This window comes from Eumetopias jubatus, unplaced genomic scaffold (genome assembly GCF_037043125.1).
Source record: "Eumetopias jubatus isolate StellerSeaLion01/CBP00866 unplaced genomic scaffold, mEumJub1_p1.0 scaffold_15, whole genome shotgun sequence".
Lineage (NCBI taxonomy): Eukaryota > Metazoa > Chordata > Mammalia > Carnivora > Otariidae > Eumetopias > Eumetopias jubatus.
Window position 1 is genome coordinate 69,377,418 of NW_028274821.1, and position 144,179 is coordinate 69,521,596.

At 44.9% G+C, this 144,179-nt stretch overlaps 1 protein-coding gene across 3 annotated transcripts; it reads left to right on the forward strand.

Annotated features, from left to right (window-relative positions):
- Positions 1–11,771: 11,771 nt before the first annotated feature.
- Positions 11,772–88,885, forward strand: ZNF462 (zinc finger protein 462). 3 transcript variants are annotated; one of them, XM_028108773.2, is made up of 12 exons: positions 11,772–11,991; positions 12,527–18,150; positions 18,944–19,108; positions 20,744–21,030; positions 24,263–24,381; positions 28,351–28,542; positions 56,992–57,259; positions 59,192–59,328; positions 68,561–68,784; positions 82,918–83,050; positions 87,379–87,502; positions 88,646–88,885. In XM_028108773.2, exons 1-12 carry the CDS (start codon positions 11,772–11,774, stop codon positions 88,851–88,853), a joined length of 7,701 nt encoding a protein of 2,566 aa, XP_027964574.1. In that variant the 3' UTR covers positions 88,854–88,885. The 3 variants fall into 3 exon arrangements, with proteins under 3 accessions (XP_027964574.1, XP_087874993.1, XP_087874994.1); XM_088018867.1 differs by having other exon boundaries at positions 20,927–21,030; XM_088018868.1 differs by having other exon boundaries at positions 12,527–15,546; positions 20,927–21,030.
- The last annotated feature ends 55,294 nt before the right edge of the window (positions 88,886–144,179 follow it).

Here is a 144,179-nt window from a genome sequence, read left to right on the forward strand (position 1 = left end):
AGTGTGCTCTCCATAGTTTCTGATGCTGGATTCTTCAACTTAGTGTTTTCCCATTAACTGCTAAATAAGAAGTAAAATATTTGCAAACATTGGTCCTCTCTTAGGTTCTTTGAAGACTGCATAGCTATCACTGTAGTCATTCAATGAACAGCATTTAGAAATAGGATTCCCTGTACATTGGAGAAGGGGATTTACCATAGTAGCCCTAGGGTCAGGGACTGTTTCATAGGAGGGAAGATTTGAGCTTAATCTTAAGACATGAGTGGGTATCAGAATCTCCCCAAGGGCTTGTTAAAATACAGATTGCTGGGCCCTTTTGGACACATTAAGTCTGGAGAGGAACGTGAGAACTAACTAATTTCCACCAAATTCTTGGGTGATGCTGAGGCTGCTGGTCTAGGAACCCCGCTTTGAGAATCATTGTCCTAAATGATGGGGATTACTTAGACCATCACAATGTAGGTAAAAGTATTCTATAGGGAGGAAAACATGAACAAACGTAGAGATCTCAGCATCTTCTTGATTTCTAAACCATTCTCTTCGTTACGATAAGGGACCCTTTGTAAGAGACCCTTATGGGGAATATTTAAAAAGTTAAAGATGATTCCCAGCCTTTCTGATGCATTGACTTTTTTGTATCCAATACATGAGTATAGATGTCTACTAGGAATATAGATAAATAGAAGATAAATACATACGTATATATGTACATGAGGTAAAATATTCCAAGCTGTGGTTGGTTTCAGAACATAATGTATAATTTGAAGTAAAACCTGGTATCAGCAATGTTCTGGAATTAATTGGTCTGAGCCACACACTAGATGTGCCACGAGGAGACTGGCTTCCTTGCCAGGCATTCGTCCAACTGACTGCTCTTCTCCTTCCCATTTTAAAAGAACTGACCCTGATATTTCCAGATACCCCTAAGACTCATTCAGCTGGCCTCTGCAGTGACTTTGTTGGCAGTGCACATTTTCCAGAAGAAACAAGACGGTGTTTCTCATGGGGTAGATTTGGCAGGCATAAAGCTACTACATAACCTTGTTCCGATTCCATGAGGTTGGATTCTGAAGAAAGATAATTCAGTGTTATAGCTCTTGTTCTTCTGTGTATACCTTTGTCAGCAACTTTCAGTCTTCCAAATGTGTTTCCAAAGTAGAAACACACTGTTTGCATGCCTAAGAAGGTCTTTGAACAGTCACACTGCAGACGATGGATTTTGTACCTTTTCAGTTACTCTCCTGAGTGTAGAATTCAGAGCAGAAGAAACACGGGAGGTTATTCTGGAGTCAGCCTCCCCAGTGAAGAAAGGCTCTTGTTAGTGAGCATATATGGAGCATGGACTTTATGTGTGAATAGCTGTTAATGAGCTGAATAACATTTATAGAGTGTCTTTGCTGATTTCCTTTCTCAAATTATGGAATTGGAAAGATTTTTTCTTTTTTTCCGGCTTCAGAGAATTTGTGTTCTAGAAGCCCTGGGCAGGTTATTTTTCATGAGGCCTCAGTTTCCCTACCTAAAATGTGAAGACATTGGACCAGGTTGATCTGCATGGTCTTTAAGATCTCTTCTCTTGTGGACATTATGAACTGATAGGTAATTAACTTTTAGAGTGAATTCTTCCATTTGACTGAAGGAAGGCACGAGTAATATATTGTTTCAATGTTTTTCAGGGACGCAGACAAGAGGAAATTCTGCTCCTACCTAATTCCGTTATACCTCCCTCCACTGAAAATGTTTATACAGTTTTGAGCTATAGGGGAGAATTTTTCCTCAGGCTTTCCGGAATCCTTGCAAACAAGAATTAAAAGGTTTTTGTGGAGGGAGGACAACCAAATCGTCTCAAGAATAGCCCCAGGTGATGATGCCAGGTGTCACATCAGCTCAGGGAAGCTTAATGGTGTTATAAATATATGGGTGGAATGATGCAGCCAGAGCACCTTCCCCATGGATGATGAGGAAAAGGAAGATGGCCACTTACTTAAATACAAGGACAAGTGAACACTTAGAATTCCTGGTACCCCAGGAGTTAGCTAATCATTATGATGTGGCTTATTGAGTTTCATCAGTTGGAGTGGGGAGGAGGGTTGTGTAACACTCAGTTTTGTTTTTCTGGCCATTGGAGGTTCTCTGGAATTGCTTAGGTTCCTAAATGTTTAGCTTTCAGTTGGTACCCCTGGCATGTCTTCTCCTGGGAAGCAGGCATGCATACACTTGTGCATACAACAGTTCTCATCAGGACCAGACCTGTGCTGGGCCCTGGGGTTATAAGAACCGAAAGGAGCCCATGGCTTGTCCTCTGAAGAGTGATTTTGAGTAGCCTGGGACCCCACCACTTTGAAAGAAGATAGTTGTACATAATGAAGAGGAGAACATGTGCATCATGTTTCCCTCAGAAATTTTAGTTGGAAGCCACATGTTAAGTGTAGAACTCGACCATTTTTAATGACATTGGCCCCTTACCCTCAAAGCCCATGCCTGGGACCATCAACAAACAGTGCAAGGGCCTTACCACTAAAGAAAGATGGACCAGTCACTCACCTTAATCTTACATTTTTTCCTTGAAAAATTTTTAGTAAAATACACAAATCAGAAAAATAAAACTAAAGACTCGTGATCTATGACCTGAAGACTAGGTCATTTAGAATCATAGAATCATAAAATCTTTGAGTTGGGAGAGAATTTGCTGATCATCTAGGTCAGAGATTCCCTGGCCGGGACCCCATGCAAGGACTAAAAAGGCAGGTGGGTTATATACAGAGATTGAAAATAACCCACAGACCGACCACTTGTGAAAAGGTTTCCAACCTCTGTGCCATTGACATTTTGGACCAGATCATTCTGTCCACAGTTGTGGGGACTGTCCCGTGCTTTGTGGAATGTTCAGCCACATCCTTGGCCTCTACCCATTAGATGCCAGTAGCGCCCCAGTCTCTGGTTGTGAGAACCGAAAATGTCTTCAGAAACTCCCAAATATCCCCAGCCTGGGTTTTTTTGGTGGTGGTGGTGGTGGTGATGGTGGTGGTGGTGGTGGTGGTGGTGGTGGTGGAGGAGTGGGGTGTTGGTGGTGGTGGAGTGGGGGGTTGGGGGGGTAGGCAAAATTGCTCCTGGTTGGGACCACCACTGCTCTATGCTAACATAGAGTTAGAAGAAGAATCTGATTCTCATGACCACTCTTTTTTTGTTTGATTGGAATCTTCAGAAGCTCTGACTCATTCATTCAACACATTTGCTGAACCCATTATGTGAACTGTCCCCAGTGCTGAAGATACCAACTTGAGTAGATAGGCATGGACTTGCTCTCAGAATGCTTATGTTTTAGAGGAAGACAGACCACAAATAGGCATCATGTCAACAGTGAAGGAAATAAAGCAGTGGAATGTGGTAGAGAGAAAGTGAGTGTGGTCGAGATTGTGGAGAGGGGGCTTGATTTCATGGGAGTCAGGGGGGTCAGCAAATGTTAGATGGAGTTGTCAGGGAATGCCTCTTAGAGGTTAGAACCTTTGAGCCCAGACTTTTATATTGCTGATGCCATATAAAACTGCACATTTATTTGTCTCTGAAAAATAATAAAAGTAAAGGAGTGAATTAAGTCAGAAAAAAAGTCTTTCAGAGATGAGAAGGAAAACTTGTAAAACACTCCCTTTTTGTATAAAAAGGTTGAGTATCATAATCTAATGTCTTCATTTAGCAAAATGTCCCAGTAAAGGCTTTGAAAGACTTGCTCAAGGTGAACGTGACAGGCAGAGTCGTCACATCTGCTGGAAACATTCTTTTACTGGCTGGATAGGCGTTTCTGTATCCTTGGCATTTTTTCTTTTTCTCTTCTTTTCTTTCTTTCTTTCTTTTTTTTTTTTTAAGAGCAACCCAATAGTGAATAAACTGAAAAAACTAAATTTGTTGGGCAAAAATGAGATTTATCATTAAGGGTTTACGGAATGTGGGGCTTGGCGGAGTACAGAAGCATTCTAGTGTTTTCACATGGTGATAAACTCTACTCTTGGGTTGGCAAACAAATGTCTTAACTTCTGTTTAGAAGTTCTTGGGGTGCAGTGATTTTTAGGAGTAAACTTACTTGCTGAACGTAGATTGGAGATTGCAAGAAAAAAGAAATTCCTTTCCTGTCATTTTTTTTTTTAATTCCTAATTCTTGGGTGTTTGCCAGTTCCATACCTAAATATATACTGTGTTTTCCCTATTATAAGATTCTATTAATTTGTTGGAACAACCAATGGATATGAATGGGCCGGTTGGTTAGCTTAATAAAGCAGAAGGACAGCCTCTGATAGCTTCTGCTATAGGTGGAGGCCCGAGGAGTAGAGAAAAACAAACAAACAAACAAACAAAACAGCCCACAGTCTCCTTGGGCAGGAGGATCTGAAAGTGTTCATGATCCACACAGCCCAGCCATTGTTTACCTTTCTAGAAAGGAGTCTGCTGAGGGCTTTCATCCTGACAGGGTAGTTAGATCAGGAACCAGGGTTTGGAGAAAGACAGACCCAAGTGCCAGGCTTGCATAGTCAGTTTTGTCAGATAGAAGAAATGAGGCTGGAGAGGTCATCGCAGCATTTGGATCCGGCCCTTGTGCGCCACTGATATGGGCAAACGGGGTAATTCTCATCCAAAGGAAGTGACTTGTCTGAATTTTCTGAGCGAACCGTGTACAGAAGGCAATGTGCAAATGTCTGAGGGATTAGATTGGGATTTTTGTGGGCTTTTCCCCTAAATAAAAGAGTTCTCATAGCAAAACTTTCTCATCCTCTCCACAAGTCAACAGCCATACACCATTTTTGGTTTTGTTTTGTTTTTTTCTGAGTGGTCATAGAGAATAAGGTAAACTGTTAAGATGGTTTCTGGATCCATTCACTGAAACTGTGGAACTTAGACTTTGTGTGGTTGGCCAGACCTGCGCCAGGAACAGTTACGGCCGCGAAGACATGCCCAGTGCCTGAGGTCAGTCGGGCTTTCACACCCACAGAGGAGGTACTACTCGATGCATGAGTTGGTCTTTCGTGATGTGAAAGATGAGTTTCACTGGCAACTTCTGCTTACTCTGCGTCTCAATCAGTTCTGTAATGAAGACCCAGCAGCATATCTGCAACTTCCCTTTAATTTTACAATTTTTATAATGAGGGTTCTTGTAGTGTGAAAAGTGTCTGTAGAAACCCAGCCAGCATTCTGAAGAGTCTCTGAAGGAACACCGTGATTTTCTGTCTCTGCCGTTTGGGTGCGGATTGGCCCTCCAGAAGAGAAATCAGTTAATCTCTTGTTCTCAATGTGCTAGGGCAAGAATGGCTTCAAAGTTTCCATGGAACTTCCTGATGGGCCCATGACATTTCAGAGAATTCACTCAACACCAAGAATGGCTTTCTGTCATTTGAAAGAACAAGATGAGCTGGGATCTCATTTGTCACGGTTGCGTTTTGAGCATTTTCGTATGAGGAGGCATCCTGGTTTGTTTTGTTTCTTAAGGAGAATATTGTCAGGATGCTTCTCAGAATTAGACTTATCTAGCCAACTGCAGGTTCCCCTTTCCAGACAATGAAGTCTAAAGCTACTGAGATACCACCCTGCTTCCTCCCTTTCTTTTCTAGTCCCTTCTCTCCTCTTTTATCTCCTTGTTCAAATCACACGCTTCCTTTTCTAAGGACAGGAGAGCTGGCAGGCTGCCGATTGGTTTGTTGGCCTCAATTAGCCTTATATCATTGCAAAGGAATGCATGAATTCTCCAGAAGGTATGTACTATCTCTTTCTGTGTTAGGCACTCACTACCTGCTTTCATAACAGGTCACTCAGCCAGAACTGCTTCTTATTTACATATCTGACAGTTTTTTTAGTCACTTAGATTATATCCCTGGATGCTCGTCTCATTTTAATGATGATCCCAAAGGCATCTGTTATGAAATACTACTCAACATGCCCTGTAACACTTGAAAACTTGATGCAGAACAAAGCTAAAACAAGCGATAACCTGAAAAGGACCATCGTTGGCCAGAAAGCGAGTGGGTTATTAATCTGCAGATTGCCTGCTTCAGACTTGTGCTGATGTACAAGGTCCACAGATGGACCAGACTGACCACATAGAACAGAGGCAACGTGCATTGGCAGGACTCGGGGTCTCCTGGTATTTCTCGTCTAGTATTTAAATCCAGTCTCATATTGGGGGTTACATATGTGATTGCAAATTAATCCTTTCTCTTCTGAAAATTTGGTTTTGAAGAACAGCTGTGTCTCCCTTCTGAATTCCTTAATTATTTATCCTCCCTGATATGTTAAACCTTTCATTAGTGTGGTGAATTGCCAAGAGTACACAGAACTGCTTAGATCATGTAGCAAACAGTATAAACATTTGATAGGACATTTGAAGACACCACATGGCGAGCCAGGATCTATAGTGGTACTGAATGCTGTGGGCTCGATGGAGGTAGCTTGTTGTCAGGAGTTCTTTGTTCGTTTATTTTGCTGGCTTATTTTACTTTTTTTTTCTAACTAAACATGGGAGGAGAACATAAATCATTTGTGCTTGTTCAGAAGGGGCTGATTCTGCTCTGATAGACAGAGTCCCTGTCAAATTTGGACTGCACATGCTCATATCTGAGGTCAAATTAAATCAGTAAAATTAATTATTTCATATATATATAGAGAGAGAGAGAGAGAGAGAGAGAGTCTTCGTTTGCATTTGTCACCTAGATCCTGCAAATACTGATCCTGTTCCTGAAAGGACGTTTCACCTCAGTTTCTTCTCAGTCCAGTCCTGTTTGGAAGGATGCTTTAAATGGTTTTTAAATTACTAGAACTGCCACTTTGACTGTGACAAGGGTAAGTGATAAGTAGTGACATAGAACACCCCTTGCTGTCAGAGTAGCAACCCGCATCCACAAGTGGAAGAGTTAGTTGTTTTCCCCCCATTTTTCATCCTTGGCATGAAAATTCTTCTTTCCTCATAATGGCAGTGCTGGGGCTTCGGGTTAGAAGTGCTAACCTCCCAACACGCCCCCTAGCTCTTTGACCTCACCCTCTCGGCTCTTTCCGATCTGCAGATACATTCATAGACTGATCTGCAGGTTCCTGATGTTTCTGTTTTTCTAGCTGAACTATCCCAGAGTTGATGCATTCCACTACCAGTCCTTAGATAATTGGTTTTTCCATTCACTGGAAAGTAAGAAAAGCACAAACAACAGGTGCTAACTAAAACCTTTTATTAGAATTGTGATTCAGGAGAACTGGGGAGCTCAGTGTCTTATAAATGAAACTAGGTTTCTGGAGTGGACAGAGGAAAAGCACCTTATGGTGTTTCTGGTTCTATTTCTCAAAGGCTTTGAAGGTTATAATTAGTTGCCGCTGAATCCCCGTGGCTGTGGCACTTCCCGGCTTTATTTCTGGTCTGCAGTCCTTCAGTCAGAGAACAGGTTCGATCCAGGCAAGGCCTGCATGTTTTAATTCGGGCACTTCCTGGAGACAGTTGGGACTTTGACTTGAAGACCATGTTTATGCAAGCCTGGAGAACTGTGCTCGCCAAGCTGCCATGGGCGAGGGTTGATGGTGGCCGGCTGGTGAGAACACCGTGAACCATCAAGGGTGCCTCCCCCTCTCCAGGTACGTCTGGGCTGTGAGCGGGAGAAGGACATGCCATGACGCTGCACGTCGCCCCTTTTACCTCCACCACGGCATCATGGCTCTCCGGGATCCTGAGCACAGAAAGTGGGTGTACAGGTGGTGTAAACAAGAGAGCAGCCTGTGTCTATCATCTCCCTCTCCTCTTTCGCCTGTGTATATTCCAGATCTTGAGCAAGATCTCTCTGGGTTGTCTTTGACTATGTCTTCAAGAGCTTGTCAGATGTGGCGAATCGGATTTAGGGTTTCTCATCAAAACCCCACCTTTGGAAATCCCCAAACTAGAAATGGAAATGGAACACACCAGCAATGGGTAATAAGTGGTACTGAAGAGCAATGAATACGTCGAATGGTCTCAGGGTTTCCAGCGTGTTAGGAGGACTGACCACGTTCGGCACTAGGGCATTAGAGAAGAATCCATATTCATGGAGCAGGTCTCCTCGTGGGTGGTGTTTAGAGTCTAGTCCTTGATGCCTATTTGACCTTGAGGGCCCTGGGAATACTGCCTGGGGGAAGGGTGGTAGGAGATGGGGGTGATTGTTTGATTTGTAGACTCACCCCATGACCCTCTGAAATAGCATTTCTTTTTAGTTAGTTCCGAAGCTTCCTCTTCTGCTTTTGATTTTGCTGATTGGGTCAGTGCGGAGCGGGGAGGGGGGGGTTGCTAATCTCATTATGACAGTATTTTTAAATGAAGTAAGTAGATACGAGATCAAGGCTTTTAGCTTTAGATCATAATTTTGGAGCAGATCAGTGTCTAGCTGAGTCTTTGAGTGTTGCTGCTCTCTCTGGGTGGATGAAGCAGTCAGATATGCAGAGCTTCTTTCTCCTCTTTTTCCTTGTTGTGGGTTTCTCAGAGGATTACCATCTGCTGTGAAAACGTACTCTGGTTGATGGATGGGTCATCCTCCGGTCGGGCTTTCTTTGTCTCCTGTCCTCCCCCATTCCTTTCTTCTCCTCCCGCTCTCACTTCTTCCACGTGTGTGCGTCCTCGGTCTCATAAACACATCGAGTTTCTGTTTCTTTGATTGTTTAGGCCATGCTGGAAATTTCTGTTTTCTTCTAATGTCAGTGTCTTAAGGAGAAATGTGCACACAAAGGCAAAATGGCTTTCCAAGGAGGCTCTGTCCTCCTTTACATGCTTGGTGCAGACATCAAATTGAAGGCCATTCAGCTGTACCTGAAGCTGGTTCTCTCAGCAGCCTGGAGATTAACCTCTTCTAAGGCTCTGAGCTATTTTTGAGGTAGAGACTGCAACAACATTAAAGCTAGAACCCATTAGGAAATCACTTTCATCATCTCTTCTTTTTCCAAATCAGTGGGGTTTGTTGTTGTTGTTTGGTTGGTTTATTTTCTGATCTCATGACCCTTTAATCTCCTTTGTAGCAGAACAAGGAGACTGTTGGTTTGTGTTTGCATCCAGTGAAGTTTGAATCCTTGATAACAGCTTCCGAAGACACCAAGATATTGAGAACTGCATAGAGAGATGAATTTCATGTCTGGGTGGATGACTTAACGCTGAAGGTGCCCTGCTTTCCTTGTGCAGAACCATAATTTTTGTTGATGTTGTGCAAACCAGGCTCAAAATTTCCAAAAGACACACAGCAGAAAGCCTTTTGTTGCATTATTTCTAAAGGCTTGAAGTTTTGAAGGGAAGAGATTTTGTTTTCCTCTCGGGCTACACAATGGAGCTTTCAGAGAACCTCTTTTAAAAGGAATAGCTACAGCCTTTGTGTTGAAGGGTGTGTCTGTTGGCAGGGTCTGCTGATGCAGACAGACTGGCTGGTGATTAACAAAGGTCATTAGACTTTGGAATCTGGCAAGCAGAGTCGGATGGTATGTCTTCTGTGTGTGGAAGGACGACTCCCAAGAAGCCAAGGCATTCTGGAGGTCCCCCCAGCCCACCCCCAAATCCTGCTGTAGAACAGGGTCTGGTCCAGGATCGTCCTGCAATAACCAGTTAGCTCTGCTGGGACTAACGAACAGACTTATCAATCATGGGATAAAAGAACCTTCGGAGATCTTGGTGAATGTCATTTGAGGAGGAGAAAGGTGCTGCTTTTCGGAAAGCAATGAAAACAGTTCATTCTTTGTTGAGGAGAAGAGCATAGGAGGAGCCCAGCCTGTTCTTCTACTGCTCATTTCTGATTGTCAGCCTAGCAGAATCCCAGAGAAGCCATGTTGTGCACGGAAGAGAAGCTCCGAGCTAAAATGGCTGCTCCTAAAGCTCAGAGGACTAGGGCAGCTTAGTGAGTCTTAGAGCTTCAGTGACGCAGGAGCTCCTATCTCTTGAAAGTGTGATAAACACATTCAGCAGAGCTGTGGCTTGTTTGGCTGAGATGAAAGGGCTAGGCTTGGGGGATGGGGAGTGCACACTAGATGATCTGCTTTTTTCTGTGAAGTGTTCTAAATGCAGGAGTCGTCTGCACCATGGAAAAATTTGTTTTCAGGTCTAATGGACTGTGCGAAAGGAGAAGTGGGGTGGGGCCTCGGTGACTGCTGTAATTTGATCCAGAGCTGATAGCAACCTCTTCCACACAATTTGGGTTGGTGCTTAGGCATAAAAGCTTGTGTATCTCGAATATTGAGACTTCGTTAGCTGAAAAGACTCTGGTGCACAGTTCAGTGTTTATTGGAAAAGGATAAATTGCTGGGTGAAAGAAGAGGAGGTAAATATCTGTGTCTCACTCTGCAAGCTCAGTCTGTCCAGAGCTGGACTTGCCAGAAGTTATTTTAGCAGGCTATCAGCAGGAGCATTCTTTCATAGAAAATCCGCCCGCAATGGCTCCTTTCTCTACATTTGACATGTTACTCGACTTTGTTCCTCCTGCAGAAACAGTTTACCCTTTGCCATAAAAAGTATTGAAAGTTGCTGTACAATGAAACTATAGAAAGATTTGGCTTCGGCTTTAGTTCTTGGACATCTGGTTCTAGATTACAGTGACTCAGTAGAGTTTGTGGTGAGCTCAATGAAGTAACTCACTGATTAAGATAATAATCGGGTATCTCAACTCAAGATGTGTATTGCGATGGGACAGACTACACCTTCTAGTACATTCTTAACTGCTTAATGGTGAGCCTCTCCATTGAGTTAGTGGGAAGCTCTCTGTGTCTCTCAATCACCTAGTGAAGAACAGAGTGAAGGTACCTGGGCAAGTTTTGCTTTATGCTACCCCAGGTTTACAGCTCTTGGCAGGCAAGTATACACTTCACGTTTGTGAAGGAGAGACGTAGGAAAAGAGAGACGCACAACTTAGAAGCCCCTCTTCAAAACTGTGTCTGTTACCTTAATGTAAACTAAGGTACCAAGGTGCAACTTTAAACTAGAAACCGGATTGTCACCTCAAGTTGGTGGTTGGAGAATCTCGTGAGAAATAGCTTATGACCTAATTAGATTGGAGAAGCTGTTAGGTTATAATTGGTAGGTAGTAAAAAGCAAAATAACCATTTAGCTTATGAAACACATACACACATGCGTGCACACATGCACACGCACACACACACACACACAACTAGACTGTTTGGGGAAAGGAGGAAAGAAGCGTACCCCAATATCAGTTAAGATATTAGAATAATAAGAGGCATAATAAAAGCTCTCTCTACCACCAGTGCAAGATTCAGTACTATTTCACCATTTGGGGATTAAACATCAAAGTTCTCATATTAAAACAGCTAATGATGATTGAAATTTGTCCTTTTTTTCTGTACAGACATCCTCTTTACTTCTGAGAAAGGTTCTAGTTAAAAAAAAAAAAATTGGGGATCCAAGCCAGAATCAAAGTCAATATCGACTTAACCTAAAAATTTAAATTCAGTCAAGAAATTCAGAAACTACTAAAACTTTTGAACTGTTAAGGGTCTCCTTGACCAATGGCATTTGGAGATGTATTTATATCAAACTGGAAAATGTTTATCTGCCCCCCCCCTTCTTTGAAGTTAGGAACTCAAGGACACTATCCCTAGTATGTCTGATTGCGTTTCTCTGGCCGGTGTTCCAACTGGCAAAGTTCAGTGAGAGAAATCTGCCGATACTAGACATTTTTCTGTTAATGGACTTGTAGCCCTGTCGACTTGGGATGTGCAACCAGGGCAGTTCTTCAGATGCTGTGTTCTGACTTCTGTCACAGGTTCCTAATGTGAGAAGGTAGGCCCAGATCATGGAGGTGCTACAGTGCGATGGCTGTGACTTCAGAGCCCCGTCTTACGAAGATCTCAAGGCGCACATTCAGGATGTCCACACGGCATTTCTGCAGCCAACTGATGTTGCTGAAGACAATGCTAATGAGCCACGATCCGGGTCCATGAATGCCAGTAATCAGACAGAGGTGGAGTATTCTTCTATAAAGGACGAATTTGCGATCGCAGAGGATCTATCAGGTAAATCTTCACCGATTCTCGGCATATCTGATATGTCCTATCACTCTTCTCTAGTTCTAGCCTGTAGCTGCAGGTCGGCTTCTTCAGAGTTTCTTACTCTCTGCGAGCCATCTTTGCGATTTGGGCGTCATGTCTCTCTTCTTGAGTGTCCTACGTTATTGTCTTTTCAGCTTCCTTATGTCTCTTAGTTTCCTTTCAATTTGGAGAATGGGATAGTATCTTGCAGAATTCTGGGATGAATGTCACAGTGTGTGAAACGCGTCTTTTTATAGCTGTAGGGCACATTAGTGGAGATGAGGTGAATATCGTTCCTAAAGCTGAATGCTGCGTCTTCATCTGTGAGAAGCGATATGTGTACATTCATGAATGCTTCATTAATACTCTTCAGGGCCTCATCTTGAGATGTTAGGACTTTTGAATGTGATGTTTATTAATGAAGAATAATTGGAAAAGAAAAATTGATTTGCATGATGGAATTTCTTAATTCTCTTTTGTTTGCTTTTCTGTTCTCACTTACCTCATGCTTTCTCTTTAGGTCAAAATGCAACTGCATTGGGGACTGGAAGCTACTATGGCCACAGTCCAGGATATTACGGTCAGCATATTGCCCCTAATCCCAAACCAACAAACAAGTTTTTTCAATGCAAGTTCTGCGTACGCTACTTTAGGTCAAAAAACCTCCTCATCGAACACACAAGGAAGGTCCACGGAGCTCAAGCTGAAGGAAGTTCGGCGGGCCCCCCTGTTCCAGGATCCTTAAATTATAATATTATGATGCATGAGGGATTTGGAAAGGTCTTCTCTTGCCAGTTTTGCACATACAAGTCACCGAGGAGGGCAAGAATAATTAAGCATCAGAAGATGTATCACAAAAACAATTTGAAGGAGACCACTGCTCCCCTCCCTGCCCCTGCTCCAATACCAGACCCCGTGGTCCCACCCGTGTCCCTGCAGGACCCCTGCAAGGAACTGCCAGCAGAGGTCGTGGAGCGCAGCATCCTAGAGTCCATGGTCAAGCCTTTGACCAAGTCTCGAGGCAACTTTTGCTGTGAGTGGTGCAGCTACCAGACCCCCCGCCGAGAACGCTGGTGTGACCACATGATGAAGAAGCATCGCAGCATGGTCAAGATCCTTTCCAGCCTCCGACAGCAGCAAGAAGGGACTAACCTCCCTGATGTGCAGAACAAAAGCGCCCCCAGCCCTACTTCCAATTCCACCTATCTGTCCATGAATGCTGCAAGCCGGGAGCTGCCCAGCGCTAACGTCTCCAACTTCCGGGGCTCCATCAGTAACTCCATCATGAGACCCAATTCTTCGTCCGCTTCCAAGTTTCCACCCGTGTCTTACCCTCAGATGAAGCCGAAGTCCCCTCACAACTCTGGCCTCGTTAACTTGGCGGAGAGATCGCGTTATGGAATGGCTGACATGACCAATTCCTCTGCTGACCTGGAAACTAACAGCATGCTGAATGACTCCAGTTCTGATGAAGAGCTGAATGAGCTAGACAGCGAGAATGGCTTGAATGCTATGGATCACCAGACATCGGGCTTGTCTGCAGAGCAGCTGATGGGCTCAGACGGCAACAAGTTGTTGGAGACCAAGGGCATTCCGTTTAGAAGGTTCATGAATAGGTTCCAGTGCCCCTTTTGTCCTTTCCTCACTATGCATCGACGTAGCATCTCCCGCCACATAGAAAACATCCACTTGTCCGGAAAGACCGCTGTCTACAAATGTGACGAATGTCCGTTTACTTGCAAAAGCTCGTTAAAGCTCGGGGCTCACAAACAGTGTCACACGGGTACAGCGTCAGATTGGGATGCTGTGAATTCCCAGAACGAAAGCCTCGCTTCTCCACTGACCGAAGGGGTCGTGTCTTACGAGAGCTCAAGCATCAATGGCAGAAAGTCAGGAGTCCTGCTGGATCCCTTGCAGCAGCAACAGCCCCCGCCACCACCGCCGCCCCCGCCGCCCCCGCCGCCACCGCCGTCTCAGCCGCCGCAGCTACAGCCCCCCCACCAGGTGCCACCACAGCCGCAGCCCCAGCCCCCGCCGACGCAGCAGCCCCCACCGCCCGTGCAAGCCCCACCCCTGCACCCTTACAAATGCACCATGTGTAATTACTCCACCACGACTCTGAAAGGGCTACGGGTCCATCAGCAGCACAAACACTCGTTCTGCGATAACTTGCCAAAATTTGAGGGGCAGCCCTCAAGCCTGCCGTTGGAGAGTGAGACAGACAGCCACCCCTCTTCCAGCAACACTGTGAAGAAAAGTCAGACCTCAATTCTTGGGTTGTCCTCCAAGAACAATTTTGTAGCCAAGGCCTCCAGGAAGCTCGCTAATGACTTTCCCCTCGATTTATCGCCCGTGAAGAAGAGAACGAGGATCGACGAGATAGCAAGCAACCTGCAGAGCAAAATCAACCAAACAAAACAGCAGGAGGATGCAGTGATCAATGTGGAGGACGACGAGGAGGAAGAGGAAGACAACGAAGTGGAGATAGAGGTTGAGTTGGACAGGGAGGAAGAGCCGACGGAGCCGGTCATGGAGGTGTCCGCATCCTTCTCGGCCCAACAGATTTGGGCGAGAGATGCCGGGGAGCCCCAGAAGGAGCCCAGCTTCAGAAGCGTCGCCCACGACTACAACGCCACCAACGGGGCTGAGATTGAGCTCACCCTTTCTGAAGACGAAGAGGACTATTACGGCTCCTCGACAAACCTGAAAGATCACCAGGTTTCCAGTACCGCTCTGCTGAACACCCAGACTCCCATCTATGGAACTGAGCACAATAACGAGAACACAGACTTTGGTGACTCCGGAAGGCTTTACTATTGCAAACACTGTGACTTTAACAACAAATCTGCCCGGAGTGTCAGCACCCACTACCAGCGGATGCACCCGTACATCAAGTTCAGCTTTAGGTACATCTTGGACCCCAATGATCACAGTGCCGTGTACAGGTGCCTGGAATGCTACATTGACTACACCAACTTTGAAGACCTGCAGCAGCATTACGGCGAACACCACCCAGAAGCCATGAACGTACTCAACTTTGACCATTCGGACCTGATCTACCGGTGTCGGTTTTGTTCCTACACGAGCCCGAACGTCCGAAGCCTGATGCCACATTACCAAAGAATGCATCCCACGGTCAAGATTAACAACGCGATGATATTTTCCAGCTATGTCGTGGAGCAGCAGGAAGGGCTGAATACGGAATCCCAGACACTGAGGGAGATTCTGAATTCGGCCCCCAAGAGCATGGCGACTTCCACTCCCGTGGCTCGCGGGGGCGGTCTGCCAGCTACGTTTAATAAAAACACTCCTTCAAAGACCTTTACTCCAGAATGTGAAAATCAGAAGGACCCCTCAGTTAACACTGTTGTCGTTTACGATTGTGACGTTTGCTCGTTCGCAAGCCCCAACATGCATTCTGTCTTGGTTCATTATCAGAAGAAACACCCGGAAGAAAAGGCTTCCTACTTTAGGATCCAGAAAACCATGCGAATGGTGTCTGTGGACAGGGGCTCTGCCCTTTCTCAGTTATCATTTGAGGTGGGTGCTCCAATGTCTCCCAAAATGTCCAACATGGGTTCCCCACCCCCCCCACAACCCCCGCCACCAGACCTCAGTACTGAGCTTTACTACTGCAAACACTGTTCCTACAGCAATCGGTCAGTTGTGGGAGTGCTTGTCCACTACCAGAAAAGACACCCAGAAATAAAGGTCACTGCCAAATATATCAGACAGGCTCCTCCCACAGCTGCAATGATGAGAGGGTCCGAGGGGCCCCAAGGCTCCCCTCGGCCACCCGCCCCCATGCAACAGCTGAACCGTGGCAGCTCTGAGCGAGACGGCCCTCCTGTGGAGAATGAGATGTTCTTTTGCCAGCACTGTGATTATGGGAACCGGACGGTCAAAGGTGTCCTCATTCACTATCAGAAGAAGCACCGAGACTTCAAGGCCAATGCAGATGTGATCCGGCAGCACACGGCCACCATCCGAAGCCTCTGTGACCGGAACCAGAAGAAGCCTGCTGGCTGTGTGCTCGTCGCCCCCTCCAGCATGGAGCGGGACAAAGCTAAACTGCGAGCACTCAAGTGTAGGCAGTGCTCATATACCTCCCCCTACTTCTATGCACTGAGGAAGCATATCAAGAAAGACCACCCTGCCCTGAAGGCCACAGTCACGTCCATCATGCGGTGGGCATTTCTCGATGGCTTGATAGAAGCTGGCTACCACTGCGAGTGGTGCATCTATTCCCACACAGAGCCCAACGGTCTGCTCCTGCATTACCAAAGGAGGCATCCGGAGCATTACGTCGACTACACTTACATGGCTACCAAACTCTGGGCTGGGCCAGACCCGTCCCCTCCGTCTCTGACGATGCCTGCGGAAGCGAAGACATACAGATGCAGAGACTGTGTCTTTGAAGCCGTGTCCATCTGGGACATCACCAATCACTACCAGGCCTTCCACCCCTGGGCCATGAACGGTGATGAGTCGGTGCTGCTGGATATCATCAAGGAGAAAGATGCCATTGAGAATCCCCTCCCCGCCTCTGCCGAAGAGCTGGTGGGTCCTGTGAACTGTGAAAACAGTTTGCCCCCGCCACTCCCCGAGCAGGACGCCGAGTGCCCGGACGACGCGAGGCTTTCCCCAGAGAAAAGCATCCAGCTGGCTTCGGCCAACCCGGCCATATCGTCCACCCCGTACCAGTGCACCGTGTGCCAGTCTGAGTATAACAACCTGCACGGCCTTCTTACACACTACGGGAAGAAGCACCCTGGCATGAAGGTGAAGGCGGCTGACTTCGCCCAGGACATCGACATTAACCCAGGCGCCGTCTACAAATGCCGGCATTGCCCGTACATCAACACCCGCATCCACGGCGTCCTGACCCACTACCAGAAGCGACACCCGGCCATCAAGGTGACCGCCGAGGACTTTGTGCACGACGTGGAGCAGTCGGCCGACATAGCCCAGAACGACGTGGAGGAGACGAGCAGGATCTTCAAGCAAGGCTACGGCGCCTACCGTTGCAAGCTGTGTCCATACACGCACGGCACGCTGGAGAAGCTCAAAATCCACTACGAGAAGTATCACAATCAGCCCGAATTCGATGTCTTTTCCCCGTCACCCCCGAAGCTGCCGGTCTCCCTCGAGCCCGAGATGACCACCGACGGGAGCCCCTCCCAGGTCTCTGTTACCGAGGAGGAGGTGGGAGAGGAGCCCGTGTCCACGTCTCACTTCTCTACCTCACACCTGGTCTCCCACACGGTGTTCCGGTGCCAGCTCTGCAAGTACTTCTGCTCCACGAGGAAGGGCATCGCCAGGCACTACCGCATCAAGCACAACAACGTGCGTGCCCAGCCGGAGGGCAAGAACAACCTCTTCAAGTGCGCCCTGTGCGCCTACACCAACCCCATCCGCAAAGGGCTGGCGGCCCACTACCAGAAGCGCCACGACATCGACGCGTACTACACACACTGCCTGGCCGCCTCCCGGACCATCAGCGACAAGCCCAACAAGGTGATCATCCCGTCCCCGCCCAAGGACGACTCCCCACAGCTCAGCGAGGAGCTCCGGCGGGCCGTTGAGAAGAAGAAGTGCTCGCTGTGCTCCTTCCAGTCCTTCAGCAAGAAGGGCATCGTGTCCCACTACATGAAGCGCCACCCCGGGGTGTTCCCGAAGAAGCAGCACGCCAGCAAGCTGGGTGGCTACTTCACGGCCGTCTACGCAGACGAGCACGAGAAGCCGGTGCTGATGGAAGAGGAGGAGAGAGGCAGCTTCGAGAAAGCCGCCGAGGTGGAGGGAAGCGAAGCCCCGGAGATGGAGTGGCTCCCGTTCCGCTGCATCAAGTGCTTCAAGCTGTCCTTCAGCACGGCCGAGCTGCTGTGCATGCACTACACTGACCACCACAGCCGGGACCTGAAGAGGGACTTCGTCATTCTGGGCGGCGGCCCCCGCTTGCCGAACCCCGCCTACCAGTGTAAGCACTGTGATAGCAAACTGCAAAGCACGGCGGAGCTGACCTCACACTTGAACATTCACAATGAGGAATTCCAGAAGCGTGCCAAACGTCAGGAGAGGAGGAAACAGCTTTTGAGCAAGCAGAAATATGCAGATGGTGCTTTTGCAGATTTCAAACAAGAGAGGGTAAGGATATGTTTTGATTTCCCTTCCCCCAGGAGGCCTCTCATCACTGGTGCCCACACGCACTTCTTCGTTGCCAGCCAAACTGCTACAGGCTTCCTAGTGACTTAGCTTGCCAGAGAGCTCAATAAGTCAATTAAACATTTCGAGCTTGATTATCCCCCGGTCTCTGCTCCCCCTCCCCCACGGCCCCGCTCCCCTCCCTCCTGCTCCTCCCAGGGCTCCCCAGGGGAGGGCCGGGGTGGTGGTTTCTCTGGATCTCCTTCTGCCAAGTAGCCTTATCTGAGGCCTAGTTACACGACGACGCTCGCTCTCTTTCTAAGGCAGCTGTGGGCCATCTCTCGGTGTCACCGGCACCTCTCAGCCGTGGTTCTGGTCTGCAGTGTCTGCTACGTGAACCTTAACATCTCCAGGAGTAGATTTTTTTTTTAATTTTTTTTTTTTAATTTTTTTGGTCAAGACGTTCACTAATGGCGTAGCTATGCAACGTTTCACCTGCGTAGTTGACGTTGGTGTGAAAACCACACGACCCGGTGGCTGTGACGATGAGGCTTCGCCACAGAAATCTTCTCTCCTCACAAGTCATAACACATTTGGGTTCCGGAGACTTTTGCCTAGTAGGCAGCGTGCCACGGCTCTGACGAATTCGTTCTGTAAAAATATTCACATAGCTCTCCCTTGGTTTTTAACCTGCTAATCCGCTTTGAAATAAAGTCTGGCTAGTAAGCTACGAGCGTGAATGCCGGCGTGCGAGGGAGGGCTCGGAGTACTGATGGCTACCACTGTATTTTACCAGCCTTTTGGTCACTTAGAAGAGGTGCCAAAGATCAAGGAGAGGAAGGTGGTGGGCTACAAGTGTAAATTCTGTGTGGAAGTGCACCCGACGCTCCGAGCCATCTGCAACCACCTGCGAAAGCACGTCCAGTACGGCAGCGTCCCGGCGGTGTCCGCCGCCGTGAAGGTGAGGACCTGGGAGGGGGGAGGTCTGGATGAGCGTTCTTGTGTGTGAGCCACTCGAGTTACTGATTAACCCCCGTTGCTCAAAGCAGCTCAGGAAAGGGCGTCCCAGAATGTGGGCGTTCCTGAGCTGTGCTTGGATCGGTCTGGCTTGTTTTGATTTTTTTGCAGGTTGGACCCTCTTCTCATCTTTCGTGTTTCGACCTGGTCGCGTTTTGATCTGGTTCCCTTCCACGCGGATAGTTTGGTGGAAACGGAAGATCCGGGCCTCTCGGTACAGGAGGCTTTGGGTCGCCCTTCTGTGCTGCATTTAGTGCCGTTAGGTGTTTGCTCTTCCAAGTTGCCCGAGCTCTTGAGAGGAATCAAGTGGGTCCTGCTCCCATCATCTTCTTCTGCCCCTCCCGCCGCCTGACTTCTTAACTGTTCTCATCCGGCTGACACTGCAGAGAGCCCAGGAGAATCTTTTACTTCTTAGCCTGGGTCCTCTGAGGAGCGTAAGACACATGAAATCTAACACTACAAGCCTCCCAGTCACAGTAGGGCCCCGAGAACCCCTTGACCTGATTTGGCTCCTTCATCCCCTTTTCCCCATATGTCACTGACCAGCGCCTTCCCTCCTGCCCCTGACTTCTGTTGGGCCGCCTGTTTTGAACATGAACATCACAGTCCCCTCAGCAGCTACAGTTTCAGTGACCGAGCCACCATCCCTGCCTTCCAGGATATGGCTAAGCACTGATTTTTGGGCGGAGAACTTAGTTAGTTCGGGGCTCAGCTCTTTGTCTCTAGCTATGTGAATATGTTTTTGTCATCGGCCCTTCTCGATCTGGTGTCATGTTGTGCCCACGTGGCATGGACGTGAAGTCTCTGCTTTCCTTCACTGAAGACTGAAGCCCCTCTGGCTCTCAGCAGCACAGTGGCCCCCGGGGGCAGTGGCGGTCGGCCCCCTCCACGCCCCCGCGGTGTGTCCCAGGCATGTTTCCTGGAATCGCTTGAGGGAAACAGGGCAGCTCTTTGTGTGTAATCAGTAACCCAAGGAGTCACCTCCAAACACGGGTGTCTTAAGCCCAGGCTGCTCCTTAAGTTTTTCAGTCGATCATACAGCAGCCTCCCGAACGATGGGTGAAGTCCCCACATGCCGGGTGGGGAGGAGCCTAGGTGACAAAGGGCAGGGTCCTTCCCATTCCTTCATTTCCCAAGGATGGCCCATGGCTCCTAGGTGCCCAAACTTCTCCGCTTTTTTTTTTTTCCCCCTCTTCCTTCCTTCCTTCCTTTCTTTTCTCTGAGCCATAACCCTAACCCTGCTTTATGTCAGCTCAGGTGGGATGGCAGTGTGAATGTGCTTTCTAAGATGGGAGCCAAGTGAGTGAATGGTCTTCACAGTGGGAGAGCCCCTCTCTTGGGTTTCCCAGGCAGTAGCAGCCTGAGCCCGGACATGTTGCCCTCAAATCACCAGCACTGCCTGACGAATGGCAGGCAGGTTTGCCCTCCCTCCAGGGGGAGCCCGAGAGGCAGGGGAGGAAGCTTGAACAGGAGATGCTGATGAGTTTGGGAGAATGAAGGGAGAGGAGGAGAGCTGGAGACGATGATGATGGATATTTATGTTGTTGGTGGGGCATGTGTGTGTGTGTGGTTCTCTTAGCAGGAGGCCGAAGACCCTTCCCACTTGTTCCTGGATGGACTGGAAGCAGCCAAAGATGCCAGTGGCGCCCTGGTGGACCGGGTGGATGGTGAACACTGCTTGCTTGATGGAATGTTGGAGGATGAAACCCGGCCGGGGGGATACCATTGTAGTCAATGTGACAGAGTCCTGATGTCCATGCAGGGGCTGCGTTCTCATGAGAGGAGCCATCTGGCCCTGGCCATGTTTACCCGCGAGGACAAGTACGGCTGCCAGTATTGCTCCTTTGTTTCTGCTTTCAGGCACAAGTAAGTACTGCCGCGTGCTCACAGGGAGTGGCCGGGAGGGAGGGAGGTGTCGTGGCGGAAGGCAGCGAAGCCGGAGCAGGGGAGGCGCGGAGGAGTCCGAGAGCCCCGCTCAGGGTTCGCACCTGCTGCTTAGCTGCTTAGGTTACCTCGGGCCTCAGTCCCCCCCGTCTGTCAAAGGGAGCCAAGAGCATGAGATTGCTTAACATTAGACTTGGCAAATACGGGCCTTTTTTAAAAGTGCCTATTTTGGAGGCGTTGCTATGATTTACAAAAGACTAGAAAGTAGATTAATTTACTGGCATATCTGTCAAACGTCCATCCAGAACCTCATCGGCATTCGAGGAAGTAAAGTTCCAATTGAGAAATTGAGGGGCTAAGGAGGTAAAATTAGGACTATTCCCTCATGTGACCAAAGAATCGTTGCTTGAGATTTTTTTTTTTTTTTTTAAAGACCTTGAAAAGTAAGGAAGTTACTGATGCCGAGAGGTGCTTGAAGTACAGGGAGGTTGAGGCGAAGGAGCTGCCTGAGGCCCATCACAGCTTTGGAGTTGTAGATTTGGAGTTATTGTGACCGGCTTTGGGGGGTGATGGGAAGGGGGGTGGTTCTGAGAAGAAACGACCTTTTGTTGCCTTTCTCTTTGAACTGTCTGAGAGAGATACATGACCGATGATGTGTGCCACCGTCTTGGATGGAGGTGACCGATTGTAAGACTGACATGCTGTTTCTTTTTAGGATGATTGAAAATAAATGTTGGGCTGGTTCCTTCTTAGAAAGATAAAGTGCTAGTTAGTTGTTGAAATGCAGGAGGAGGCAATGCTTTTCCAGTGGGTAGGATGGGTTACAAACCCTGAATGCCACGGAGCCTGACATCTCGGCTTTGTCGTCAGATGCATGCACTGACATAAAGCTTGTGTAGTTCTTGTCAGTAAGAAGTAGTCATTCCCCAGCATCTATCCTGCTTTCTGACACCCAGTAGAGTCTCTGCAGACCCCTGTGAATAAATGGATACTCCCTGGGCTAGGCAGTGTGCTGGGGACCTGGTGGGGGATATCAAGGGGGTATAAAGATGAAGAGGCCATGGCCCGTGAGCTAAGGGAGCTTAGGGGCTAGGGGAATTATAAACAAAGCAAGCACACAAATGAGGCAAAATAAGGCACTTTATCTTTGTCCAAAAATTTATCAGTAAAATACTATGAAGTTTCAAAGAAGGGAACTGTTACTTCTTCCACTGTGGAAGAATTGGGAAGGTTTTATGGAGTAGGGAGCATTTGAGTCAGGTCTTAAAGTCGGAAGACAGGACTTGAATAGTTTAGACAGGACGTACAACATGGCGGAAGGGATGAGAGCATAAGCCTGTGGAACGGAGCCTGAGGCTCGTGGGGGCCCAGCTGGTGGGTCCAGTCTCACTAATCTTTTAAGTTATAATGTAAAAGAATAGTGGAAGATAAAATTCGAAGACTTGAGTAGAGACTATATTTGGAGTCTGTGAATGCGGAATTAAGACTTTGTAATTTACCTTACCGGCAAAAGGAAGACTCTGGAATGAGTAGTCATCATAATTGCTGACATTTAGTGAGACTTACTATGTGTCAGGCAGTGCGCTAAGTGCCTTCAAGTATTATCTCATTTTATTCTTAAGTCAGCCTTATGAGGTACGCTCCCACTACTGTCTCCACTTTGTGGATAAGAAAATTGAGGAGGTTTATGTAACTTGCCCAGGCCACGCGGTTTATGAGCAATGGCTGGGATTTGAACCCAGGCCGTCTGACGCCATAGCTCATGCTCTTGAGTTGGAAAAAAAGATGGGAGAAACCAATTAGAAGGCAGTCATAGGTGATCCAAGGAGTTAGGATGGAACTTTGGGAATGGTTAAAGGAAGCAGGATCTTCATGATTTGGAAAAACTGACTTTATTGTAGGGGCTGAGGGATGAGAAACAAAGTAGAGGACAAATGACACCTAGCTGTTTGCTCTGGTTGACTGAGGATGGTGGTGTCCTTTGTAGAAGGAAGGAGATGAGGAAGAGCGTCTGTTTTGGAGGGGGAAAAAACCCGATGGTTTTGTTTAGGGCTGAGTTGAGTTGAGTTTAAGAAAGCTAAAGGACACCCAGAGGGAGATGTCCAGAGGCGATTAAAAAGTGCTGCTTTGGAGCTCAGGAGAACATTATATGTTTAAATGGTAAGCAGCAACCATTCCCAGATGAGTCATTTAGAAGGGAGTCTAGTTCTCTGGGGTTCGGGTACAAATTAGAACGCCTTCCCACACCTTGTTTGGGAGATTTATTATTTTTTTAGACTAGTAATTATTATGAAATACTGGGAGCTCAGCATAACTAAATAACTTCTTTATAAGTTGCTCTGACATACAGCAAACATGGTGGTGTTTATCAGAAGGGGGGAGTGGCCCTTGGATCACATGACTTCTTTGAAACATACCTGTACGTTGCCTTCACATTTACAAACACGGAGTCGTGACAGCACATTGCAAGGAGCTCAACTGCTTTGAAACTTGCCTTCCCCTCCTGAGTGTTCACCATGAATGCAGAATTGAGATTTAAAAAGAAATCCCTTTTTATTTTTTTAAAGATTTTATTTATTTATTTGACAGAGAGAGAGACAGCGAGAAAGAGAGCACAAGCAGGGGGAGTGGGAGAGGGAGAAGCAGGCTTCCTGCTGAGCAGGGAGCCCGATGTGGGGCTCCATCCCAGGACCCCGGGATCATGACCTGAGCCGAAGGCAGACACTTAATGACTGAGCCACCCGGGCGCCCCAAGAAATCCCTTTTTAAATGCAAAATTTCTCTAATGCCTTTTTTTGGGCGGGGAGGAATAAGTTAAGGGACTATTTGATAGGCACTCCTCACCAACTTGGCAGAAAACTTGCATTCCCTGGTATTTCATCTTTTCTCTTTGGATGCCCTTTTCCGATTATATGTGCTTCTACGGAAGGGAAAACAAGAGTCTACTATGACCTGTTCCTGCTGCCGTGTCTCTCAATCCAAAAAGGCTCTTGATATTTTCCTTCCTTGAGCCTCCCTTCCCTTTCGAGTAGGCACGACCACTCTTGTCATTTTTGTTGTTGTTTTTGGTTTGGGTAAGCACCATCCTTGGGAAGTAACAAAATGACTTTGAACAGCTTCGAAGTGGGATTGCTGGAAAAGGGCTGGGAGAAAAATGTATGTAATTGTTAATCCTGTCGTTTTTCTCTCTCCTTTATTTTTCTTCTCCATCAAGCTTGGATCGCCATATGCAAACCCACCATGGACACCATAAACCATTCCGGTGCAAACTCTGCTCCTTCAAGTCCTCCTATAACAGCCGGCTGAAAACACATATACTCAAGGCTCACGCTGGTGAGTTGGCCTTCCCGATGCATGAGTCCTCTGGATTTGAAATCCTATGGTCCCTGAGCGAAATTCAAAGTCTCTTATCCCGCACATGAGAAGAAGTTATTCTTGACATGATTGCATGTTCATTTCTATTTTAATCTAATGAAGAAACATAAAGAAAAATTATAGAATCTCCTGAAGCCAAAATACCAAGCCCCTGTCATGCACGTCATAGTTGATTATGTGCTATTAACAGGCTTGTTTTTTTGAGAAATTTCTAAATTATCCAGTCTTTCTTTTCTTTTCTTTTCTTTTCTTTTCTTTTCTTTTCTTTTTAAGATCTTATTTATCTATTTGAGAGATAAAGAGAAAGCATGAGCAGGGGGAGGGGCAGCGGGAGAGGGAGAAGCAGACTCCCTTGCTGAGCACGGAGCCCAATGCAGGGCTTGATCCCAGGACCCTGGGATCATGGCCTGAGCCAAAGGCAGACGCTTAACCGACTGAGCCACCCAGGCGCCCCGACCCAGCCTTTCTAATGGAAATGCATGAATTGTTAGCATCTACTGAAGATGATTCCTAACTAAAATAAAAGTGCAGTCTTGGGGAAGTTCAAAGGGACAGAGTCCTCAAGACATGCAAGATTTCTCATGAGATACCCTTAAATACATTTCCTTACAGCAGATAAGAAATGACTTTGGGTCATGAGTGTCCAGGAGCTGTGCTGGTCTCTGTAACTCTTTTTCCATCTCCTCGTGCTTCCGTCCTGAGCATCCCTCACCTACCAGCCTGTGCCCCAAGCATGTTATATTCATCACACTAGTTAATCCTCATGACAGTGCTAAAGGGTAGGTGCTGTCCCCCTCAATGTCAGAGGAGGATACAAAAAAAAGTGCCCTGTTCAAGGCCACATAACCCACTCACTAAGAATTTGACTCCAGAACAAAAGCCTGCATCCTTATCGCTGACAAGATGCTGCTGGTCTCTCTTTTTCGCATTTGATGGAGGATGCTCGCAGGTAGCACATCAGAGCTCAGCCAAGAGAGGAAAAAGGTCTGATGCAGAGAAGGCGGTGGAGAGGGGCCGGGGGGCCTCTCCATGGTGTTCTCAGCCACACTCAGAAGCCCAACTCCACAGCACCCAGTGGCCCGCTCAGAGGTTTTGACCACCTTTCCTGATGATGGGTCCTGTCGAACTGGCTTCATGGAGCAAAACTCCTGAAGCCATCCAGCTGCCCCAAGGCCCACTGGGCTGTGGATGGGGATGGGACAGGGAGACTGGCTGTAGGGACTTCTGTTTGTCTGTTAGTATTTTTATATTTTCAGGAAAAGTCTACTAAAGGCTATGGAGTAAGAGGCTTCAGGGTTCAGACCGCTATTTTGTAACGTGTGTGCATATTGTAAATTCTTCAGCTGGGACACCCTCCGTCTTTCTCACAGGTCTCTGCCTTGGCAAAAGCACTGTAAGCAGTGGGAGTTGGGTAAATGATTTGGCCTGTGGGAAGGACTTTAAGAAAGTACCAGAGGCTGCCCGCGGACTCCAGGGCACTGAGCTGACCACACACACGGGCCTTCTGTTCTCACTGGTGCTCGCTGGTTGGCAAGAAGGAAGCATCCAGGAAGAGAGGGGGGAGCGGTATAATTTGTTTCTCTGCACACCTGGGAACCTTGGTGTCCGCGTCTTGGCTTGGAGAAAGCCAATACATTTTCCAAAACGCCTGGCTCATCTTGTCTATGCTAGATGGATTGTTTTATTTTAAAGGGTAAAAGTCACATAGATGAATCAAATAATCTGGATTTGAATTCTCTCTCAGGCTGTGCTACTTGCCACTACCCAACCAGGTTCATGCAGCCAGGCTTGCATTAAAGAATTTAAAAATGGAATAAGGAGGGCATTGGTATTCTATACAATGATTAATATGTGTTGACACATTTCCACGTTATATGGTAAATAATATTCTATATATCCATATTTATTATAGTAATAGATACCACTGTTGACAACCGGGCATCATCCGGACTCCCAGATGACAGCTGGGGACTGACTGAGGTTCTTGTTCGGGTCCTCTGACTTTGAACTTCTCTTCCACCTTGGGCTGTAGTTTGTTGCATCACTCAAGGTTCTCTTCAAGACTTTCGTGGCAGTTCATGCTCTGGGAGTCATCAGTGGTAAAGCGGAGGCTCAGTGCAGAATCTGGGGTGCTGTGCTCACCTCACACGTGAAGACATTTAGTCATTTTCAAGGTGGCTGGGAATGACCCATCTCAGCTGGGTCAAAGCAAGGGCAGAGGTTTACTTTCTCATTCCTGCTCTGCAGCTCTTTCCACAGTTCCTCCTCCCTGGCCCACGAAACTTTCCTTGCTCAAGGTCCTTTCTGCTCCCCTTTTCCCCTCTACTTCCTTCTCTTTCCTCTCCTCTGGTTTTAAAATTTCACCTTAAAAAGAAATGTTAAAAACAAACAAACAAACAAAAAAACTCCTGCTCATTAGAGAAAATTTGGAAATGAAAGAATAAGAGTCAGTCGCCCCATAATCTTATTCTCTAAAGACCACTGTTGTTAACATTTGATCACACTTCCTTTCAACCATTGCCTCTATGATTATTTTTAACAGTTGTGATTATAATTTAATCTAAAACATATTGTACCTTTCTCTTTGTTTTTCTGAGTATCACTATTTTATTTTCTGTTATTTTTTTATATTACTACAAACCCTTCAAGAATTTATTTTAATGAATGATCATTCATCAAGAAGCTGTGTCCACATTTACTTAATCATTTCCTAATGGCTGGAAACCCTGTGTGTTAAAGGATATTTTCTTTTTAAAGATTTTATTTATTTATTTGACAGAGAGACAGCGAGAGAGGGAACACAAGCAGGGGGAATGGGAGAGGGAGAAGCAGGCTTCCCGCCGAGCAGGGAGCCCCATGCGGGGCTTGATCCCAGGACCCCGGGATCATGACCTGAGCCGAAGGCAGACGCTTAACGACTGAGCCACCCAGGCGCCCAAAGGATATTTTCTTAATATCAACTCTGAGCAGTACAGATATTGAGCTGCAAGCATGAGCATTCAAAGCCTAATGTTAGAAAAAGCAAAGCAAAATTGCTTTCTGAGTCGATCAAACCAGTGTTTGTCCAACAACATAAGCATGCCCATTTCACAGCCTGGCCTTTTAAAATGCACTTAATTTAAAAGCTGACTTCGGGTGAAGGTGAACCGTAGTCTCATTTGGTTACTGTTTCTGTGGTATAAAAATAATTAAAATAAAAGTGCCTACTTTTACTGAAATGTCCTGTTTATCAAAGAATATTGGAGATACACACATGTGCTTATACATATACAACTCTCTCTTAGTTAAAAAAAATGATTTATTTTTACCCATTTCTGCACTATTGATTAGGTAGGGACATGGAGTTTTATGCTGAGGTTTGTGAACTGGTCAAAAACAACAAACAAACCAGGATGTGTGGAACCGAGGAGGTATATAGTCAGCAAAGAAGTGAAGAATGAAAATAGCACCGCAGAGTTTGCACTTAGTTACCCTGGGCTTGGGAAGCCACTGATAGGCCCTTGGAATAAGAATTAAGTATCTTATATTCTGCAGATGATAAAAAGCGTCCTTGAATGAAAGCTGACATGGTCATTTCTAGTGGAGAGAGAGAGAGAATGAGAGACTGGGAAACCTTTCAGAAGGAGGGATCGTAGACATTTGGTTTCCCTCCCTGTTGGGGAGTCAATCCATTGGCTCGTCCCTGTAAGTAGAGCATGAAATGAAAAGGGACCAGGTCACTGGATTACGGAGCTCATCGAAGAGTTTCAATCCCAGAGGAGCACTGTGGTTGTGGGAAGGGGCGGGTAGTTGGTCTGTGAGGATTCTTAGACCATGAAGCTTCAGAGACACTTCCCTCGCTTGAATTAACTATGCCGTTCTGTTTTCTACCCCACCTTATACCCTTCCCTGTTTCCTTTTCTACCCCTTACCGCCATCTTTTTCCAGGTGAACATGCCTACAAGTGTTCTTGGTGCTCCTTTTCCACCATGACAATCAGCCAGTTGAAGGAACACTCCCTCAAGGTCCACGGAAAAGCCCTGACCCTCCCCAGGCCACGGATTGTCAGTCTGCTCTCCTCACACGCTCACCACTCCTCCCAGAAAGCTACCCCAGCCGAAGAAGTGGAAGACTCTAATGGTAATAAGGGACTTCCGAGTGCTGCTAGCTAAGCACCCAGTGTGGGGGCGGGGGGAGGGGACGGGACACTGGGATTAATTGCCAGTCATTCTTTCTGGAGGAAAATCTAATACAAAACCATGACGGTTCAAGTGAAGGAAGAAATGTGGGAAGGTTGAAACAGTATAGAAATTGGAGTGGGAAGGTGAGGTGCCCTTGGTGAGTGCCTGGTGCCGTGGCCAAAACGTCAGTCTGGACTCGTGTGAGCATTGCTTGTGGAAAGAGCACTCCGTGTGCATGGACTAGTGTTGGAGTCTTTTGTGTGGTTGTGAGCAAGAAAGTGGATGTGATACCAGGCAGATTTATTTCTTTGTTTACTTAATTACTTATTTATAGCCTGTGTTGTTCTAAAAAACAAAACAAAACAAAAAACCGGAAAAACAAAAAGACCTGTGCCGTGAAGAGTTTGGGGGGCCACCCTAGGCTCCACAGAATTCACAGGAGGAGAGGGAAGGGGGGGATGGGTGCAGGAATTCTGTCTGATTCTGTCGCAATTTAGGGGTCGTGTCGTGATTTCTGATAGCCAAAGGTTGTTGAGGAAGCGGCAGCTGGGAAGAGGGTTTAACTGCCAAGGTTTGGAGCTTCAGAAATACAGAAAGCCATGGAGGGGTCTCCTCGCTGACAGTGTACCCAAAGCTGTGGGGTTGGGGGGAGGTTGCAGGTGTGACTCAGTGAGCCAGAGGACAGCTTGTTGTTTTGACCAGACCAAGAAGCAGAAGTGTTTTGACTGCTCAGCTCACCTCAGGGGGTATTGCAGAATCACGTGCTCAGGACAGGAGGAAGTGTGCGGATTCTCGGGAACCGCCCTTCCCTGCCCCTCCAGTAACCAGACATCTCCTACCAGCTCGAGTTCTTCTTCCCAGCCAGGGAGCGCACTGTTCCCAAGGTCTACTGTTCTGTTCTCGGGAGCACCTTAGTGGACTGGAAGGAAAGTTCGTGGGCTCTTGGCAACAGATGATTGGCTTTTAGTCTGACTTCTCTCAGTGCCAGTTGTATTTTCCTGGGCAGTCGTGGCTTCCACACTCACGTAGAGTTGGATAACGATCCTATCTCCCTGACTATCTTGAGAGAGTAAGGAGAAAAGGCGCACATGTTAAATGCCCAGCATAACATCTGACACATGGTGTGTATTGAATGAATGGTCGTTTTATTGCTGTGATTCTCATCCTTTGCAGTTTTGGCCTTGGGGGCCATTGATAACAAGTGTGAATTTGGGGTTATTTTTAATGCAAGGTTTAAAAAGAGAGCCTCTTCAGGTAACCTGAAGATCTGACAGCTCAGCATGTCAACATTATGAGATTATCCAGAGACTAAATGAGGAATCTTCCTTCATGAGGTCTGCAAAGAGACAGCTGTGGGAGGCGAAGAGAAGGCGAGTCCCCAGGCTAAAGCTGCCTTTACTGAGTTAGGGAACTTGGTGGCCTCGCCTTTCCCCCCACCAAATGCTATGGTAAACCCCCGGGCTCCTTACCGGTATTCCTGTCTTAAAGGACTTTGGCTTAACAAGGAAGGCTTGTTCTTTCGACTGTGGCTTGTAACGAAGTGAATCTCCTCAACTGTTGTGTAGGAGGAGGCTGGGTGCGTGTTGTTGTTTTCTCAAAAGACTTCAAGTCTTGGAGCTGGGGGGGCGGGCCGGGAGCCTATGCAGAAGAGATGCTGTTCCTTGGGAAAGATGGGTATAGTGCAACAAAGGGCAAAATGTCATTTGATGTGAACTGTAACATCTTAATTCACATGATTTTTAATTAATTGCTTTCTTTTGAAATGGGAGCTACATCTGCAGAGCCCTTTGGGTGAAACTGATGTATCCAACACCATTTCCAACAAGGGCTTTTCCTGGGACATTTCTCTCAATGTCATGCCTTTTTTTTTTTTTCCCTTTGCCCTCCTCCCTTGAAATGTGGGCCTCAGTCACAGGGCAGGGGACTCCTACCGACCACTCACTTGACCTGAGTCCATACTCTGCCAAGAGCTGTGCTCTGCACAGAAGAATCATAAATGAATACAGTATCCTCCGACAGCTTAAAACCAAATATTTAGAAGATGCTGTCACCATGGGTTTGAACCAACCATAACCCTAAGCCTGAGGTCTAACCTTTTCAGGGGTGATTTCAGAGTCTTGGAAGTGAGACGAGGGTTGGGACCTTGGGGTGGGTGGTCACGGAAAGACGATAGTAGGATGTTAACTCTGCCAAACACAGTCTGTCTTTAGTCAACCACAGGAAGATAATTTGCAATATATAAGTGTTTTCTTTTCCTTTCTGTAGAAAGAACACAGGAACTGCGAAAGCCCTGGGTGGCAACTATTTAGTGAAGCTCACATAGAAGTCCTTGGACTTGTGCTGTTTTTAATGTATATAAATAACCTTTATCAATGGGTCAGCAGTGATTGGTTTAATTTGATGGGAAAAAATAACTTGATTAGAAGGTGGGTGAACAGAAAGAAGGCCTCAAATGGGCTGTTCTCATGAATGAATAATCCCGTGGACAGAATCTTGGTTTATTCATTCAATAAATGTTGTCTCAAGTCCTTACCGTAGGTCTCGCTTCGTTTTGGATGCCCAAGAATGACTGAAGGGGTTGAAACTGGGAGGACTATTTGCTAGGGAGCTGAGTGGTGGATTCCTAGAAAAGACTAAGTCTGGGGGATGAAGAAACAGCTGTGGGGCTAGACAGTAGCCTGTAAATCATGCCTTGAATGGTGTTTGAAACATGCATGTGAAATCCAATTGCACATTTTAATAGGGAGAAGCTCTGGGGCTGTTGGCTCTCAGTTCGGGTTTCCCACACTGCAGATGCCAGGACACTGGGAACACAAGCACCAAAAATGTGTTGCAGGCCTGGGGGGAGTAGAGAAGCCATAAAACCAGGGAAATCACCAGTGTGCCCTTGGCTTTCCGATTCCCTAGCGAGGGATGGGAATAAAACTAGTTGATATGCTCACTGCTGGGTGCCGTGGTCAAATGCTTGCAGTCTTGAGAGCGAGCCAGTCTTCTCTGGCAGGAGGAAATGGGCTGAAAAAGAAGGTTCTTCCAAAGCTGCTCTCTCTCCCAACCCAGAGGGAAGCACTGCCGGGGGCGGGGCGGGGGAGCGGGGGGAGAAGAGCCAGGAAGGCAGAAATGAGAAGGTGGAGGGGCGATTTGCCCCCAGCTGCCCGGCCATGCACCTGTTCCGCTCTTGGGCTCTGGGCTGTCCATCTTGACAGGTCTCACCAACACGTGAATCCTTTCTAGATTCTCTGTGATCGGTTGTTGGACGGAAGAGCGACGGCTGCGTGCCGGTGGTTCTGTATGTAGGATAATGGGAAACAACACGTAATTGCTATTCTAAACAATGCATTAAGGGGAAATCATCAGGTTGTCAACAAAAGGAAGTGCTCTGCTGTGTTTGTGTTTACTGGGTTCGTTCTCCTGCCATAGAAAATGTAGGACTGCATTTTATCACGCTTTTTTCCCAGTCTCTGCTTTCAGGACAGAAAAATACATGGACACACACTTCTATAACATAACAAAGGAACTAGAATAGCCTGGTTTAGTTAGGAGATTTGGTGAGGTCTCAGAAGCTACATGATCCACGGGCGGGTGGCCATGTCATTGAAAATTGAGCTATATCCTTTCTACAAAGTCGGGCCAATGGTGACATTTCATTATTTTCCTCCCTTGAATGTCCCCCAAAGAACAGGTTATTTTCTTTCTTCTGTCTACCCAGTTATGCTGCATGGAATTGCCTGCTTTTAGGAAATAGCTACTGTGTTGTGTTTAAAGCAAAAATGAGACACTAAGACCAGGGACAAAATAAATAAGGTGAATGAGGATAACATAGTTCTACAGTCTGTGCCCTAATGGCAGCCTAGGGAGAACGCCGTGAACTTTTGGTCGTGATACCTTTCTCTCTTTACAGTATAGGTCTTGATACAGCCCACGCAATGGAGAAGTCTTTGCTGTTACGAATTAGAAAAACGTTGTAAGGAGCTTTGTGATTTTTTTTTTCTGTTAGAATTTTTCAGTTGGTTTTTCTGTTCTAAACTTGAGAATAATGCTTGATAAGCACTATTTTTATCCAGATGCCTCTCACTAAAGAACTATTGGCACTTCTTGTCATAGCCAAGTCCTGTGCATTGCGGGCGGAGTTTACCATTGGGTCACGCTCTCCCCATTCCAGAGTGGCCTTGCTAGCAAATACTGATGTGTGCTACCATCTCTGTGCTTGCTACCCCCCCGAACCTCCCAGCATCTAACTTCTGCTTTTCCACTCCCATGCCTTTGAATAGGCTCTCCTGGGAGCTTGGAAGGATTTCCTCCCTGTCTGCTTCTGTCTGTGAACCTCTGACTTTCACTTTCTGTGAAGACTGACTTTTACTGGCCCAACCCTCTACTCTGGTAACTCTTCTATTCATGATCTTCTCAGGGCTCTCTTTGTACTTGCCGAAATGCTGCTGGTTCTGTCCCCTAATTTTCTGATGGGAGCAGTTAGGTGTAGGTACATATTAAATACTAACTTCTTTTGAATGACCAGTGATTTCTTGGAGACATCACAATTTTCAATCCAGTTAATTGTGTTGAGTCTCTTATGTCTAACTAACTCCACAGAACCAAATTAAGAGGGCACATTTCTTTCATTTCCATTTAAGACTAAAGTTCAAAAGGCAAACATTCTAAAGATGAAACCTCAGGGACTGCTGTAACAGAAATTTTCTGATACGTTTTGCAAGAAGAAGAGATCTACCTTGATGAAGTGTCTTAAACATTATCATTGTTCCCCGCATAACAAGACCTTCTGTAGAGATGGGAAACCGAAGGTTGAAACAGAGCATAAGCCTTTCCACCCCTCAGAAGGAGACTGAGTGTGGTAGAGCTGGAGAGGTGTCGCATTACTGAAGTGGTCACTTGTTTGCAGAGCCAAGTGTACACGATCATTGACCCCGGAGTGGGCTAGCTTGTTCTCCATCTCTCTATGGTATTCGGTTGCCGAGTATTCGGTGAAATACAAATTCAAAGAAGCTCTAGAATGAAATGGACCAACAAAACTCATGGATTAATAACGTTGTCTATTCTACCACAAAATTTGACCCACCAGGATTTTAACATAATATATTCATTAGAAGAGATTCTTTTTATGAGACTTATACCAGTCCATTTCTACACAAATCAGGGATCGGCCAACTTTTTCTGGAAAGGGCCAGATAGAAAATAATTTCCAGCTTTGTGACCCATACCATCTCTGTTACAGCTACTCAGTTGTGCCATTGTAATGTGAAAGCAGCCATAAACACTATGGAAATAAATGGACATGGAGGTGTTCCAATAAAACTTTATATACAAAAACAGAGAAGGCCAGATTTGGCTCATGGGCAGTGTGTCACTGACCTCTGCCCTAGATAATTGGGGGTGGAGGGCGGGGATTACAGCCATACCCATGAAATTAATCCTGTCTTTAACAAATGTCATTATCAACCTTTATATTTAACACGGAATACTCCTAGATGCCACTTGCAATGTAACTTGACCTAAATATATTCTTTATTTCATATATGAAATGTAGGGCATTAGATAGAATTTTTAAAATATTAGCACGTACATTACATTTAAGCTTAAGAGAAAATCTTCTCTAAGAATTATGTTGAGTCTAGCGCCAAACGATCAACTCATTTAACCTTGACTGCGACAATACTTGAGACTTAAAAATTAAGATCTGAGATGCCTCCTTTTCAAAGAGAAGCTTTTCAGATTTCTAAATAGGTCAGACATAAAATTCAACCTTTAAGAGGATCCAATTAGTTGCTAGGGCATCAGACCTTCCACACAGGTTCCAATTGCAATCAGATTTCTCTTGAGGTGAAGGAAAGAAGAGGTGGTTTCTTTAAAAATGACAATAATGAAGTGGAGATTCTAGAGTGAATAATTGCGAAGTACAAAGACTTACATCGTTTCTAGCACATGGGATACAAGGCGTCATTTTAATGGCTTGACCGTAATTTTTCATAGGTTCTGCTGGTCACAGAAATTATCTGACCAGAGAATACTAACCTTCCCTTTTTGACCTCAGAACTTCTACATGAAAATGTGATCTAGAGTTTATTTTAATGCTTATTATGAAGAACGGCATTTCCACCAGGAAGATTTAGAGGTTTGTGGTGCCAGCGATGCCGTGGTACAGTGATTCTGGATCTTCCATCATATGCCCAGCGGTCTTCAGACATTAAGCTCTTAGGACTTGGCATCCATGGCAAACACAAAACCCCCAGAATCACCACCACTCCAAAGTCACGTATCACATGATAGACCCTTCCCAAAGAACACACCTGCCTGAGATTTCTGTGACTTTTTGAATTAGCCACAGTTTCATGTGCCAAGGATTAAAAAACATTTCAAGTGTAAGCTTTCCGTGTCCTGGGAACTTAGTCAACTAACCCATCTCCCTCTTCTCATGCCAAGAAAAACATTTGTTCATCAGAAAAATAAGCATATACTGCCGAACTCACTCAGAGCTAGTTCCTAGCAACACTGGAGGTTTGCTTCCTAACTCCACGTCTGATTTTTGCATCTTTTGGTGGGTGGCTTAGATGTTACCTTAAGTCTCCTAGAACCTATGGTGTGGAAAGTAACTGAAAGAAAGAAAAAATCTATTTTATTCTTTGGCAGGAAATATTTTCTGTTATTGGTCAAATCATCTAAAACAACTCCTCTCAGTTCTTTTTGGAAATAAAGAATTTTCCTGGTCTTCTCATTGCCCTCATCAAATTTTGTTTCTCTGGAACTGGAGCTAGATATTTTAGCCCAGTTATATTTGATATAAAATCCTCTTCTTGAGACACATGATTCTATAGGTCCTCTCCTCGCTTTCAAATATCATTCTGCTCTAGAGGATTTTATGCAAGCAGAAGGAAGAGTATCGTGTCTTGGGGGGACCGGCTTGAGTGAGCCATGATTCAGAGATAGAGATCCTGGGACAGTCTTATTGGATCCAGCAGAGGGTATGTCCTAAGCAAGTATGAAAAAGATTTTTTTTTTCAGGTGCAGAGATAGGAAGAAGATGCTAGAAATAATATTTTGCAAACCACTATTATTTATTTTTAGAAATAAATTATATGAGTTTTGATGATACATACCAGGAAAGCATGTCCAAATAATACACACCTTTCCCTGTTAACTCATTCATCATCCTAAATAAGATCCTATGGAAAAATCTCGGTTGTGGTGGTTAAATAAAAAATGGACACGAGAGGTTCAAGTAATAGGGTCTGCTTGCTTTTTGCTGGATTCACTCCATTGCAGTCTGTGCCCAGGACAGGATGAGTTCCTGCCACAGGGGCTCTTCACTTTGCAAGCAGTTTTAGAGCCATCAGCTCGACCCAAAGGAGGTGTTTGGCTGCGAGTACAGAGCCCAGCTAAGGTTTTATTTACCAGTACACTACTCTTCGAGAAGTCATTCCAGGGCTAGGTTCTTCAGCTTCCTCAGGGACACAGAATATTCTTAGATGACTCATGCAAGCCACCCTCCTTATGTCATCTTTTATTTTAATGCACTGTGAGCCCTCCACCAAAGCGGCAGTGATAGCCAGTCGACCAACAGGGCCTTCTAAAGAACCCTTAATCTAGTCCTTGGCTTTTTAGCCTTGCTAGCTATTTTTTTCCTCCTTGACCAGTTTGAAAGTCATCCATTCTAGTTTTGCTATAAAGGGTTCTACCTGTCTCTTTTTTAATTCCTAAGCGATAAAGTTCATCATTATTTTTATTTTTTAAATCCTGCTGATTGCCTTAAATTTGTCATCTCGTTTAATATGTCTATGAATCAGTAGTACAAATTATTAGTTTCATTTTATAGAGCAGGAGACTAATACCCCGAGGAGTGACCTGATGCATCTAAGAGTCACAAAACGTGTGTGTGTGTGTGTGTGTGTGTGTGTGTGTGTGTGTGTGTGTGTGTGTGTGTGTGTGGTGGAGCTTGTCTGAGTCCGAAGCTTGTGCCCTTAACCTTTGTGTCATCTGATGGCATTCTTGTAGCAGAATGCACATCCATACATGATCCCGAGTGGCTAAGGGACAATCCTCCTCTTCCATGTTTGGGGGTCCTGGAGTCTTCCAAAGGAAACTAAAGTCAAGTTTTTATTATTGATTGATATTTGGACCTTAGGTTAATAGATATATAGGTAGTGTGACGTTAGAACAGACTAGAGTGAAGTGAGAAATTGTGCATTTGGTTTTTAATAGTTACAGTCATGGAGAGGAGAAGAAATTGAAGAGTCCTGGAAGGCTTCTTGGTGGAGGTGGGGCTCAGGCTGGGCCTTTTAAGGACGACTGAGTTTTGCACAGGTGGAAGCCCGTTCAGAGCAGAAGGAGTATCAGAAGTGAGCAAATATACAGAAGGGGGAATCCTGGGACACACAGAGACGAACCTGGCCAGCGCGGAGGGTGTATGTTAGTGAGAGGACAGTTGGTGAGGTGAGCAGAGGTAGAACCAGACCACAGTTGTACTTAGTTACCAGGAAGAGGTCTTTAGATTTTAGAAATGCAGGTTGAACAGGGAAGACCAGCAGCAAGGTCTCTATCTCTTTTGGAAGGGGGAGGGTACTTTTGAACTATAGGTGTGGTAAGCTAGCATCTATAGTCTTTGAGAATGAACGTGCGTTAAGAACAGTCATGAGAAGTAGTTACCCCCTTTTAAGATGCCCACAGATGTTATTCTTTTTGACTACAAAAGTAATACCTACTCATAATTAAAGAACAGCTTTATGGCAGTACGTAACCTAAAATGTAAGAGTCACCCTTAATGCCAGGCTTTTTGTTTCAGTACCTGAAATAATCTCTATTAACAATCTGCTCTAGAGTCATCTAGTTGTTTGTTCTATGCATATACAAGCATAGGTTCTGTTGTAATACAACTGGGACCATAGTATACGGACATTTTTTTCATGTTTTTGCTCTCACTTGATAGGTTCTATCACTACTTGACTCACACTATATTTTAAAATATGAGGATCTAGGGGCGCCTGGGTGGCTCAGTCATTAAACGTCTGCCTTCGGCTCAGGTCATGATCCCAGGGTCCTGGCATCAGGCCCCAGGTCGGGCTCCCTACTCGGCGGGAAGCCTGTTCTCCCTCTCCCACTCCCCCCTGCTTGTGTTCCCTCTCTTGCTGTCTCTCTCTATCAAATAAATAAATAAAATCTTTTAAAAATAAATAAATAAAATAAAATAGGATCTAGATCTAAAAAAAAAAGAAAAAACCCAAAAACAAAACCGATTCCCCTTCATATAATAAATATCGGTGTTTAAAGGCTTCAGTTACTTGTGTGAGAGAGAGATACATGTTTAGGATGCGATTCTCAAGATTTAGATAAGCCTTTGAAGTTTTGCCAATCAAAAATCCATTAATTGTGTTAATTTTAAGACTCACTCATTGCCTAAAAAATTTCTTAAGTTTTTTTCCTGCTGCTTGAGGCTTAATACATTTGAAATATTGGCAAATTGTCCATAAGTTAAATGACAAAATCAAGATTACAGACTGTCTAGACTGTTCTGAGTATGAGCTATAATGAGATTTTGCTAGGTGATAAATATAAAATATGCTGGGTAGCTTCTGACCCTCATATTCTCTTCCAGTACTAGACTTGCCAAATATTCTTATAATTGTTGCTTATCATATCTGTCTCCCCAGCTAAACTGTGTGCTCTCTGAGGTCAAGGACTCTTTCATATCCCTAGCGCTTGGCAAGCCATTCAATAAATATTTGTTGATTTGAATTAGGGCAGCAAAATGAACCACACACAAGGAGAACTGACAGAACAGTTTATATGTGGAAAAGCCTGGGACTTTAAGTGACTTGTGAGCTCAGTTGTGCCACGTAATGTTTGGAAAAAGCCAGCGGAACTGGGCTGTGTGAATCCCGTGATGTGCCATCCTACCGTGTTGCACGTTTCCTTGGTCACACCTAGCTCCTCCAGTTAACTAACGTTGGCCTTCTCCCCAATGACAACACCATATCCCTTTCAACTCTCTATAACCAAAGTGACTCATCTCTTTCCTCCAAGTGGCCAAGAAGAGGGAGCACACACCTTACTCGCTGCCACCTCTTGAGAATATTTCTGCTTCCTTCATTTAATGGTCCTTCTCAAATACCTGCTCTTTGCTCATTTCCTCCTTGTGATGTTCTGGAATGTTCTTTCACTTTTCTCAGTGAACTCAGTGCTGGGTTCACAGCTTTCCTATTTATTCCAATTGTGACCATTGTGCTCTGGAATTCCAGTATACTAGACTCAGTGATAATGACCCAACAAATAGGTGGTCTCTTCAGGTCGAGAGACTTAACCTCCTTCCTGACTGTGCTCCAACCACCAGTCCCCTGTGCTTGAATTCACCCTAACCTGCCTCACCTCCAGCATCTCAAGCTCTGAATTCTCTATGACCAGGGCACCTGGGTGGCTCGGTTGGTTAAGCATCTGCCTTTGGCTCAGGTCATGAACCCAGGGTCCTGGGATCGAGCCCCGTGTCAGGCTCCTTTCTCAGTGGGGAGCCTGCTTCTCCCTCTTCCCCTGCTTGTGCTCTCTCGCTCAGATAAATAAATAAAATCTTTGGGAAAAAAAAAATTGATTCTCTATGACCTCTCTACCCAACCCAGGCCCTGGGTTCCCCATTTCAGAGGGACTTTCCCCAGCAGCCTGTGTCTCTAACTTGCCAGACCCCAACCCTAAAGAACCCTCACTCCACGTCCTCTGATTTTAGCCAGTCTTTCTGGCTCCAATCCCAAGCGGTTTCCAATCTGTTTTTGAGATTATCTTTGTTAACCACAAATCTGATTTACTTTTAAGAATAAAGTTGAGCTTATTCAGATTTCTCCCTTTATAATGCCAATTTCCCTGCAAGTATACCACGTTTTTCTCCTGAGTGAAAGAGCCTGGAATGGAGTCACAAGCACTGTGCTGGAGGTTGCTAGTAGCTGCGGCCTGCCTAGCCTGCCCCAAAGCTAATAGTGGATAGATGGCGGGCGCAGCTATGTAGTTAATAGCTGTGGCAATCACAAACGATTGTGCTTGTGCATTGTGATTTTACTGTTAACTCTGTTTTACAGTTATTTTAAAATTTTGCCCATGGGTAAGTTTTTAATTAGGAATACAGAGAGGGGAAGATGAGGAAATCCACTTCGACCTTGCATGCAAGCAAGAATAATGCCACCAACATGTCCATTAGAAGAGCGAGACCACAACTGTGATAACTAAATCAAAGGCAGTGAGTTGTAAGTAAAATTCCCAACTAACACGTTGAAAGTGATAAGTCCTGTATATTGTTTTGTCAATAATAAGGTCATTTTTCCTAACACTGCTATAGGATACTTCTGCATCTTGCTTATGTTACCTATGTAGTGAAAGACTGCAAGAAAACATCACTCTTTAAAAATTTTAATTCTATGTGAAAGATAGGTTTATTTTTTTTCTCTTTATTATTTTTTCAATGGCTTTATTTTTGTGTGCCTCTCTTCCCCTGTAGCTTAACAAAAAGGTTTATAATCCTTTTCACTATATTTCTCTCCCTCTTCTAATTTTCTGGGATATTATCTAAATCAAGTTATGCCTTGGGAAGAATGTTGAGAACATAGATGTTTACCTCTCATGTGTTGCCAGAGCAGCAAAGAGTTTGAGAACTATAGGATGGAGGGCTGGTGGTTCCAGGCAAGTCAAGGACAGGCTTGAGATTTGATTTATTTATGTATTTATTTGTTGGCCATTTTCTAAACTGAGAGAAAGCAAAAAAAAAAAAAAGTATGAGAAAGAAGTTTTGTAAACTAATATACTGAGCAAATTGGTGGTTTGCATACTAATCATCATAATCCCAATAAAAGGAGGTGACTCTACTTGAGCTGGCCACATCAAGTTGAGAAGTGCCCAGGGCCACGGGACCGGACCCTCCTTGCAGACCAGGGCAGTGGCTCTGGGCTTCCGGTGTCCGGAAAGGATGTGAGGGTTACTGATACCAACAGGTCAGCGACATCCGGTGACACATTGAGCCTGTCCCAGGCCTGCCCGGACATTCTGGCGGTCTTGGCTCCCCTCAGGCACTCACCCTCAGGGGAAGCATCCAAATGTCCCAGGGAACCTCTTGCCCAGCTTGTAACTGTTTATTTTCAGTGGAATTTTGGAGGCGTGCTATGATGGTACTGGCATCGAGTGTCGACTCTTCTGTGTATCACGGGGTTCATTTTAACTGAGCAAAGCAACTGGAGCTTGTGAAAATTAGGGGCAAATGATCTTTCGGGAACCTAGTTCTCTGTGGAGATCCTCTTTAACAGTCTGCATGGGAATGTTGGGCCCCTGAGTTTGAGGTCCAGCTTGAGAGCTGCTATAGGCCCGTATCCAGGAATCCATCCACACAGTAGCCCATGAGACACCCACCTGTGCAGCCTTTGGCGGAGGTCCTGTCCACCCTCCTCTTTCCTGAGTGTGCTACGATAAACCATGTACCTTCTCCACGCCTCCATTTCTCATATGTAAAATAATGATGATGCCTCCTTTGTGGGGTTATTTCAAGGATCAAGTGAGATAACATATGGAAATGCTTTCATATTCTAAGTTACTGTGGGAATATTAGATAGAAGCAAATTTCTTGTCAATTTATAATCAGTTGTCCTCATCCAGAGATGGATGAGGATTTTTTTTAATAAGACAGGAAAAAATTTTTCATGTTTTGCCTTAGAAGCCGAATGAAATCTCTTTACATCATGAGCTGATTCTTGGGAGTCTAAAATAATTGAGTGTTTGGAGCGTGGTGTTTAATCTGGAGCCCTGCTGATCTAAATTTATTTGAACTTTGGGGCTTAATTGAAACCATCCACACAAGAAAGTCCTTAGCAAGGGATGCCTTAATGGGCTGGTGAAATGCACTGGTAAGTCCCCGAGTCAGACATCATCAGTATTGTTATTATTGGCCCTAATCAATACATATCTTTAATTAATGATAACTATTATTTACTGAATGTCTATTGAGTGACTACAAACGTCATCTCATTTCATTTCGTCCACACAGCAATCCCATGAGACAGGAACTTCCATAACTAGCTTCCTCCTGTTTGCAGAAGGAGGAAAAAGGCTTAAGAACGGTCACGGTCACTTCCTGGCAGATTTGGGATTAGGCTGCTTGTCCACCTGACTCCAAAGCCCTGCCCTGTCCCTGATGTCACACCACTCCCCTAAACCTCAGTTCTTAGATGTATTATTCTTCCCATGGGAAGTCTGAAAAAGGGGAGCTCTCGGAGCCCCAGGAAAGGACTCTGTGTTTGGAATAGTAAAACCATTCTGGGATACGACCTGCCGCCATTTGGTTCTGCAATCCCCGTCTTAGCCTCCAGATCTCTTGAGAGAACCAATATGCCCAACTTACACCCCCTCGCCCCTTACTCTTTTCTTCAATGGCTGGAATCCACCCTCTGCCTTCAGCTTTTCACTGAAACCGCTCTCATGAACGGACCTCCTATCGGCTAAGTCCAGTGGGAAAGAGTTGGTCCTTCCTTGTTCGCACCTGTCACCTCCTCGCTCTCCCTGTCCGGCGTCCCGGGCACCGTAATGAAATGACTTGTACAATGGTTGACGACGACTCCAGACAGACAAGTCCGTGGCCTCCACCCCTGCCTCGCCCTTCTTTTTTTGGCCGTGGCATTTAAAACTGCTGACCTTCCTCCCAGGGGAGTTCTCCCGTCGTTTGGGACCCGCTGTCTCCTTCAGGCTCTCCTCCGGCCTCGCGGGTAGTACCTTGTCTTGACTCTCTTTGCGCTGCTTTTCCTCCAGCTGCCAACACACGGACCTTGGGCCGGTGCTCGGAGCTCCCCCTTCACAAACACAGGGGGTCAACTCACTATTTAAATGACGCTGCCGAAATCTCAGCCTCCAGCCCTGACCTGTCAGGTTCAGCTCCAGACCTTCTTTTCTGTCTGCTTCTCCCCTTCTCTCCCTGGGGGTCTCAGGCCACCTTCACCTCAGAGGTCCCGAGAGGGAACTCCTCACCTTCTCGCCTATCCGCCAGCGCTCATGGTAGCCAACTGGACTCGTCTGCGTCTTCGGGTCTTGGCCCACAGTCCATCAGCTGCTTGGCTGCCAACAGAGTCCTGTTGTCGCCTGTCCCCTGATGTCCTCTCACCTCCCCCTTCTTCCCCTCCTTCCCACACCCTCCGTTACCCGGGAGCCATCCCCGTACCCCCTCCACCTGCCAACTCCTCCCTTCGTCCCCTCCATGCATGGTTGAGTCGCATTATTCTCCTACTCCGAAATCTAACTGCCCTGCATGGCCCGTCTGAAAAAAATTCTTACCTCAACATTCTCCGTGCCCCTCCCCAGCCGCCCCTCCTGGCTTCCGTTCCCACATGTCCACACCCTACTTGTCCTTCAGAGCCATGTGCAAATTCCTTCACTTTCATGATCCTTCTCATGACGTCCCTGATGTGTCAGCTCTCCCTTTTCTGAAATCCTCTGGCGCTGTGGCCTGCCTCTCTTGGGGACATGTGTGGTCCACCCTGCCAACTCTGTAATATTGCCAGAAAAGGAGCTCATTAGAGACAGGGTTTTTGTTCTGCTCATCTTTATTTTCTAAACATCTGGCATAGGGTGACTTTCTTTCAAGAGTAGATGTCCTATAAATGCAAAATGAAAAGTTGTGCCCTATAATAGCTATTAAATAGTTGAAAGCAGCAAACCTAGATTTAAATTTTTTTCTCACCGCAGAGCCCCATTGTCTTCCAGCCATTCTGTTAACAACAGATTGAAATGTCCTCGGGCATTTGCTCTTTTCACTGGGGGCTCACTCATTTGCTGTGTGCACCGTAGTAATCTCTCCTAACAACCCGAGAGCTCTTGAAATAAGAGATCTGATGATCTTTGTATCCATCAAAGACCCAACATATAGTAGTTCTATTTGTTATGAATAAACAAACCATTTCTATAAAGCTAACAGATCCAGAAGAATATTGGATCACTTTACAAAATAATATTTTGACCATTGAGCTGAGTCTAAATGAATGCAAGAAAATATTGTGTCCTTGGCTTGACACATGGCTATTAAAAGTAAGGGGTAAAATACAGATCTAGGAACATTTTGGATGTTGAGGAGGCCCTGTGTTGGGAACACAGACCACAGGATTCTGGCGGACACCAACACGTTTCTCGTCTTTGCCAGCACGTGGACGTACCACTCGTTGTCCTGTGCTTCCTTCTTAGTTTTCTGCACATGAAGGGCCAGTAGGGAGCAGAAAAGGTAGCCTGTTGAGTTTCTGTCTTCCCTTCCCATAGGTAGGGCCATAATATATTCCAGATGTCAGTGTAGAAACAGTAGGAACTGAATTTCAGATGAACGCTTGTGACCTGCTAGTAAAATCCAGAGCAGAAAAGGTACTACCTAGGTGTTTTCTACTTGACAAAACAAAGTCTATGGAATCACAGGCTGCTGCTGCTCTCCCCTTGGCACATAATGTGCCGCCGGTTGGTTTTTCTCACAGTGAGAATGCATTTATCCCAAGCCGCCTTCCCCATCCGAGGTCATTGGTCAAGGGCCGTAGGTGAAATTTAGAGACACAGGAAAGGTAAAAATGTGAAGCCTCTGTCTCACCTGGTTCCAGCTTAAAGCCCTCCAGGGGCCGTCTCCTTTGCAGTCAGAAGAAATTCCAAGCTCAGCATGAAAGTTGTTTTCTGGGCCCCGCATTTCCCTCTGAGGTCATTGCTCACCCCTCGCCTGGCTACGGACCAGCCGTGTGCCCTGCCTTCACGGACGCCTGCTATCTCACACCGCAGGCTCTGCTCTTCCTTCTTCCCAGAACGCCCTTCTCCACCTATTTTCGCCCTTCCTCCTCTGCCTGTTTTCAACCTTCCTCCTCATTATTCCATTTACTTGGCTAATTCCGGCTCATCCTTGAAAACTTGAGTCTTGTTTCCTCCAGAAAGCTTCCTGTCTGGCTGAGAGGCCTCCTTTGTGCTCCTTCCAGATCTTTGAGCTCTCTTTCAGTGACCCAGCACCGGTCCTACTCTGCTCTGTCTTTCCATCTCCCACAAGACCGTTGGCTTCTTGAAGGCCAAGGCCATCATTTTATGTTTGGGTCCCCCAGAGTACAGCAGATGCCCTTGCATGCTATGGGCACTCAAACAAGTGATTTGAGGGACTGAATCTAGAGGTGTCGGTGTTCATGGTGCCACACACTGGCCATGGCACCCGAAAGGCCGAGAGGTATAGATGCGTGATGGCAGGGCTGCTTCCTGGCACGAGCCCTTAGGTTTCTCATACTGAGTACTGGCCAAACACCCCAGGCTCCGCCAAGCCACAGCTTCCCAAGCAAGCTTAGATGCCCTCATCAGTCATGAAAGTAAATCAAAAATCCGTGCAAGCTGAGAAATTTGAGACAAAATCCCTGACAGCTAGTAGGGAAAACCAGATAATTGAGCAGTACACATCTACGATAGATCAGGTGGCAAGAAGCGCTGTCCGGAGGGGAACAAGGGAAAGGGGAGGGAAGGATGGGGGCTGCAGCGTCAGGTGGGGTGGTTTGGGAGATGATCAGTGATCATGAGGATGATTGCCATGCCTCTAAATCGGATACCCAAGGACCTTGCTCAAAGCTGGAGGTGAGCTTGAAAAAAAAAAAAAATTGAATGGAAGTCAACCCCCGGAAGGCTGGCCAAAAAAGTGTCCAAAGTTTGGAAATGAAATTCGCTCTGACAACTCTTTTTGCAGCAAGTTGATTTGTGACCATGCTGTGTGCCTTGTGATCTGACAAAATGGGGCGAATCATGGAGTCTGTGGTGTTATTCAGGTCAGGCCCTGCCTTAGAGCCGAATCCAAGCCCCACGATCACGCCCCTCCCAGCTGCAGCCGTCTCCGAGACCTTCCAAATAAGCTGGTGGGTTGTTGCCAGAAGTACCAGTGCAGTTGGTTCTGCCCAGAAATAGTCAGTCCAAAGCTAGCTGCCGAGCTCCTACCACGTACCTGGAGCTGGGATGAATGTTCGTTACATCTGTTTAGAGCAGTGGAAGTCCGGTTAAGGAGCCCAAATTCGTGCATGGATAGAAAACACTCCATAAACGCTAGAAGGCAATTTATAATTCAGTGCAAAATTATGTGACGTCGACTTTAATTGCTGTGGAATGGAGACCCTTAAAGCCCTGCTTTGTGCACTAGGCGCCGCGCTTCCCACGCTGGCCTCCTCTGCTTCACACCATATGCACCACGATGTTTGCCAGTGTCATGCTCTCCCACTTAACCCATGAGGAAGCAGAGGTGTGCGTAACTACGTGTCTCCCCAGGGTTCCTAGGGGGCCTCGATGCACCTCTGGAAACTCTTTTCCAGTTGCTGCCTTGGTTTTCCCATTTCAAGGTCATGGTGAAGATCAGCAAGAGACCTCGTAAGAGGCCCTTGACACAGGTGCTAGCCCAAGAGCTGGTGGAGACAGTAGAAGGTGACCCTGGATCTCACCACCTGTCCCTCTGCCTTCTTGGAGGCTTCCACTCGACACCTGAGCCCAGCCCCACTAAGCAGGCAAGTTTAGAGCAGGCAGAAGACCTGTCTATCCGAAGGGAAGAACCTACTGCGTTAATGGTGATTAAAAAACATAGCTTAACCCAGAGCCAGGATTTTCTTCCACAGCATGGGAATAGGGAAAAAGAAAAGGAACAACGGTAAGAAACCCACCGGGTTTGTTGGTTAGGAGACTCCCACTGCTGGGCAACGGTTTTAGAAAAACTCTGTTCTTTGAAGTGTGGCTTCTTGTTCTATTCTTGATAAACCATCGCCTTTCTCACCTGATTTCCATATCATCACTTAGAGCTCTACACGTATCTAAATATATATGCTTATACTCAGATGTGTTCTTTTCTCCTGATTATCTAATCTTTGAAGAAATCACTACAATTGTTCCCTGCCCGGGCTGACTGCACTGTTCCTAGCAAGCCGTCCATTGTGACCAACTCCTTGAAGTCAGTAGGCATCTTGCCTCCAGTCAGGTCTTGAGGAGGAAGCTCTGTGGCCTTGCCCATGGCCCGCGAGCTCTCAGTGCCATCTGAAGTTGCTAGCAAGCTCTCTACGGTTGAGGCCAAGTCGCTGATAGAAAGAGGCTTTTGTACTCTCAAGTTTTGCGTTGGATTTTCAGTGTGGTAAAGACATCTGTATGATCTAAACAAGCAGCAGGAAACATTACTTCCTCATCACACAATTCAAGAGTCACAGGTGAATTTTGCATTTGGTATTGTAAGAGCTTCTCAATTAACAATGGCAGATGCCACCCAGAGTTTCCTCAAAAAAGAAAAAAAGAAAACATTAGAAAAAGGCTCCGTTACCACACATTCATTGTTTCCCGACAAATTTCCAGCCAGCTTCGAGGAGGCTTTTTAAGAATACATACTTTGAGTTACAAATAACGTCTAGTGCGGAAGGAATACCTACAATGTTTGCTAATGACTGTGGCAGAAAGAGAATGTGTTTTTGAAACTGGGGCACGCAGGAGCCCCAGGTTCTTTTCCTGTTTCTCGATGGACTGGCCAGGGAAGGGGAGGTCATCTCATCTCCACTTTGCTGAGCCGCCAGAAGTCTCTATGCAAAATGCCTCATCTGTATGCTACATACCTGGGATGAGAGTGCATTCCCGTTAGAGAAAAACTGGTAAAACAGTTTGTGCGGTGAAAATGTAGTGATAAATGTGTGCAAGGAATCCGTGACTACTTTCTCATGAATTGCAGAGGGCTCCGTTTTCATGGCTATAGAAGTTGACCGTAGAAGAGTCTCGATGCATTCAAATACATGGTGCCCCTTACACCCTTGCATTTTACAAACCTCTGTGCCTCTCACTGGGTACAAAAAAGGAGGAGAGAGTTGCATATAGAATCAACTGAAGTGCTCCCAGGTAGCCTGATATCAACTGTTTCAAAGTTTAGACTTCATAGCTGATTTAGGGTCAGAAGCAGAAATGATGCCTTTGGCTTCTTGGGATGGCCATGGATGATGAATTTCATGCCGTCCAAACTCTCAAATGTTCCAGAAGCCATTCTCCAGGTAATTAAAAAAGACTCAAGTTTGTTTCAGTAGAAGTGGGTCAGTGTTTCAATGGGAAGCCTCTATCAACCTTGGTGTCCCAATGAGAGAGTGCCATTTGGTTCATTGGATTTTCCTTTTAAATCCAGTTTTCCAGAGCACTTTTATCAGTTTGAATGCTCTTTGGATCCTAGTAACACGTTTATTGAGCACCTGCTTTGGGCCAGACCAGGAGCTCAGTTCTGGGGGGATATGAACTTTAAAGAAGTTATGGATGGATGGATATCTTATTTTCAAAGATATCCTAGCTCGGCAGAGGTAAAATAAATTAATCTCATGCCCTGTCTTGGGCACTAGTATTTTAACTAGGATTTTAATACTTGTATCTAGAAAGATCAAGGCAGATCTTTGTCGTGATGGCTGATTTGAACTGAGTTGGGTTTTGAAAGACGGTAGAATTGAGAAGGCTGAAAAGTAGAAGAAAGGCATTGCAAGATGAACAGTGGTGAAAGGAAACACAGCGAATGTTAGGAGCCCCTGTGTGGGTGTGGGGTTGGGTCGGTCTGAGAAGGTGCAGGAGGGCAGGAGCATGAACAGTGCAGAGCTTGGACCTTTTCCTGTCAGACACGGTGATGGTCATGTTTGCTTTTAGAAAAGAGAGGAATCTTAGCAGGAGAAGAAACTTGGAAACAGAATGCCTGTCAGGAACATTTTGCAGTGGAAGCTGATGCACGCAACCACAGGACCTGAACCAGAGCTGTGGCCATGGAATAGTGGATGGGTCACAGAGGAAGTGTCGTTCACGAGGTTGACCCAACAGCGCTTTCCACTCATTGACCACATAGAGCGAAAGAGAGAAAGGAATCAGGATTTGATCTAATTTTTTTGACTGGGTGGATGGTGATGCCGTTTGCAGAAAACCACAGCGAGACAAATGGTTTTGTCCCCCAAATAGAGGGCCTGGCGAACTGCAAGTCTTAGCAGATTTAGGTCAGACTTGCCTGGATCCCCTCAGAGGGAGAGAGAGAGAACATGAAGGTTCATGTAAAATCAGGCCATTGTGAGACCCTTTCAATGAACTTCAATAGGATGGGACACGAACTCTCAAAAAGAGAAGATGGCTTATTTATTTATTTATTTATTTATTTATTTATTGCTGTTTTTGTCATTTTGAGGACTAATTTTTTTGTTTTGTTTTGTTTTGTTTTCTCATCTATTCCCTGATCATATTTCAAGGTTTTGTTTTTACTCATCAGAATGACAGGAAGTTTTCAAAGTGTGTTTCCTTCAAGTTTGGCCTCAACCTTATTTTCAGGATTAGGCGTTTGTTTTTCCATTTGCCTCCTTGACAACCAAGCCCAGAATTCCTATATATAGTCATCCAGCGCCCATTGTCCCCCTGGCCATTGTAGCATAATCTTGTGCATCCAGGCCGGAGAGCTTCACTGATGATGGAAGATGAGGAGGTGCTGGAGTCCTTGGCCTGGAGATTTTCAAGGCATAGTCAAAAGAAGGAAATAAAATAGTGTGCCTGCCTCTAGAGATTTATGTTCTCCTTTAGACACTATCCAGAAGGAGTTGAAATGGCTCCTGTTCCATAGCTTAGTTTCTAGTACGATTTTCTTTTGCAATGGCCCATAGATGGAGAACATTTTTGAGACTCTTCAAAGGAAATGCTTGGAAAGTTGAATCAATGATTTGTAGTTGGTAGTATTCTTCTGGGTGCCAAGTTCTGCTCTGTGTTAATAGCATGAAGTAAACAATAGGTATCTTGAGAAACAGAGGGAGTTACGTTGAGTTTCAAAGGGATTTGGATAGAACCTAAGAAAAATTATTAAATAAGTAAACTTTTTGAGTCTGAGAATCATCTTGACAGCGTATTGTTTTTGTAACTTAAAATGGTAGGTGATGGATGGATGGATGGATGGATGGATGGATGGATAGACAGACAAGTAGGCAGGCCTGGATTTAAGAAAGTTTTCCACAAATTCAATCCAGCAACATTTTCGTAAGTACCTTTTTTCATAAGTACCTTTCTTTATGAAAGGACCGTGAGTCTCCACGGCTATAAAAGCATGTGAGGTACTATTCCTGCCAATCTAAAATGTAAGCTCCACAAGGATCCTTGTTTTTTTTGCACTGATATATCCCAAGTGCTTAGAGGTGCCTGGCACGTAGAGGCCTCTCAATAAATATTTTCTGAATTAATAGAAAATTGGGAGCAAGTATGTAGACTGATATAGTAGAAACCCTCTTATTTGATGTGATCAATACTCACCTTCTCAGTTATAGTCGAAAGTTTCTAAATGCAGGGAATCCTTTTTAAAATGTCTTAAGCGTTTTATTTTCACCTACAAAATAGATTCATTCACCAGTATTGGGATGTAGGGTCCAGTGTATGTATTGGAGTCCTTCGACTGAAGTTCCCCATTTCCTCTCTTGCATAAACCACAGGCACGTACGTTGTATCATGTGTTACTTGCAGATTCAGCTTCTTTTAAGTGGAGTGGTAATTTAGACATTTGTGGAACAGTCTTAGAGCAGAGTCCTTCTAGATTTTTATGTTCTCAATCTTTTATAGTTGGTCTTGCCAAAACATAATTTGACAGGAATTTTTTTTTAGCAACTTGACTTTATCAAGTCTTTCCAAAGCATTCAATGTAGCTTTCATAGAAATGACACTTTATGCCCATATTTCATCATTTTGGGTCATCTTAATGACATTGAACAAGCTCAGTGGCAAATATAACAAGTACAAAGAAGTCTGGGAGCAAATCCAGTGGATTGTTGTTAGCATCAGCTCAACTGTTGGAAGCAGAGATGGATGGGCCTGCTGGAGGGTGACCCCCAGCACCAGCCCAGACACTGCTGCCTTCGGTCTTCTTGGGTCAGGATGTTTTAAGCTCAGAGGCATCGATCTGGCCAAATGTGATGGTGGGGGTCGTTTAGGGGAATGTGTGAGTGTAATGTGAGGTATAATGAGATCAGGGTGAGAATCCCGATGTGTCTGTGCAGACAAAGCACCGAGGAGAGCGGCATCCTATCTGGATTGTTGGGAAAAGTCATCACAGTGTAGATGACATTTCAGCTGAGCTCTGAAGGATGGGGAGATATTTGCCAGGCAAAAAGAGGAGGAAGAGAGCTCCGTAGCCCTGGTCAAGGACTCCCAATGAAGAAATAGGCAGAATGTGCAACTGGGAATTGGGAACGAGCTAGAAGTGAGGCTGAACGCATGCTCTGGGGCCAGACTGAAGAGCTCTGTGTACTGTACTCAGGAATCAAGACCTTCACCTTTGGGCACCGCAGCATAATCCTATCATGACCATGTAAATGATCACATGTCTGTGATGCGCATGCCGCCTAGACTAGAACAGATCTCTGAGGAAGGAAGACCAGATAGGAGGCTGTTCGAGCTGCTCGTGGAGGATATGAGGGCCTGAATGAACAATGGGAAGGGAAAGCCCAGAGAGGGAAGTGGTTGGAGCTGAGCGTGACAGCGATCTCTAGGACGGGGTACTTGGCTCAAGCACTGCTGCCAAGGACAACTGGGAGGAAGAATCTCACAGCTGAAACTGGAACGAAGCAGCAAGCCATTCACTAACATTCGACATGTGGGCAAAGGAGCGAATGGGCAAAAGGAGAAGTGTGGGCAAAGAGGAGGTCGGTCTTCAGCGCCTCAGGTTTAAGGAGTCCGACATTTTAGCGAGCTCAATCATCTCAGAGCTCACTGGGTTTCTCATGGCGGCAGGATTCTCTCGTCCCCAGATACCTGGGTCACTAGCACAGACGTGAAAACACGTAGACTATTTTTGTCCTTTGCCCACGTTTATTAGCAGTTGTGTGATAGAAGTTGCATGCATTCCAGAAGTTTCCAGGTTATTGACTAAAGTAGATCTTTACGTGCTCTCTTGATATTGTTAGTGTGCCCTTCTCCAGTTTTCCATGATTTCTTGACAGGAAATAATGGGCTGTATTTACAGCATTTTGGGGGGTCCCACCCTTACCCCCCCATACTTTGGATATTTACAATCGTTGCAGTTAAATTATCCACAGGTAATATTCTATTTCTGGTTCCTTCTGCCACCAAACTTGAGTTGCTAAATCACCTGCTTTTCTAAAGAAAATTACAATGCAGGCATTATTTTGAACTTTTATGCTATTTTAGAAGATTTTAAATTCTCCCTAATGCAGTCCACCCAACTCTCTGGTATACATATTTTTCCGTCCACACTCGTCCTCCAATCTTCATTCCTTTTCCCTGTCGGAATTAAGTGACTTTTTCCTCATTGTGATAAGAATGGAGTTATTTCATTTCTATTTATGGCTTAAGGTGGAAGTGTGGTGAATTGAACGTTCCAGCATCTTCGTGTCTAGTGTTGACTTCATTAATGAACGCACTAAGACTAGTTATTATTGGGCACCCAAGTTTCTCTTGACACTCTCCTCCGTCTCTCTTCTTCCAACATTCCATCAGTCACCACGTACTGATTTTGCTTCTTCTCCACTAGCTCTTTGTGGATGCCTCTATCAGGACGTTTATTTCTTTGCATTTATCACAATCAGTTATTTACATATCCATCTGAGACGGTGAGCTGCTTGAGGGCAGGAACCAAATCCTATGCCCCAGAACTGACTCTCCTGTTGACTTAGATGCTCAGGAAGTACTTGCTGAACAAATGGATATAACTAAAGCATTTGCCCCCCTGGGCACCCCTAATTTGCTTCCCTAAGATCCTTTGTCTTTTATTTTCTCCTGGTACTTGGTTCACACCGACCAAAGAGCCTGCCTCCCCAAGTCTGCACAAAAATGTAGCTCAAATAGAATTAAGTGTGGTTGCTGGCACCAAGATCTTTCTGCTACTTTTGTACCTTCACTCACATCCTCTCTGTGGAGCTGTAGAAAATTGAGAATTGATCTTCCTGTACAGCTCCCTTTTTGGATCACTCAGTGCATAAGGGGACTGTCCTCTGCAGCGCCCACAATTTACTTCCCAATTGATTCTTACTCTTCCTGTGTCTCCCATAATCCTCCAATAGTTAAATTCTCCTGCTACTGTTCATTTGTTCTCCTTGCCTCTTGTATTCCTTCAATCAGTGGAGTAAGTTTGCCAGACTTGGAGAAGGCCTGTGTTGTCACAACAGCTCTGCTTGCCCCCCCCCCCCCGCTATACCCCAGCTCTGAGAAGGTACCCCTCATGTCTTCTTGGACTTTGACTCCCTAGAGCCTGAGCATAGCCTGGCACTAAGAGGGTGTTAACTACATGTTCGTAGCCTCAGAATATTCAAGAACACTTCATTCTATCATGCTTATTGTATTCCCAGAGTTCACTTGTTTGTCATTCGCCTTTATAAAATCCAGTGTCTTGTGATTGTTTCTGTGCTGGCTAATTTTTAGAGAAAGAAGAAGGAAAAAAAAACCCTCAAACTGATAGTCACCTGGGTTCGGCTGGCATTCTGGGAGATGGACTATAGCAAGAAGAATTTCTCCGGGAACATGGCTAAGTGAGAGGCCTGGGAGGTTTCATCCGGAACCCAGCCCTTTCCCTGGTTTGAAAGCCTGTCCAAGAGCCGCCGGAAAGCATCCGCCTCCCGTCCGTGTACCTTTCTTTTCCCAGCCAGATTCCACCTGAGGAATTTCAGAGCAGTATTACTTGAGGGCAGTTTATCAGGCGTCTATGAAAGCATGGGCTGGCGGGTTTCCGATTCTGGGTATCTGCTGTGTTCTCCTGCACAGCCTGCTTGTAGACTTGTCTCCTATGTGATCCCATGTTTTCATTTTTATAAAGCATCTTAAAATTTTGGATATTCTTTTTCTTCCCCACGAACCGTGCTGTATTTTTCCCCCATGTGTTCTGAAAGGCTTATTTTAGTGTTTTCTTTCACATCCCGTTCACTGTTATTCCCTATCTGTCCTGTTTCCATTTCTATGTATTCTAATGTTATTTCAATTTTTCTGTCACCTTTTCTCTCTCCTCTCTGCTCCGCATTTATTGTTGATGGACAATAGATACCTGATGGGCAAGATTCAGTTTTTAGAGTCAGACGAATCTTTGTTCAAACCCAACCTCTGCCTCTTACTGTAGCCGTATAACCAACTGCCTCAACTACCTCGTGGGTAAGATTGTGATGAGAACCTACACGGCACACCATAGTTGTGAGAATTAATTGCCGGCAGTTCAATAAATTCCAAACCCATTTCTGTAAGCACCATGACCGTCCATGCTAAAATCTATTTTGATCCTGATTTTACAAAATATGATTTTGTATAGACCATTGACAAAATGGATAGCTACCCGTGACTTAGATTTCTCTTACAACTATGGCTGTACCTGAGAATGTAATTTCTAAAACTTTGCACGTAAATATAGTCACAGGTCAGAGAATTAAACCTCTAGACAGCAGGCATGTCTCAGGGTTGGGTTAGGAACGTAGGGACCAGCCTGGTCTCTGCTCAGGGTTCCTCTTTAAGGATTACTGGCCATTCATTTGATAAAGATGTGACCTGGGTGAGCACCTCGGGTTCAGTTTCCCCCCTGAATTCACACCCCTGTGCTTCTGCTGCTGTATTTCTCAGTGACTGCAAGCCCGGCCGTCGAAAGCACAGAGTGTTTTTCACTTTCTGTAAGCTCGGAATGAAGAAAATAGCCTTACTGATGATTTTTAACCTCGGTGACGTGTCCTTCACCACTAACAATCTGTTTGCCTTTCTAACCTGGGCACAAAAACGACCCTTTTCCTGTTCCTCAGGCTGTGCCTCGTGAACAAGCTAGAATGTTCTGTAGCTTAGCAAATGGGCTTTTTTAAGATCGGTGGAATCATACACGCTCACGTCTTTGTCACTTTAGTGCCCAAAGTGCTAAAATTGTACATTATTCACAAACTCCCAAGTGAGAGAGAATGAGAGATAGTGTGTCTTGGCACCAGAGAAGAAAGTAAAGCTCTAAGAAGACCCAAACAGTTGTGACCTGGGCATTATTACCAATGTACCGTAAGCGGTGGGATTTGCCTATTTTTGTAAATAAACCTGTCCATCGGATTTTAACCAGGAAATAAAAAGGGGGGTGGGAATTCATAACACGGTACATACAGCTGTCCCTTTTGCATTGCCATTTACGAAGGAAGGGCGCTGAGCCTCCCTTTCTTGGAAGGCTTTCCCTCACCACTTCTTGCATTTCTGTTTCTTCAAGTTTCATGTAACATATATATACCGAAGTTAAAATTTAGAATTCATTTTTTGGGATGGATGGAATGAAATGCAATAGACCCTAGAGATAAGAAAAATGTGTTAAATCAAAGGAGACTCCCTTCCCTCGGAGGGAGTCTCCCTAAGAGATTAGTGCAGGTGTGAAGTTGGGGTGGGTGGAAGTTAGGAGAAGATGAATTCACCTGGCTTATGATCTGAGTCGGAACAACGGACTTCTTTGCAGGTTCTGCTGTAAAGGGGTCGAAGCCGTCAGGGGCCTGTGTCTGAGGTGACAGCCAGCCTCCATGCTAGCCTGCAGGACTCCGAGTTGGGTGCTGGGTCCTGGAGGGAGCTGCTTTCTGAGAAATGGACTGTTCCCTGAGACGTTCATTTTGGTCTCTGGGTAGATTTGTGGGCGGCCGAGAGCTCACAGGCAGCGGGACCCGGCCTTGGCCTTGTTGGTCCCAGGATTTCGATCCTGTAGAGTGAAGAGCGAACAAGAGGACAGGGGCTTGTCGGGGATGCTGGTGGGGCAGTGCCCAACCCACCGCTCAGGCCTGTGTTAACAAGAGAGGCGGAGTGTGTTTTGTGCTTCCTCGTGCCTTTGTTTTAAGCAGAAACTAGGCTTGAGAGCTTAAATAGAAAACATCTTGAACCATCCATGCAGTGGTAAACAAACCTGCTATTGAAAGGAAGAATGAGAAGTTGACAGTTGCATTATTGTGATCCTGAGTGGGTTCATCAGCTAGGGTTGAGGAATAAAGAAACCAGAGATAAAAGACTTGAGTAAAATGAATTCGGTTGTGTCATTCCTTTCTTCCTTTGTCTTCAGTTTACACCTGGTAATGAACCCATGGAGGCTTGGAGGTATTGTTCAAATTTCCTTTTTGTTTTATTTTTGTGTGTGTGGCAGGTTTGTTTACAATTTCCAAAGGGGTTTTTTTCCTCCATCTTGAGGAATACAAATTGAAGAGGGGGAGGAAGAGAACAAGAAGGGAAGGTATTATAGTATTTTGAAGACAGGAGGTGGCCTCACAATAAGGGAGGCTGCTCTGTTTTTGTTTTTCTTCTCAAAGAGGCCAACGGGATGGATGGTCCTGGTTTCATCAAATACGGGTTTTACAGAATTCCTCCGTGTCCTGCCTCGGGGAATCGTGCTTTGGAAAATTAAGTGTCCATCAAATCAGAAGGAGGCTGGTACAGTTTCTATCCCCTTTCCCCCCTTGCTTTTTGAAAGGCTTAAAAAAAAAAAAAAAAAAAAGAGCCCTTTGTTTTCAAGGAAAGTTACACTGAAATTCATCTGTGGGGTATTCACGGACTTCATTTGCGTCATTCCTAGGCAGCTCTAGGTTGTGCAGGACAATGTTGTCGAAAGCGTAGCTTCAACATTCAAAGCAGCGTGTTTGGAAAAGGGTCAAGACCTTTCTCTCTCCCTCTCTCTGATTTTTTAAGAAACCGAGATTTTCCCTGCTCCCGTCTAGATCAGATTTCTCCACCACATTTCTCCACTGAAGCTTCTCAGGGTTAAGATTTATGGCTGTCATTTCCGACATTTTCCTCCGAATTGCAAACTTTAAAATACCTTTTAGGGAAACTTATTTGGAATTTCATTTTAATGGGATTTATGAATAAATCTCCATCTTAATGCTGACTAAGCTTTAAACATCCATTCCAGGAGAACACTATTAGATCTTTATATTTTAAATTTTAAATCACTTGACTGTGAAGGCATAAATCATTTTTGTATTTGTGAGTGCCATGTGCTTGAGCATTTCTGTTAAAGACCTTCTTTGGGTGGGGGGGTTGGCTTGAATAATTCTGGGCTGCAGAGGAGGAGATATGACATCATCTGCTTTCCTTTCTCGCGTCAGTGCCTGTGTACTTTCTGTGCGTTCATTTATCTCACCTACAGAGATGGGTGGGTACTCTGTGGCAGCCGTTTCCTCTAGACAACAGTTGACTTTCTTTCTTCCTTCACTTTGAAACCTTTCACCTCACCGTTTTAGTTCTAAATGCCATGAGCCCTCAACGTCAGATGAAAAGAAGCGACACTTCCTTCCCACCTGCCTTTCCCCAGATCTGTGTGGTAGGATGTAAATGAAGATGAAAGGTGGATCGTAGTCATCATCTGTAGGGAAAAGAAAAACAACTACTCCAGACTAATGTCGGGGGGTTTTCAAGGGTCAAAGCTCCACTGTGGTTCTCTGTGTCCGGTGTCCTTGTCCCCGTCTGTCCGCAGACTCCTCCTACTCAGAACCTCCAGATGTTCAGCAGCAGTTGAACCACTATCAGTCGGCCGCGCTGGCGAGGAACAACAGCCGAGTCAGCCCCGTGCCCCTCTCTGGGGCCGCTGGGGGTGCCGAGCAGAAAACCGAGGCTGTTCTGCACTGCGAATTCTGTGAATTCTCCTCTGGCTACATCCAGAGCATCAGACGCCATTACAGGGACAAGCATGGCGGGAAGAAGCTCTTCAAGTGCAAAGACTGCTCCTTTTACACAGGCTTTAAGTAAGTGGCGTGAAGAACAGCCTGGAGAAACAAAGTGGCTGTGCCTGCCCCACCCCTCACCTCACGCTTCCCCGTGCTCTCCTACCGGGAGCTCAGGGAAGGCCCTGCCCGCGGGATCCTGCAGGGATGGGGTCCTGTCTTCACAAAAGGAGCCTAGTTCCAGAAGACTGCTTTGGGGTTTGTGGAAGGGGGCTTGGGGGCGAAGCGCTCGCTCTGTCGGAACAAACGAGTTTAAACGTCAGAGCGAATGGGCAGCCAAGCAGTGTGAGAGCGTGGTAAGGGATTTCTCTGGCCCAGTGCATGAAGCGATGAGTGGTTTTTTTCCTTTCGAAAGACTATCCTCCCTTTTTTAAATTTGTCTTTGGGGGGAAAAAAAATCTGTGTTTTTGAAAGCAAAGTCAAAGCCAAGAGAGAACATCCAGCAATTGTGATTTCCCTGCTACCCTTATAGAAAATTCCTATTTCTTAAGATCATATTGTTGAGAGACACCCAGAGAATCAAGACTCCAGCACTGTGAAGACTAGAACTGAACAATTGTAGAGAGATTGTTCCAATCCAGAAAAAGATAATCCAAAGCCACCTCTGCTCCTGTGTATAACAGAATCGGTGAGCTCAAAGAACGGAGTGCTTCCTTTCACGTACTCTAGACTCTTGTGATTTAATCTCATCCTGTGCAATGCTGTTTAGGTCAGTGGTTATGAGTGCAGAGTGTGGAGTCTGACTACCTGGGTTTGAATCCCAGCTTTGTCACGAACTGGCTGTGTGACTTTGGACAAGTCCCTAAGCTTCTCTGTGTCTCCTGGTCCTTGTCTGCAAAATAAAGGTAGTAATACTACCTCACTTACAGGACTCTGAAGAGGAGTAAATAAACCAATATATCTAAAGTGCTCAGAATAGTGCCTGGTGCAAAGAAAGTACTAATAAGTATTACAATATCATTGAAAGCTATTATAATAATGTAATATTAGATGGCTCTATTACAGGTGTAAAGCTATCATTATCTCTTCCTATTGCAGTTAGGCCCTGAGCCTTAGGCCACTCTAGTACTTCAAGACAGACTCCACACAGCCAGGCTGGCAAAAGTAGGCTTCCTGGCCAACAAAAAACAATCGGAAGAAGAACAAGGTTCTTTTCCACCAACACCTTAGTTGCTGGGATTCGATGGGAAATGTGTTACATCTCTGACTATTAATATTAATTTGGTTCAGTTGTTTCTCAGATAAATATGTATGTGACCTTAACACTGAGAAAAGCCTAAAGACCCAGATAACAAGGGCCCGCTGACAGGTGTACATGTTTCCCCAGAGAGAAGCACTTGAGTTAATAAGAAGAGGACCTTGCCCATTAGACTCTTGGTTTCATCCATTTTTATGAGACACTGAAGGCTTTGTAAATGGTGAAGTTTTGAAAAGGATGGAGGGGCAGACAACAATAATCGCTTTCCTCCTTCAAGCTGGTACAACAGCTTTGAGTTTAGTTTACCTGATCGTCGGCCGCCATGACGTCCCAGCCAACTTGCCCTCAGAGTCACATAGGCAGCTGGGAAATGAACCTAACTCCAGTCCCTCTCCTTCCAAGCACAATGAGAAAGAGGTTCTTGTGGGGGTTTTGCCTTTATGCTTTTAATAGGCAGCTTCTCATCTTCAAGAATAAAGTGTTTGGGGAAGTCCATTTCTTTTCAAAGTAAGCCCTGACCCCGGCCAAGTGGCAGAAATTTTCAAAGAGGAAGTCAGCACTGCATGACAAGGTCCAGTTAGTGGATGAGTGACCAAGGAGCTTGTGGTCAGCAAACACGATGAACAACTGTGGTTTGGGCCCTCAAGCAGGGGTGTCACACGCAGAAGCCCCGTAGTGACGTAGCCAGCGGGGGATGTGTGAGCGACACGATCCCCTGTCACACTCATTACCTCTCTCCCCCACCTCTCTCCCAGATCTGCTTTTACTATGCACGTGGAAGCCGGGCATTCGGCGGTTCCCGAGGAGGGCCCCAAAGATCTTCGCTGTCCTCTCTGCCTCTATCACACCAAATACAAACGCAACATGATTGACCACATCGTGCTGCACCGAGGTAACCTTCCTAAATGTGGTTTTCTTGGGGCAGAGGGCTGTGGGTGGCATTTCAGGGACGCCCCTCTCGAAGTGGCCACTTTGCCCTGATCCCTGGTTCCTCAGCTTCTGTCCAGGCAGGAAATCACAGTGAATGACCACAGTGATGACAGCCCACGAAAAAAAACCCTTCTTGGCACAAGGATCTGATCCACGTGGAGGGAGGCAAAGGTGATGGGTTTAGCAGTGAACACTTCTCTGGGGCTTCCCAGCGTGAGGGATTTTTCACATTCTGATTCCTCTGCCCTCACCGCTTTGCTAAGGAAGGAGCGAATGAGACACAGAACGGGCGGGTGAGGACTCATTATAAAATGTCAGGAGCTATCTGGTTGCAAGTGATTTGTTGGAGGGAGACCGAAATGATGATTTCCATAGCAGAGCATGGAGTTTCCCATGAAATGGATGGAAAGAGAAAAATTCTTAAAAGTAAAAGTGGTCCGATAGGTATTAGAAATTCCAGAGGTTTCAGATTTAAGTTCTGGTTTTAAAGCTTCCTGTATGGACCTGCTCTCCCATCTGTAAGAAGAGAGGCCATGAGCCTGTGAAACAATGCGCCAAGGGTCTAGTGCGTTCCCTGGTGGATGCATACGGGGTATTGTGTACATGTGGCTTCCTGTTGATAAACAGGGATGGTTCTTTCAAGTCCTCTTTGGTTTTTCTTTCAGTTGAGTTTACTCTTGGCCAATTAAAACACTGTTAAACAACATGCTTCCTCTGCATTGGAAGGAAAAATATGTTTATATAAAAACTTTGTCCAAAGAAGATTCGAGCCAGAGGTAGATGGAAAAAGGATGACCAGAATCCTGGTTGCCAGTCTCTGGTGCTGTTTCCATGCACTGGTCTTTCATCTTTCCTTCGTGCTTTCCCTCCTTCCTCGTCCCCCTCTCCACTCATGTCTTCCTCCCTTGGCCTCTAACCCTAGGAGGCTTTTCCGTCTTTGCCACGTGGGCCTCAGAAACAGTGAGTGTGTCTTCTGCTGTCGTGCTGAGAGAGGTCGCTCACCCTGACATGCTGGATATTTTTGGAGCATTTTCAAAAGTTTCCAGCATGTCCCCAGTGCCACAGTCTCGGGCCATTGCATTTTGTGACATTTTGCCCATCTCTGCTGTGCACCCCGTGGAAGGCCCCATTTAGCGCCCTCAGATTTCCTTCCTCCCCAGGCCACTCTGAGGAGACGTGAGGTCGCTGCTGGCTGGGACATCCGCCTGCGAGCTGAGAGAAGCAGCATCAGAACATGGAGGCAGGAATTCTTGGCCAGAGTGGTGCCACCCAGTGTTTCACCTTAGTCACCTGGCTTCTGGTCCCCCAGCCCATGTGTGGTGGGGGCTCTGTGCCCCCTCACAGGGTGGGGCGAGGCCATGAGTAGTGTTGCCTCTGAGCAGACAGAAACGATGAGAGACCTCACTTCTGTGGTCGATGGCCTCTGGCTTCCCACACTGCTGCCTGGTAGGCTCAGAGCTTCAGTGTCTAATGAGCTCAGTGATTTTCCTTCCCTGAGCTGAGGCTTCAGGAAGGGGATGGGGACACAGAGAGAGAGTGAAGCTAAAGCTGAGAAAGGCCCTTGGATTGCTACACTTGACACCAAGTCACTCCTATCCAACAACATCCTAAGGGCTAGTATTACTACCTGTGTTCCTGCTTCGCGTGCGTGAAACGTGAAACAGAAAAACTGCTTTTTCTTTGATTTGGTGTAGTTATTTTGTGGTCACCTCACAAAGGATTTAAGCTATCTTAAAGATATTTGTGCAGAACCGTAGGATTAAAACAAATGGGAAACTGGGGCAAATGCAGAATAAGGAGAAACCAGTTGCAAGTGCCCTGGAGGTACAAAGACGTTCACCAAGAGTTTGGTGTCCAGTGAATGCCGTGAGGTGCCTGTGCACCCGGAAGCCGCAGGCTGCGGGTCTGGCCCTGAGATCCCAGCCTCCCGTGGAACAGAAGAAAACAGAATCCGTTGGATTTCAAGTGTTTGTTAGGCTTTAGAAATTGCGTTCAGGAGATTTTCAGGAATCCTAGACACCGAAACCTGAGAGGAATTGCTCCGGTGGGGTCTCCGAAGGGGGGACCATGTGCGATCCGGTGTGCATTATGCCCACCACAAATGCAATGGGAAGGCCCACAGGGATGATGAGAGCTGGCCAGATGAACCAGACTCACCCGAGCGCTCACAGTGCTGTGAGTGAGTCAACTCCGGGCCCCTGATCCCGTGACCCATCCATCATCCTGCCCGTCACTGGTTACTTACAGTCTCTGCTGTGTATTTGTAGAGGTCATTTATGTTAAACGAGCCATCTAAATATCGTCCTTATCGGGGTCGGAAAGTGCACGAGCTGGAACAAAGGGGCGTTTGAGGATCGGCAGTAATAACGACAACATTAACAACGACAAATTACTGTCACTGAGTGTTGACTAGGACAGGTGCTGTACTAAGTGAGTCCAATATGTCATTTTACGGAATTCTCACAAAACCCTATATGGTGTGGGTATTACTGTTATCCCCCGAGAAGAAGGGTAAAAGGTTCAGAGAGACTGAGTGTGACCCAAGATCCAAATGACTGGTAAGTGACCCAGCTGGGTCTGAACCCAGGCTTGTCTGCCCCACAGCCCATGCCTGTAGCCACCAGGCCTCACTGTCTCTCCCCTGGGAGGGTGGCTGGTGTCACCGTGTTGAGTGTTCTCATGGTGTGGCAGCTGGGTCTGAGGACAGAATCACCTGTGGGGCTGGAGGTCAGAGCTGAGGACCACGGAACTGCAGATGGCAGCGTGTCTCAGGACAGCCGTGTCTGCCATCTGTGTCCTGACCTGGCTTTGGTGTCCATCTCAACCCAAAATGGCATCTCAGTGGGAAGCTGGTCTTGACAAGTCAGGAGACAGGGCTGGGTGTCTGCCTTGCAATTTCGAGTTGGAGCTGATCTCAAAGTCACAAGAGGGGGCTCTTCCTGCACCTGGGCGCTCCTTGCTCTGGGGATGAGTCAACATCTCTGGTCTCTGGGGCCTGGAGTAAGAGAGCTTTCTGAGGCCTTGGTTAATTAAAATACTTGGGATGAAAGGGAAGAAAAACAAATTCTGAACTGGCCCTGAGACTGGGATACTGCTGGCAAGAATAGTTGCCTTCACTTTTTATCCCAACAGAATGATATATTTATTTTTTTTAAAGATTTTATTTATTTATTTAAGAGAGAGAGAGCACATGAGAGGGGGGAAGGTCAGAGGGAGAAGCAGACTCCCTGCTGAGCAGGGAGCCCGATGCGGGACTCGATCCTGGGACTCCAGGATCATGACCTGAGCCGAAGGCAGTCGCTTAACCAACTGAGCCACCCAGGCGCCCCCCAACAGAATGATATATTTAAATAGGGAGGAAAGGGAGAATTCATTTCACTCATGGGAAATCTGAATGAGAAATGATCATGGGTTTATGTGGGCTGTGGCAAAAGAGCATACTGTGTGTCCGTGCATTCAGCAAGCATTCATTACTTGCTTGTGCTGCCCTATGCTGGGTTCTTGGGCAAGATGAGGTATATAGAAGACCCAGGACCTGCCCTCTTCAAGATGAAGCATGTGCGTGAGTCTACGTAAGGTAACGAGTGATGGGTATCCAGGAGATTCACGGTGGCAGGTGTATTTGTGTTTGAGGTAGAGAAAGGTGGTGGAGGGGTGGCTTTCAAACTGAGCCGGGATGACATTTCAGCAGGCAAAGATGATTGAAGGTGGGGTATGTTAGTTAGCTAGGTGGCTTACAGTAACAGTGTACTGTCACTGCTCCGGGGCCTAGAAGTCTGATATCAAGGTGACAGCAGGGCCTTGCTCTTTCTGAAGGCTCTAGACAAGAATCCTTCCATGGCCCTCCCTCGCTTCTGGTGGTTCCCGACATCCTGGCCTTGTAGCTGCGTCATTCCGATCTCCGCATCTGTCCGCACATGGCCGTCTTCCCAGCGTGGGTCTTCTCCGTGTCCTCCCCTCTTCTTCTAAGAAAACTACTCATTGAATTTAGGGCCCACCCCAAACCACTGTGACCTCATCCTGACTAGTTACATCTGCAAAGACCTTATGTCCCAATAAGGTCCCATTTTGAGGTTCTAGATGCACATAAATTTCTGGGGGACACTATTGGACCCCCCTACATGGAGGGGAGGAAAAATTTAAACCAGTCAGGTAGGTGGGAGCAAGATGTGTTGACAGAGTGTATTCAGGTGTTCTGAGGGGGGCTGAAGGGAATAGGGGACAAGGCTGGTGTAAGGTGTGTTCCGGCCAAATTAGGTAGGGCTTGGATACCAGTGTAGGAGTTCGAACTTTACTCAGTAGGCAGATGGGAAACCAGGGTACCTGCTGAATACCAACTTAGAGCAAAGATTGAAGCCAAGGATTGGTGGACCCAATTGTTTGAGAAACTTAGGTCAGATCAACATTTGGTGAGATTGGCCATGATTGGACCAGTTTGGAAAGGGAAAAATTAAGCCCTGAGATTTTTGTTTGCAGGAGAAGTTTGGAGGTAGGACTTTTGGTGGGTTTTCATTCAATGCAACAAATATTTATTGAACATTCACTATAATGCTAGCATTGTTTTAAGCTCTAGGGGTACAGCCATGAAGAGTCAGGCAAGATCTGTGCACTGAAGGAACTTGAACTTTGATAGGAAGGGAGACCGTGAACAGGGAATAGTTTCATGAGTACATTTCCACTGAGTTTATCAGTTTATCACCATCACTGGAAGCACGATGCCTCGTGCACAGACAGCTTTGCCTGTATGTACCTTAACACACTTATCGTGCTCCTGAAAAACTGGGTACAGACTGAATTACAGGGATGAAACACAGTTTTGCCAGATATTTCTATTTATAATTCTGGAACTGTGTAATCCCCGATTCTGGTCTCCAGTTGGCATATTAACTTAAAGCTTCTGCTTCCCAGCCCATAACCCCAATACATGGGCAAACACTGAATTTAACTGAATCCTGCAGGTGGGCATCTTTTGGGAACAAAACTAATCTCCCTTACTTTACCTGATGGGTATCATTTTTCTTAGAAGAAAAAAAAAAGCTACAATGAGATTGCCAGCCTTTCATTTTATTCAGTGAAAGGACACTTTCCCTTCCATCCCCACCAAATACTTTTGCCGGTTAGAATGAGAGGTGTGGTTCTTTGGTGCTCAGCTTTCTCTGGCTTGACGGTGGCAGGCTGGCTAACATCAGGATTAACAACGTCTTACCAGGAGCTGTTGTCCTTATGTTTATGTGTGCCCGTTTATGGTCATGTTTTAGAATAATTGTTCTTTAGGAACTATTGTTATCTTCTTAATGGCTTTCTAGTTCTCAGCTTTTGTCACTCATCTGGCCGAGAGTAACGGGTGGGGCTTTGGTTTGGCCCAAAGAGGGTCTCAGGCCTGGAGCAGGATCATTTGCATACGGAGTTTGTTGGCGTGAATGACTTCCAGACCTCTCCCTGCTTCGTTCAGACTTGGCACGTTGCGGGAGGAAACCCAAGTGTGTTGTGGTCTGCCTTTCAGGAAGAATTTTTACTTGGTAACTCTGGACTCCACAGTGATGTGGTTTTTCTCTGTTTTGAGCAGAAGTGACCCTCCACCCTCCCGGTAGTTGCAGTTCAGCAGATTTTTCCACTGAGCACCACGGGAGTTTGACAGCACACCCTTCTAGGCTCTCTTGCACCTCAGTTCCCACAGGCTTCCGCAGGGCATTCCTCCTGGGTTTCACGTCCAGCTGCAGCACCAAGCGGCTTTTGAGTAGGAAGAGATGAGAGACACAATCTATCTTGTAGTCAAACTGGTGAAGTCATAATATTTTTGCAGCCAGCTCTGGAAGCTGAGTCACAATGAGTGTGATTCAAGCCTTGATTTCTTACCCAAGGTAATTTTGAGAGGTGTGAAGTCAAGAAAGACCCACAGTTGTCGCTGCCTCCGTAAAGAAAAAAAGTCCTGAGCCCCGGGCTTCTGTAGCCAAGACAGGGCTCCATCCATACCTGGAAACATTCCAGTCTCTAACTTTATGTCCTTGACTTGCCTCAATAATGAATAACCTCATTCAGAAAACCCTTGTCAGTGATTTGCCCACCTTTCTAAGTCTGTCTTGTTTTTTATCTTGGTCGTGTTAGCCATGTGTTTAGAAAGGAGAAAAATTAACTTTTTTTCCCCTAAAATGAAGATCTTAGTCAAAATCCACATAGCCCAGAGACTGGGAATGTTGGTGATGTCTTCGTTTGGAAATGGGAAGTCTGACGTTTCAGAGTGAGTAAGTAAGCAGGAAATTACCTCTTAGACCTGATTGAGAAAATACTCGAAAGAAGTCAGAGAGAAATGGTTGCCTTAGACACTCCCATAGCTTTGGTACTCTTTGGTACTCTTAAACGACTAGGAATCAAAGGCTTATAAAGAAACAGCATGCAGATCGGATGTTCCAAGAGAGTTCTTTTTGGGGGTGAAGGAGGAGGGCCCTGGCACAGGTCAGGCAGGGGACCTGTGCTCCCAGGTCACAACTTTGTTCTGAACCAGAGGCGTGACTTTGAGGAAGGAGTCCAACAGGCCAGTCCTCAGCTTCCACACCAGTAAACTAAAGGTAATAAAACTGACTTTGCAGAGTGTTTCGAGAATAAAAAGTTAACCGTGAGGGTAGAATGCCTAACAGTGCTTGAAACAGTGAGCTCCAGGCAAATCGCCATGGTCATTTCCATGAATTATTACTATTTAAACTCCAGAGTATTTTGAGTGCTCCTGACTTTGTGTAAAATTCATTTAGACACACATAGTGAAATGGGAAACTGCAAAGAAAACTAACCAAGGTGGTAGAGGAATTGAAAGGGAGGCCTATAAAAAAAAAAAAAAAAAAAAAAAACCCAGTCTGAAAGAAGCAATTCTTTACGGGGAGAAGCGAAGACAGCAGGCTGCTTGCATGGCTGTCTCCAAGGTGTTGGAGACATCGTTCCAGGGACTGTTAGACCAGCTGTGGTCCATCTCCACGGAGGTCAGCAGAACCAGAGTGCACAGCACAGGCCAGAGACGGAGCATGCACGAGGCAGAAACGACACAATCCAAAGCGGGAGCCAACACAGAGCAAAGGAGGGGTGCAGTCTCAGGGAAGGTGCCAGAAAAGTTCGTGTCAGCAAAGCCTGTGAGCTCCTAAAGCATGGGGCTGGTCCCAGGGGTTCAGCCTGCACCCCTGTCTTGTGCCGTGGGTGCCGGCTTGCACGCGTGTCCTACCCGGAATGGCTGTGGGGGTAATGCTCGGCACTTGGCGTAGAGTAGTGGTTATCAGCCAGAGTCAGGGTGCATTTGTCTGGAGGCATTTGTGGTTGTCACCCCTGGGGAAGAGGGGTGCCATGGCAGATGGTCGATAGAGGCCAGGGATCCTCGTAAACATCCTACAGTGCATAGTACAGCCCCCAGAGTCAAGCCTTATCTGGTCTCAGAATGTAAATAGAGCTACTGCTGAGAAACCACGGGCTGGAGGAGTCAAACATCGTAGCATGGGCTTTCTTAAGGCTCCGGCTGGCTTATGCCAAAGCATTTTTTTCCTCCGATTACACCAAACCATAGAACTGAATGGTTAGAAGACTGTTAAACGTTTGCTATTCTAAGAAAATGTGTGGATTACATTATAATCATGTGTTTCTTAGCTGTCTGCTCTACTTTGGTTTAAAAATATTTATATTTCTAAATAAGTGACTGACTCTTTGTATAGGGAAAATAACATATGCATTAGAGCTCCGGGAAGTACGTAGCAGCCATCACCTTCCATGCTCCCTCGGGTCAGCTTCTTGCGGGCCAGTTAATCGCCGTATTCAAGGACTCCCTCGGCAGGGACTGCCCTGCGGTGAGAACGTGGTGGCTGAGGCTACAGCATGGCTTTGGGTGGGGAGAATTCTCCAGGGGCCAGCCCCAGCCAACAACAAAGGGAGGGCTCGCAGGGAGAGCCACATCAGTGCACAAAACACTGATGTCTGGAAACGGTGCTACTCAGTGACTCTGAGAATAAATCACGCTTTCTTGACTTAATAATACATTGCTGTTTCTAAATAATATAAGTATATGTTGTGTGCGTCCATTTGTAAACTTCCAGAGTCTTCTGAAATCCAGACACAGCATGAAAACACACGCTATATTTGATCCTTGCATAAATAGCACAGATTTTAATTTTATCCCAGTTATGGATATCTGGCGCGTGCGCCGATACTCTGGGCAGACTGGTGTGAAATTTAATTTGAGCAGTTAAACACAAGGGTGAGAGAGTGCAAAATAAACAAGCACACGCATTTCCAGCCCTACAGCATTTGGTATGTTAATGGGAAAAGCACCCAAATCCTCTCTTTTATTTTTTTCCCTTGTGACAATCAGATTACAGATTGTCTGAAAAGGCACAAATCCTCCCTATCTCCCACGCCACCCCCCCATCTCTCCCCCCACCCCCCTGAATGTTGCCCGCAGCCATTTCATTTGTGAGCTTCTCCTAGTTAGAGCTGGAGTTTTAGTGAATGAAAACATACAGGTCCTTTGCTTTCAGATTTGTTATAAGAGATTCCCTTGGTTTCAGGAAAAGGAAAACCGTCTCCTTGAGAACATCTCGGAAGGGGAAACAGGAGTGCAACTGGCAGCAGTGGGACATAAAGGGTTTGCTTTGCAACAGGGCAGGGATGCAGATCGCAGCTGGGCCAATTACAACGTCTGTGAGCTTTGGGAAAGTTCTTAAGAACCCCGTTCCTCGCTTTACTGATTTGTAAAAACAGGAATACCTCCAGCCTAAGAGGGTTGCCGGGAAGGTGCACTGTCGGGGCACACAGGTGCTTAGGAACTGTCCGGTCCCTTTCTACTTACGGACATCTTCTAGGTCCAGCCCAACTAGCACCTAGTGAGCAAGTGGGAGGTGCTAATAGTCAGTTATCATTACTGTGGGTAAACCGTGGCCGCCTCCATTCAGGAATGAGCGAGCACCTTTCAGCCTGCCCACCTCGTTGTAAAGATCACTCTGGGGATTAAGTGCACCAAGGGCTGGTGGTCTTACGAACACTTACCTGGGCCCAAGGAAGATGCCCTTTGGGGAACGGAGGGCGGGGCAGCGTGCATGTGAGTTCATGGACACAGGCCCCCGAGAGGTAGCAAAACCGGCTGAGTTTCTTCCTGTATTCCAAAGAGAACACGTGCGGACCATCAGTAAAAATTTCCATCTTTCCAATTCAATTTGTTTCCACAGAAGAGCGAGTTGTCCCCATCGAAGTGTGCCGTTCCAAACTGTCCAAATACTTGCAGGGAGTAGTTTTCCGCTGCGATAAGTGTACCTTCACCTGCTCCAGTGACGAGAGCCTCCAGCAGCACATAGAAAAGCACAATGAACTAAAACCTTACAAATGCCAGCTCTGCTATTACGAAGCCAAGCACACGGAGGAACTGGACAGCCACCTTCGGGACGAGCATAAGGTACCTGCCCGTCTTCCTGCCCGCGACCCTCGGCAGCCCTGTGGGGGCGGGCCTGGCGGGGAGCCAGAGCTCAGGGTGGGCGAGGCAGGCACGCGGGCTAAATGTTGCACGGGCGCTTCCGATTTTTTCTGTGATGAAAGAAAGGGGAGGTCATTTTAGAAAAACTGGAGCACAGAGATGGGGATAAGGAAAATCCCCCTCATGCTGCCACCCATGTCCACCTGCTTAGCCTTTGTTATCTCTTCTCTGCCCATTTTCCCTTGTTTTATGTAAGTCTGGCAATACCACATGTGAACTAGTGTGTCACCCTTTAAAAAAATTTTTTTTAACATCCTAAGAGGAATATTTTTCCATGTTATTTTAAACGTATCGTCACAGGAATTGACTAACTTGTTCTGTAAAGAACCAGAGAGTTAATGTTTTAGGCTTTGCAGGCCAGATGGCCTCATGGTAACCACTCAACTCCGCCCCTTCTAGCAAGAAAGCAGCTACAGACAAGACAAATGAACGGGCATGGCTATGTCTGCGACCCTTTATTTATGGAAGTAGGCAGCAGGCTGAGGGCCCGAAGTGGCTGGTCCCTGTCCTGATGGCCAGCCACCTTGTCCCTCAACCATGTAGGTCGTTTGCAGTATTCTTGCTAACTACAGAGATTTTCCAAAGCCTTGCTATTTGTGTCTAAACACTATAAGGGCTGTACAAGACGTGTTTTGTTTAGGGAGGAGGATTGATAAAGAACAGATCAGTACCGGACCTAAAATCAAGGGTTTGTGAAAAAAACTTCTCTTCCAAAGTTCTGCTGATCAGAAGGCAGAATCCTATAGGGCAGCTTCACAGGGCTTATTTGGCACATGGGGGAATTGAGGTGCTTGTTTCTGGTTTTGTGGATTGCCCAGAGTGCAGAGGAACTACAATTTGTATTTGTTTCTTGAAAAAGAAGCCCATTGAAATGTTTTCTAATTAACCCCAAAATATCGAGGGAGTGTTTACTTAAGGCACAATGAGATAGTTTCCTTTTTCTTTGCTCTGTATCCTCCTCTTTTCTGGCCTTGCCAAACCCCAAGTTATCAAGACTTTAGTCCGAATCATCTGTGCCAAAGGGTTAGAACTTTTCTTCGGGGTGGAGAGAGAGAGAGAGAGAAGGCTGAGCTCTATCACCCATCCACAGTGAAGTGGTTTTGTGGTCACTTTTCTACTTGGGAATGCATTCATTTTCTAATGTGTCTGCCCAAAAATGAAAGCAGAAAAGAAAAGCCTGAGTTCACCTCACTGAAAAACTTTCATAGCCTTTCTTAGTCAAACTTCCTGGGCATCTCTGCCCCCAAACTCAAAGGGTAATCACTCATACATTTCAAACCAAGCTTTCTACAGTTATGCACATGGATCTTATTTATGCACCCACCTCACGTCTTTCTATTATAGTGTTCAAGCCTTTGGGCTGGTATTTTGGGAGCGAGCAAACCAGGAAGATAAATTCTCCCGTTGTTACACAGTTGCTGTGGGTCACTGGTGAGAAGGTTAGAACCATACATGTGTGGAACTGGGGGCTTCCCGAGCAGGCATGGAAGGTTGGGGCTTCAGGATACCCGTCAGGCCAGTGGGTTGCTCCAGAAGAGAGGGCCTCAATTTAGAGCTTCTGGAACCAAACACCGGAGTTTGAATCTTCTCTCCACTGCTTACTATACAACTTTAGCAAGTTACTTAAATTTCTGTATCTATTTTCTGGTTTCTAAATGGGAATCATTTTATCTTTCTCAGAAGTTGTGTGAGATTAAACAAAGTCCTGGTATATCCCACACTTTGATATGACCTGGTGTGTTCCTCAGTCTACTTACGAATTGAGCTGTTGTACCCATCAGAAAGGTAGTTGGGTTCCCAAAGAACTAAGATATATTTAAAAATCACTAATTATACCTTGCATCCTAGATACGGTCTTTGATGTTCTGTTTTCACTATGCCATGTTATGTTCTTTAATTTTACTCTTTCTCGTGGTTGACCAGCTTAATAAGTCCAGTGAGCACCTAATTGAGGCTAAAGAATTGCCACTTCCAGCCTGCATAGTGATTTTCCTGTCATTTCAAGTGTTGTTAAGTTTATGAGACTTGTGCTTATTACTGACGGCAGCAGTATTTCTTCATTTCTAAATGATGAGTACAAAATGTATTTCGAATTTTTAAAATAACTATCCAAACACTTTTATTTTTCAAAAGATTTTATTTATTTACAAGAGAGAGCGAACACGAGTGGGGCTGAGGGGCAGAGGGAGAGGGAGAAGCAGGCTTCCCTCTGAGCAGGGAGCCATCATGGGGCTCGATCCCAGGACCCTGGGATCATGACCTGAGCCAAAGGCAGATGCTTAACCGACTGAGCCACCCAAGGCGCCCCCAAACACTATTTTATAAACAAGGATAGCAGTGCTGCTGAAATGGAAGTTTTGACTGGTAGGCAGTGATATACACTGGTTAAAAACCGTCATTCATTGGGGCGATTTCAGCATTTATGAAAGTGGTATAAGAGTGTCAATGTACAATGAGCTAAAGCGAAGTTTGCTAATAATCGAAATAAAAGTCAAGGACCTGGGCACCTGGGTGGCTCAGTCCGTTAAGTCTCTGCTTTCGGTTCAGGTCATGATCTCAAGGTCCTGGGATTGAACCCCGTGTCATGCTCCCTGCTCAGTGGGGAGCCTGCTTCTCCCTCTCCCTCTGCCGCTCCCCCCAGTCCTGCTCTTTGCCTCTCAGATAAATAAAACCTTTTTAAAAAAAAGTCAAGAACCATAAGGCAAGAATAAGAAATTAAAGGCGTAAGAATTGGAAGGAAGGAATGAGACTACTTGCATTCACAGACAAGGTTACCTTTGTACATAGAAAATCCTAAGTAATCTATACAAAAAAAAAAAAAAAAAGCTGCGAGGATATTAGTGAGTATAGCAAAGTTACAGGATATAAGGTCAATATGCAAAAAATCAATTCCATGTCTACATACTAGACATGGAAAGCTGACGGTAACATCAAAAAGAATAAAATAAGGATAAATTTAACATAGGAACTGTGAAAGCTGTAAACTAAAAATTACAAAATGTTGTTGAGAGAAATAAAAGAACTAAGTTAATGGAATATATACTGTATTCCTGGATGAGAGGACCCACTATTGGCAATTCTCCCCAAATCGATCTACAGATCCAACGGAATCTCTATCAAAAAAAAAATTTTTTTTTTAAAGTTGACAAACTGATCCTAACATATAAATGCAGAGGACCTAGAATAGCCTAAACAGCATGGAAAAAGAACAAAATTAGAGGACTTCACCCTTCCTGATTTCAAAACCTCCCTTAAAGCCACCGTATTCCAGAGCGTGTGGTATTGGCAGAAGGATAGATGCATGGATCGGTGATGCAGAAGAAAAACTCCAGAAATCAACCCTCATCTAGGTGGTCAGTTGATTTTTTTTTTCCCCCAAAGGTACCAAAGTAATAAGGAAAGGATAGTTCTTCCACAAATAGTGCTTGAACAATTGGATAGCCACATACAAAATAATGATCGTTGACCCTTAATTCACTCCTAACACAAAAATTAAATCAAAATGGATCATTAACCTCATTCTACGAACTGAAACCATAAAACTTCTGGAAAAAGAGTAGAAAATCTCCCTTGGGTTAGGAGAAATTTTCTTAAATAAGAAACAAAAGCTATGGACATTAAAAGAAGAAAAATGAGTAAATTAGATGTCATCAAACAAATTTTTGCTCTTCGGAGACACTATTAAGAAAACAAAAAGGCAAGCAACAGATTGGAAGCATATATTTGCAAAGTAATTATCTAGCAAAGGTTTTTAACCAAAATATACAAAGAACTTTTACAACTCTATAGTAAGACGATAATTCAATTACGAATGAGAAAAAAATGTGAATAGACACTTTACCTGTGAGGATACACAAATGGCAAATGATCACATGAAAAGAGTCTCGGTAAGATTCATCATTAGGGAAATGCAAAAAAAAAACAACAGTAAGATAGCACTACCCACCCGCGAGAATGGCTAAAATCAAGAAGATTGATAGTGCCAAAGTGTTGGCAGGGATATGGAGAAACTGGAAATCTCATACAGTGCTGGTTGGAATGTAAAATGGCATATTCACTGGGGAGCACTTTGGCAATTTCTTTAAAAGTTAAACATACACTTACCATCTGATCCAGCAAGTTTACTCTCACATAAAGTGGATGGATAAACAAAATGTGCTATATCCATACTATGGGATACTACCTATCAATAAAAAGAAATGAGTCTATGGATACATGGAACAACGTGGATAAATCTCAAGAACATCATGTTAACTAGACAGGAGCTAGACACGAAAGATCACTATTATATGATTCCATTTACATGAAATTAATAGAAAAGGCAAAACTATGGAGACAAAGCAGGTTGGAGGTGGGAGATGGATTGCAGAGGTTATGAGGGAACTTCTCAAAGTAAGAGAATTTGTAAACGAGATTGTGGTGAGGGTTGCACAAATGCATACATTTACTAAAACTCGCTGAACTATTTATTTAAAACCAATGACGTCTATGGTGAGTAAATTATACCTCATACCTAAAAGAAAGATTCAAGTTTCCCAGGACCTGACCCATATAGTAGATTTTCAATAAATTTCCTGCAGGCTCTTTCTTTTTTATAAACTTGATCCTGGGAACAGATTGATCTACAAGATGCTGGAGATCCAGATTATTGTGTAAACTGCCAAAAATAAAGTGCAATAGACTTAGCCATTGATTTTAAATTAAGGTTTACTGTTTTCCCCCTAGTAAGACTATGTGTTGCGTGCATTGCTCATTATATTCTTCCACTAATAGCGTGAAGTGATTTTGTGTGGTGGAGAGAAGCTACAGAAGAAACTAAGAGACAATATAGGATATCTATAACATCAAATGATTTTATATATATCCAAAGCTGGGCTTCTGAATTCTGCCTGCAAAGCCCAGAGACCTCAGGAACACCTCTATCAAGTTGTCACACTATCATTCATGGACTGGATGGAATCCTGGTCCAGCAGGAAGGATCCTTGAAGTCAAGTATACCCTTCTAGTTAAGAACCAGACTCCCAACTGCACTGGATGCATGCTGCCATGTTTATCCTCAGAAGCCCAGGTGAAGTAGAAGAGGGATGACAGCATCTCTCATTTTGTACATGACACACAGCATCTTGTCTTCCTAGACCTTTATCTTTGCACCAGTGACCAAAGACTCACTTGCAATCTCTTGGAACTAAAGTAAATAGTACAGGCTATTTAAAATTTTATTTTTCATCCTTCAGTTCCGTTTTTTTCAGTCTTACTAGGTCTTCTAAAGACAGACTGCTCTATGCTTTCAGTCCCTCCTTCATTCCTTCCCTCCCTCCAACCCTCTCTTTCACACACACACACACACACACACACACACACACACACACACACACACACACACACAATGAAGTCCTATGTCAGTAGCACCATTTATTAGTAATGCTGGTGAAAGGTGAAGGGAGACAACATTTTTAAGAACCTTAAAGTCATGAAGAAAAAAAAACGTTGCACTTCTCACATTTAAAAAAACATTTTTTAAAGTTTTTAAGTATATGTGGTACCTTGTTAGTGTTCTTTATGGTTCTGAAGTCTCTTTGCTAGTTTAGGGAATATAAAAATATATTATCTCTAACTTGGTTTGCTCATAAAATTGTCATGTTCACTATATTAAATTTAGAAGGATAGTCTATTCAGGCAATACACATTCACTAATTGAATTTACTTTGAAATGTTTTTAATTTTTTATACAAATGGAGCCTCAGGCGGCCGAACTTTAAGGAACTCGTATCTCTTACTCTTACTTTTTGCCAGTTTGGGGGAAGCAGCAGAACATTAAGCTCCGGAGGCAGCACCAACATTTTAGTTATGCCAGTAAAATTGTTCAGTTTTCCAGACCAGTGAAATCCATAGTGGCAGAAGAGCCACATAGAATATTTGTGTCCGGCAAAGGAAACGAGAAGAAATAAAACAAAAGAAGAACCTTCCCTCGATTCCAAATCATAAAATACACCTCTGGCCACATTTTTTGGGATTGTGTTTAATTTTGAACCAGAGTGCCAGCAGCTTTATCTTGATCGACTCTGAGGATTGCTGCAAGCCGGAGGTTTCTCCTGAAGATTACATCACTTCAGCTCTGCTTTCCCTTATAGTAGTCTTGCTTCTTGATTTGTCAACCACAGGCCCTGTTCCTTTCATGGAGTTTGGACATCAGAAGTAGAGGAGCAAGAAGTCTGACCATCTTTCAGAGGGATGTGCCTGGCCGAGCCTCGCATGGTATTTTTCAAGTAGACATTTGAAGACGTTCTTTGCCTATAACTTTTGCAGTTGTCCACTAAACTCTCCAAAGTGACCTGCTCCTGCTTCCAAGCTTCCATAGGACTGTTCTTTCTCTGTGAAGGCACTTATTTCATCCTGCCTCAACTTCCACTTAACTCTTAAAACAAGTCTCTGTCTTGCCATTGGATGCAACGTACTTAAAATGGAAACCGTGTTGTTTTTAGGTCTTTTCTCCCAAAATCTAGTCACAGTACCCTGCATACAGTAAAGTATCCAGTAGCTGTTTGCTAAATAAATCAACGTATGAAATCACTGTTCAAATGGGAAATTTTAAGTATTCTGTTTGTTCATATGAGAAGATGTGGCAGCACCATCCACATCTTTGCCTCTGGATTTCAAGTTCAAGAGATTTAACAGCTCAGTTGGCCAGCAACAGAGTTCTTTGACTTTCTTAATGATGCCTTTCACTGGGCTTTTTTGAGTACTTGTGACTGCAGTTATCCTGAAATGCTCAAAATGACTTGGTTTTTGTCTGGGCTTCTGCTAAGTTAGGTCTAGCAGAAGCATGTTTTCTGCTTCTGACTCAGTGATTACAAAAGAAAGTAGATATTCTTCTTGACCTCTGTGCTCTATACCCTCCTGGGTACTTTTCCAGCCTTTATTCTTGTTCTTAGAAAGGTTTTTATTTTGAAAAAAAATTCTCAAAAAATTCTTCTCCTCTATTCCATCAAATTTTGCAACATTATAGTCACAGTACTTTTTTCTGCCACCTTCTTGTGTTCAGGTAATTTTTACATATTTTGTACGTAATTTTGCATTTCTGCAGGTGATTTGCATAATAATGGGGAAAGCTGGAGCCTTGTCTGAAGGTGTGAGTTCTAATCCTGGCTTTATCACTTAGCTTCTTTTGCATTGCTTTCCTCATCTACAAATATGGACGGTAACACGGTTATCTCTCCTAGTGGTCATAAAGGTTAAGTGATCCATGTGAAAATGACTGGATTAATTTTTAGTACATGATAGATATTTGGTAAGAACGGAAACAAAATCTTTTAGAAAATGTCCAGTCTTATTCTTACTAGCAAGCAAATTTTTGTCATTGGGTATGACATTATGAAGTTCTTTATACTGTATAATCTCCCATGGTTTTTATGTTACCAGTAAATTCAAACATTGGGTGTCAATGAGATGACCAATCTCATACTCTACACTGAGCATATAAAGCTAAATAGGAAATAGGTGCTGCCTTAGAAGAGTTTATAAGGAGGGGACACAAGCTTAAATAAAGAACCACAAGCCAGCATGTTAAGTGCTTGATAAAAGTACCTATGAAATAGGAGGGCAGCACGATGCACAGCATATACGGTGTCACGGCTTATCTCCCATAGAACTTTAATATACTTAGCTGAATATCCCTTCTAGAAGCTTTTACAGGAGCTCTGATCGGAATGTTCTGATCCGAGAAATCAAGATTTTTACCTGCACCTTTGACCATCTTCCTTAAGGAATCGTAGAAACAATGCTTTGCTTTCTCCTCCTGATTTCATTCCCATTCTGACTTTCAAAGATAGGCAAAGATCACTGGGTAGACCACCTGATAGTGTAAGTCAGAGGTTGGCGAACTCTGGTCCATAGACCAAATCTGGTGCCCTGCCTGTTTTTCTGTGGCCCACCAGTTGACATTTTTAAATCGTTGAAAAAAAAGAGAGCTAATTCGTGACACATGATTTGTCTTGGGGCACAGCCCTGCTCATCCATTTCTGTACTGTCTGTGGCCACTTTCAAGCTACAGCAGCAGGTGAGTAGCTGTGATGGAAACTAGATGGTCCAGAAAGCCCAGAATACTTGCTTCTCTGGCCCTCTGCAGAGTTTGCCCACCCGTGCTATAAGGCCTTTAAAATCTTTGCAGGGCTACACATTCTCGGTGTGGGCCTGAGATGGGCATTTCTGATGTAAGAGGCAGTTTTTCCGTGTTCTCTAGTGTCACTTTTTCTGGAAATAAAAATGTTCACTCTGGCCTTTCTTTTTAACATGAACAGGCAATATTAGGTGATGTGCGCAGCCTGACGGCATGTTCCTTTTGAAGTTACAGATGTTAAGTGAGAAGCAGGGGGAGCTCTGGAAACCTGGAGGGATTCTTCTTGATCACAGTCTCCCCTATTTAGTGTGTGCTAAGTAATCTGAGGACAGGGGTGTCCGATTTCCTGCTTTCATTAGCCAGCAAGTTCACACCAGTCTTTCCTTTAAGACTGGGTTTGCCGCCGTAGTAGAAAAATGCATGTTCAACTTGGTAGTGTTTGTAAATCACGGAATGCTTCTCCCCATAGAATAAGCCTCAAGTATGGAAATTCGTTCATATGCTAGGGAAATTCATTCATTTTGCTGAATGGTTAAAAACCAACAAGCAAAAAGACAAACAGAGTTGTGGAGCTTGAATATCAAGCATGAGCACGGAAGGGTTTACAGCATCAGCTCTCCAGTGTTAACAGGGAAAGCCTCTTGCTGGTTGTTGGCACTTCATCTCACATTCTTAGGGGCGAGTGGCCTTCACAGGGGACTTTGGATTTGCGGGCAATCACAAATAACTTTCACAAGATATGAGGGTCTATATATAGTTTTATAGTCTGAGGGATTATGTATTTGAACAGTCCAACCTTCAAACACATGTATGGTTACTTTTGCCTTCCAAAGGCTGCGAGGAGCCAGGTTCTAAATCTCAAACTCTTAGCCTTGCTGTTTCTCCTTCTCTTGTGGGCCTTTTGGGAAACAAGGTAATACATTTCTGTGTATCTCCAGAGAAAGGAATGAATTTCCCTCAATATGTCCTCTGCACCCAGATACTCACCAATCTCCAGGTCCAGAAAGTAACTTACTGGTATGATCACTTGGGAAGCCAACCTAGACATCAACTGGAACTTGAATAAAAGTCTGTGGCCTTTGACTTTGAACTCATAATTTCGCATCTGGAAATTTAGCCTATAAAATTAAAGCTAAACATGAAAGAAACTATATAATTTACATACAGTAAGATTTATTGTTGCATTTTTAATAGTGAAAAGCCAGGAATAGCCAAAGGTAAACTCATACGGGAGGAGTCAGGTAAACTATAATATCATATCATTTACTTGATAAGATACATATATAGTGATTAAAAATAGTACTTATAAAGAGAATGATATTTTTACTGTGCCGGGCATTAAAAAAGCAGGAAACCCACTTGTGTTTTAGTATGATTACAGCAATTAAATAATCTATGCCTAGAGAACAGGATTACAGAAATACAATACCTTGTTGATAGTTGTATGTATAGGTAGGCGGACTTGAACCTTGTTTTTGCTTTCCAGTTATTCTTTGTGACCTGTATCGGAAAGGAGGCTATATTAAGCTAAAAGGGAGGCATGCAGGTGAGCACAGCACCGACTAATGGAGACTCAGCACTGGCCGTGGAGCCAGCTGTGAACAAGATGCACAGAGTGTCTGTCTGTCCCCATGGAGCCTGCAGTTCAATGGGGGTGGCAGTCCATAGACAATTAACCACTGAGTGGGAGGAGTTATAAAAGGGGAAGGGAGAGCGCCTGGAAGCATAGAGTAAGGATAACTAACCACCGAGGAGTTTAGGGAAGGTCCCCCAGGTGTAGTGAGCGACACGGAGGCGGGGCTGGAAGGCAGGAGTCACTGCCTGAAGCAGGCAGTGGAACTTCAGACAGAGAAAGTGGCACGTGCAGAGAAAGACCCAAAGTCAAGAGCACAGTGTATCCTGGGAACATCCGTCCTTTTGGGGTGGTAGCAGTGGGCTGGAGAAGGTGGGCAAGGTAAGAAGATAGCTGGCCACTTCTAATGACAGTGAGAAATTCAGATTTTATCCTCAGGGCAAGCAGAAACTGACTGACATGAGTAGATTTACATATTTATTTTTACTCAAAGACCACACTAGAGAATAGAGGCAAGAAGGGGCAAGAAGGCATGCTGGGAAAGCAGCAAGGAGGGAAGGGGAGGGAGGCTTGCCTTACTCCAGGTCAGAGGTGGTGGCTCCACAATGCAGCGAGGGGGACCTAGAGGGTACGACACTAAGTGAAATAAGACAGAGAAAGACAAGCACCAAATGATTTCACTTATATGGGAATCTAAAAAACAGATGAACAAACAAACAACAAGCAGAAACAGACCCATAAATATAGAGAACAAACTGATGGTTGCCAGGGAGGAAGGATGGTGGGGGGTGGACACAGTGGGTGAAGGGGAGAGGGAGATACAGGCTTCCCATCATGGAGTGGGTCAGTCACAAGGAGGAGAGGAACTGCATGGGGAATACAGCCAGTGGTACTGTGATGGTGATGTATAGTGATTGGCAGTGGCTACACTGGTGGTGAGCAGAGCTTAATGTAGAAACCAGTCACTATGTGGTATGCCCAAAACTAATGTAACATTCTTTGTTAACTATACCTCAGATTTTAAAATCACTTATTATTTTTTTAAAAAATGAATATGATAAAGTCCTACTATCTTTGAGAAATAGTTAAAATTCCAAATAGTTCAAAAAAAATTTTTTTTAATGCCACAAGGAGGGCGCCCCCTGGGTGGCTCAGTCGGTTCAGCGTCTGACTCCCATTTTCAGCTCAGGTAATGGTCTCAGGGTCGTGAGATCAAGCCCCACATCGGGGCTCAGCAAGGAGTCTGCTGAAGTTTCTCTCTCCCTCCACTCCTCCCTGCGCTCACTTTTGCGCATGAGCTCTCTCTAATAAATAAATCTTTTAAAAATAAATAAATGCAGCAAGAAGTCTTCTTTTGTATTAAGATTACTATTGGATGGCTGATTTGGGGATCTGTAGTAAGAACCCAACACTATAAAGGGTTTTTATTTTAAAATCTTATAATTAAGGGCGCCTGGGTGGCTCAGTCGTTAAGCGTCTTCTTCGGCTCAGGTCATAATCCCAGGGTCCTGAGATCGAGTCCCGCATCAGGCCCCCACTCAGCAGGAAGGCTGCTTCTCCCTCTCCCACTCCCCCTGCTTGTGTTCCCTCTTTAGCTGTCTCTGTCACATAAATAAAAATTAAAATAAAAAAAATTAAATCTTCTAATTAGATAACAAGATTTTTAGTTTTTACTTTTAAATCTTTTAATTACCTAACAAAGATTTTAGAAATCTTCAGGACAGATAAATCCTGGGTTAGCCCAGGATGAACGTCATAACGTGGAAATGTCATGTACTCTTTTAAAATTGTGCAGAATCCAAAATGTTTCCCAATGAAGGGATGATGGTGATGGGAAAATGGGCAAATACAGGCCTCAATAAAAAAACCCAGAAGGAGAAAAAGAAAAAAAATAACATTTGGTTTTGTGACAGATCTCCTTCTGTCACCATGAGTTCCTTGAGAAGCAGGGGCTCCGGTACCTCCCATGGGACCGGGGGTGGGGTGGGGGTGTCCTTGTGGAAGGAAAGAAGGGATGAACGAATAAGCGAACAAATGAATGAATACATACTGACTAAAGGCGTTTGAGGATTCTTTTTGATCTTTCTTGGTTTTGTTATTTTCATTTCCTGGCAGGGGCCACCCCTCACGCCTCTTACACACATCTGCTGTGGCCCCGGCAGAGATGGGAAGTGGAGGGAGGTGGTCAGAAAAGGCTTCCTTCTACGTATTGGTCACTTAAGGATGTGTTACTCTGTGCATATTTCAAAGTTAGGTAAATTGGAACCTTGCCTCGTTTTCCTGAAAAACTGGCAGCCCAGAAAACTTTTATTCAAATATTTGTCATAAATGCTATTTGGTTAAAATGTAGACTTTGTGGCTAAACATAACTTCATAAATATGCATTTACGATGCTTGTTATAAGCGTTTCCAAAAGCCAAAATTGGAAAAGGCCACATTCCCAGAAAGGAGAAGGAAACTACATTTTGGGGAACTATTGTGTTTCAGGTAGCACGCTGACCCCTTTTTACGAACGGGGCATGGAGGGTGGATGTTGAGCAACTTACCCACAATCGCGTGGTTAATGGCAAACTCTGAACTTGAATTCAGATCTGTCAGACTTCAAAGCCCATGCTCCTTGTGCTCTCTCTTTTTGCTTTCATGTCATAAAAACAAATAAAGAAAAGTCAGTATGGGTCTGTAGGAGTGAGGCATAGTAGAGAAATCCAGATAAGGTGCTACAAGCAAAAGCTCTTTGAAGATTGTTACTGTGAACTCTTAGGAGGGAGGAATGAGAAAGAAAGATTCTGAACTTGACTCTTCCTCCTTTGCACCTTAGTCAGTTAATTTTTTATTTTAATTTTACAAATGACCAACATAAGATCTTGCCTTCCCTGAACGCTTAGCATTGAGATCGACAAAAACATCTCTCCTCCCTCCTTTTGACTTGTTTTCAGAGTCAAGTGTTAACAGATTCCATGGATTGCATTATTATAGTTAGATCAACCATTGTTTCTCTCATTTTAAAAGAGCTCTTATCCTGAGTTTTCTTCCTCCTTTTAAATGCTGCCTACCTTCTACAGGATGTTGTTGGGGCAATATTAAGTCTTTTCACAGGACTGTCTCTTGGCCCTGGTACTCTGAGTCTCTTTCTCTCCCATTTGTCACAGTTGATGAGGATGTTCCCATCTGCCAGGCATATGGAATTGGTGGTGCTCAGCAAATCTTTGTTCCAGTCTGGTCCCAGAGTATTTTGGGATTATCTTGTAAATTCTCCCTTTCCTCTCCTGTGCCCTCAATATGCTCTATCTCTACTGTAGCAGCTATGGAAATCTACCTTGGAATCAAATTAATGATGTCTGCTTTCCCTCTTCAACTCAACTGTGAGCTTCTGGAGGCCAGGACTGGGTCTCATTCATCTTTGTGGGTCCCTTTCCTGACCCCCAACAGGGGGAGCACAGCACATTCCACAGAGGAATAAGCCCATCCCCATTGATTGGTTTGAGACATTTTGTTGGCTTAAGTCCATGCTAACCTGTCATTCCTAATAATTCTATGCACAAATGGAGAGGTTCGGGAAATAGATTAGTCAAGAAGGTGAATTTTGTGCTACTGCCAATGTGAGACCCCTAAACATAGCATCATTATAAAGTTTTCCTGGTGTGGATTTTTATTTCCCTTGGACATTATTTGGAAGAAAGTGTGGATTCCCACATTATTCTAACCATGTTTTACATAAATAAAAATAAGCCGTAGTTAACACTTAGAGGACTTTTAGGAGTTACTCTAGATTTTTCTCAGGTAATCCCAGCCTAAATCAATAGGTTATGGTCAGCTTCAGAAACAGTAATACAGTAACAGTATTGTCTTCCATTTATGGAGTCAGGAGTCAGATAGTTGTCATCTGGCCTAAACTGGGGCAGCCCACAACCCTCCAGGTTGATAAGATCATGGAGAAGGTTGTGACTCTCGCACTAGTTTTCAGGATACTTACAGAACCTCTTCACCTCCAGAGGTATTTGAAACTTGGGTAGTTTACAAAAGTTATACCTTTGAATTCAACTGAAAAAGCATTATTGGACACCTACTCTATACCCCAGCCTCTGTGATACTTTGATTTCCTGCCGACTGGAGTGCCTCTTTTTTACTGCATTTGGTAAGGAAGGTCCAATGTTCCTTTAAGAACATTGGAACGTAGGGGTAAAGGACAAATCCACCTCTGGAACAGTCCAAGGGAGGAAAAGAGCCTCTTAGGCACTGGTGTTGTTTGATCCTGGTTCCAAAAACATGGTCAAGGGACAATGATGGTGGAAAGATCTCTCCCCCCAGGGAGAGCCCTGTTTTGTCTGTGGTTCATGATTCTGTTATTTGTTTGGACCTTTTTCAGGTGAGCCGTAATTTTGAGCTGGTTGGACGGGTTAACTTGGATCAGCTGGAACAGATGAAGGAAAAGATGGAGAGCTCCAGCAGTGAGGACGACGACAAGGAAGAAGAAATGAACAGCAAGGCTGATGACAGAGGTTAGTCCCAGCCCTGCCCTCGGAGGCCCAGATGGCATCTAGCACGTCCATGGTGAGACAGAAGGGAGGCAGAAGGTTGTTGGAGGAGGAACAGAAGGAATGATCCTTCTTAGTTAAGTAGCAGAACAGACTGACTTAAGAAACATGTCAGGGGCCATGTCTTCATAAACTATTACCAGCTATAGGAACTCCAAGGAAAACAGACATTTTCTAACTATAGCTATATGTTTGTTAAAAAGTATATGGGGGTGATTTGTTTTTAATAAGGAAAACTGGTGTCTAGGGAAACTTCACAGTAAGGACAGGCAGACAGAGGACACTAAAGCTATGGGGGAATGTGAATGAACTTCCCATTGAGCACTTAAGTAATATTGCTGCTGCTGGGGTAAAATTGAGGCTGTGTGAGGAGGGGTGGGCTGCAAAGGACTTGAGCCCTGAGCTTTTCCAGAAGTCCCTCTGCCTGGCCCTTTTCTAAACCCCATCGCTGCTCTTTTTGCTCTGTGAAGAGGGAGAAAGAGGCCAACAGTTTTCATTCAGCCGTGTGTTTACACGGAAAGTTTTCATGGGATTTTTGTACTATTTTTCCAATTTCCTCTGAGTCTATAATTACTTTCAAAATAAAGTTTTTCAGAAGTATATTTAGCTGCAGACATATATTTATATGATCTAGAATTGGTGTTCTGTATTGTTCAACATAGAACATTGTGGAAATCCCAGGACGGGTGCATAAGAATATGGGTTTGGGATCTGTTAGGTTAGTTATTGTAGATTCATCAAAAGCACATGGATAACAAACATGAAAAATAAACATTATAGATATGAGAAGAATGATGTTAGTTACTAGCATTGAGCTTCCTTATGTGCCAGATCCAGTGTTGGTGGGTTTTATATAACCCTTTTTTCTTCAATCTTCTATAATGTAAAGGGTTCTGCAGTCGGCCTGCCTGGATTTGGCTCCCAGTTATGCTACTAAAGTAGCTGTGACTTTGGGTAAAGTATTTTACCCCATGTGCATTCGTCATCTATAACAATAATAATATCACCTACCTCTTAGAGCTGTGGAAAGCTTGAATGAGATCATGTACAAGACACCAGCCCAATTCCCGGAACATAGTAACCACCACATAAAATGATAACCCTGCAATGTACATGGTATTATTATCATTTTACAAATGGAGAAATAAAGGCCCAGAAAATTTAAGAGCTCATTCAAAGGAAAGAAAAAAACATCATACCTTGGAGACTGAATTTAGGTCTTCTGGCTCCAAAGGCAAAATCTCTTTGTACTACATCCCCTTTCCCCAACCCTTTGTCAGTGGAATGTTCTTCATCGAAGGGAACCTAACCCTGAATCCCCTTTGGGCTTCACTCTGAGGTGCGCTTCTGCAGAATATCTTTGCTTTTCCTCCTTGCTCCATCTACAGGCCTATGAAAGCCTATTTGGTGGCCATTTCCCTTGAAGCTTCTCCCTGTTCTTTTTCCTCACCTGCCCCACTTCCATTCCATTCCCACCATGACACCATAGCAGGAGACCACAGGTTTGCAACATGAGGGGCCAGCTGGGCCCCTTGATCCCTAGTGAAGAAAACAGCAGGGACTGCCAACTCTTCAAAGCCCCCATGCCCGTGATCAACCTGAAAAGCGAATGGACAAAGAACACATCCTACCATCTAGGTTGATTGCCCTCGTAAAGTTACAGCTTTTATTAGGAGAGGCCATAGTGATCCATTTCTTGCAAGGAAAATGGCTATGATCTAAGGAAGCATGGTTCCCAATTTTTTTTTTTAACATTTCACAGATATGTTCTTAGTGATGAATTCTTTAACGTCTGTGCACTGTTACCAGAGTTCTCTGGAAGAGGATGCTTTTGACAGAGGGTACAGAGGCTCCTTTTGCTTCATGATGCTCTGTGCCCTGCTGTTCCTCTCCAGGAAATAAATTATTCCTCGTTGGATGCTATGACTTTTTTTAATCTCTGAAGCTGAGCACATATGATTTTAGAGGTTATAAGCATGGCAGAGGCAAGAACCCCTTTTAGTCCTCCCCTCCTCTGTGATTCCTCCAAAATGAAAGCATCGCAAATTAGAAAAATAGATGGCAGTTAGGGATGGGGGGCACCAGGCAAATTCCCTTGCTTGCCTGGCTTGGCTATCCCCTTTGCTTGGGCACTGGGGCATCAGACCAGTTCCGTTTGATTGGAAAGAATTTCATGGGGTCTGATCGCTTCTCACCGGGAAGTGTAGTATCCACGTTCGTGAGCCCTAACCACATGGGGGAAAAAAAAAGTCTTGGGGTGAAGGAGCCTGTATTCCTCTCTCTGAGGGTCGGGGATCTATGTGAGTAACCTCTAGTGATGCTAATGGGCTTTCCAAGCCTACCCCCCATCCCCCTTGCCATTCTTGAAAGAACAGCCTCCTTTGTCTCATCTCCTTTGAATCAATTTTCCACCATCTAGGTATATTCTTGCCAACAAGAAGAAATGGCACACAATAGCCTCGGGGTGTTTTTGCCAGACGGTCTGTCTTCTAGGAGTAGCGCGGGAGGTGGCTTTAGTACAGCTCTCAGGGCTGATGGAGAGCGATTTGATGTGTGACAGGTAATGACTAGCCTCCTCCTTTGAGGATGAAACAGCACGAGCCATTGGAAAGAATAGATGACTGGTTTCATGTTTCCTAAGGGTAAAGGAGCAAATGTGCCAGGAGCATGCCCCTTGTTGGCATTGTAGACTTTCATCAGGCACACTCAGTTCGGGGGGCTCACGTCCTTGTAGCTCCCCCACTCTCCGTGCCCTTTCCAACATGGGAACTGGAGAGAAGACTGACCGCCGCCACACTGCAGGTCCTGCCTAGGCAGCTCGGAGGGAATTTGAAAGAGAAGAAGCCAGGCATGAAGAAATCAAAATTAACCCAAGCAGAATCCTCCCCACCCCCTCTCATTATGCAGTTGGGAGGAGTCAGGAAGGCATTCTGTTGATTTCTTGCCCAAGATAATCCCTGCTAAGGAATTAATGCGCAGAGCAGATGGTGCTGTCTCATTTCCAATGAAAAGAATCAAGGAAGATAGTCTGTGCAATTATTTTTAATGGCTTGTGTGGTGATCTTCTTAATTTGTGAGAAAATGTTTCATCTTTTGTTAAAACTGGCCCTATTCACATAGCTTTTTGTGCTAAAGATTAAGGCAGCACAGAGACACCTATCCTGTTAACATCATCCTGAGGATTTTATTAGATGGAGTATTTCAACCAGGAGACATCCTCCTGTACCATCTTGTATGTACAGGCATAGAGTGATCAGATATGTAGAGATGATAGACATTTCCCTGTCTACTGCCCTCATTTTGCAGCGTGGCCACAGGCCTGTCTCAGTCCTGCTGTTATTCCCCAAGGGAAGATGGGCCCTCTGTGGTATAATGAAAGACATATGGGCTTGGGACTCAGGAGAACACAAAGGCCATGTGAGCTCTCCTCTTTGAGTTTGCCAGGAGGAGTGGTCTGTGAACAAATAGCTGGCCAGTCCGCATTTATCAGACCCCTAGCATGTGCCCAGCGCCATGGAGAAAACAAAACGACAGTCAATATTTGATGTTTACAACAGGCCTGTCCAGAAACGTCTATATCCCCACATTCATGAATACCACCAATTGAGGAGTAGATACCAGTCAGCCGGCCAGGGTCCCTCACCAGCTGAGGACATGCTTTCACATACCAGCCTCCCTGTCATCCAGGATTCTCGTTCACGCTAGGTTCTTTGCTTGCAGATCTCATTCAGGGCTCGTAGCCACCCTGTGAGGTGTTGATTATGACATCCGTGACAGGTGAGCACAAGTTGTGAGCCCCCGGCCTTACTTGGAACCAGCCAAAACTCTGAGGTCTGCTATGCGGAACCTGGTCCAGTGCCTCTACGTTCTTTTTAGTGAGCAAAGATAAACCTGTGTAGGATAGAAAGTGAATAGGTGCTAACCCGGGAGGCATGGACAGAGCATCCCAGAAGAAAGAGATGTGGTAGATGAACCTGCTGAGACACTGTTGGAATGGACAGAAGGGGTTCTTCAGGCCAGAAAGCCCCAGATTATTTGTGATGGGAGCAGCTGGGGCCATGAGGAGGCATGGGAAGGCTGGGGGCCTGGGAACCAGGAGCGGTTCTTGAGAACTAGCCAAGAAACACCCTTAGGTGAGAAGCCGGTAGGAAAAAGAGTAAGGAATCTGGAAATTGCCTTCACAGATGGTTTTACAAGTGAAGGTAGGAGAGGAGGTTTCCTGATGAATGTGGACTAACCTCTTCTGCCTCCTCACACAGCACACAGGTAACACTTCTGCTTTCTCCTCACAGATCTGATGAGATTTTCCGACCGTGGCGCTGCTATTAACACCGAGAAGCGTTTTCCATGTGAATTTTGTGGAAGGGCGTTTTCACAGGGCTCTGAGTGGGAAAGGCACGTGCTGAGACACGGCATGTAAGTTGAGCCATCCCAAGCCATCACTTTCCCAGAGAAGTGAGAAGTGGCAGGGAGAGCAGTTTCTTTTTGTTTTTTCATTGTTGTTGTTGTTTGTGGGTTTTTTTTTTTTTTTTTGTGGGGGGGGGGGGTTTTGGTTCCCCTGACAATCCATAGACCCCTCCCTCTGTGTCACACTTCTGGGCATGGGAGGAGAGGCAGTTGTCTGGAACTAGGTTTTGTTCTTTTCTGTTGTTTTTTTAAATGGTCACCCATACACAAGTCAAATGAGGAAAAATCATCTTTACGAATGACAAATCCCACCCAAGCCCTCATGTGGAAGTTTAGTGCTATTCTCCAGCCAGTGTCCCTTCAGCTTTCATTAGCGTGACATTCTCTGATAGAGCGTGGACCGGGGTCAAAAGATCTGGCTTCTGTTCCTGCCTCTGTGATGACTCATTCCCTGAGTGGCCTTGAACATGCCCTCGCACCTCTTGGTGCCTTCAATGCTCTGCCTCGGGGACAGAGCCAGCTTCTGCCTGCCTCCCAGGTAGGTGGGAGCATACCCATAAAACACTTAAAAAAATCCTTGAACATAAAATCGTCCCCTAGACAAGGCACTCTTAGCCCATGAGACACAGAGAGAACCTAGGAGTTGGTCCTCGGGTAGAAAATGGCCCAGAAACCCCAAACATCTAAACTTCAGAGAAGATTAACTAAGCTTCCCGAGACATGGGTTCCATCTTCAGGTTTTTGCTCTTTGTTTCTCTGATTTTTTTCTGGACCTGTTCATTAAATCTTACCCGAGTTCCTCTTTTTAGTCTTATTAAATATGGCCAATCTCCCAGCTTGTGGGTTCCATGGATGAGCTTGAGCAAAAGACAGTTCTTGCTACTACCACTTGTGACTTATGACTGACCCAGTAGATGAGGGATATAATAATGGATACTTTTGTAGATTCACATCTTCAATAAGATGCCAGAAAGACATGACCTAAGCATAACATGTAGCAAGGATAAATCACTGGCAATTTAGTCCTACATTCGTGGCATTTATGCAAAGGAAACCCCAAGGTCTTTTTAGGATCAGGGAAATAAGGACACTTTTTGGCTTAATTAGAAAAAAATGCATACTCACCCATCTCTCCCATCAATGTTTTTCCAGGGCATTGAATGACACCAAGCAGGTGAGCAGAGAAGAAATCCACCTGAAAGAGAGTGTGGAGGACAGTATTAAGATGCCCTCTATAGAGGAAAAGGAAGATGACGAGGCAATCGGGATAGACTTTTCCCTAAAGAATGAAACAGTAGCCATCTGTGTAGTAGCTGCTGACAAATCTCTCCTGGAGAATGCAGAGGCCAAAAATGAATAAGCGTTTGGTGAAATTCTTAATCAAACCGTACTTGAACCGTGATGAGAAAGTGGGAGGGCCAGCTTGGGCTGAGAAGGGGGGGGGGGGACAGAAAAGAAGACAGAACAAAGCTGCTTTTTAGGACTGAACAATCTATTTTCAAAGCACTGGTACCTGTGTGAGTGAGTATGTAAATTAAAGTTATTTAAATGGTTGGAATATGTGGCTCCTTTTCCATCACTACACCTTTCCTTCCGGATCTTCATCATGGAAGCGTCATTTGTTTTGGAATATGGAAGCACCTCCCGTGCGCACGGTGTGCTCCGTGGCGGTCTTTGGACAGGATGCAGAAACAGAAGCTCCATGACAGTAGAAGACTTCTCTTAGGGGAACAACTTTTTGACGCACATCTTTTGGTGCGTTTTTCTAGTTTTAATACCTTAAGCTTTTTCAAGACCTAACTGCAGCCGCTTTGGGAAAAAACAAACAAACAAAAACCACAAAAAAAAAAAAAAAACAACCAGAAAACAAAAAACTGCTTTGCATAAAACAGTCACCTGTTTCCTAGTACCTCAAACTTAACCAAGGGAATTCTCTGCATTTGTCAGTACTACCTGTCGTCGTCGTGGTTAAATGTAGAGAGAACTGCTGGGCAAGACGGTGAATGGAGAAAAAAAAAAAGAGTTTTAAAGAAAGGAACACAAATTGTGCTTAAAATCCCCACGTGGGTTTTATTTCTTAAAATACTGTGATTTTTTTAATTATTTTAGTAAAAAACAAAACAAAAAAAAGAAACAGACTTTAATTATTAGATAACTGTTTGTGAATTGTCATCCTTTATTCCAGGTAAGCTGTTTATTAGCGTTCAACTATAATTTAGAATTTGGTAGATTCATGTGAGCTAATTTTACGGTGACTGTGGATTTTTGTTTGCCATGTTTATTTTCTATCAATTTGAGTGTTACAAACACAGCACAATTCAGTTTTCACATAAATTGTTTTTTGTGTGCGTGTTATTATTTTACTTTGGGGGGCAAGGGAGATTGAGTTTTTTTGTGAATAGGAATGTTTTTATTTTAAACATGGAAATAACAAAGAAGTTAACTTTTTTTTTCTTAATTTAACTAAAGAACCAAACTTTTTGGCACAGCTATGCAGCTTGTGGGCCAGACGAGGAAGTCCTCTTCACCCTTTTGTTGCTCGTCAAATTAACACGTTATCCGTCTCACACAAATAATTTGTTAGGATGGGCTGGCTTTTGTGTGTGATTTCAAAATGTGTGTTCTGTTTTTGTTTGCATTGTATTTGGGGAGGGTTTTTCATTTATTTTGAGGGACAAGGGGATGTGCTAGAATCCCATCCCTTTGGTGAGAGTGGACAAGAAATACTTATATCCTACAAGGAGCCTGGAGAACTACTTTTTTTTTTTTTTTTTAAACTCTAGCTACCAGCTGCTCTGTTTCCCCATATTAGCTTTTTCAGGAGGGAGCAGCTTAGACTAAATCTAAGTCTACATTTATAATATGTTCTGATTGTGAACAAAGGGTTTCATTCCAAAAAAGTAGAACTTTCCTTGAAGCCTAGGTTATAGAGAAGCCTGTGTGCATGTGCGCTTGGATGCGTGTGTGCTTGTGTGCGTGTGTGTGAGTCCTTTGGTTTTCATGTTTTGTTTTGTTTTGTTTTTTACTTGGAAGGGTTGCGGGAGGGGGAGGGAAGAAAGGGACAGGGAATTGCTGAGATGACAGTGTCCCACACAGCTTCAAATAAAATCCATGGAAAGATAGTGCATTTGTGGAATAAGTGCTTACTTGAAAAGCATGTTCTTCTTTTATTTTCTTGCTGTTAAGAAATTTTATTTGTAGGGAGTTTGTTTTAATTTAATTTTTTTTTTTTTTAGGGATGGGGGCCATCATGTGGAAACCAGAAAATGGGGAAAGTGTGATCTAGACAAAGATAACATTTTGTGTCCATATTTGTTTTTAATTGGCCTCATTTCAAATGTATTAAACAGTTGCATACCTGGATTGGGTGTTTGTAATGGTTACCAAAAAAAAACAAAAAAAAAAAACAAAAAAAAAGAAAAAGGAAAAAAAAGAAAAAGGAAAAAAAGAAAATAATTGTGACATGCTTTTATCACTACTTTATTTTTCAAATAACATGTAAATATTGTAATCCATTGGATTTTGTTTTGCTAACCTGTTAATAAAAATATGGGACCATTATCCTTTTAACAGGGCTAGAATGTCATTTTTTTCTGTTTTCAAACATATACCTGATATTTTGTGGCCGCACATTTTGGATGCATTATAATTCTGTTGACTGTAATGACATAGAATTTACAACATTTTTTTTTGTTTAATTTATACAGAGGACATTTTTTTTTCAGAGCTTGAGAGAAGAAAATAAATAGCAAAATGAGAACCTGTTGACTCCAATAATCAGTGTTTCCCGACACTTGATAGGAGAGAGGGAGATTCTGAGTTCTTGAAGCCAAGGGTTTTAAAAACAACAAAAACACACAAGTAGGTTATTCAAGTTGTTTGCAACATACATTTTTGTAATGAAATGTGAGAAATTAATAAAGAATTTTTTTCACATGTGTCTATGTGCATCTGTTGTAGATCATTTACAGATATGACTACAGATATGAAATGTAAGAATAACAACAGAGCATTGCCTTTCAGTGCATGTACATGAGAGCTAATTCAGGCCACTGAATCTACACAGGTATGGAAAACAAAGGTCATATTAAAGTGAGGTGTGAGCTGGGGTTTTAAAAGTTAGCATTTCTGCATCAGATATTTATCACCAATTGGAATTTTATGGAGGGAAGGTTTTCCATCAAAAATGTGAATCAAAAATGTCGTATGAAGCTTCAGAAAGAGGAAGTACTAGTGATTAAATGTCATCTGGGGACCCTGAATCCACGGGGAATTATTTTAAGCTAACTGCAAGACACAACCACTGCCACAAACTTACTTTGCATCCTGCACCGGTAATTATTATCGTTAACATATTCTTTGAGCTATGCTATTATAAACCAAAGGAAAAATTAATAGTCATGAAAACTAGAGGGAGAGTAAATTAAAATCATCACTGACTGTTAAACTCAGAGCTGATTTATACTGTCTTGACTTCACCAGGGTTAGGAGAAGAAAGGTTCATGGATCTCTTGTCCAGAGCTTGTTCTAAAATTTTGGTTCTCACACCTCCTTGTCCTCTTTATCTCTTCCACAGAGGAAAGTTTTTAAGACACAGGAATATAAAACAAAATGAGAAATTAGGTAAGTCAGAACCCAAAAGGAAAATGAGGACTAAGTAGCAACATGATTACAGTAGAGAATTGGCAGAAATTCACCCCAAGAGGCCATGCATGAGCCATATATTTGCCTCAGAGCTTTCTGGTAGGCAAGGCAATGAAAGATCAATCAAGAATCACATTCTTAGTAACTTTTTATTACCAAATGCTCAAGAGAAACTCACTCAACCTTTTCTAAATCTGCAAATTGGGAAGTTTCTTCTGTGTGTTTTTCTAAAGGAGAGAAAGCTATGTAGAACTTGTCCATTGCAAAACAGCTCTTATGGCCACCATCAAATATTTAATGAACAGTGTTTTTACTGAGTTGATGTCTACTCCATATTCCCACTTTGTTTTGTGGAAATGAAGTGGAATTTACTGATACATTAGTCATGGTAGGGGCTGCAATAAGGCAACTCCTTGGAACCACAGAGGTACGCCTCCATCTGGTGACTCAGGAATCCATGCTCCCCCATCTGATACTGCCATCTCAACACATGAATCCTGGGATCATTGTTGAGAGCTTTAGGTAGTCTACTTACTTATAAGCCTCACCCAGGGAGTAGCACACATCACTTCTAGTCTTGCTTCAAAGGCTAGATCTGCTCACAAGGCCCCACCTAATCAGGAGAAAGCTAAGAAGTGTGTGGTCTTTGTCTACCTGTGTGCCCAGGAAGGACACATGAACTGACAAACTACCACAATCAGGAACTTAATAGAAGTTTCCTTTGGAAACAGTAGGGACAGAAACCCCCTATTCTTCATAAAGCACAAGATGCTGGTCTCATCACCCATGCCCTTAACCAATATTTTTGAGCAAATATTTGGTGCTAGCCACTGTGTAACAACAAATGACCAACATGGCACCTTTCTCCTGACAGCTCATGAATAATGAGGCCAGAGTTGCAACGTGGGAAAAATGAGCAGCACAGGAGGTTCTAGGGCTTGCTGGACCATTAGCTACCTCTGTGGGTACTGGTAACCCTGGGGAAGGATGGCCTTGATTGTGAACGCCTTTTCTCTGTCCATCTAAAAGCTCACATTTGCTTTAGGGAAAGCATCCAAGAAATTGGTTCCCCATACACATTTGGAGGGTCTTTAGCCCTAGGTTTAACAAACATTACTATAAGACATGCTCTTCCCTTGCAACTCTCCCTATTTCAGGGCCAGGGGTGTGATAGAGGACAGCACTCGGTCACAGAGACTGTAAGATGCTTCAAGGTATTGTGCTCATTATTCCCTGAAAATGTCAGTTCTTTTCCAAACACCCTGCTCTGCACATGCCGTTCCCTCTGCCTTCAGTGAACTCCTTTTATTACCCGAAATTACCTGCCCTTCAAGACCCAACGTCAATATAACTTATAATGTGATGCTTTCCCTGACTCTACAGTCACCCTACTTATCACCTGTCCCTTGCCTTAATAAACATTTATTGAAGACTCTTCTCCTCCCCACACCCCACCCCAGCTCAGACTAAGTAGCTGAAACACATTGCTGTCAGATGCAGCTAGCCTTTTTAAATTCAAATATATTCCTGTTGATACCAAGTGTTAGTTCTCATCTGATTTGGCATCAATGTTACATTTTCTTTCAGAGCCTGAGATTGCTTTTTTAAATATCTAAGTAAAAATAGGCAGTTCAGATGAAAAATGCCTTTGTCTGAAACTCTAGGCTCTCTCTGAAAAAACATCAGAACACTGAACACCAGCACTCCCCCTCAAGAGGTCACTTTGGCCATCCCCCTGCCATCTTGTGCCAATGTGAAGAGGAAACAGATGGGGAGGTCTGCTAGGTCTGAAGAGTAGGCATCGGTGGTGCCTGACCAGGGTGTGGGGTAGGGGAGGCAGAAGCCAGAACTGGAGATGTGTGGCGGTGACAAGGGGGTAGACTGTGTGAAGATGCAGAGTGGTGAAGGCAAATCTCAAGGATGGGGAGGGTAGCTCCAGAGGCAGGTTTGAGGGAAGACATTTCCTTGGAATAGGAGAGAGTCGGACATGTTTATCATCCTGAAGGAAGGAGTCATGGTAGTGGTAGGGTAACTGGCAAGCGGACTCATCCTGGGATCCAGGCCACAGGAGGGCAATGGGCTTTGCAGATGGAGAGGGGCTCTTTCCTCCTGGGGGGCGGGAAAGTAAGAGGAAAGGAACGTGCTCTCTGTGTGCATCCACAGGTGGAAGATGCAGGTGGGGACTGGATTCATGCTGATGAACCTTATCTTTGGGGTGGGATCCAAAGTGACAGGTGGGGGATGACCTGGCAGAGAGGTGGAGATCTGGAGCTGCTACAGACGGCCACGTAGAACTGAGGGGAGGGGTCACGGAAGCGGAACAGAAGAGAGCACAGTTATTATGTTCTCCAAATGACAGAAACTGCTTACTCCAAGGGTCTGGGGTAATAGATCTTTTGCTAGGACTTCTCTCACACCCCCACTCACCCCACACACACACACACCACAACCACCATCACCACCTAATAAAGAAAGGAAATGGGGAGACAGAGAGAGCCAGCTCTTGGAATCTTGGAATCAGAAGGGATACTTCCTTTCTCCGCCTACTTAATTATCTGGCTTTTTGAATTAGCCGTGGAAAGCAAACTTGCCTTGTTCCTATTCACAATTTCTCTCTTGAGTTTGCTCCCATTAATGAAACAGCTTAGTTTGGTTTAGCTAACTGCATGCATGACTTCCAAAAACCACATCACAATGCGGGAGGAATGCAGCCTCTAGCAATGCTACAGCAGCTTAACCACATTGTTTAGAGAGAGGAGCAGGGCAGTGCCAGTGGCTCTGAAATCCATTTAAGATGTGTGAAAACACAAGATTGAAATTCTGACCTTTCCCCGAAGCTGAAAGAACCTACTCCAGGGGGCTGTTTGGATGACTGCGGCTGCAGGCCTGGGCCCATCCATGGCTCCCCAGGACCCTGGCTGCCAGTGGCCCATCCAGCTGGGAAGCCCTGCCTCTCTGTGTCCATCTGTCCCTGACGGGGGCACCGACCTGAAAGCCACTGGGCACTTTGGACGGGGAGATGCTGCTGAAAGAATAGCACTGAGGCCAGAGGAGGAGGGAGGTCGTCAAAGGGCAAAGAGAGGAAACCCTTATCTAAACCCTATGGGTCCAGGTCAACGGTCACCAACTGCCTTTTCAGATTTGCATCAGAGAGGAGATGCTACCCCATGGGCTTGCTGATGCTAACCCAGATGTCAAAATGTTTGAGGCATCCTGGGGCAGGAGGAAGTGCATGGAACTTGGAATTAGTCACATAAATGGTATGCACTTAGCACAGTGCATTTCTCATAGTCTGTGCCCAAATGATATAAGCCATCATTGTCCTTGTCATGTGGTCAACTCCTTAATGATTTGGAATCTTTGCTTCCCCATCTGTTGAGGCCAACGAGGTTTCCTTAAAGTGGCTTCAGATGAACGTAGGTAAGAGAGAATATGATATGTTTGGCCCCTGAATCTACAAGCTACTGATTTTTCCCCTGCTGGGACCTACAAAAATGTAAAGAGTAGGGGTTCTTTAGACGGAATGTGTCGTAATGGAAGATCTTTAGCTCACGGTACAGGCTCTGGGGTCAGACAGAGACAGGTTTGAGTGCCAGGTCCTTTTCTTATTTGCTTTGAAAGCTTTGACACATTTTCAGCCTTTCTGGGCCTTGGTGTCTTCATACAATGAAGATGAGGAGTGTGTATTGTGAAAATGCAAGGAGATGAGGCAGAGTCGAGCAGAGGAGGTCCATGTGATGGGAAATACTGCTTCTTGAGAGCAGGGGCTCTCTTCGGCTTCCTGTGGTATTCCTATACCTCTGAGCACACCTGGCCCATAGGAAAGGGGCTCAATAAGAATCTATGGCCTGACTGAGAGGTGAGGCAGGAGAATATTGGTGCCAATTTCTGAAAGGAGGCGTGGCCCAAGGAGACCTCTGATTTTTACTAGTAGCTCAGCTGGGTCAAGGCAGTGTTTACACCCTCAAAGCCTTTGGTATGTGCCTGAGCCTTTTATTTTTTAATGCAATTCTTTTCAAGCTTTCTGAAAACAAAAGTATTCTTCTGCAAGCCTGTGTCCTGCAATCTACCCAACTCACTTCTTAGGGAGGTGGTGAGGGCAGATGGTAATACAAACTTTTTTTTTTTTAAGATTTTATTTATTTATTTGACAGAGAGAGACACAGTGAGAGAAGGAACACAAGCAGGGAGTGTGGGAGAGGGAGAAGCAGGCTTCCCGCCGAGCAAGGAGCCCGATCCTGGGATCATGACCTGAGCCGAAGGCAGGCGCTTAATGACGGAGCCACCCAGGTGCCCTGGTAATACAAACTTTTGAGATCTGAGAGATCTGTCTTAGAACGCTGGCTCTACTATTGACTAGAATTGGGACCATGGGAAAAATCACTTACCCCCCCACCCCCGCCCCGGCCCCATGAAGGAAAAGTCGTCTTTTCCTTCCCTGTGGAATAGGGTGTTCATAAATAAAGCACTGCCAGGGACTAGAGCAAGATGGTGGAGGAGTAGGAAACCTAAATTTTGTCTGGTTCCAGGAATTCAGCTAGATAGGTATCAAACCATTCAGTATACACCTACAAACTCTGGATAAATGGCGGGGGTAGGGGCCTCTGTCAGCTGCTACCGGCAAGTGATAAGAGCAGCAGAGCACAAAATCAGAAATTTTAGAAGTCGGCTCCACTGAGGGACATCGCTCCAGTGGCTAAGCAGGAGGTGGAACCCTCGCTGGGACAGTGGGGTCTCAGGACCCTCGGGGTCACAGAAAGACTGGGGGTGCCTGAGTGCGGCAGAGCTCCCAGGTATCAGAGCAGGGAAGCCGACTGCAAAGATGGAGCAGAGGAGTGGGCTCTCAGCTCGGGGTTGCCATAAACCATGATCCGTGGCACAGTTGGGCCACTGCTCCTCCAGCAGGGACCCAACAAGGGGCAGATATGGGGAGACTCCCCTTCCTCCCCCCGGAGAAGCGGTGCGGGAGCACACTGCAGGAATCTGCTGGGTTTGGAGACTCCAAACTGGGTCGGGTGCCAGAGACAGAAATGCTCAGTCACAGGCCGGGTGACCATGGAGTGCAGCCGGAAACCGGGGAGACGAGAGTGACTGACCGCTTTTCTCTGGGGGTTCACTGAGGAGTGGGGCCCAAGCTCTTGGCTTCTCCAGGACCAGAGATGTGGAGGCTGCCATTTTCACTCTCGTCCTCCAAAGCTGTACGGAAAGCTTGCAAGGAACAAAAGCTACCGAGAGCAAACCCCAGCAGATTACTCAGCCCGGCCCCCTGGCAAGGGCGGGGCAACTCTGCCTCGGGAAAAGACATTTGAGAATCTCTGCAACAGGCCCCTCCCTCAGAAGATCAGCAAGAACATCCAGCCAAGACAAAGCAGGAAAGAATGTCCAGTGGAAAAAAGACAGTCTCTTCCACAAATGGTGTTGGGAAAATTGGACAGCCACATGCAGAAGAATGAAACTGGACCATTTCCTTACACCACACACAAAAATAGACTCCAAATGGTTGAAAGACCTAAACGTGAGACAGGAGTCTATCCAAATCCTAAAGGAGAACACAGGTAGCAACCTCTTCGACCTCAGCCGCAGCAACTGCTTCCTAGAAACATCACCAAAGGCACAGGAAGCCAGGGCAAAAATGAACTATTGGGATTTCATCAAGATAAAAAGCTTTTGCACAGCAAAAGAAACAGTCCACAAAACCAAAAGACAACCGACAGAATGGGAGAAAATATTTGCAAATGACATATCAGATAAAGGGCTAGTATCCAAAATCTATAAAGAACTTATCAAACTCAACACCCAAAGAACAAATAATCCAATCAAGAAATGGGCAGAAGACATGAACAGACATTTTTCCAAAAAAGACATCCAAATGGCCAACAGGCACATGAAAAAGTGCTCAACATCGCTCGGCATCAGGGAAATCCAAATCAAAACCTCAATGAGATACCACCTCACACCCGTCAGAATGGCTAAAATTAACAAGTCAGGGAACGACAGATGTTGGCGGGGATGTGGAGAAAGGGGAACCCTCCTACACTGTTGGTGGGAATGCAAGCTGGTGCAACCCCTCTGGAAAACAGTATGGAGGTTCCTCAAACAGTTGAAATTAGAGCTACCATTCGATCAAGCAATTGCACTACTGGGTATTTACCCCAAAGATACAAATGTAGGGCCCCGAAGGGGAACGTGCACCCCAATGTTTATAGCAGCAATGTCCACGATAGCCAAACTGTGGAAAGAGCCAAGATGTCCATCGACAGATGAATGGATAAAGAAGATGTGGTATATATACACAATGGCATATTATGCAGCCATCAAAAGGAATGAGATCTTGCCATTTGCAACGACGTGGATGGAACTGGAGAGTGTTATGCTGAGCAAATTAAATCAATCAGAGAAAGACATGTATCATATGACCTCATTGATATGAGGAATTCTTAATCTCAGGAACAAACTGAGGGTTGCTGGAGTGGTCGGGGGTGGGAGGGAGGGGGTGGCTGGGTGATAGACATTGGGGAAGATATGTGCTATGTTGAGCGCTGTGAATTGTGTAAGACTGTTGAATCACAGATCTGAAACAAATAACGCAACATATTTTAAGAAAAAAGAAAAAGAAGAAGATAGCAGGAGAGGAAGAATGAAGGGGAGTAAGTCAGAGGGGGAGACGAACCACGAGAGATGATGGACTCTGAAAAACAAACTGAGGTTTCTAGAGGGGAGGAGGGTAGGGGGATGGGTTAGCCTGGTGATGGGTATTAAAGAGGGCACATTCTGCATGGAGCACTGGGTGTTATGAACAAACAATGAATCATGGAACACTACACCAAAACAAATTATATATGGTAATTATGTATATATTAATGTATGTAATATATGGTGATTAACATAACAATAAAAAAATTAAAGAGAAAAAAAAAAGAACATCCAGCCAAGACCAAGTTTACCAATCAATGAGAACTACAAAACTCCAGCACTAGGGGAATACAGCACATAGAATTCATGGCTTTTTTCCCCCATGATTCTTTAGTCTTTCAAAGTTAATTTTTAAAATTTTCTTTAGTTTTTTATTTTTCTATTTTTCTTTTTGAATTTTTCTTTCCTTTTTCAACCCACTTATCAATTCCTTTTTAAAAATCTTTTTTAATTTTCATTTTTACAGTCATATCCCATCCCCTAATTATATTTACCCTTATTTTTGTATATATATAAGTTTTTCTTTCTTTAAAATTTTGGGAGGGAGTTTCTTCTAACAAACAGACCAAAATACACTCAAAATCTAGTGTGTGGCTCTGTTCTATTCACCAGTCTGATATTCTTTTTTTTTCCCCCCTCCCTTTCCCCCTGATTTCAGGTCTCTTCCGATTTGTTTAGTGTATATTCTTCTGGGGTTGTTGTTACCCTTTTAGCATTTTGTTCTCTCGTTCATCTATTCTTCTCTGGACAAAATGACAAAACAGAAAAACTCACCTCAAAAAAAAGAAAAAAGAACAAGAAGCAGTACCAACTGCCAGAGACCTGATCAACATGGACATTAGTAAAATGTCAGAACTAGAGTTCAGAATAACAATTATAAAGTTACTAGCTGGGCTCGAAAAAAGCATACAAGACACTAGAGAATCCCTTTCTGGAGAAATAAAATCTAACCAAGTTGAAATCAAAAAGGCTATTAATGATGTGCAATCAAAAGTGGAGGCTCTAACTGCTAGGATAAATGAGGCAGAAGAGAGAATTAGGGATATAGAATACCAAATGATGGAGAATAAAGAAGCTGAGGAAAAAGAGGGATAAACAACTACTGGATCATGAGGGGAGAATTCAAGAGATAAAAAAGGTGATACCATAAAGAGAAAAAAAATATTAGAATAATTGGGATCCCAGAAGAAGAAGAAAGAGAGAGAGGAGCAGAAGGTATATTGGAGCAAATTATAGCAGGGAACGTCCCTAATTTGGGGAAGAAAACAGGCATCAAAATCCAGGAGACACAGAGAACCCCTCTCAAAATCAATAAAAATAGGTCAACACCCTGACATCTAATACTAAAACTCACAAGCCTCAGAGACAAAGAGAAAATCTGAAAGTAGCTTGGAACAAGAGGTCTGTAACCTACAACGGTAGAAACATTAGATTGGCAGCAGACCTAGCCACAGAGACCTGGCAGGCCAGAAAGGACTGGCATGATATATTCAGGGCACTAAACGAGAAAAATATGCAGACAAGAATACTATATCCAGCTAGGCTGTCATTGAAAATAGAAGGAGAGATAAAAAGCTTTGAGGACAAACAGAAACCAAAAGAATTTGCAATCACCAAACCAGGCCTATAAGAAATATTGAAAGGGGTCCTCTAAGCAAAGAGAGAGCTAAAAGTAAAATAGACCAGAAAGGAACAGAGACAATATACAGTAAGTCACCTTACAGGCAATACAATGGCACTAAATTCGTATCTTCCAATAGTTACCCTGAATGTAAATGGGCTAAATGCCCCAATCAAAAGACACAGGCTATCAGATTGGATTAAAAAACAAGACCCATTGATATACTGTCTGCAAGAAACGCACTTTAGACCCAAAGACACCCCCAGATTGAAAGTGAGGGGGTGGAAAACCATTTACCATGCTAATGGACATCAAAAGAAAGCTGAGGTGGCAATCCTTATATCAGATAAATTAGATTTTAAACCAAAGACTATATTAAGAGATGAGGAAGGACACTATATCATCCTTAAAGGGTCTTTCCAACAAGAAGATCTAACAATTGTAAATATCTATGCCCCTAACATGGGAGCAGCCAATTAGATAAGCCAATTAATAACAAAAATCAAAGAAACACATTGACAATACTACAATAATAGTAGGGACTTTAACACCCCCCTCACTGAAATGGACAGATCATCTAAGCAAAAGATCAACAAGGAAATAAGGGCTTTAAATGACACACTGGACCAGATGGTCTTCACAGATATATTCAGAACATTCCATCCCAAAGCAACAGAATACACATTCTTCTCTAGTGCACATGGAACACTCTCCAGAATAGACCACATCCTGGGTCACAAATCAGGTCTCAACTGGTACCAAAAGATTGAGATCATTCCCTGAATATTTTCAGACCACAATGCTTTGAAACTAGAACTCAATCACAAGAGGAAAGTTAGAAAGAACTCAAATACATGGAGGCTAAAGAGCATCCTACTAAAGAATGAATGGGTCAACCAGGAAATTAAAGAAGAATTTAAAAAATTCATGGAAACCAATGAAAATGAAAACACAACTGTTCAAAATCTTTGGGATGCAGCAAAGGTGGTCCTAAGAGGAAAGCATATACCAATACAAGCCTTTCTCAAGAAACAAGAAAGGTCTCAAATACACAACCTAACCCTACACCTAAAGGAGCTGGAGAAAGAACAGCAAATAAAGCCTAAACCCAGCAGGAGAAGAGAAATAATAAAGATCAGAGCAGAAATCAATGAAATAGAAACCAAAAGAACAGTAGAACAGATCAATGAAACTAGGAGCTGGTTCTTTAAAATAATTAATAAGATTGATAAACCCCTGGCCACACTTATCAAAAAGAAAAATGACCCAAATAAATAAAATCATGAATGAAAGAGGAGAGATCACAACCAACCCCAAAGAAATACAGCCAATTACAAGAACATATTATGAGCAACTATATGCCAGCAAATTAGATAATCTGGAAGAAATGGATGCATTCCTAGAGACATATAAACTACCAAAACTGAACCAGGAAGAAATAGAAAACCTGAACAGACCCATAACCAGCAAGGAAATTGAAGCAGTAATCAAAAATCTCCCAACAAACAAGAGCCCAGGGCCAGATGGCTTCCCAGGAGAATTCTACCAAACATTTAAAGAAGAATACCTATTAATACCTATTAAATGGAAGGAACACTTCCAAACACATTTTATGAGGCCAGCATTACCTTGATCCCAAAACCAGACAAAGACCCCATCAAAAAGGAGAACTACACACCAATATCCCTGATGAACATGGATGCAAAAATTTCATCAAAATACTAGCCAATAAGATCCAACAGTACATTAAAAGGATTATTCACCACGACCAAGCGGGATTTATCCCTGGGCTGCAAGGTTGGTTCAACATCCGGAAATCAATCAGTGTGATACACTACATTAATAAAAGAAAGAACAAGAACTATATGATCCTCTCAATAGATGCAGAAAAAGCATTTGATAAAGTACAGCATCCTTTCTTGATTTAAACTCTTCACAGTGTAGGGATAGAGAGTACATACCTCAATATCATAAAAGCCATCTATGAAAAACCCATAGCGACTATCATTCTCACTGGGGAAAAACAGAGCTTTTCCCCTAAGGTTAGGAACATGGCAGGGATGTCCACTATCACCACTGCTATTCAACATAGTACTAGAAGTCCTAGCCTCAGCAATCAGACAACAAAAAGAAATCAAAGGCATCCGAATCAGCAAAGAGGTCATCAAACTCTCACTCTTTGCAGATGATATGATACTTTATGTGGAAAACCCAAAAGAGTCCACCCCAAAACTGCTAGAACTCATACAGGAATTCAGTAAAGTGGCAGGATATAAAATCAATGCACAGAAATCGGTTGCATTTCTACACACCAACAAGACAGAAAAAAGAGAAATTAAGGAGTCGATCCCATTTACAATTGCACCCAAAACCATAAGATATCTAGGAGTAAGTAAACAGAGAGGCAAAGAATCTGTACTCAGAAAACTACAGAATACTCATGAAAGAAATTGAGGAAGACACAAAGAAATGGAAAGACGTTCCATGCTCATGGATTGGAAGAACAAATATTGTGAAAATGTCTATGTTACCTAGAGCAATCTACACATTTAATGCGATCCCTATCAAAATACCGTCCACTTTTTTCACAGAAATGGAACAAATAATCCTAAAATTTATATGGAACCAGAAAAGACCCAAATAGCCAGAGGAATGTTGAAAAAGAAAAGCAAAGCTGGTGACATCACAATTCCGGACTTCCAGCTCTATTACAAAGCTGCCATCATCAAGACAGTATGGTCCTGGCACAAAAACAGACACCTAGGTCAGTGGAACAGAATAGAGAACCTAGAAATGGATCCTCAACTCTATAGTCAACTAATCTTCGACAAAGCAGGAAAGAATGTCCAGTGGGAAAAAGTCTCATCAACAAATGGTTTTGGGAAAATTGGACAGCCACATGTAGAAGAATCAAACTGGACCATTTCCTTACACCACACACAAAAATAGACTCAAAATGGATGAAAGACCTAAATGCGAGACAGGAATCCATCAAAATCCTTGAGGAGTACACAGGCAGCAACCTCTTTGACCTCAGCTGCCGCAACTTCTTTCTAGACACATCGCCAAAGGCAAGGGCAGCAAGGGCAAAAATGAACTATTGGGACTTCATCAAGATAAAAAGTTTTGCACAGCAAATAGTCCACAAACCAAAAGACAACCGACAGAATGGGAGAAGATATTTGCAAATGACATCAGATAAAGGGCTAGAATCCAAAATCTATAAAGAACTTATCCAATCAAGAAATGGGCAGAAGACTTGAACAGACATTTCTTCAAAGAAGACATTCAAATGGCCAATGGACACATGAAAAAGTGCTCAACATCACTTAACATCAGGGAAATACAAATCAAAACCTCAATGAGATACCACCTCACACCTGTCAGAATGTCTAAAATTAACAAGTCAGGAAACGACAGATGTTGGCGAGGATGCAGAGAAAGGGGAACCCTCCTACACTGTTGGTGGGAATGCAAGCTGGTGCGGCCACTCTGGAAAACAGTATGGAGGTTCCTCAAAAAGTTGAAAATAGAGCTACCCTATGAACCAGAAATTGCACTACTGGGTATTTACCCCAAAGATAGAAATGTAGTGGTCTGAAGGGGCATGTGCACCCCAATGTTTATAGCAGCAATGTCCACAATAGCCAACCTATGGAAAGTGCTAGATGTCCATCAACAGATGAATGGATAAAGATGTGGTATATATGTACAATGGAATATTATGTAGCCATCAAAAAATGAAATCTTATCATTTGCAACGATGTGGATGGAACTAGAGGGTATTATGCTAAGCGAAATAAGTCAATGAGAGAAAGACAAGTATCATATGATCTCACTGATATGTGTTATTTGAGAAACAAGGCAGAGGATCATCGGGGAAGAGAGGAAAAAATGAAAGATGAAACCAGAGAGGGAGACAAATCATAAGGGACTCTTAATCTCAGGAAACAAACTGAGGATTGCTGGAGTGGAGGGGGGTGGGAGGGATGGGGTGGCTGGGTGATGGACATTTGGGAGGCTATGTGCTATGGTGAGCACTGTAAATTGTATAAGACTGATGAATCACAGACCTGTACCCCTGATACAAATAATACATTATATGGTAATAAAAAATACAAATAAAGGAAGGAAGAAAGGAAGACAAAGAAAGAAGAAAGAAAAAGCAAGCAAGCAAACAAGGAAGCACTGCCTCCCCTACCTCAAAGAACAGGCTTCTGAAAACTGCCAGAGTAGAAAAATTGTGGTTTGGAGAAATAAAGACCTCCCAGAGAACTGGGGAGAAGGGAGGGGCCACATTAGCAGGAAACCTATGAAAAGTCTTATAAATATACATTTTTAACTTTTTCTAAAATAGAGTAAAAAAAGACACAAAATGTCAGTGACATTTAAACACATATTAAAACACTAATAGCAAGTGCTATCCAATTAATTTCTATTTAACATCCCTTGCTTGCAAGAAGATTTGCAAGAGCTCCTTCCCCTTAAGTTTTGAGGAGGATGCTGAAAATTCAGATGGCGGTTCAGAGACAGATGAAGTGGAGTCTATTGGTTGGCTTGTTTGTGCTCGTGTTCGGGTCTCCATCCATGTACGCATTATCTTCTCTTGGTTTCCCTGGGCATTGTTCTCTCTGTTCGCCTGACACCCAGGCTCAAGGCACCTCAAAGAACAAACCCCAGGCACCATCTGTGCGCACAAGGCGTGTTCCTCCCCTGGGGGTACCCAGCCACCTGAGGAGAAGCCTGGCCTCTGGCCCTGGCTCCTCCCTCACATCAGCTCCTCACCTTCAGTCCCCAGGCACAGTCGTCCACAGTACAACACTCCTTGAATCCATCTGCCACTTGGACCCAAGTGCTATAGCTTAGATGTCCTTATTTATCAAGACTGCTATGACCACTTCCTGTCTGGTTCCCTCCCATCTAACCAGGCCACACGAGGCAGCCAGAATGGGAGGCAAATCCAACTCTGTCACTTCCTTTCTTAATACTCCTCAAACCCCTCTAGCTCTGTCCACCAGGCCCCTGCCCCACAGACGCCAGTCACAACCAACACTGTGCAGTCTCCTGGTTACTCCTTGTGCTCTACCGATGGAAGCTCCACACTTGTCCACGTGCGGCTCCAATTGCTTGCAACTCCTCTCTACCCCTCCAACCTAACTAACTCCTCTTGCCCTTGCATACTCAGCTCATATTTAACCACTCTGGGCTTCAGGTTTTTATCCCATAAAATGAGCATAATAACGGTACATACTTCACAGGTTGTTGGAAGGAATAAATGAGTCAATCCATAGAAGGCTCGAAGATCCATGCCTGGCAGTTTGACAAATGCTAGCTATTATGTATCCTTTCCGGGTAGCCTTGACCCTGAACCACACTCGCCAGGTTATGTGTTTCCATATTGCCCCACACTCCCCTCCTCATGACCCTTAACAGATGGAACTCAAACAATCACTGGGGTAAACATTCCTTGAGATCCTGCACAGGGTCGTATTTATCTCTGTCATGGCTCAGAGTGGGGCGAGCAGCCTTGCAGGGAGGTACTCAATGTTAGTTGAATGAATAAATGTTCAGGCCAAGAGGCCCTTTTACCACGGCCTGAAAGTCAACCCGGATGACTTACAGAAACCTCTTCTCACTAGGGCTTCTGACAAAATACCCTGCCCATGCTTGAGCTCCTGCCCCGGCTCTTCCTAACCAGACACAACCTCATCAAAGCGCTGTGTTGGTGGCATGATAGGCAGGGTTAGCCTTCTTTCACTTAAAAAAGGAAAAAAACAAAACAAAAGCCACGAAGAGGAAAATGACTTAGTCATCACTGTCAACCTTGGCAAATAAACATTGCTATTACATACTCCAGAACTCAAGCAGCAACACATAATTAGGCACAGGTTCAATCAGCGGCGAGATGCAGGATGGGTGAGCGTGGAGGGCGAGTGACTCATTTGCACTGCAGAAGAGGTGGGGATGTTGATTTTCATGCAAACACTGTTTCTAAGATTCCCAATTAAATAAGCACATTAATATCTTTAAGGCCCAACCTAGATGAAATGTTTTTGCTGAGAAAAGCAGCAAGAAAGTTATGTGGCTGTGTTTCTGAGTGGCAGCAGCAGATTTATTAGGACTTTACCTGTTTTCTGATTATAAAAGTAATATATTTTCATTTTAAGTATCTTCAAAAACGAAGAAAACAATCAAGAAGAAAATAAAAGTCTAATAATCGTATACTTATGGTCCTATCATCCATTTGATCCACTCTATTTCCATTCAGTAATTCACTCAGCAAATGATCTCATTAGTCCTGTGGCTTTAAATGCCATCTTTATGTTCATGATTCTCAGATTAATATTTCCCACCCCATCCACTCCAACCAGCTCCAGGCCGAGATGTCAAAGAGACAGAGCCTTATGGATATTTCATAGCATCAGAAGCTCAGATGGGCCACAGCAAACTTTTTAATCTCTACCTTCTCCATGAAAAACTGTTTCTGACTCTCACCTGCTCCATGTTGGTAAATGCCACCCTTATCCACCTGGATGCTTCAGCCCAAAACTGGAAATCACACTGAGGAAGGGACAGGTGGGACTAGGTAGGGAGAGAGAGGTAGGAGGCCATGGGATCAGACTCACAAAATTCCCCAAAAATGCGGAGGTGAAAGGAAACCAGAGATAAACAAATCAGACCATCCTGCCCTAAGGTGTCCTAGGGGTTTTGTTATAACAGCTACCTGTGACCAACAAAAAATTACCAGTCCCTAAAAAGTAAGCCATTAAACATGTTAAATCACTAATCCTTGCTCAATGGTGATTTCAGTAGAGATGTTTAAAGGATTGAAGTCCCCTGATTAGCTTTCACTGAAAGACCAACCCTAAAAGCCCCCAGTGGCAACCCTGTCAGGACCCCTCTCACTCCAGAGAACTTTTTCTGTATCCTCAAGGAATAAAACTCTATCGTTTTACTCACTCTCCTTTGTCCACAAGATTCATTCTTTGAGAAGCAAGAACCTCATTCTCCCACTTCAACACCCTACTCTTCACACCCAGTTAGCCTATCATAAAGTCTTAATTCTAAAGAACACCCCAATCTCCCATGTGCCTTCTATCCCCATTGCCATCACCCAAGGGCTGCAAGTCAGCATTTGGCTCGAGGGATAGGGTATGACTAGGGCCCTAACTTGTGTCTCTGCTTTCTCTGTTCTTCGTATGGCAGTCAGAATGATATCTGGTTATTTTCTAAAGCCTGATACCTCAAAAGTAGGATTGCAAAAACAAATAATTTAAGGCCTTGATTATATATATATAGATATCTGAGCAGATTTACAGAAATCACCTCCCAGTATCGACTGCTCCAGCAGGGTCTGAGGGTCTGGATTTTAAGATAGCGTCCATCCCCACTTGTACCCCACACTTGGCCAAGAGCAAGCTTGGTTCTTTTCATTGGTTTACATTTCTCTCTCTGCTACTGATGGAAGCAACGATTACCTCTTTGATCATTTCCTATCTACATAGCAGTATGAATTTTCAATCTATGGCACAAGCGAATCAAAAATACAACTTTTAAAATATTTCTCCTCATAATCAAACTTGGCATCTATCTGGAACCCCCACGTTGTCTAGTGGCACAAAACTCAAATCTATTTAATTCTAGATAAACTCAATCACTTGTAGGTTTTCTCTGTCTCAAGTTTAAACACAGTTTGGATTTTCTCCAACCCTTCTGCTCATGACCTGGGATTTATCTAAATCAATTGGGATTGTGGGATGGGGAGGGGCTTTATAGAAAAGCCCCAGACAGAAAAAAAAGGGAGGTAATCTGGGTACAGCTGTCATCTGCCTTTGCTGGAATCTACTAAAAAGAACTTTACCTTTTGTGAGCTTTAGTGAATCCCACTTTTATCATCTGAGATGTCCCCTTCACCACTATCAATTCCAGTGTCCATGGGCCCAAGCAGTCCATACCTGAGCCTCTTCGGGTCACAGAGACTTTTTAGACACTCCTCAATGGCAGTCTGGGACCACGCAAGACAGAAGGAGCTATCTTGGGCTCTCTGTGCGTCTTGAGGCCATTTTCTCTTTACTTCCAGCCCACCATTCTGCCTCTCTTGGGTTAAACTTGGGGTGTTCTGCACAGGTCCTTCCTGCAGGTTTTCCAAACCTCTCTAGCTGTTCTACTGTTTCCCGGCCTAGAGTTAAGCTCAGGGAGGGAAGGAGTAGTGTGGTAGACCTGGAGACCCACAGCTGCCCTGATGCTTCTTTATGGAAGGATCAGGTGCAGGGAGTGAAGCCAGCAGATGTCTCCAGCTCTCAGCTCCTCTCAGATACTCTTCCCATCTGGGGCAAGGTCATGCCCTTCTCAGAGCGGCTTGCACCAAAGATTGAGTAAGTTGGAAGGTATAAAGTCTGGCCATTCTGCCCAGCAGAATCCCCTTAGTGTATAATATTTGCTCCAGAGTTCCCTACCAGTGAAGGCTTGTCTCTTGGTTTAACTTCTCCCTCTGCAATCCTGCTTTCTTTTCCTTCCTTTCTTACGTGTTAATTCCTAATCAGCATTTTGCACTCCAAACTTCATCTCAGGGTCTACTTGCAGAGAACCCAATCAGTAACATTTGCTGAGTCATATTCAAGATCCCTTGTCAGAAAACACTCACTGCAACTCTCCTTCCCCGTAAGAACCACCCCCCACTTCTCAGCTCAGCCCCTGGAATCTCTATAGATTCTATAGAACTAGATCATTCACTTCAAAAATATTTTAAATGTTTTTATAGTTTAGAAGTTTTATATATTTATTGTTTCTATATTTTTATATATCACATTCTCCCCAAATCTATTGTAAATAGCATAGCATATGGCTTTTGGCACAAGAAAAGCCAAGCTTTTGAAACTCAAAAACCTTTTCTATTAACCTGTTTTCTTTGCCAGGACTTTGAAAAGGCTCTTTTGAAACTCAAGATTGAGAATTAATGCCTTTGTTCTCTTTTGTTTGGCTGTGGCCTGCCTTCCTTGAGGCAATGAATTTAGCTGGCCCTAGCTGGTGCCTGCTAGGATGGAGGGTTCCCAGGGTCTAGAAGAAAGGTGGAGGTCTGTGTGTGGAATATGGAAAATACTTGGGTTAACTCACAATCTTATCCTAGCTTATTTGCCAAATACCTGTTGTCCTATAAACACCACTGAAGTCAGCTGGAGCTCAAGTCTGTGCTGGTTCTGAAAGCCAAACATGGAAGGTGAAGCCCCAGCAAGAGTGAGAGTGCTCAACAATCACAAGTGTCAGTAGTTAAAGCTAAAAGATGTTCTACCAGAAACTTGGAAATAAATTTTCTCCCAAAAAAGATATGCAAAGTCACCTGAAAAGGGACAATAGCATTCCGAAGAGTAGGGCTCTGTTATATCTCAATATAGATAGGATAGATGGTTCAGAAGATGGAGTTAGAAATGTTACAACAGGATCAAGAGAAAGAGTCTGAGAAGCAGAAAGAGGCTGAGAAGCAGTCCTATTGGAAAGCCCTTACCTGTTGTGTAGGTTGATGGATGCAAAACATTTGTAGGATCCTGTTGCAGGATCCCTCAATGAAGCTCTGTTTCACCCCTTTCCTTGAATCTGGGCTGGTCCTGTGACATGCTTCAACCCACAGCCAGCAGAAGTGATTTAGTGCCAGTTGTGGGTTTAAGCCTGAAAAGATCTATCAGCTGAGCCCTGAGCCCCCAGGCTAGGGGTCTGGCAACACTGCTGGGGAGACCTACGGAAAAGCCACATGGAAGGAGGGCTCCTGAGATTATGGAAAGAGAGGAGGTCCAGCCATCCCAGCCTCCCAGCTGAACCAAACCCACACAACTACAAACAGCCACCAGTGTGACCTTCAGCAAGAACAATAGAAGAACTGCCCAGCTGAGCCCAGCCTATTTTGAAGAATTACATGAATCAATATCATGATTTAAATGTTGTGGTACTTTGTTATGCAGCTTTAGTCAACTGCAAGGATGCTGTAGCTTATAGACCTCAAGTTTTAGAATTATGAAGTGGATTTATTAGGCATCTTAATTAATGCCATTAGGTAATCAATTCATCTTACTCCCCCTGTGCTAATTCCTGGTTCACCCAACAACCTTTCCACCCATCTCCAATCCCCCCAGTCCCTGCCCTGCCAAGCAGTTCTGACTTAGGGGAAAGAAATCACTGGGAAAAGACTGGTGAGAGCTTTCTTCCTGGCTTGCAGATGGCTGATGTCTGTGTCCTCACATGACCTTTCCTCAGTGTGTGCTGAGAGAGAGAGAACACAAGCAAGCTCTCTATTCTCTTCTTATAAGGACACAATCCTATCATATCAGTGCCCCACTCTTGTGACCTCATTTAACCTAATCACCTCCTCATCAGCCCTATCTCTAAATAGAACCATCCTGGGCATTAGGGGTTCGACATATGGATCTTGGAGACACACATTCAGTCCATAACAATGGGTAAAGACAGAGCAGTTAGAAGCAGAGAGAAAGGGAGTTAAAGAAGTGCCTGTTTGGTGGCCATTATTTTCTGTGACCCAGGACGCAAGATTGTTGACAATGAGTGGTATCAGGAGGTGACAGAGGCCAGAGGGAAGGAAGAGAGTATTCAAACAGAGCAGTGGGCAACAAGGGAAGGAGGAGGCAGAGAGGATTGAGAGCCCTGTTGCAGGTGAAAGCATAGGTTTGAAATGAAGCTAATCCAGAGCACCACTAAGCACTTTAATTCGGGAGCCATCAACAGTTCAGATGCAAGAGCAAGGGAAAGAGAGCAGTAAATGTATCCCAGGTAGAAGAGCTGTGCGTGCATGCATGTGTGTGTCTGGGGTGGGGGGTGGAATGAGGGGGTTAAATGCAGTTGAAATACAGTCCATGGGATCTAGGCTAGGTTAGGAAAGGAGCAAAAATGAGCTGGGATTTCTTAAGAGCAAAAATTTGGATGGGATCAGAAATATTGGGATAAGAGTAAAGAGGCAGCTTAGGAATACCCAAAAAATAGCCTTTCATTTCACAAGAACTCAGGAAGGTTAATGGTTCCGTTTGTGTCTCCACCTGACAAAGGTGGATCTGGAAGATGCTTGATCCCCCCATTCCTACTCCATGCCTTTCTCTCCTTAGGATGGACTGCCTAGTCTGCATACTCATGCACTGGATCATTTTTGTTGCAAAGCCAAAGAGCTAATGGGAGATTTGTATGAAATTGTATTTATAAAGAGAGGCTCCTCAAAAAGAACAATTCTTGAGAATTTCACCAAGTCAAAGAGATACATTTCTTCAGCAGAGAGAGGATTAGTTGAGGTGCTTGTGATATAATTATGGGTCAGTGGTGGGAGAACTCTCCCTGGACGGCCCCCAGTCATGCCCGGAGCCCTGGCATCGTTTAGAGGCCCCTAGCTCTCCCACTGTAGACAGGTGACCTTGGGTAAGTCAATTAACTTTCCTAAGTCTGTTTCCTCATTCTGAAAACAATTTCCCTCCCAGGCCTGTCACGTGGGCAGAATGAGATAATGAATATGAACTAGTGCAAGGGTGAGTCATCATTCCTTTGTTCAAGTGGCCAAACCTCATAGGTTTCTTTGAGGCTGATATTTTTCAGAGCAGACTTACCTAAAAGGATGATGGGGGATGGGTTTTCTGCTTTAAATGAAGTGGCTTCATTTCCCAACCAGATCCACTGACGACCGCCAAAATGTAGTAGAGTCCGTGAAGGAACAAAAGCTTGGTACCCCCGTCTGAAGCAGCTCCTGGGTCGAAAGCAGGGTTTCTCAAGCTTTAACATGCCTCAAGAATCACCTGGAAGTCTTACTAAAACATCGATGGCTGCACTCCACCCCCAGAATTTCTGGGTCAGTAGTTCCAGGGTGGGTTCCAAGTATTTCCACATCTAACAAGTTTCTAGGTACTTCTGCCACTGCTGTTCAGGAGACCACACTTTGAGAATCACAGACCTAAACGAACTACAGATCTGAAACAGTGCATTGTTCCCATGCTGCCCCTTTTCACAGCAGAGCCAGAGGGAGACGTGTTTCATTTCACAAATTAGTAAGAACGCTGGCTCCTTCTCTCCCAATCAGTGGTCAGAAGTGAAAGGCGCTGGTTCTTAGTGATTAAACTCTAAAGCTGGCTTGGCCAGTCGGCCTGGGAAGAGGGTTTCACCACTCACCTAAATGAATGGGTTTGATCAATAATTAAGTGAGCTGTTTCTGGAATGATTGTGTTGGGCCCCCGGTCATGCTGCACAATGTAGGAGGCGGTTAGGAGCAGTTTTGTTTGTTCATGCTGGGTTCAGAGGGGCTTTGGGAGTCACAAACTGAGCCACCCAGAATAAACATGGTTTTTAAAGCAGGGAAATCAGCACTACTGACTGGTGATTGGTGAAGGAAATAGAAAGTGTTGCTAAGTGTTGGCTTCTAAACCTCTTTCTCATGCTTGAAAATTACCAAACTTGTGAAGTTGTGTCCAATTCCCACAAAAAATACCAGTGCTTGCCTCCCTGGCCTTCCCTACAGTTAGGGGACCTGCTGGGGACTCTGTCCCTCAGTGCACTAATTTCAGATGCCCCCAGAAGTTAAGGACCCAAGAAGCAGGAATCATTGAGAACCCACCTGCCAACGGGCGGGGCAACTCTACTGAGTTTCTAGAAGCATCCGGGGAGCAGTCCCAGAGACATCACAAGGCATGTTGGTGGTTTCAGGTGTGCGAGCCATGGCCCCGAATGCCCAGGGAAGGCTGCACCTGTGCCTTCACCGGGCTGGCGCTGGGCCCGTTTGGGCGGTGGTATTCCTGCCCACAGAGTGCCCAAGCCTCATGCCAGAGGTTTTTCGGGTTTCTTGTTTTACTGTTGTTTCATTCACTTTTGCTTGCAGTGAAGAGCCCTGTTCAATTCAGAATAAGTTCAAAACAAACTCTGAAATAAAAAACCTAGCTTTGAATTCTGCTCTTCCATATTGGGGCCATTTTGTGCAAATCTCTTAGCCTGTCTGAGCCATAACTCCTTACACAGTAATAGGGAAGAAGAGGAGTTTTTTGCCTATAGGTAGTGGGAGAATAAAATGAGATAAATATGTGAAAATGCTTTGAAAACCAAATTGTGCTATAAAAATGTATTTTTGTATAAATATGGACTGACACACATGGCCTCTCTGAGACTTTATTTTGGCCCTTCCTCAAAATCAGTGGTCCTTTGCTTCTCTGTGTCATCTGTACCTCAAAGTGTCTCTACTGAAAGCATTTTCACAGTGAATTTTAGTGAGTTGTTTACTATCTGTCATCCCACTAGACTATGAGCTCCCCAAGAGTAGAGTCTTACTGATCTTTTATTTTCCTTCTGCTGTCTATTGTTATATAGTAGGTTTACAGTAATTGTCAACAGGATGAAAAAAATAAAAAATAAAAAATTGCTGGGACCTCCATGCGTGTACCAGGAAGTTTCCAGCTCAGGTGCAACTCTCACTTTCTTCCTTTGCAACACTTTTTGAATCTGTCGCCAAGTGCCCCAATGGGCAAGGGAGTGATCAGATGGAATATGCTCCTGGCGAGGCGACCAGTTGTCCTACAGGTGCAAGTGACGGACACAGCAGAGGAAACGCATCTTAATTGGTAGCGTGAAAAACATTTCCCAGGTGCGAAGCTGGGTTGTAAGTGCCATCTGTCCTGCCACAGAGGATTAAAGGAAAGAATACCTTTCTCTGGATTGCAGGGACAGGGTAGGCATCAAGATGAGCTGTTGATATTAACTTGTCTGTGCTCCACCTGGATAATTGCAGGCAAGGGAATCTGTCTAGGGTTTCCATTTTGAAATCAAATGGATGATGCAGTGGCAGGTCTCTTGTTCCCAGGTGTTCAGCTGCATTTGTTAAAGGGTTTTCTGGGGAGAGCAAGAATTAAACATTTTTGGTCTTTCCTGGAAGGTTTTATGTCAATATGTTCCACCCTATTTGACGTTTGATCTCCCAGTGGCAGAAGAAATGAAATGTACTTCTTCATTCTTGCCCTGTCTTTTCTTAAATAGCCTTTTTCATTCATTTTATTCACCCTACTATTGCTGAGCTCCCATGAAAGGTCAGGTGCTGTATTGAGTCCTGTGGTCACTAAGGAAGATATGACATTGTTTCTAAAGTCAGGAAATTCACTGTCTTGGATGTTAAGAAACAAAACAGATAAACATAGAGGAAGGGAAGGAAAAATAAGATGAAAACAGAGAGGGAGGCAAATTGTAGAAGTCTCTTAACTATAAGAAACAAACTGAGGGTTGCTGGAAGGGAGGAGTGGGGAGATGAGGTAACTGGGTGATGGGCATTAAGGAGGGCACTTGATGGAATGAGCGCTGAGTGTTGTATGCAACTGATGAATCACTAAATTCTACCTCTGAAACTAATAATACAGTATATGTTAATTAAATTGAATTTAAATAAAAAAAATTTTTTTGAAAAAGTGTCCCTCTGAGATTGGCACTGAGAAGGGCACTGAGAAAGAGGGGGTTGCCCTCTACTGAGACTGTGCCCTGTAGCTGGCCATAGAAACAGAGAGATGCTGGAGGCCTCTGTGTTAGGTAGGATCGGCCAGGCTACATTGTGGTAACAACTTCCAAATCTTAGTAGCCAATAGTAAAGAATTATGTCCTGTGCATACTACCAGTCCACTGTGGGTCAGCTGAGGGCTCTGTTCAAATCCCCTTACGTGGGACTCAGTAGCCCCTAATTCAAATTTTGCTGGTCACTATAGCAGAGGAAAAAAAAAAAAATCACTGGGTGTCATGTGTTGCCAATTAAATGTTCTGCCCAGAAGTGACACATATCCCTTCTGCTTACAACTCATTGGCCAGAACTATTTATATGATCCCACCCCATCACAAGGGGTTCAGGAAATGTAAATCATCCCTGTTCCCAGAAGGGGGGATAATCAGAAATACTTGGAGGACAGAAGAACTGATATACAGGCATCTGTGTGTGTATATATATATAAGTGTACATGTATATATAGACGTGTATGTATATTTGTGTATATGCATATGCATCTCAACATATATATCTCTTTATATAAATAAATGTGTGTGTATATATATGGGGGAAGAATAAGAGAGAGAACGAGAGAGGTGTATATGTATGGACGGATATAAGAGGGAGAAAGATCCCTGTTGGCATTATAAGCTAAAAGATCCCTTTCAGCTACTTTGGCCAATAAATCCTCTCTTGTGTAAGCTAGTTTGCTTTTGATTTCTCGCATAGACAACTCAACAAGTCCAGACAAACACAGGAATCGCATGAGGTGCTCAGCTAAATCCATATTTGAACTTCGGGTTCTCATCTCATGGAGGGTTGGGTGCTCCAGAAACGCGAACGGCAGAACAGCACCACGAGAGAACGAGACGCACCTCTGGACTGCGGAGATGTTTCATACGATGGCATTTTCACTGCACGGTCTGGATGATTCTGAACATGCATGAGTTTGACAACCTCTGCTTTAGAGAATACCCAACTCTTCACATCTCAAGAGTCTCCCGACTCTGTTACTTCAGTAGAGCAATATCCTAAAAACTTCATGTCCCTTATCCATCCCACTGACCCTGTGAAAATGTGCCTTTTAAACAAATTTAATCACATAGCCTTGGATTTCAGTGATTGTCAGCTTCTTGAAAGAAGGGCTAAACGATTTATCTCCTTGTTTTTCCTAAATTAAGGGAACTCCTTTCTCCGAGAAAAAGGCCGGCACCTGTGTTGAGCTAACGCTTTTCCCTGATACCCACAAACGGAGGGTCAATGAATAATGAATATGTGCACACAGGTATCACTGCTAAGTTGTTTCGGTTTGTTTCTTGATGGGAGGAGGAATCATATGCATTCATAAACATCAGGATGTTGATGCCCCTTTGCCTAATCCATGCGTGAACCTCATGCCTTACACCGCATAAAGTAAATAAAACTCAATGAAGAACAGCAGCTTCATCTTTAGTAACGGGAATAAAAATAATAAAACGTCCATTTATTATGTAACTTCTCTGTGCCCAGCTCTATGCTGGGTGTTCATATGCTTGATCCGATTCTGTTTTCAGAGCACTCCTGTGATATGTATAGTCATCTCCATTTTAGAGATGAAGAAACTGAGGCCCCAGAGCGTTTAAATACTTTGCCTGTAGCTCGTGGAAGTCAGGATGGGAATCCAGGTGTTTCCAACACACTTACCTCTCTGTTTCTCCCATTCCCCAATTCCCTAGCTCCAAAATCCACTCTCAGCGTGCACTGCTGGAGGCGTGAACTTCTGGCATTTTCTGCGGTGGGAGGTGAGCTTCTAGCAAGGAAGCTGGGGAAGAGAGGGGATGGCTGTTAGGAGGGGGGCCAGCAGCAGCTGCCCCTCCATGTCACATGGGACAAGGCTGAAGATACTTGGAAGTGTTTACTCCAGAGGGGAGAATAACGAAGAAGGGTGACTGTCCTCTTCAAACATCTTTAGCTCACCTACAAGCGCTTTAGAAGGTAAGCCTAGGACAAAGGTGGAGATACCAAGGAGCATCTTCTAACACCCACGGTGAAGAGAACGGGCTTAAACATGGGGGAGGTAACTCAAGGTGTTCAGAGGGACAGAAAGGGGGCAAGCCGTGGGGAAGGAGTGAGCCTTCTGCGGTCAGACTCACCTGGATTGATCCAGGTCCAGCACATCTCAGCTCTGCAACACAGGACAGATCATTTAAACTTCAAATCTCTTTTCATTAAAAATTAAGCCCAGGGGTGCCTGGGTGGCTCAGTCAGTTAAGCGTCTGACTCTTGGTTTCAGCTCAGGTCATGATCTCAGGGTTCTGATATCGAGCCCCACATCAGCTCTGCACTCAGCACAGAGTCTGCTTAAGATTCTCTCTCTCTCTCTCTCTCCCTCTCCCTCTGCACCCCCACCACCTGCTTGTGCTCTCTCTTTCTCTCTCAAATAAATAAATAAATCTTTTTTAAAAATTAAGCCCAATTATACCTATTCTACAGGATTAGAGGTAATACATGTTCAGAACCACCATAGAGCAATGTGAAGAATGATACTCCAAACATTGCCATAGAGCGGACCTGCCTCTCTGTTAGCACAGCCGGTTCACATTTGAGAACCGAATAGGAAGAGTGCAATACTGAAATGTATTACCTCTGGAGATCCCATGGGGTGAAAGGTCTTTATTAACCACAACTTCCCAAAATGTGAACAATTATCTTGGTGATGCCAGGACACTTTTGAGGGCCGATGGGTGGGTGGTGGGGGGGTCTTTTTACAGGAACTTTTTTCTTTGTGTGTGTTGTGGGAGAGGGTGGAGAGGTTCCCCTATTATGTAAACCTTATCTCCAGTAAGGGATCAAGTTACTCTTGGACATAACCGCAGTGAGCCTGTTATCTACCCTCGATCTCTATAAAATTCTCACCACCGAGTTTACAGTTGATTGATTGTTCATTCCACATACTATAATTGCTTCATTAGAGGCTTCAGATGGTTCATTGTGTTGGCAACTTCCTATAAAACTGTCTGCACAATCAGGGCCAGACACATGCCACTTGAGTCATCAGGAACTGAAGCGTTTGTTTGTTTGTTTGCGTGCATGTGTGTTTATTTCCAAAAGGCAGCCTATGACACGGGATTTAATCCTAAGGCCAGGTGGGATCCCACCAGATGGGGAGCAGCCCGTGGGCATACAGAGTCCCTCACTGTGTGATCTCAGCCACTGCGGGGCGGCAACCTCCATTCATTTAGCAATGACTCCCTGATTCCTAGCTCCAGCCCCTGCCTCTCTCCCAAACGTCACACTGAGATAGACACGTACCTTCAGACGACCCCCCCACCCGCCCCCCCACCATCACCTGGTTTGCCCCACAGGTGTTGTCTACTCAACATCTGCACTACTGATTGTGTCCTGCCCCCCCCTCCCCCAAAGCCTGTATCATCTCCAGCTCCCCATCCCAGGGAGCCGAGACATCCTCCACCACTTGTGCACAAGTAGGTGTCTGTTCATGGTCTACACGGCCACCTTTCCCTTGTGCTCTGTGTCCAAGCGCCAAGCCCTGTGAACTACTTCGACTCCATTTTTCTCAGTGGGTCCTCCCACATTTCCATGGTCACATCCTTGGCCTAAGCTACCACTTTTTCTTCCGTGGAATACAGCGACAGCCTCTTCCCCTCCACTTCCCCTGGGGCCACAGAAGGCAGAACCATCATGTGAAGCCCTTCCCAAACTTTCCAACATCCTTAGCAAAAAGTCTGAAGAGACCATGTTACACCAGATGATACTTTTTCTTAGCACCATGCATTCCTTCCTCTCCTTCCTTTAAAAAATTCCGTATTTCTCATAACCCTCTTTACCCTGATGTTGGGGCCACATCTTTCTCATTCACCTCTGATTAACCTCCAGATTAGCAGGCTTCCAGCCACGGAGAAGGAGCCAGCGACCTACCCCCTGACCTGTGGTCTTGAAGAGTAAGCAGGTGGTATTCCTGTGAGCTGGCTCTACACCCCCTGTGCCAAGGTGACTTCAGGGAGGCAGAGAGGGACAGTCTGCAAATGAAGTGGGCAAAACAGAACAAATCAGCCTACTCTGAGAGTGGGACACAAGGCTCCTCACAAATGTGCCTCTCTGGCCTCAGCTCCCCCAAGTCCCACCCACCTCTATCACTGTGCGGTGTGTGCTCATGTGACAGGGGCATCTCTGTTCCACAAGCATGCCCCATGAACTCCTAGCACTCCAACTTCCACATATGTTGTTCCTCTGCCAAGAGGGCGTTTTCCTTCTTCCCCACCTGTGGAAATTCTATCTGTGCTCAAGATGTCAGCTCGGGTCTCCTCCTGTGTCCTAGTCAGCTTGGGCTGCCAGAAAATAATACCATAGATTGGGTGACTTCACAGATATTTATTCCTCACAGTTCTGGAGGCTGGGAAGCCCAAACTCAAAGTGAAGACACCGTGGGCTTCCAGGGAGCACTCTTCCTGGCTTGCCTTGTCCCTGCCTCCTCACACGGTGGGAGGGGAGAGAGACCTAGCAAGCTTGCTGGTAGCTCTTGTTATTAGGGCATGAATCCCATCATGAGGGCCCCACCCTCATGCCTCATTTAACTCTGCCTCCCAAAGGCCCCACCTATAAATACCAACACATTGTGGGTTAGGGCTTCAGCATACGACTTTGGGGGGATACAAAACATCCTTCTGTCCTACCTTCATGCTCTACTATGTACAATCATTCGAATGCCTGTGAAAATCAAGCCCATGCTATGGGCTTCATGTGCTTTAATTCATTTAATTCCCACTGCTATCCTAAAAGGTGGTGCTTTTGTCTCCACTCTAAAAGTGAGGACAAAGTTTCCAAGTGGATAGACCACTTTCCCAAAGTCACACAACCACCAAGTGGTGGCCACAAGCCTGGAATCAGGAGCTCCTGACCTCACAGCCAGGGTTCATCCACTCTCCCCCACTACCGAGAACAGGAGTCTGTGACTGTTCACTGGAGAGGCCCGGGTAGACAACATTTTAGGCTTTGTGGTCCATACATTCCTTGTCACAACTACTCAGCTCTGCCATTGTATGCAAAAGCAACCATAGATAATAAATAAATGAATGAACATGGCTGTGTGCTAATAAAACTTATGGACTCTAGACTTTGAATTTCATATAGCTTTCATGTGTCATGAAATAGTCTTCTTTTGATATTCCCACCAACCATTTAGAAACATAAAATCCATTCTGAGCTCACAGGCTGTGCAAAAACACACAGCTTTGCTGATCCCTATTCTAAACAACAACAGTGAACGTGAATAGTAATTATTTTTTGAACCACGTCTCTCCTCTCCAGTATCTCTTCATCCCCTCAAACAGGGACCCAGAATACTCCTGCCATGTCTCCAATGGCCCTCTTAACATTTCCCACCTCAGGGTCTTTTCACTTGTCACTCCCTCCGCCTGGACTGTGTGCCCCACGTATGCATCAGGGCTCCTTGCCAACGATCCCCCCGCCCCATTTGGAGTGGCCTTCTCCGTGAGGCCAGCTGGTTGCTCTGTCTAAAACTGTGGCAGCCCCCTCTGTCACTCCTTGTCTCCTTTATCCTGCTTCATCTTTCTCCTTAGCACTTACCATCATCTAACCAAGGATGTATTTTTCCCATTTGTCTTGTTTATTGTCTCACTCCCGTTAGAATGTGGGCTACCTGTAGGCAGGGACCTCTGCTTTGCTCATTGATGCAGTCCCAGAAGCTAGAAGGGTATGCAGCACATAGTAAGAGCCAACAAATATTTCATTAATCCATTCATGCATCTAAGCCATTCACGAACATCCAACACAGAGTAGATTCTCAAAAAGCTTGGATGAATAGATTGATGAGGTATATATCAAGTTTCTCCAGAGATCTTACATTTTGGGTTTGTAGAAAATCTCTCTCATTTTCCGTGGAGTCTGTACTGGGCAGAAACAGAAATACTGGCCTTATTTCTCTGGTCTCCCCCTTAAGCAATGATCTGTGCTGAGATTTCTTTGAGGTGTGAACTCCTGACCCTGATGCTTCTGGAACGTGGAGCTGGAGGCTCTCAGGGAGAAGGCAGGACGTGACTGGGGCCTGGGCATCAGCCTCAGACAGGAGCAGCAGATGGAGCTGGGGACAGCTTGGTGAGGGAGGCACAGAATTCTGGCAGAAAAGGGAAAAGGTATGTGCCAGGGCTCCTGGGCGGGCTGGCAGAGGAGGACGGGCTTCTTGTTAAGTTAATTGAGGTAATTTTTGCTGCCACCTTTTGGATAGTAACAAAATTCTCCTTCTACCAGCCACTGATCATTGTACCTCCTGCCACATTCCATTGTAAAGACACAGTACTCTAAATTTAGCTACATTTATTTAGCTATTCCTTAAAACTTTGTCATTTAAAAAATAATTATAGGATTTCTCTGACAGACTGTAATACATGGAGTGCACCAAATTACAGGTATAATTTGGAGATCCAGCTGAGATCACCAAATAAAATTGACAGCAGCAGACTTATTCCAGAATAATCCATGGGGCAGCTGGAGAGACTTTGTTCCTTAGGCCCCTCTCCTTCATCTGCATATTGAGCCAAAAGGTCAAAGGAACCGGAAGAAATGGAAAAAAGCGGTCTCCAGGCCAAGCTCAGGGATGGCCAGGCTTTCATCTGCTTATCAGAGCCGAGAAGATCACTCAGTCTCCAGAAATTCAGATGCGCTCACCCTGAGTGCAGAAAAAGTTACAATGAGTGACCCTCTGCCTTTCTACCCAGCCAAGGGTTTGACATAGATGACCTCTAGAAGAGGACTTTTTTTCCCCTTCTTTAAAACAAACAAACAAATTCCTTTGCGTTTTCTATGATTGTTAACTGCAGAAACCAATGTTAGTCTCCCAGGGGGAAAAAAAATGATGCCCAGGAGGAAAAGAATGGGTCCCTCTGAGAAGTGACAACGCCACTCAGCAGAACCCTGCTGGACATGAAAGCCACAGGGAGATGAATAATTCTGTTTCTGATTCATCCCGCAAGCAGCGTTGAGCTCCTGCCGAGCTCCCACTTTGATACAGAGTCCCCCTGCCCCCACCCCCCAGCAAATCAGAGGGATACGGGAGATCCATTCAATCTGAAACCTGTAGACTCCACAGAAGAAGGGCTCAGGAGGGGCAGAGAGGGCCCAGGGAGTAATGCCTAGGAGAGCAGTTGGGTCTAGAGACAAGGAACTGGTGAGGACGGAACCACCCCGCTGGTGATCAGTGAGATCTGTGGCTTTCCCCATCTTTAAGTCACACTCCTTTCGTCACAGAAGGTTCATCGTGGCTTGCTTTGGGGTAGGAGGAAAGGGCTCTCTGGCCAGGTGTATTTCCTGGGGTTCTGGATAGAGGCTAGGGTCCAGGGCTCTGACTAGCGCTTCTGAAGTTACCCCAGCCACACCTGGTGGCCCAGAGCGCCCCCAGCATTAAGACTGCCGGCCACACCAGTTGGAAGGAATCTTCTGGGTTTTCTAATCCAAGCTCTGTGTTTGGCGGGGTGGCTGACTCAAGCCTAGAGCAGTTAAGAGACTTGTCAGACCACAGAGCGAGGTGGTGGCCACACATCATGAAAAGAAGGAAGCTCTCTGTGTCTACTATTATTATATTTTTAAGTTTTATTTAAGTTATCTCTACGCCCAGCGTGGAGCTTGAACTCACGACTCCGAGATCCGGAGTCACACACTCTTCCAGCTGAGCCAGCCGGGCACAGGGCTACCTTTTTACAGCAACTCCTGGGCTCGCAGAAAGAGCACTGACATTGGAGCCAGCTGTCCTCAGGTGTGAATCCAGACCCTGCCATGCAGGCTCAGGTAGGTCTTCCAAAACTGCTGCTTTCCTCATCTGTAGAGTGGGGATGTCATCCCTGCCGAGCCTCCTGGATCGAATGATCCAGCTCTGTAGCCTGTAAAGCGCTGAGCAAACACTGCTCACCGTCGTGTTTTCTCATCCCTGGCTCAGATCCCAGAGGGACCCAACCTGCTGACTTCAGCTGCAAAGAGAACAGTGCGGTGTAGCAGAGGTGTGGTAGCTGGGTGGTGATGCTGCCAGAGCAGCAAAAGGAAGGAAGCAGGTCCCTGCACCATTCCGCCGTCCATCCCTCCCTCTGCCCCTCCTTGTCTCTCCCCGACGGGGCAGGGGTGAGGTGAGAGAGAGTCACAAAGCAGTCCACTTTCTGGAGTAGCTCTGAGGCCCTGGCTGGGCAAGAGCCAGGAGGCAGATCTTGGGCATTTGACCAGTTCTTTCCTGCTGGTGTGAACATGTCAACTGTCAGCCTCTTCCTCCTGACTTTCTGAGGGTTGAGGACATGCAGAGACCCTGTCCCCGGCTATCTGACCCCTATGAAACCTGAAGCTACTCTGGATTCTATCCTGTATCCTGGGAGGGGTAACAGCCACCCCAGCCACCTGAGGGTCCCAGGTGGGGATGACTGATGGTTGATGACCGGCCCACAGATTTCCCCAGCCCCGACCACTTCTTCCGCAGTCTGTGACCAGAACCACCAGCCCTGCTCGGGGGAAGAGGGGTAAATTGCAGAAATCCCAGGACTCCATGTGGTCACAAACCCTGCTAGTATCTGAGGAAGCAGAGGAGGCTTAGGCTGCCCCTGCAGACAGCCTTCTAACCAGCAACCACCTCCAACTCCGAGGTCTGGCACTAACTAGACGCAGAATTAATACTCACTGAGCACCAACTATGTGCACGACCACACGGGTCCCCCAGTACCTGCTGAGTAAGACCCTACTCTTCCGGTTTCACAAATGAGGAAATGAGAGTCCAGAAAGGTGGTGAAATTTGCGCAAGGTCATGTGGCTACCAGCAGCATTCATAATAGCCACCATGAGTGCTTTTAATGAGCCAAACGTTTTATGCACCTTTCCTCACCAGGACCTCACGGTAACCCTGCCGTGGTCGTTGCTCTCCCTGTCTCCCAGAGGAGAGGGCTGGCATGGACGCCGCCGAGGCCCTGCCCCACCACACAGATAGCAAGCAAGTGGTAGATCTAGAGTCACACCCAGACCCCACTGGTGGCCTCCCTGCTCACATGGGCTGAGATAGACACATGGCCCCTGACTACCCTGCCAGTCTTTCAGGATTCTCCCTGCAGAATCACCAAGGGACCTTTTTACAGACTGGGTTCTCAGGCTCCACCCCCAAGATTCTGGTTCCGCCAATGTGGGAAGCCCCTGTGAGCCTGTGTCTGTGACACACTCCCAGGCACGACGTTCCCATTGCTGCCTACCGAACCGTCAAGGTCTCTAACTGCGAGGTCAGGTCGGGCTCCATTTTCCATCCTCAACTTCTGTCCTCACCACAACTGGCGCTGTCCTCGCCTGTGTCACTGACAGACTCCTCTTGTAAATCCGAGGGCCTCACCCCTTCCAGCCAGCACCAGTGACCACGCTTCCCCTGTGAAACTTTCTCTATAACATCCCTTCTCTTATGGTTTTCCTCCACCACTCTGGCCTCCCCCTCTTGGCCTCTTTTTAACTTCTCTGCCTCCTCCTATCCCTTTAATTTTGCTGTTCCCAGAACTCTGTGCTCAGCCGCCTTCTTTTGTCATTGTCCTTGCCCTTGGTGACCTCGTCCACCTTTGTGGCGGTGATGCACCTCACCTGCTCCAAGCTTTAGTAGAGCCCCAAGCCCATGGAGGCCCATGTGCATCTTGTCTGTCCACCTGGCTGTCCCACGGGCCCCTGGCAGGTCTGTAATGGAGTATACCATCTTCACCTGCTCCTCCTGGTACCTCCTCTCTGCGAAGGATCATTCATAGGTCACTGAAGGCAGAAAACTGGTGGTATTTGGGGTGAGGGTACATCCCTAACTCCTCCTGTGTCCTGCTATTACCAAGGTCTAGAGATTCTATCTTCTAAATATCTCAGAAGCACCCCAGCTCCCTATCCACATGGCCACCATCCCATTCTTCCTGTCTTCAGTGCCCTGGTGCATGACTCTGGTGTCTCCCTAAACAGGCTGTCAGCCACCCAACCCACTCTCCAGCCAGAAGCCAATCAATCGGGCTATCCCACTTCCTTACCGAAAGTATTTCCCATTACCTTCAGTATAAAATCCGAGCCTTTGATCCCCCCCCCCCCGCCCCCGCCAAAGCATTTCCTAAGGGGCTTTCCTTTCCGGCCACATCTACAACTCCCCACCAAACAGCCCTATCTATGCTCAGGCACTTAGGCCTGTGCACAGTTCTGGGAAAGCTTCGGGGTGTTTTGATTTCTTTGCACATGCTATTCCTTCTAGCAGGAAGACTAGCTCCTTCTCCATGCTCATCCTGCCAGTCTCCCTAAGGAGGCACCTCCTCCAAAAGCCCTCTCTGACCACAGGCTTTTGGCAGGCAGTACCCTCGCCTGCCATAGCACCTAGGCTTACTTAGCTCTTTGCCAGGTGCTTAGCACCAGGCCTGGGCTATCACAGCTGGCCTGCCCCTCCCACCAGACAAGCAACATCCCATCTCCTGCACCTTCTACTCTCCAGGGCCCAGGATGGGACCAGGGGCTCTTAATGCATCCCTGTGGACTAGCAATGATAAAAATAAGAACCACACCAATCATAGAGGATGAGACTGCGATGCTATGCCCATTCATCATATCACTGAACCTGCACAAGAACCCTAGACAGTACCTAATTTTTATTCCCATTTTACAGATGAAGAAACTGAGATGTGGGAATGTTAAAGGTCACATGTTTAGCCAGTGACAGAGTGGAGACCAGAGCCCACAGCCCAAGTAAATGAATGAATCCATGACTGAGGAAACCATGATTTCAAGAGGCAGAGTGATAGAGCCTCTGCTCAGAATTTAAGATAGGACCACATTCCAGGAGTAAGTTAGCCATATAATCTTGAGTATGTCCCTGGGAAATGAACTCTGAATTCACCATGGCAGAGAGAAGACCATTAGCTCTTTAAAACTAATCAGCCATCCCATAACTCTGAGGGCCTGAGGTACCCATATTCCTAGGAGAAACCAGGTGAGAAGGCTCTTCCTCATCCATTCCCTTGCCTGCCCCAGCTCTGTCCTCCGTCCTCCTGCCTGTCCACGTGATTTCCCTGGAAGCAGCACGGGCTGTGGGCTGAGCACCACAAACCCCATCGCTCTCTTCAATTACCCCCAATTCCAGGCTATGCCAGGAACACACGAGGGCAGAAAAGTCTTGAAATCTGTGTGCGGGAGAGGTTGGGAAGGTTGAAGAGAGCAATTTTTGTTTCACATCATTCCTTTGTATAATGTTGTATCCTTCTGACAAGTCCGCATAATACAGCTTAACTTCACCAATTGCCGCCTTAAGAGAAAACAGTGAAGACCTATCTTTAATGTCAAATGAACAATGGGCAACCTTCCAGAGGAGGAAAATGACTTGCTTTGCAGGAGCTAGAGAAGAAATGTGCACGATGTTCCAGCTTAACGTGAAAGGGGAAGAAAGTCGGCAGCTGTGTGTTGGCATGTCAGCTCCCCGGCTATAAGACAAGGGCGGCCTCCGCCAGCCTCATCTGTCTGTCGAAACACAGGCTGAGGAGGAAACCTCCTAGCATGGGTGGGTCTAGACAGAGGGTGTTTATTCCTGGGGAAAGTCGAGCTAGCGCACCTCAGCCCAGGTGTGTCTGTGGGTAAAGGCATAGATGTAGAACTTTCCCTTCATAGACAATGGATACTGGAAGCATATGGGGAAACCCTGGGGACTTTATCTCCTGGTTCTCTTTCTTCTGCTAGAGCATTTTGTTTGTATCTGATTCTCCTCACATGTGGCCACTCTCCATAAGGCACTGAGATGAGGGTAGATTCTGACCAACCTTGGCACAAGGGCTTGGCCAACAGAACAGTATTTAAGTGATTTAAACTCTTGAGGCTTTTCTCATGAGATAGAGAGCATCTCAGGCCACCTTTCTAGATTCAGATTCCATACCTGCCACCTCATTTCTGATACTTCAACCACAGCAAGCTTCTTATAATTTCCTGATGGTGCAATGTCATACAATCTGCTGTATGCCACCGTGCCTTTGCACACACTGCTGTTTTGGGTGCTCTGCATCCCACTGTGATTCAGCCAGTTCCACATTTTAGGATATCATGTATAAAACCCCACTTCCAGAAACCAATGTCATTATTATTTAGGACTTATTTTGTTATAAGTGGAAGAAACCCAACTTTAAATGGCTTAAGCAAGAAAGGGAATATATTGGTGTGCCTGAATGGGAAATACAAGATGTCTGCTGTCTTCATATGTGGTTATACCTAAGGCATGGATTTATGCCATCAGTCCATTCTCTCTTGTTCCCTTAAAATTTCAGCTCTGTCTTCCTTTGTATTGAGTTCACTCTCTACTGCTAGTCCCAGGTTGCTATTTAACCAACAAAAAAGAAAGCACCACTTTCCTATAGTTCCATGAGAAGTGCAATTGCTGACTCTCATTAGCCCAACGTTGTCACAGGCCCATCTTTAAACCAATCACTGGGGCCAGAAAGGATGTAATACAATGACTGACCATGTGCCCAAACTTGGAGCCAAGAAGTGAAAAGAGGCCCAACCTAAAACACACAGTCTGAGCGTGGGAAAGATGTTTTCCCAAGAGAAAAGAGTGGTTCTGTTAGCAGAAGAAGAAATGGTGGGTGGGCAAACAACAGAAGTTCACTTAAAGGATCATGACTGTGCTGACTGTTATGTCTCCAGAGCTCAGTACAATGCCTGCCACATAGGGCATGCTCTTTCAGTATTTGTTAAATGAATGAATGAATGAATGAATGAATGAATGAATGAATTCAGACACTACCTTTATATTCCATTTCCTCCTGGGGGAGCTTAACGGAAGATGAGTTCTTCAAGAGCTTCCAGGAGTTCTAGTGGATAGCCTAATTTTAATGTCCCCTGGATTTGCCCAGTTGGAAAAATAATCCTCTTCTCCCCATAGGGATCCCTTTTCCCAGCATGGTCTCAGAAGGAAAATCTGGCAATGTTCCACCAAACTTAAAAATACAACAGAAATTTCTCTGAAGCAGCTGAGTGGTACACTGATTCTTTTTAAAATTCATTTATTCTGCAAATATTTACTGAGCATCTATTATATATCAGACACTATGCTAGGTACTAGAATATAGGTATAAAAAGTCATAAGCTCTTGCTTTAAGAAGCTCCAGCCTAGTGGAGAGACCAAGTGATCAAAAAACTGGAGGCAGCCTATGGAGTAAAAGATTATGGGCTTTCGTGTCTGACCTGGATTTGAAATCTGGCTCCACCACTTAATTACCATATAACATCAGGAGAGTTATTAACCTCTTCAAGCCTCTTTTTTTCTTATCAGTAAAATTAGCTACAATAATATCACCAACTTCACAGACGTGTCGTGTGAATTCAATGATAATACATGTGTACAACATGTAGCTAGAGCCTGGAACAAACGAAGAGTACTTCTAGTTGATGCCGTAGAAATTCCGAAAAAGAGCAACTCATCACGGAGAAGTCAAAGGTCTGATGGCAGAGATAAGCTTTGAGCTGGTTATTAAGGATGAGCTGGGGATCACAAAACAGAGGGCCTAAGGAGAGTGCATTCTGAGAGAGGGAATTGTTTATTCAAAGCTTTGAAAACCCGAAGAAAATTGGTCATTTACAGAGCAGCAAATATTTCCCAATGCCTTGTATATTGCTGGGATACTGACAGTAGTGGAAAGATACGAAATACTGACATTCAGAGAAAAAGTAAGGATCCTGGGACTCCTTTGTCCATTGGGAGTATAGGGCACCTGGGGATCCTTCCCAATTACGGCAAATCATTGGTGTCCTAGGTAAGTGGGTGTCAAAATAGCCAGTATCTCCTGTACACACCTTAAGATGGTGTCTTTCAGATGGATGGAGAAGTTGAGGGTCCATTTACAGTTCCCTCCAAATGACTTGCAGTCATTCACAATATTCATTATTCAGAATCTGAGTGAAGCAGGGATGGTGAGTTGGCAGAAGTTGGGGGAGTAGGGGATGGCTTGATTCCTAGGCGAAAGTTTGGGGGGTTGAACGAGATAATATCATAAAGCACTTTGATCTCCCTGAGGCGCCACGCTGCACCTCCTGTTCAGGGACTATGAGATCTGGTGAGATAATGTTTCTAAGTAGAGATGCCAGAGTACAGGAATGCTAGACCAAACAAAGGGGAAGAAAGACTTGCTCCTTAAGTAGTTTCCCTCATCAGCATCAAGGCTAGAACCAGCCATCACAGAAAGCACAAAAAAATGCCAGTATGCCAATTTGGGGCCTTGGGTCCAGACACTCAGGCCCTGTAATGGCATCTTTCACCAGGAAAGAGCCCACCCCTTCCTGCCGCCAGCCAAATGCCAGGCTCACATCAAAGAGACTGACAGGGCTCTTGAGCCTTCCTCTCAGCTCTGGTCCTGACCCTTTCTCTCTAGCCCAGCTCATATCCCTCGTCCCCACCTAATTCAGATTGCCAGTTGTGATAGAGGATAAGAGGGCCAGCTTCCAGAATTCCAAATTTCTGACTAGCTGGAAACTGATGCCAGAGGTCCTTAATGGTTGCATACCATAGCAAGAACACATGCTTTGCCACCAGGATGGGTGGAGGAGGGTTGGGCTGGGCTGTGTGAGGCAATGGTCTTCTCTTCTCTTACCCTGCTGCGTGCCTCCTCTTTCTAGACCATTCCCTCATCCCTGCCTGGCATTACAGAGACACAGGAGAAGCTCCAGTCCCATGAAACTCTGGATGCTCAACTGTGTGCCCTTTGAGCCAGATTCTCACGTCATGTTCCATATGAATCCTTTCAGATCCATATCAGGGCAACTGGCTAGCTCTTCATCCAACCTATTCATGTGTCCTGGGGAGAAATTCAAAGGGTGAAACAGTAAAATATTCACAAGGAAGGGAGAAGTTTAATTCTCTTTATTCCCTCACCCAAAGTTTGCCCCCTTTCACCATGACCCAGTTTTATGTCCCCGATGACTCAATTTGAACAGGATCCATTTTAGAATCCCTTCTTACACATTTCTACCAGTTAGAATGAAACTAACTGCTGCAACAGATGAACTCCAAAATTTCAGAGGCCTGACTTTGTAAAAAGCTTGTTTTTTATTCATGGTCAATGTGTGTGTTTTTCTGCCATTATGGGAGCATGTCAAGGGGCAGGGAGAGGGCGTGGTATCACCAAATATGTCCCCAGCATCATGGCATTAAGAGATGGGCTTTTGGGTGGTGATTAGGTCATGAGAGCAGAGCCCCCAAGAACAGGATTAGTGTCCCAATAAGAGACACAAGAGAGATGATCTGATGCTCTACCATGTGAGGACACAGCAAGAAGACATCTATCTGTATCCCAGGAGGTGAGCTCTCACTAGGAACTGAACTGGCTGGCACCTTGATCTTGGATCATGAGGAAAAGATTTCTGTCATTTAAGCCACCCAGGCTATGGTATTTTTGTTATAGCAGCCTGAAGTGACTAACACGGGGGGGGGCATGTTTCCTTCAGAAATTCAAGGTTGTCACCTTGAATAGCTCTGCCATCTTCATCAGGTGGCTTTCAAGATCATCCTGGGTGTCAACATTCACTTTGCAAAGGGGGAGGAGCACGAACGATTAGAGATGAGAGACCATTGCAGGCCAGGCCTTGAAAGGGTGCCGCTCATGCCATTCATACCCCACGGACTAGAATGCAGTCACATAGCCCCAGGTAATCACAACAAAGGCAATTCGTTGCTGTAGTCTTGCCACAGCAGCAGAAGCAAGAGTCTATAAGTTGGATGAAGAGCCAGCCAGTTGCCCTGATATGGATCTGCAAGGATCCATATGGAACATGATGTGAGAATCTGGCTCGAAGGGCACACAGTAGAGGTGTTGGAAGGAGGGCAGCAGCACCTGCAGATCTGAGTTAAACCCGTGGTAACCAGCAAAGATGTAAGGAAGATTAGATATTAGTCCCAGGTCTCAAAAGCTGCTTGCAGGAACCTTATGAGCTGGGGAGTTGGACACAGGGCTGAGGTCCTAGAGGCCCAGGGCAATGGGGAGCCGCCACATGCTGATAGTTCCAGGCAGAAACAAGAAGCGCAGCCACAGAGACAGTGGGACAAGCTTAGGGCTCAATAAAGGAACTGGTTAAAGAGCTCATCCTTGCATATTCTAAGTCTTTGAGAAAGATGACAGACATGTGGGAGGATAAGAGGTCTGTGAGTAGGTACAAAAACCCTCTATGTGTGAAGGGAAGTGGCACGGGGGTTGGTAACTAACATCCCTGGGGTTAGGCCAAGAGCAGTGGGATTGCCTTAAAGAAGGAGGTGCAGAAGGAAAGCATCAGACGATATTCTGGACAGGTGAGTGGGAAGGTAGGAGGATCCCAAAGCCATTGATGGTCCTGAGGTGGAAAGTGCGAGAGGGCCTTCGCTTGAGAGGGCCGTGGCGCAGGGCAGCTGCCCAGGGTCTGGATCCAGGTGGGGCAGTGGAGGCTCTCACAGAGGCCCAGTGCAGAGCTCCAAGGGGAGAACGGCCTGGCAGTGGGCCAGGGCTGAGCTGGGTGGGACCTGGAGAAAGTGGGAGAGTACAGGTCCCCAGGTGGACCTTGGGCTGAGGGAGGCCATGAGCCCAGTGGGATGATCAATGCATTCCACCCTATGTAAATTACACCGATTTATTAAAGAATGGAATAAAAGCTCCCGAGGGCAATTTTTCAAATTATGTAAATTACATAGAAAAGTATCAGCCTCTTCCCCCCAGATGAAGAGGTCTGTGTTATATACACATTTCTGTAAGGGCATAAAATATGAAGAAGATAAAATTACTTTAAAAATGTATATAAATGGCTAATAGGTGAGCAATAATGAATATTTCAAAAAGACCCGAGACTCAAAAGAAACAAATTGTTCTGCTGCTCTTTTTCTCACTCACATTAGGCTTATCCAAGCTGGCAAATATTTCAGCTCAGGTTGGAAATGCCTGACAGAGAAGTAGAAAGCGACTTTCATTGGGGGAAGGAAAAGGATGGCTTCTACTTTAAAGGTTAAATTTCGACCTGAGAGCTGTAACAGCACTGTCAAATAATTATTATTGTTATTTTTACAAATCTATTTCCCTTTAAAACAAGTTGGGAAATTTCTGACTTAGTTTAAATGAGACCTCAATTCTCCCAGGCCTGATCAGCCACCTGAGGCAGGGTCTCCTGCTGGAAAAGTGCTGTGCTGAGTCATTAAAATGGCAGCTCCCACTGAGAGAAATAACGGAGCCAGATTCTCCAGGCAGAGCTGCTGAGCGGTAGGGGGAGGGAGGGAGGGAAGCTAATTTTTCCAGGCAGATCTGAATGCTTCTTTTTCTTAGGCACTCTTAGTCAATATTTATCTAGCTATTCATGGAATTATAACTAATCATTTATCTCCTTTCCTTTTCATTATATTTCTTTGCCTCTTCGTGGTATGCTGAACTTGAGCAACAGAAGGAAGTTCTGGCTTCTTCGTTGCACATCTGAAGACGTCAGAAGTTAAACTTCTGGCTGAGGCATAATCAAATTGTGAAACTCAGCTGGTGCAAGACCTATGAAAAATAAGCCTTATCCTTCCCCATCCTTCTGTGTGTGGATTTATAGGGAGTCAAACTTCAGGAAGTATGATTTGCTATTCTAGAGTATTTTTTATTTTTGTTTTTTGCCATGATACCATTTTTGGGTGTTACTAGCCCAGTCGTTCTCTGACTTTGGACATTAGAATAGTTTCCCTGGGAGAAGAAATTTTGTTTGCCATTGTGAAGTGCAGCAGGATGCACTGCAGATGTCATCTTGACAGTAAAAGGTCATCTCAACTTGGATTTCTGTAAGAATCCTGGAGGAGCCAAGGCCTTCCACCAAGCCCTTTTGGGGTGAGGGGGAGACACCGAAGTGCTTGATCATAGTCCCTAAAGGACAAGAAGCCAGAGGACAAGAAGTTAAAGGTCAAGGTCCCCGGGAAACACTGTGAAAGGCAGTTTGTGCACAGATGTTTTCTTGGGAAGGAAGTGAAGGGAGAAGGGTTGGGTGAGTGGAAGGGAGAGTCAAACTGGGGTGCAGATCCAGTGGACCCTGGGGAGCTCTGAGGTGACTCTTCGGTGAGGTCCAAGATGGAGAAGACAGGACTGGGCCCCTGTGTCTTACCCTGACCAGTGATTGGAAGGAGGCTTTCCCAGGGAGGAGCTACCTTGGGAGAGGCCGCTCCCTCTAGCTAAGGACCATTCCTGTAGATGGCAGGCAACACTCCCAGCAGCTGGGGGGATTCCGAGTGGCACATCCCAGCACCCACTATGGGACCACTCCTTCTGTACACGATGTTGACTGCTGAAGCCTTTCTTGGACTCTAAGTGACTCTTCTCTGTCATTTGCACAATCCTTCCACCTCTATTGTCTAGTTTCATAAAGCGTAATAGAATGCTAGATGGGAAAGGAACGTGATCTAATTCAACAGCCTCATTTTATACATGGAGAAACGGAGGCCAAGAGAGTAGAAATAACCTACTCGAGGTCCTGTAGCTGTAGCAGAGCTGGGGCTGGAATCTGGGTCTCTGACTTCCATGCTCCCAAGCTCCTCCCACTCTCCATGGCCACTGCAGCCATTTGATTCCCACAGCACCCCTGAAGCTGAGGCAGGAGAGGCATTGCAGATGGTGATGAAACAGATACAGATAGAGATATATGAAGACGAAGGGACAACAAAGCTCACTCAGCAAGAAAGTGGAAAGATTCCCAGCCAAGTCCGTTTGCTGACAGAGCTGGTTCTCTGTCTACCACAGCACACCGAAGGCCTCTCCCAAGGGGCCCCATCTCTATCCAGTTCAGCTCAATGATCTTTTTTTCTTAGCACATGGACCTTGTGCTAGGTCCTGGTGATATAAAGATTAATAAGCTACTATATCAATTTTCAATGAGTTTGCTGCACTTAAGTGGGAAAAAAAGAACAAAACTACAAATCAGTTCACTGTCACTCAGGAAATGTTCTGTTAGAACTGAACAATGCGGGCCACCTGGGTGGCTCAGTCAGTTAAGTATCTGCCTTTAGCTCAGGTCATGATCTCAGGGTCCTGGAATTGAGCCCGAAGAGGGCTCCTTGCTCAGCGGGGAGCCTGCTTCTCTCTCTGCCTCTCTTCCCCACTTGGGCTCTTACACTCTCTCTCGCAAATAAATAAACAAAATCTTAAAAAAAGAACGAAACAATGCCATCAGGGTAGGACACATGACCCTAGCTCAGCCTCAGGGCTTCCTGGAAGAGGCATACCTGAAGGTGTTCACATTTGAATAAGAGACCCAACGCCTCATTTTCCTCACACCTCTTCACCTGCTCTTCCTTGGCATTCCCTAGCTCAGGCAGTGGCTCCATCATCTACTCAGTGACCAGAGCTGGGGACCTATAAGAAAGGGTCAGAGCTTGGCTTTCTTCCTCCTTCACCCTACCTGCAACAAGCAAGCCATCTGCCGCTGAGGATTCATTAAGCTGTCTCCACACCCTGTCCCACCAACCCTCACCTCTGACCTCGTTTATATATCCTGACTTCTTAACTTGATGAGTAAAACCACCTCCTATCTGGTCTCCCTGCCTCCAGTTTTGCTCTGCCCTTTCCTTTTTGCCTGTACCATCTTAATAGGGCAAATAGTATCTCTGCCACTCCCTGTTAAAAATCTTACTGAGACCCCACACAGCTTTCTCCTAACATGAAGGCCTTGACACTTCTAGGGTTTCAGATACTGCTCATTTGCCTGGAAAGCCCTTAATTTAATCCCCTCCTGCTCTTTCTTCAACGTGCTCCTCAGACACCACCTCCTCCAGGAAGTCTTCCCTGATGTCCCCATTGCACCCTGTGTTTAACTCAACTGAGCCTTTACCACACCCTTCTGTACTCATTGGTCTAGTTTCATGTCTCTTCCACTAAGCTGTGAACTCCTGGAAGGTAGGAGGTTGTGTGTGGGGGTGGGGTAGGAGTGCTTATTTGATGTGTATTCCAAGCCACCTGCATGTGGAAGCGGATTGGTGGTTGTGGAAGAGAGGCAATTTTGGGCAGCAGGAATAGCTTGAGTTAAGGCTTGATGGCATGCAGTGATGGTGCACTTAGGTTTATATGGCAAAAAGTATGGTAATGTGAAGCAGGAGACAGTAAATTTTTCCTATCATGGTCAGAGAGTACATATTTTAGGTTTTTCAGGCCAAGAGACAAAATTGAAGACACTGTGTTGGTACTTGTATAACCATTTATATGTAATTGTTCAGAAATATACAAACTATCGTTAACTTTTGCTCTGGACTTGAGGGCCAGATTTGGCCCATGGGCTGTCATCTGCCGGCTGTTGTCACAAAGGATGAATAGATGAGATCCACAGTGAGGGAAGAGGCTGGAGAAGTAAGCAGTTGACTGATATGGAGAACTAAAATGGCAGGTGTAAGACCTCGGATCTGATTCTGTCATCGATGGCAAGCCCTCAAAGGGTTTAGGCATGGGAGTGAGCTGATCGGATCTGTATTTTATAAAGGCTCAGTTGGCTGGAAGGGAGAAGGAAGTACATTCATCTGGGCAGGCAAAACTGCACCAACCCAGTCACCACCTTCTGACTCCAACACGCAGGCATCTCAGATGGATCCCAACACCATCTCTTCTCCTAAATGAAGCATTCCTGGAAGGAGCTCCCAAGACCATAATCTCTTATATCTTCCTATATGGACTCAGGGCCTTGGGTTGGGAGAACATGTGGAATGGATCACTTTCCTCTGCCCAAGGAGAATGAATCAGATCATTTATCACCAGTGGAACAGGGCCCACAAAGAACATTTCCTGTGGATCTGCAGATCCAGTTCTGCCTGGATCTCCTCATGACAATGGTTATGTACCTGACCTTGACTTCACATCAGTCCCAACTCCCACACTTAGTTCCAAAACAGGTCTTAAATCACTCAGGAGCCAAGCCAAGCCAGGCTAAAGAGGAAACAGCTTTGGCCAGGTCTGTGTTCCAGCACAGTCTACAGACATCAAAAACAAAAGACAGGCTAAAATCTAATGAAATCACTCTCAAACAATGAAAGCAAGATGTTGACATCCTCTTCAGGGTCTGGCCCAAATTAAGATAGTAATGTCCACGGATAAGACAAGCAACTGAGTCAGAAGCCTTTCCAGGGGGAGGTCTTAGCAGCTAAATCAGATGATGGCAATTACTGGATATTACCAATTTGTGAGTTAAATAGTTATCTGCTTTGAGATGTCTGTTTTGACACTGTGAGGCCACCCCCAGAATGATTAACTTAACAAAGGCCTCTAGGGTGACCACACCCACTTTTATTGCTTATATTAACTTTCCTTTACACACTTCCCTCTAAGAAAGCAACCTTGAACCTGACTCTACTGAGGTTGTGGTAAGCATACTTCACCATTGTCTTTCTGCTTCTGCATTCACATTCAACTTCCTATAGAGGAAATGCATTTTAGTGCTGGTGTGAGAGTCAATCTGTTAGGTCCAGGCTACAAGGAGACCAAATTAGTCATTCAAATGCTGAGTCTTCACCAACTCATTCCCTGCCATCCCCCCTCACCTGATTCAGGTAAAGTGGCTTCCTTAGGGTTCTGCAAAGATCCTCTGCAGATTACATCACCAAGGAAGGACAGAGGTCAGACTTGACCAATGTTCTCTCAAGAGCTTTTGGTTTTCTGAGTTCTGTTCAGAACTGGGCTTTAAGAAACATGGCTAATATGTATTAAATAACTTGAGATTGGCCAACTTCAAAAATTTCAAATTATCTTAAGAAAGGCATCATGAGAAGTGTCTACAATTCTCCCAGAGTAACCTACCCAATATTCTGATGGTCAAATATTTTAGATGAAATATAATAACAAGTTGCTAGGTCCCTTAAGGATCTTATAGTCCAGACCCTCCTATTTTAACATCTAATATCAAACTTTCAGATGGGTATCCTGGTGGGGAATGTGATTGAGAGTTTGAATTAAATGGGATCTGGGTAAAATACTGTGACTATAGCAGATTATCCCACTAAACCCTTGGCTTCTTGGTGACCTGCAGAGCATTTATTTATTTTGTGCTGCAGCAAGATTTCTTCTGAACATTTTCAAGGAGAAGACCTTGTCTAACAGGTTACATTTAGTTGGTGAGTCTTTCTCAGAATCATGGGGCTCTGAGAGTGAGAGGTATTATAGGACATTTGTAAAGGATTATTTCTGGATTGCTAAACCACTTAGTGACCTATTTTGAGGTTATCCGGTTAAGACTAGGGTACTATCCTAAGAGGAAGAGGAAGCTCCAGGGGTAAAGATAACCCAGACATCCCCCACACACCACTGCCATCAGTCTCTCAAACTGTCTGAGAACTGGTAAAGGGAGGCCGGTGACCAGGTATTAGAATTCTGCCTTCACAAGATTTTGCTAAGTCCTTATTTTATACCCAGAGGTCAGATTTGAGGGCCTGGGCATATATTATAGTAGGGTAAAAATGAAGAGAAAAGTCTACAATGCTCACTCTCAAAGGCCTATATAAATGAGAGACCAGGTCCCCAACCCACAAGTCGGAACTTCTGGCCTTAGGATAAGCAATCATTCATAAGTTTGGGGAATCTGTGTAGTGGGTCATGAGGTGTGGTGATTCAGAATGGGAACCTGTGCTGGTTCGCACATCCTCCTGCTTGTGCGTCCACTGGCCGGTAGATGCAAGGAGCCAACACGTAGTAAATACGTGGGTGATGATAATCACTGCACCTGCTATGCCAGGCTCAGCCCACCATCCAATGTCACCCCGATTGTAGGAGAGAGATTGTTTTTAGTATGTGAGTTCAACACCAGAATTCACCTGATGCAGGAAAATGCTGAATGCCACTTGCTGGGAGAAAACTGTCAACTAGAAGAAGTACAGAAGTCCGAGAAAACCCCAAAGTGGAGATTGTGGCTTCTGCCTGGCAGACATAACTGTGTTGGGCTCTATGGGGGCAACTCTCCTAACCAGATCTCTGGACGGTCCAATATTTCACAGAATCTCACTGTGACTTCCGCTGGGCTCCTTTCCTGCCGCTGAACACATGCAAGGGCCTGAGTCTCTCTCACCTGAGTTAGGGAGCTGTCCTCAGTAGTCAGCACTTTTGTACTCTCTGTGTCACCCCAGACTCTGCAGTAGCACTGGTTCCCCTTTCAGACGTCTCTTGGTGCCTTAGCTTGGGATCCTAACTTGAACAAAGGTCATAACCAAGAGCTCTGGCAGACAAAGGCCCTGACCATGGCCCCACAGACTGGCCAGGGCAGGATGGGCCATTGTGGGAGCATAGCCATCACTTAGCTTGGCAACTTTGCCGTCCCCCTGAAGGAATGTTGCCAACACCCAATCTTTCTAGCCCTTGCAAGACAAAAATCTAGTCACTGCCTGAGGGCACCTCCAGCCACACCACCGGGCACTCATCGACTCTGAGGGGCACTGCATCATCTCTTGGTATAGGAAAGAAGCTACACTTTGGAGCTGGCCCGGTTCGCCCGAGTGGCCCTGAGTTTGGAATGGAGGGAGTGGACACAACTCTGACACAGCATGAAGATGAGAAGGCAGGTGGAGAGCAGGGCAGTTCTATTGCTTTCCAATGACGGCAAGCATGTGTCAAGTGTTTAATATGGGACAGGCATTGTCTAAGCATGTAGGACGAAGTCATTGGAGCCTCCCAACAATCAGACAAGGTAGGTACTGTTTTTGTTCCTACTTTATAAATAAGAAAAGTGAGGCACTGAGCAGTGAAAGAATGTGATGTGGGTAGTGAGGAGTCCGTTGGGGAGTCAACCCCTGGCTTGTGGCTCTCGCACCCCTACCGCTATGCGATCCACCCCGCTGTGAGGACTCTATTTCACCTCTACCACAGAATCTTTCCAAGTATTCTAGAGCTTTATTAGCCCCACTTTACAGAGAAGAAGTTGAGTTTCAGAGAGGTTAAGTAATTTGTCCAAAAAGCAAATGGGTAGCCAGTACCCAAGCAAGGATTTTAATCCCTGCCTCCAAAGCCCACACTCTTCGCCCAGCCACCCCCTACCATACAGCACACTCAATAGGCTCATTTTCCAGAACTTTTGAAGCCAATGAGGACGAGAGAGAGACGGGGGTGGGCGGAGGGGGGGGGGGCAGGGAGAGCAACTGAGAAGGGAGGGGAAAAAACGGCTATTTAGGGAACAATTAAATTAATGAAATATTTATTTTTCACACATGTTCTGGATCTGAAGTTATATTGCATGAGGTTGGGGACATAAAAATATATTATGTGTTACTTGTTTGCAAATCAAATGTCCATGCCTCATTCACTTAATGACATAAAAGCCTAGAAAAGGATTGAAACAAACTGGGACAATTTAAAAATAAACAAAAACATAAGCCCCTGAAGGGATGCAAAAAAACCCCAAAACATGTTTTCCGCTCATTTAAAAAACCGGTCATGGTTTCTCCTCTGGTTCTTAAGGGCTCTGCAGCAATCACAGACAATTTGCCGTTGACCATTTGGGAGAAAGGACTTTGGCCCCACTGTGCAGCCTCCCTGCCTCACCCACAAAGGGTGGCACACTCCGGGGAGCTACTGCCATTCATCAAATGGGATCGGCTTTTAGACTCAGCTTTTAGAGCCACCCCACGGGGAAGAGTAATTGTTCCTCGTGGTCTCAAGGGAAGACATCAGTTTGGCAGTGACAGTCCCCGAATCGCATGCATAATTGTTCTGAGGGAAGTATTATAGGACCAACAAAAAAGAAATCTGTGCTGTATTATTTTGCAGGTTCCAACTGGTTGGATATAAAACAAAACAAAAAAGAAATTACATACTTGATGTGAAATTAGAGCATTTAACATTTCTGTTTCTTTTAGACATTTTAATCTATTCCTCCATGAGGATAGCTAATGGTTGTCTAAAAAGCTTTTGCCACTTTCCTACTGCATGTTAAGATGCCTATTTTCTTTAGCTGGTCCTTCCAACAAAACCATGTTCATTTTGTTCTTAGGATTTATTTCCAAGGATACAGTTCTTAGAGTAATTTAGGAATTATCCAAAGAATTATTAAAGGATTTGAGAGTCTTAATATAGCAGTATTAATTTACTAAGGGATCCTTCAGGAAATTTTTTTGAAGGTCTGGCGGTGAGAAAAATCTTAGAAAAAAGTATCAGAGCCACAGGCTTCAAAATAATTAATAATAAGAGAGATGGAGAAATGTAATTGTTCTAAAAGGAAGTTTTTTCATATACAAATGTATATGTGTGTAGATTACACTTACATCAGGCAAATTCCCTTGATAGCGTTGGGCTAATATTTTTCCCCAAATACATTATATTTTTCCATCATCATGAAGAGATCCATGATGTGTAAGGCGATCCACAAGAAAGGGTGATGGGCTTGTTCCTGAACACTTTTTCTATTTACAATTCTACTCCTAAAGCTACTTCAGTTCTCCTTTGATCCTAGGCCTAATAATAAGAACTATTTGGGTTTGAGAAGTCATATTTAATATCAGAACACCAGTCTTTTAAGTATTTCCGTGTGCTAGGTAGTGCTGAACAAGCCAGACAGTCTTAATTAAACAATCCACTCTGAGCCTAGAAGAGTAACCGGAAGTACAATCCGACACTCTGCCGAGTCTTCTTCCCCCTTGTGCACGTTCGAGTGTTTTCATCCATAACATATGAGGGGCTTCATTGTCCCTCACATGTCACTCAGTAATGAGCAGGACATAGAAATTCTTCTCCACAGAGCATCGCTATCATCTGTGGGAAAGTGCTATGAAAGCTACGAATGTGGGAGCAAGAGTCCAGAAGGCATGCTCCAGTGTGAAAGAGGATTCATAACTCGCCTTCGAAGGTGGCAGCTCTGTTACCTGGCCAGCCTTCTCTTTCACAGAACACCAGGGGGTATTCTAGAGATAGCATCTGGCGCAGAGCGGAGCTGTGCGAAGAGAGAGGGTGGCTACCTTTCCCTTGATACAAAAGGAGAGAAAAGAAGGACCCCTTACGGGTGGGCAACAGAAAGAGGACCAAAGGGAGGGGAGATGTCTGAACTTGGGGTTCCAGGCCGAATGCTGCTTAATGTATGTGCCAATCCCCTTTGTTCATTACACAAGGAACAGATGGCTCACAAACGCTGTCGGACGTGTGAATTCTACAGAGGAATTCAGAGAAGAGGACAGAGAGCTAATGTCCTGGTTACAGTCTCATGAAATCCATACAAGTAACCATCCCGACCCCAGATCTGCAGGCTTAAAAAATGGGTTGAAAAGCTGGAATGGTGTTCTGCTTTCTCAAAAATGAATGGCAGAGTATTGACCCCAGATTCCTTCCCAAGTAACTCAAGAGGAGGATCTATTTTATACTGAAAGCGTTAGAGATTTAAAAAAAAAAAAAAAAAAAAAAAAAAAAGCATATCATTATAAATTTGTTTAAACCCATAGCGTGTACAACACAGAGCATGAACTCGAATCTAAATCATGGCCTCTGAGTGGGAATGACGTGTCAGTGTAGGTCCGTTAAATACACCACCGTGGTGGGGGATGTTGATAATGGCCATGCACCTGTATGAAAAATCTTTGTACTTTCTGCTCACTTTTGCTATGAACCTAACAAACACTGCTCTAAAAATAAACTCTATTTTGGGGGCGCCTGGGTGGCTCAGTCATTAAGCGTCTGCCTTCGGCTCGGGTCATGGTCCCAGAGTCCTGGGATCGAGCCCCGCAGTGGGCTCCCTGCTCAGCAGGAAGCCTGCTTCTCCCTCTCCCGCTCCCCCTGCTTGTGTTCCTGCTCTCGCTGTCTCTCTCTGTCAAATAAATAAATAAAATCTTTAAAAAAAATAAAAAATAAATAAAAATAAAAATAAACTCTATTTTTTAAAAAAGCAGCCTCTGCCTTTACCTTAATTGACTTTGTTTCATACTATTGCTCATAGCATTTATATTATATTATGAATGGCTAATGTTTTTATTATTTATTATTTGATTTGTTTTTCTCTCTCTCACTACAATGTAAGAGAGGGACTTTGTCTTTTTTACCATTGTATTTCCAGTACTTGGAAGACGTTTGGTACTTCATAGGTGCTCAAAAAATATTTTTTGAACGAACAGAAAAATGATAGTAAGACCATCAATATATGTGATCCCAAATGAATGATCTTTGGTAGAATTCAGTGATTTGGTAGGCATATGACCACAAGCAAATCACTTCCCGTCTCCGGGCCTCATTCTCCAAGTTGTCCAATAAAGAGTTTTGCCTAAATCAGCAGTGACAAATCCTTGGTCTGAAGAACACATGTGGCCACCTAGTTACACATATGATCTAATTTGTTTGTTAATTTGTGATAAGCAATATCATCTTTGATCTAATTTACACATGAAGTTAGAAACTAGAAAGCTGCTTCCTTGTTGCAATTTCTCCAATAGGAACAGAAATTAACATCTTAGCGACTAAAAGACAGTGCCAAATTTTTCACTGGCATTTTTCTATTTAATAAGCAGCTAACTTGAGTTACTAAAATATACATTTCTCCACAGGAACAAATAAGACTATTTTTTTTCATTCTGACTGACAGAAAAACTGTGCATACCTTTTTTCTCCCTCAGTTGGTCCTGGTGCAAAATAAAAAGGTTGCTGATACTTTGGTAGACTCTCTCTTTTTGGAGATAAATGACTAAGGTTTATCAACGTGGACATGGAGGTGGTATGCAGCCAATAAATCTCAATTGGTCTACAGTAACTCTGTACTACCGTTACAAATCGGGGGCTCATAACTAAATCCCCTGGAACAATTGTGCCTCCTACATTTCGTTAACTGTAAGGTAATGGTAAAACATCTATTCTTCTTTAAGGTGACAGGAAGAGGGGTCGAAGAGACAGTTGGCAGAAACTTTTTCTTTGTTTTAACTCTATATTTGAAGACTCTTGCTCTGTGAACTTTCTTTATGGATTCTGAACTTCACGGTAATTAAATCTCCAAAGACTAGAATGATGATTGGCAAGTTGCCACTCTAGAAAATATGGTTGATTGAACAATACATTTCCAATTGTTCCTCTTCCAAGTCATACTAAACACAGCCATCATGATACTCTACACAAGCCTAGATCTGATCATATTGCTTTCCTGCTCAGACACCCATGAAATCTCCCCAACACCTGGAAAATCCAACCTGGGGTTTTAGTATGGCCTTTGATGTTTCTGGTCTTTGCAGAATGAATGCTCTCCTCAAACTTCATGAGGCTCTGAATGGATCCTAGATGTTCCTCCTTCCCTGTGTCTCCTCCCTTGCTCCAGACTGAACATCCCTCTCTGTCCCCTCACCCTTGCCAATACTCCAGAAATTCGTTGCAGTGCCCTCCTTTTCTGGAAATCTTCCTATAGACCTATAATCACACATTCACTTAAGTGTTTTCTATCTCTCAGATTGACAGTGACTCATTTTGCCTTATAATAGATGTAATTATTTGTATCTTATTACCCTTTCAAGACTATAGGCTTCCTAAAGCCCAGAACCAAGTCTCATTCATCCGATTCCCAAACTACATTCTTTCCCCTGCTCCAAACTGCTTCTTTCCTTGGGAGGAGCAGCTCAGCCACTTGGCAGGAGTGTGTCTCCTCGAATAGGAAACATTCTCCCAGTGCTGTAACTTCTCTTTAACATATAGGTGGCCCTTAAGTCTGTCTCCTGTCATCCATTAAAGAAAGACTGTGAGTCACAAGAGCAAGACCCCTACCCTCCCACCCCCCACCATGAGGCCAGCACATTGTAAGAATGCCCAGTGAAGACTGTCTAAACCAGCCCATCCCCCTAGCTGAGCAAATGCATTTGCAGTCCAGAAAGGGCTGGAGGGGGCTCCCCTTGTTGTCCCCTTGGCAATTGTATAGTTTCCTGTGGCTGCTATAACTAATTACTATGAACTGGATGACTTATAACAATAGAAATTTGTTCGCTCACAAATTGAGAGACCAAAAGTCCAAAATCAAAATGTCTACGCGCTCTCTCCGAAGGCTAGAGGGGAGTCCTTCCTTGCGTCTTCCCTAACTTCAGGTAGTTACCAGCAGCCTTAGTGTTCCTTGGCTCATAAATGCATCACCCCTACCCATGATCCTCACCTGGTGCTCGCCCTGCATGTCTCCTGTCTCTGTGTCTCTTCTCTTTTATAAGCACACTGGTCATATCAGATTAAACCCAATCATCTCAACTTGATTACATCTGCACAAACCCATCTTCCAAATAAGCTCACGTTCACAATTCCTGGGGGTTAGGACTTGAGCATACCTTTTTGGGGGACACAATCCAACCC

Coding starts and splice junctions, on each gene's coding strand:
- ZNF462 (XM_028108773.2), top strand. CDS start 11,772: ATGGAGGTGCTACAGTGCGATGGCTGTGACTTCAGAGCCCCGTCTTAC. Junction 21,031..24,262: donor GTTTCTGCTTTCAGGCACAA/GTAAGTACTGCC, acceptor TTCTCCATCAAG/CTTGGATCGCCATATGCAAA. Junction 68,785..82,917: donor ACCTTCGGGACGAGCATAAG/GTACCTGCCCGT, acceptor GACCTTTTTCAG/GTGAGCCGTAATTTTGAGCT.